At 43.9% G+C, this 121,896-nt stretch overlaps 2 protein-coding genes across 3 annotated transcripts; both read right to left on the minus strand.

The window, feature by feature from the left end:
* Positions 1-4,692: 4,692 nt before the first annotated feature.
* Positions 4,693-29,375, minus strand: LOC140737747 (HEPACAM family member 2-like). The gene is made up of 5 exons (XM_073064358.1): positions 29,047-29,375; positions 27,900-28,343; positions 17,497-17,595; positions 16,539-16,593; positions 4,693-4,957 (listed from the first exon to the last, which is right to left on the minus strand). The coding sequence occupies exons 1-5, from the start codon at positions 29,111-29,113 to the stop codon at positions 4,942-4,944; spliced, it is 681 nt and encodes a 226-aa protein (XP_072920459.1). The 5' UTR covers positions 29,114-29,375; the 3' UTR covers positions 4,693-4,941.
* An 11,185-nt stretch (positions 29,376-40,560) lies between these two features.
* On the minus strand, positions 40,561-121,554 carry LOC140716663 (uncharacterized). 2 transcript variants are annotated; one of them, XM_073029485.1, is made up of 10 exons: positions 121,194-121,554; positions 92,666-92,974; positions 84,384-84,644; positions 65,206-65,319; positions 62,641-62,742; positions 56,476-56,598; positions 56,319-56,393; positions 52,651-52,749; positions 42,016-42,065; positions 40,561-41,476 (listed from the first exon to the last, which is right to left on the minus strand). In XM_073029485.1, exons 1-10 carry the CDS (start codon positions 121,207-121,209, stop codon positions 41,417-41,419), a joined length of 1,209 nt encoding a protein of 402 aa, XP_072885586.1. In that variant the 5' UTR covers positions 121,210-121,554; the 3' UTR covers positions 40,561-41,416. The 2 variants fall into 2 exon arrangements, with proteins under 2 accessions (XP_072885586.1, XP_072885592.1); XM_073029491.1 differs by lacking the exon at positions 121,194-121,554 and adding an exon at positions 97,962-98,040.
* Positions 121,555-121,896: the final 342 nt, after the last annotated feature.

Raw genomic sequence — 121,896 nt, forward strand, 5'->3', positions numbered from 1 at the left:
CACATGTGGCTACTTAACAAGCTACAAGCCCATGGTATTACAGGAAAGATTCTAGCAGTGGCTGATTTGCAGGAGACAAAGAGTGGGAATAAAAGGAGCCTTTTCTAATTGGCTGCTGGTGACTAGTGGTGTTCCTCAGGGGTTTGTGTTGGGACTGACTCTTTTTACATTATATGTCAATGATTTGGATGATGGAATTGATGACTTTGTTGCAAAGTTCACAGACAATATGAAGATAGATGGAGGGGCAAATAGTTTTGAGAAAGTAGAGATGTTACAGAACGACTTACGCAAATTAGGAGAATAGGCAAAGAAATGGCACATTCAATACAGTGTGGGGAAGTGTAATGCCATGCACTTTGGTAGAAGAAATGAAAGGGTTGACTATTTTCTAAATGGAGAGAAAATATTGAAAAAAAACTGAGGTGCAAAGGGATTTGGGATTTAATATGCAGGATTCCCTAAAGGTTAATTTGCAGGTTGAGTCTGTAATGAGGAAGGGAAATGATTTTTATTTCAAGAGGACTGGAATATAAAAGCAAGGATGTAATATTGATGCTTTATAAAGCACTAGTGATGCCTCACTTGCAGTATTGTGAGCAATTTTGGGCCTCTTACAAAGGATATGCTGAAACTGGAGATGATTCAAAGGAGGCTTATGAAAATGATTCCAGGATAGAATGGCTTATCATTTGAAGAGCATTTGATGGCTCTGGGCCTGTATTCACTAGAATCCAAAAGAATGAGGGGTGACCTCATTAAAACCTATCAAATGGTGAAAGGCCTTGATAGAGTGTATGTGGAGAGAATGTTTTCTATGGTGGGAGAATCCAAAACCGGGGACACAGAGGAGGAATTTATTTACCCAGAAAGCAGTGAATCTGTGGAATTCTTTGCCACAGACAGCTGTGGAGGCCAAGTCTTTATGTGTATTTAAGGCAGAGGTTGATAGATTCTTGATTGGTCAGGGCATGGAGGGATACAGGGAGAAGGCAGGAGACTGGGTCTTAGAGGAAAATCGGATGAGCCATGATGAAATACCAGAGCAGACTAGATGGGCCAAATGGCCTGATTCTGCTCCTATATCTTATGGTCTATACCTGTCCTAGCATGCAAAGTCAGCTCCAGTAGACTGGGCAGATGTGATCAACAGTGAGATACAATGGCCTGGAAGGTGATACTGCAACACTCTGTAGAGAGCAAAGGGTATGACAAGGCACAGAAGACATCATGATCATCCACTACAACCAAAACAGACCACTGTCTGTGACACTTATTCATACAACTGAACCCAGACTTATGAGGTCGAGAGACTGGAACTGCCCCAGTGAAACAGCTTTCCCACTTTAACAGCTCTCCAGCTCAGGTTTCCCATATTCTTGGACACAATGGGCAACCACCACATTGCAAGGTACTGCTACTGCGTAACAACAAATCTCACGACATATGCCAGTGACAAATCTGATTCTTATTTTGTTGCAAATAGCAGGCATGATGAAGAATGGAGTACTCTATATGGTAGGGTAACAGGTGAGCACCAGTTGTTTAGAGGGATATGTGGAGAGAGAAGAAATCTGAGAAATTGAGGGAATTCAAGAGGGGTTCATCAAGCATAATAGAGCCAAGTTTCAGGAAAAATCAGGACATTTCAGATGTTTTGGAATGGAAGGCCTCATTCAATGAGCACATACAAGAACATAAGAAATAGGAGCAGGAGTAGGCCATCCAGCCCATCGAGCCTGCCCTGCCATTCTATAAGATCATGGATGATCTGTCCATAAACTCAACTCCATCTACTTGCCTTTTTCCCATAACCCTTAATTCCCTTACTATGTAAAGACCTATCTAACTGGATCTTAAATATATTTAGTGGAGAAGCCTCAACTGCTTCCCTGGGCAGAGAATTCCACAGATTCACCACTCTCTGGGAAAAACAGTTTCTCCTCATCTCTGTCCTAAATCTTCTCCCCTGAATCTTGAGGCAATGTCCCCTAGTTCCAGTCTCACCTACCAATGGAAACAACTTTCCTACTTCTATCTTACATATCCCTTTCAAAATTTTGTATATTTCTATAAGATCCCCTCTCATTCTTCTGAACTCCAGAGAGTATCGTCCCGGGCGACTCAATCTCTCCTGATAGGTTAACCCCTTCACCCCTGGAATCAACCTGGTGAACTTCCTCTGCACTGTCTCCAAAGCCAGTATATCCCTCCTCAAGTATGGAGACCAGAACTGCACACATTACTCCAGGTGCGACCTCACCAGTATGCAGTATAGTTGCAGCATGACCTCCCTGCTCTTGAATTCAACCCCTCCAGCAATGAAGGCCAACATTCCGTTTGCCTTCTTAATAACCTGTAGTACCTGCAAGCCAACATTTTGCGATTCATGCACTAAACTCCCAAGTCCCTCTGCACAACAGCATGCTGCAATCTTTCACTATTTAAATAATAATCTGCTCTTCTATTATTCCTTCCAAAGTGGATGATCTTGCATTTACCAACGTTGTATTCCATCTGCCAGACCTTGGCCCACTCACTTAACCTATCTATATCCCTCTGCAGACTCTCCACATCCTCTGTACAATTTGCTTTTCCACTCAGTTTAGTGTCATCAGCAAATTTTGCTATGCTACACTATCCCCTGTTCCAAATCATCAATATAAATGGTAAACAGCTGTGGGCCCAGTACCAACCCTTGCGGTATCCCACTCACCACAGACTGCCAACTGGAGAAACACCCATTTATGCCAACTCTCTGCCTTCTATTGGTTAACCAATCCACTATCCATTCCAATACACTTCCTCCAACTCCATGCATCTGTATCTTATTTATCTCTTGTGTAGCACCTTATCAAACACCTTCTGGAAAACCAAGTATACGACATCCACCTGTTCCCCTCTATCCACTGCACTCATTATGTCTTCAAAGAACTCCAGTAAGTTTGTCAACCAGGACCTGCCCTTTCTGAATCCATGCTGTGTCTGTCTAATGGATCCACTCCTTTCTAAATGTTTCACTGTTTCTTCCTTAATGACAGCTTCAAGCATTTTCACGACTACAGATGTTATGCTAACTGGCCTATAGTTGCCTGTCTTTTGCCTACATCTTTTTTAAAAAAGTGGCATGACATTTGCTGTCTTCCAATCTGCAGGGACCTGCTCAGAGTCTAGAGAGTTCTGATAAATGATTACCAATTCATCTACAATAACCTTCGCCAATTCCTTCAGCATCCTGGGATGTATCCCATCAGGACCTGGGGACTTATCTGCCTTCAGGCCCTCTAATTTGCTCATCATTATCTCTTTAGTGACAGTGATTTTATTGAGGTCCTCACCTCCCATTTCGTCCAACACATCCTTCTTTGGCATATTAGACGTGTCCTCCACCGTGAAAACTGATACAAAATAGTCGTTTAATGCCTCAGCCATTTCCTTATCACCCAATATCAATTTCCCCTTCTCGTCTTCCAAGGGACCTATGTTGACTTAAGCCACCCTCTTCCGCTTTATATATTTATAAAAACTTTTGCTATCTGTTTTTATATTTTGTGCTAATTTACTTTCATACTCTTATTTTCCTTTTCCTTATTTCTTGTTTAGTTGTTCTCTGTTGTTTTTTTAAAGTTTTCCCAATCCTCCGGTCTCCCACTACTCTTTGCGACTTTGTACACAAGCTTTTTATTTGATACGATCTTTTATTTCCTTAGTTATCCAAGGCTGGCTGTCCCCACAGTAACTGTTCTTACTTTTGACTGAAATTTTCTTCTGTTGAGCACTGTGAAAAATCTCTTTGAAAGTATTCCACTGTTCCTCAACTGTCCTACCAAATAGCCTGTGTTCCCAATCCACATTAGCCAACTCCTCCTTTATCCTGTTGCAGCCTCCCTTGGTCAAGCATAATACACAGGTTTTAGATCTAACTATTTCATCCTCCATCTGAATGTGAAATTCGATCATACTATGATCACTCTTTCCAGGAGGATCCTGACTACAAACTTATTAATCTTACCTGTCTCATTGCACAGGACTAGAACTAAGATAGTATTTTCCCTTGTAGGTTCACTAACATGCTGCTGAAGAAAGCCATCACAGATGCATTCTATGAAGTCCTCCTCAAGACTACCTTGACCAACCTGATTCACCCAATCTATGTGGAAGTTAAAATCCCCCATGTCAACTGCCATTCCATTCTTACAAGCCTCATTTATTTCTTGGTTAATCGTCTCTGCCACTGGAATATTTTTTATTAGGCGACCTATAGACAACACCCACCAGTGATTGTTTTTTCCCTTTACTAGTCTTAATCTCCAGCCGATGGACTCAACATTCATATGGCAGAGACAGAAACTGGGACAAAGCATTTGCACCTTTTTAAGCACCCGGGTGGGGGAGATCAATCCAAGTAGCTGTGAGAGGCGGTGGGTTTGTGGTAAATGTCAGTGGCTAGTATGGATGCTGAGATGGAGAGGAAGAGATGTAGGAAAGTTTACTGGCAGAGAACTCCAGAACAACAGTGTGTCCAATAAATATAAGTAGCAAACAAAAGTTACTGGGTTTTATATTTGCTTTTAGCTCAAATACATATAGAACATTGAAAACCTACAGCACAATACAGGCCCTTTGGCCCACAATGCTGTGTTGAACATGAAATTACCTTAGAAATTACTTAAGGTTAACCTTAGCCCTCTATTTTGCTAAGCTCAAAGAGCAGTTTTATTTCAATTTGTGTAATCAACTGACATTTCCCATACAATTTATGTAACTAACATACATTAAGATATTGTCTGGGGTTCTCTGATGTAACCAATAGGGTCCTCATTGGCTTCTGTTAGGCCCTTTGGTATCCAAGTATGACCACTGTCTTGTGTTTTCTCATCATCGAACTCTATCACTCTTCCTTTTCTTCCTGTTGATTCAAAGACTTCATCTCTGTTTATTCTACTGCAGAGTTGTTCTTTAATGAAAGAAAGCCAGACGTGTTACAAATGAGGTTCTCTATACTGGGTTAAAACAAAATCTGTATATCGAATAAATATCCAGGGTACACCACTGATAGAAACGACAAAAAATTCAGATTCGGTAACTATCAATTGCCTTTTGAAAGCTTCATCTATTTAGTATTCATTCTTATTCAGCAATATCTGAGCTCACAGTTGCCCCACAGAAGCCACAGCTCTTTGATAGGACATATGATTTATTAAAGCAGAAAACCTGCAGCTTCTGGAAATCTATAACTAAGACAGAAGTGCTGGATACACCGAGCAGGCCAGGCAACATCTGTAAAGAAAGAAACTGAGTTAACTAGTGAGGGCAAGAATAGGATGATTTGGCGGATGAATGTATGGCTGAGTCATTGGTGCAGGAGCCAGGGTTTCAGATTTTTGGATTATTGCCATCTCTTCTGGGTAAGATATGACCTGTACAAAAAGAATGGGTTATATCTAAACCTAATATACTTGTGGGAAGGTTTGCTAGAGCTGTTGATAAGGGTTTAAACTAATTTGGTAGGGGCATAGGAACTGGAGTGATGGGGTGATGATGGGGCAGTTGGTATACAAGTAGATGCAGTGAGTACTGAGACTGTGAGGACTAACAAACAGATGACAGGGCAAAATTTCAATCAGTGGGATGAGTTGAAGGTGGCCAAAATCACAAAGGATTATGAATACATTACTGAAGGTGTTATATTTGAATGTATGCAGTATATGGAATAAGGTAGATGATCTTGTAGTGCAATTAGAGATTGGCAGGTATGACATTGTGGACATCACTCAGTTGTGGCTGAAAGAAGATCATAATTGGAGCTTAACATCCAAGGATACACCTTGTATCAAAAGGACAAGGAAGTAGGCAGAGGGGGTGGGGTGGCTCTGTTAGTAAAACAATGAAATCAAATTGTTAGAAAGAGTTGACAAAGGATTGGAAGATGTTGAATCTTTGTGGGTAGAGTTAAGAAACTGCAAGGGGAAAAAGACCCTGATGGGAGTCATATCACATACAGACCTGCAAATAGTCAGGATGTGCGATATAATTTACAATGGGAGATATAAAATCATAGTATTGGGGGAATTTCAATATGCCGGTAGATTGGAAAAATCAGGTTGGTGCTGGATCCCAAGAGAGGGTATTTGTAGAATGCCTACAAAATGGCTCTTTAGAGTAGCTTGAGGTTGTGCCTACTTGGGGAAAAGGTAATTCTGGATTGGGTGTTGTGAAATGAACCAAATTTGATTAGGGAGCTTAAGGTAAAGGAACCCTTAAGAAACAATTACCATAATATGATACAATTCACTCTGCAGTTTGATAGGGAGAAGATAAAGTCAAGTATAACTGTATTAAAGTGGAGTAAAGGGAATTACAGAGGCAGGAAAGAGAAGCTGGATGAAGTTGATTATGTGTCACAGGCAGGGATGATGGCAGAAAAACAATGGCTGGAGTTTTGGGGGCAATGCAGAAGGTGCAGGATTGCTACATCCCAAAGATGAAATAGTATTCTAAAGGCAGGATGATACAACCATGGCAGATAATGGAAGTCAAAGACAGCATATATGCAAAAGGGAGGGTATATAATATAGCAAAAATTAATAGCAAGTTAGGGGATTGGGAAGCTTTTAAAACCAACAGAAGGCAACTAAAAAAAATCAAAAGGAGAGAAAACATGAAATTATGAAGAGAAGCTAGCCAATAATATAAAAGAGTATACCAAAAGTTTATTAGGGTATTTAAAGAGAGGTATAAGTAGATATTGAACTGCTGAAAAATGATGCTAGAACGGTAGGAATGGGGGACAAAGAAATGGCAGGGGAACTTAAGTATTTTATGTCAGTCTTCACTATGGTAGACATTAGCAGTATTCGAGGGTGTCACAGGGCAGAAATGAGTGCTGTACTATTACTAAGGAGAAGGTGCTTGGGAAGCTGAAAAGTCTGAAGATAAATAAGTCATGTGGACCAGATGACTACACCGCAGGGTTCTGAGAGAGGTGGCTGAAGAGATTGTGGAGGCATCAATAATGATCTTTCAAGAATCACTAGATTCTGGAATGGTTCTGCAGGACTGGAAAATTGCAAATATCACTCCACTCTTTATGAATGAAAGGAGACAGAAGAAAGGAAATTAGATGAGTTTGCTTGAGTTTAGCGGGTGGAAAGTTGTCAGCGTCCAATTCTAAGGATGAAGTATCAGGGTACTTGGAAGCATTATAAAATGGGCCAAAGTCAACATAGGACAATTACTATTTACACAATTTTGAAAATATATGGATTACATTCATTAATGCATAATTAACTACAGGGTATTTCACGATTATACTAGCATAGATTTCAAAATTATCTTAACACAATATAAAGGAAAATTGCAGCTGCGCAGCAACAAAGGCTACGTGTGCGGGAGCATTTTAGTTACTGCACGGCCGTGTACTCGAGTAGCTGAAAGGGAACAGTGAGTGTTGATTGTTCAGTGTTTTAAGTAACCACACTCTTGTGATTCAGATAAGGCAGTGACAAATCTCTGCCTAATTTGTGCTGAAAGTGACCAAGGTCAAGTTCTTCCTGTTTATTTTATAAGCTGTAACCAAGAGTGAGATCTGAAAAATAATTATGTGAGAATGGTAGAGGCCCATTGAAAGATTGTGGCTAATACATTTCTATCTGCATTCTGCAGTGAAGCAGACTTGGTCACATTAGTGGTCAGTCACTTCAGCGCTTTGAGGTGTTGCTATCTCTGCTACACATCAGCCTCAGGCTTTGGGTAAACATCAGCTGGAAGTAAAGATTAAAATATGTCTCTACAGTGACACGGTGCCGATGGAACAGAGTGGATTCCCAAATACTGAACAAATTCCCTGGGTTCAGTTCAGGAGAGTCAAGAACTTGGCTGTTCCCAAACAACTGGAATTTATTTCAACTTAATTACAATAACCTATGGTCACAATCACACTGTAAAATGGGCACTCTGTGACGTGAGGCATGTGTGCTGACTTTGTAAGCCCTCCTCCAGCTTCCACTTCCTCTTCAAGTGAGCCTCACCTCGGAAATCCATGCCTATTTCCTGTAACTTCATTCAGTAGCTCTGAGGTAGGCACCCAACCCATGGCACCAAAAATGGTTCTTTTCAAACACAGGCTCATGAGGCACAACCTACCCTTCACAGAGCCATGTTGACTATTCCTAATCAGTCTATGCTTCTCCAAATGCTCGCAAGTCCTATCTCTTAGAATCCTCTCCAATAATTTGCCCACCACTGAACTAGGACTCACTGGTCTGTAATTCCCAAGGTTATATCTATTGCCTTTCTTGAAAAAAGAATAATATTCATCAACTTTCATTTGTCTGGCACTATTCCTGAAGCCAGTGAGTATGCAAAGGTCATTACTAATGATTATTTCTTCCCTCAATTCCAATAATAGCCTAGGGTATATCCCATCCCACCCTAAGGACTTGTCTATCCTAATATTTTTCTTAAGTTCAACATGTTTCAGCCCATTAGTCTGTTCTACATTCATCTCATTCTTGTCAAGATCTGTCAGGAATGGACCCAAGTGTAGGACTCAGGCACTGAAGTACTAGGGGTAGGACAGGAGGGGGATGCCATGGCATGCAAGGGATAATGCTGGGGTTCAGACAGAGTCTTACTCAGGCAGGCAGAGCAGGATCCCAGAGTTCCGGCAAGGCAGGCGGTGCAGGCAGGCAGAGCAGGATTCCAGAGTTCAGGCAGGCTGTGGTAAACTATGTATACCTATCTGGACACGCCCCTCTGCTGACTGCTCCTGTGGCTCCTCCCACAGACCCCTGTATAAAGGCGATTGGAGGCACTGCTCCCCCCACCCCCCAGTCTCCGAGATGCTGTGCTCCGTTTTGTTGCTAATAAAAGCCTATCGTTCACCTCCCATCTCCGAGAGTTATTGATGGTGCATCAATTTTATTGGCAGCAATTTTAAAACATGGAGAGCATTTTACGACCCGACAGATTGGATATTGACCCTCAATCTCCGGAAACCGGCATCGCTTTTGAACTCTGGCTTGCATGCTTCAAATCGTATCTGGAGGAGATTCAAGTGACCGAGCCTGCCATGATGCACAGAGTTCTCCTCTCCAGGGTCAGTACGCGGGTCTACTCCCTTATCAGGGACCTGCCGACCTACCAAGGGGCACTGGATGCCCTCAAAAGACAATACCTGTGGTCGGTGAACACCATCTACGCAAGACATCGCTTAGCGACACGGCGGCAGCGGGCCGGAGAGTCGAGCGCTGAGTTTGTCCAGGCCCTACAGACACTCATGTGGGCCTGCGACTGCAGGGGACTGACGGCAGAACAGCATGCAGAGCTGCTAGTAAGAGACACTTTTGTTACGGGGATCAGGTCAGTGTACGTGCACCAGTGGCTGCTGGAACACACCGATCTTACCTTACATTCGGCGATTGAGCTGGCCAACACGCTGGAGGCCGCTCTGCACAATGCTGATGCTCTCCAGGCGCGCGACCTCCCGCTGGCCCCATGGACGCTGCAGACCCCGCAACCCTCTGGCGAATAGACCTCGGCTGCTGCCAGTGTTACTTCTGCGGACTGGAAAAACGCCCCCGAAAACACTGCCTGGCCCGAGAAGCGACCTGTTCCAGCTGCGGGAAGAAGGACCATTTCGCCAAGGCCTGTGAGTCCAAACCACGAGCGGGGTTGAGCAGCGCCGCGTGTGAGGCATGGGGTCGCCATCTTGGTAGCCGTCATCTTGCCTGCCCGCCTCGTGAGAGGCATGGGGGTGGCCATCTTTGTTGGAGCCACCTCGCCCCGCCTCTGACCCACGGGTTCTTACTGGGCACCAAGACAGCGATGCAACTCTGGCCTCCGTGACCCTTGACCAAAGTGCCCCACACCAGCTCGCAAGGTCAATGATGGACATCTGGGTGGAGGGGCACAGGACTAGCTGCCTGTTTGACATGGGCAGCACAGAGAGTTTTACTCACCCGGACACAGTGCAACGCTGCGGACTCGTGACACAGCCGGTAAGCCAGAAGGACACCATGGCTTCTGGATCGTATTCTACAGACATCCGTGGGGGGGGGGGGGGGGGTTGTGTAGCGACATTGGTGGTGCAGGGCACAGAATATCGGGACTTTGCGTTACTGGTCATGCCTCAACTGTGTGCCCCTGTGCTATTGGGACTCGACTTCCAGAGCCACCTGAAAAGTGTGACAATGGAGTATGATAGGCTCCTCCCACCAAGCACTGTCAGAAATCCTCAGTTCTGTGGGACTTCGTCACATACCCCACTACTGACCACACACACACACTGACCCGCACATCCCACCCAGCACCATGCCAACAGCCGCACTACGGACACCACTTGCAGCCTCTCCACCCTCAAGATCCCTCCCCCACCGCTGTTCGCCAACCTGACCCCCGACTGTAAACCTGTGGCAACTAAAAGCAGGAGGTACAGCGCGGGGGACAGGGCCTTCATTCAGTCGGAGGTGCAGCGGCTGCTCAGGGAGGGGATCATTAAGCCAAGCACAAGTCCTTGGAGTGCCCAGGTGGTCATTGTTCAGACTGGGCAGAAAAATAGGATGGTCGTGGACTATAGCCAGACCATCAATAGGTTCATGCAGCTTGACGCATACCCCCTACCCCGCATCGCGGATATGGTCAATCAGGTAGCTCAGTACAAGGTGTACTCGACCATAGACCTGAAATCCGCTTACCATCAGCTCCCCATCCGCCCGGAGGACTGCCCCTACACTGCCTTCGAGGCGGGCAGCAGGCTCTATCACTTCCTGCACGTCCCCTTCAGTGTCACGAATGGTGTCTGTCTTCCAGAGGGAAATGGACCGGATGTGGACCAGTGCCAACTGAAGGCCATGTTTCCATATCTGGATAACATCACCGTCTGCGGTCACGACTGGCAGGATCATGACACCAACCTCCAACGATTTTTCCAAGCGGCCAAAGTTCGTAACCTCACCTATAACAGGGACAAGTGTGTGTTCAGAACCACCCGACTTGCTATCCTTGGGTATGTTGTGGAAAACGGGGTCATTGGCCCTGACCCCGACTGTACTCCCTCTTCCCACCACCCTCAGAGCCCTCAAACGGTGCCTGGGCTTCTTTTCCTATTACGCCCAATGGGTTCCTCACTACGCAGACAAGGCCCACCCCCTGGTCAAGTCCACTGCATTTCCCCTTTCAGCCAAGGCCCGTGCGGCCTTCAGCTGCATTAAAGGGGACATCGCCAAAGCAACGATGCATGCGGTGGACGAGACCATTCCCTTCCAAGTAGAGAGTGACGCCTCCGATTTTGCGCTGGCTGCTACCCTCAATCAGGGAGGAAGGCCGGTAGCATTCTTCTCTCATACCCTTCAGGGCCCTGAAATTCGGCACTCCGCGGTGGAGAAAGAAGCCCAGGCCATAGTGGAAGCTATTAGGCACTGGAGGCACTATCTCGCCGGCAAAAGGTTCATCTTGCTGACCGACCAGCGCTCAGTTGTGTTCATGTTCAGCAACCAACAGTGGGGCAAAATCAAAAGTGATAAAATTTTGAGTCCTGTACTGGCCTGGAAGGCTCATTGAGCCCCCTGATGCCCTATCACGGGGAGTGTGTGCCAGCGCGCAGCTCAACCGGCTATACGCCCTCCGTGTAGATCTTTGCCACCCGGGGGTCACCTGACTTTACCATTTCGTGAAAGCCCGGAACCTGCTGTACTCCCTTGAGGACATCAGGATGATGACCAGGGACTGTCAAGTCTGCGCTGAGTGCAAACCGCACTGCTACCGTCCTGAAAAGGCGCAACTTATCAAGGCCACCCGCCCCTTTGAGCGACTGAGTGTTGACTTTAAGGGCCCCCTTCCCTCCACCGACCACAATGTCTACTTTCTCAACATAATCAACGAGTACTCGCGGTTCCCCTTTGCCATCCCCTGCCCCGATACCACTGCCACATCCGTCATAAAAGCCCTGCGCCAGCTCTTCACTCTGTTCGGATATCCCTGCTATATCCACAGTGATAGAGGGTCCTCCTTTATGAGTGACGAGCTGCACCAGTACCTGCTGGCTAGGGGCATTGCTACTAGTAGGACCACGAGCTATAATCCCCGGGGAAATGGACAGGTAGAGAGGGAGAATGCCACTGTGTGGAAGGCCACACTCTTAGCCCTTAGGTCAAAGAGACTGCCGGTCTCTCGCTGGCAGGGGGTCCTCCCCGAGGCACTCCACTCCATCCGCTCTCTGTTATGTACGTCCACCAATGCCACCCCTCATGAGCGCCTCTTTTCTTTTCCCAGGAAGTCTGCCACTGGGACCACCCTAATGGCTTGGCTGACGTCCCCAGGGCCAGTGCTGCTCCAGAAACATGCGAGGAGCAATAAATACTCCCCGATGGTCGAGAGGGTTCACCTACTTCATGCTAACCCCCAGTATGCATACGTGGTCTTACCTGATGGGCGGGAGGACACGGTCTCCATCCATGACCTGGTGCCCGCAGGAGCACCAGACCCCTACCCCGAATACTCCACGGTGACTATGAACCCCGTACCCACTGATGTATATACCCACGAGACACCGCACACACCAAGCCCTACACAGACTCCTCACGACACTCCCATACCGGGCACCACGCACACGCATGAGGGATTACTGATGCCTAACGGGCTGGCACCTCAAGTCAGGCCGGAACCAGCACAACCACCGTCATTGGTGCGATCACCACCGGTGCTACGTAAATCGCAGTGACAGACTCGACCGCCTGATAGACTTAACCTGTAAATATACTTGTCAGAAACTTCACCCCATGGGGACTCTCTTTTAAAACAAAAGGGGGGGTGAATGTGTTAAACTGTGTATACCTGTCTGGACACACCCCTCTGTTGACTGCTCCTGTGGCTCCTCCCACAGACCCCTGTATAAAGGCGATTGGAGGCACTGCTCCTCCCTCAGTCTCTGAGATGCTGTGCTCCGTTTTGCTGCTAATAAAAGCCTATTGTTCGCCTCCCGTCTCCGAGAGTTATTGATGGTGCATCACAGGCAGAGCAGGATTCCAGAGTTCCAGCGAGGCAGGAGGATCCCAGAGTTCGGGCAGAAGGGGGGGTTTTGAGGTACATGGCTTGGCTGGAAGAGAGCGCCCTCCCCCCGGGTAAGCTGCATATGTCCCGGTAGGGCCGCCTCCCAGGCGGAAACACGGAGGCCTGGGCAAGACGCGGACTCCTAGGCAGGTGCAGGGCACAACTCATCGGAAGCGGGGGGGGGGGGGGGGGTTGAAGAAAGGGGCAGAACACCTCGCCGGTCAGCGGCAGGCCAGCCAGGCATGCCCGACGGAGACAAAGGGGTAGAACGGGGATTAGGTCCAGGGTGACCAGCACGACAGCCATGATCCCCAGGTAACTTGGGAGAGGCAGGCAGACAGTGCGAGCAAGTCAAAACGGGCAGAGCAGCGGGACCAGCACATGTGAGAAAAAGCAGGGGAACAGGACCAACCTGGACAGAACAAATACAGAACATGTTGGAACCTGGGAAGGGTAAACAGGATGCAGAGCAGGTCAGAACCCGGGCAGGTTAAACAGGAGAGGGAACTAAACAACCAGCCGCCTGGTCTCAGTCCCAAGGCCCCTTATAAACACCTGCAGCTGAATTGGCCACAGGTGTGCCTCCTTGATCCAGGAGGGTCCTAACTGGATCAAGGGTGATGGGAGGGACAGCTGCAAGACCCGGAGTCCGTGGACCGGATCAAGACCTGGAACGCGGGTTCCGGACCGGACCAGACTCCGACAAGATCCCTCTCACTGGTGAGTACTGAAGCAAAGTATTCATTAAGGACTTCCCCTACCTCCTCCAACTTGAGGCACGTTTCATCTTTTCCCAGATCCATCCTGCCCTTACTCTATCATCACATACTGGTATAACCATATTTAACATAAAACCATATAACAATTACAGGCCATCTCGGCCTTTCTAGTCCGTGCTGAATGCTTACTCTCACCTAGCCCCACCGACCTGCACTCAGCCCATAACCCTCCATTCCTTTCCTGTCTATATACCTATTCATTTTTTTTTAATAGACAATACCGAACCTGCCTCTACCACATCTACTGGAAGCTCATTCCACATAGCTACCACTCTCTGAGTAAAGAAGTTCCCCCTCGTGTTACCCCTAAAATTTTGCCACTTAACTCTCAACTCATGTCCTCTTCTTTGAATCTCCCCTGCTCTCAATGGAAAAAGCCTATCCACGTCAACTCTATCTATCCCCCTCATAATTTAAAATACCTCTATCAAGTCCCCCCTCAACCTTCTATGCTCTAAAGACCTAACTTGTCCAACCTTTCTCTGTAACTTAGGTGCTGAAACCCAGGTAACATTCTAGTAAAGATTTTAACATCTTGGGGTTTTCCTTAATCCTACTTCCCAAGGCCTTCTCATGTCTCCTTCTAGCTCTCCTAAGTCCCTTTTTAAGCTCTTTTCTGGCTATTTTATAACTCTCAAAAGTCCTGTTGGATCTTTGCTTCCTAGTACTTAAGTATGCTTCTTTCTTCCTCTTGATTAAAAGGTCCACCTCCCTTGTCAACCATGGTTCCTTCACCCTACCGTCATTTCCTGCCTCAATGGGGTAAACCTATTCATAACTCCAAGTGTGCTTTCTAAACTTCTCCATATGTTCTGAGTATATCTGTTCCCAAATTATGCTTGTAAGTTCCTGCCTAATAGCATCATAATGATCCCTCCCCCAATTAAAAATACTCTCCATTTACTCCGCTCCTTGTCTAAGGCTTTGTAAAAGGTCATGCAGTTGTAGCCAATATCTTGTGAAATGCTCACCCACCAAGAGATCTGTCACCTGACTAGGTATATTGCCTAGTACTACTCTAGTTGGCCTAACCACATATTCTGTCATGAATCCTTCTTGGACACACCTATTAATTTCTGCCCCATCTAAACCTCTTGCAGTAATATTGTCAATCTATATTCAGGAAGTTGAAGACACCCATGACACAACCCTGTTATTTTTGCACCTTTTCAAAATATGCCCCCCGAGCTGTTCCTCAGTGTCCCTGTTGCTATTGGGGGAGGGAGCAGGTGGGGGGGGGGGGGGGGGGGGAGTTCAGAATATTCCCGGCAGTGTGACTGCTCCCTTCCTCTTTCTGACTTCACCCACATTGATGCAGTGGATGATGCCTGCACAGCATCCATCCTCTCTGCAATTGTGATACTATCCCTAATTAGCAAAGGCATTCACCCACATTCTAACCTCCCTCCCTGTCCCTTCTGAAACATCTAAACCCCAGAGCATCCTGCAGCCGTTTCTGCCATTGTGACAGTTAATTGTTTGTAATGCCACAATATCATAGTTCCATGCACTGACACATGCTCTACTAAGTTCATCATCTTTGTTCCTGATACCTCTCATACTTAAGTAAAAGCATTTCATCCCATTCAACTAACTGTATTTATGCCCTCTCTGCTGCCTATTCTTCTTCACAGAAAGGATAGGCACTGGGTAGGGCAATAATCCATTGACTTTTATATCAACTGATCCATTACCTGACCTGTCACCCTGGCACTTTAACCTCTAACCACTGATTTAATTTTTTATATCACTTTGGAAGAACTAGTAGTATATCAGAAATTCGATGGTGTCAAGGGTCAGAAGAGAGTGTTGTTGCTATTACTAAGGAGAAAGTGCTTGTGAAGCTGAAAGATCAGAAGTTAGATAAGTCTCCTGGACCAGATAGACCGGGTTCTGAAAGAGGTAGCTGAAGAGATTGTGGAGGCATCACTAGATTCTGGAATGGTTCTGGAGGACTGGAAATTGCAAGTGTTACTCTACTCTTTAAGAATGGAGGGAGACAGAAGAATGGAAATTATTCACCAGTTAGCCTGACTTCAATGGTTGGTAAGATGTTGCAGTCCATTATTAAGGATGAAGTTTTGGGGTACTTAGAGGCACGTGATGAAACAGGCCAAAGTTAGTATAGTTTCCTTAAGGGTAAATCTTGCCTGATGGAATCCTTTGAGGAAATAACAGGCGAGACAGATGAAGAAGAGTCAGTAGATATTGTTCACTTGGATTTTCAGAAGGCCTTTGAAAAGGTGCCTCACATGACAATATCTAAAGGATATTGAGGGGAATAGCCACAGGAGTACTCTGCACTTTCTGCCTATTCCCTTTCCATCTTCTGACAGTCATCCTACCTGTGTCCTGCAACTTTGATGTGACTGTCTCCCTGCAGCTTCTGTCTATTGACCCCTCATCCTCCCAAGTGCTCAAACAGCTCCAGCTCCAATTCCCCAACATGGTCTGCAAGGAGCTTTAGCCCAGAAACCTCATCAGCCTGCCCAGTCTCACAATGACAATTTTGCATTTCACACCATGGTTATCACAGTCAACAGGGATACGGAGATTCTGCAGCATAGACCCTGGAAGGAATGGGAATAGGTGCATAATGAGAATTGAACAATGCTGGGAATAACAGAAGGTTTGCAAGCTACTATTTCAAATTTAAACACCCAGACAGGTTAAAGAAACCACTTACACTCCATGAAATATTCCACTTACCCAGTCTCCCTAAGGAACATTCCCCTTTTCTGTCTTTCCTGAGCTCGTCCACAACCTAAAAAAAAACCCTTGTAAGTGTTTATCTCACATCACAGTCAGCCCTGGTCAATGTTCTCATGTTAAATGAAGGGAAGCTTTTAGAAAGGTGTGAGGTAATACATAATCTTCTCCACTATCACCATTAGAGTCACTGGTCTATTTATTTCATTTATGTCCTTTGTCAATATTAGCTGGAAGTAAAAGATTTTGATCAGTATTACTCTGAGGGTTTAGAGTTTCTGCATGGGATCAAAGTAAAGAATTCGATCATACAATGGTAACACCGCTCTCTGTATAATGAAGCACACAACACTGTACTAACATTTTTGATTGTTTAGTTTTGACATTGGTGATTTCATCGTAATTTGCATGTTGGAAAGTTTGCACAACAAAGTGCAAGACTGCATGTGCTGATGCACTATCAATTACTCCAAAAAACTGGAAATAGAGTAAATACTGATCCACGTCCATGTTGTATGTCTGTCTTGGACAGTGGAGAAGCAGCGACACAATCGCCTTTATTCAGGGGTCTGTGGGAGGAGCCCCAGGAGCAGTCAGCAGAGGGACGTGTCCAGGTATGTCCAGACAGATATACATGGTTTACCACATATGCAATACTTTCTATTTTATTTTGCACTGAATTCAATTGTGAACAATATTAGGCAAGTTGCCCACACCATCCCTGGGATTCCCAACCACCAGTCTGACTAAAATCCAACCTGTTCAATGTGTTAGTTCATAAGAAGAGGTCAATATTGCAAACATAGATAATCCAGGAGACTGGGTTCAGTATGGACAAGGAAATAAATACATAGGTACAAACGTATTTTTATGAACTTGGGGTGGTGGTGTTGTAGTCAGCAGTAACAATAATACAGACTGAAGGTCACAGAGTCCATGTCACAACATCACTGCTTACCTCTGCATGTTTTCACAGTGAAGCACAAGAAGATGAAGATTACCACAAGGCTGACATATCGAGCATTGGCTTCAAATGGAATCTGTTTCTTGTCTGTGTCTATGGGACAAGTAAAGATTCAGGCATTTCAGCAACAATGATCGTCATTCCAATGCATTCATTTGAGAAAGGAGTTAGCTCCAGTCTGGGGGAATTACAAATTTCAACCACCTTATGACCTCAATTTGATTTCTACATCTAAAAGTAATGTTATGACTCAATTAAAGGCTTCAATTCATTATTTGTGAGACTTCCTTGGTTTCCTAGGCTGGGTAAGTCTGGGGAATACACACTCCAGTCCCACCATGAGATTGAGATGTCTCGTCCCACCCTAAACCCTAGTTTGTGTGGATGCTGTGTAATTTGCTACCCTGTTATAAATCAATGCCAAGGAACATCAGACAGCACACTGCATATGAATAAAGGAATTTTACTTATGAATCTTAACTAAAGGGTTAGTGAAGAAAGGAAGGAAAAAAAAAACAAAAATGACCCATTATAATTAAATTGTCAAATGTGCACAAGCTGGAGCTCAACTCTTCCCAAAATTCATTTTCACCAATCCTCAGTCAATCTCGGCATTTGGCTCCATCAAATCACGGAGGCCCACTGGGTTGAATCCTAAGACCGATTCTTTCCAAATCCTAAGCATCTTCTCTCTCCATCTGCCACTGAGCAAAGGACCCTGCTCACATTCCAAAGCACCCATTAGCTCTAACAAAAACCCAAACACTGCTTCTACAGAAAGACCATTACATCAGCAGTGAAACCTTTCCCAGGGTGCTCCATTTGCATTTTTTAAAGATGAGATCTTGCACCATTCTGTTCACTGTAGATTTTTAAGGCTCAGCTAAAAATCAGTCTCCCTGACTGACTGAAGACTACACTTCCATGTATTAACTCTGAAAACCAACATAACATGCAGCAAGTGGATTCTTTGCTAGCTCCCAATCCAAGACTCTTTCAGTGTTACTAAGTAAACTGTAACCCTGAGGACTAGCAATGTTTCAGAATTTTCTGAGGGACAACCAAGGAAAGGGAAAGTAGGATACAAAAAATAGTTATTGAAAAACAGAAAGGCCAACTCTCGAATCGTCTATAGATATGCATCGAGGAAATGTTTAGATAAAGTTAACATGAGATTTATATAGATGAAGAATTATATAGATATAGAATTTATATAGATATAGAATTAAACAAACAAGTTGTCTTTGTTTTAGTGTGACATGATATGGGAAACTTCTCAAAAATAATAATTGTTATTACAATAATTTCATTACAGAAGGGTGAAATTTGAGCTTTAATGACATTTGATCATAAGACCATATGACATAGGATCAAATTAAGCCATTCAGCCCATCGAGTCCACTCCACCACTCCATCATGCCTGATCCCAGATCCCACTCAAACCCATACACCTGCCTTCTGTCCATATTTTGATGCTCTGATCAGGAAACTATCAACTTCCACCTTAAATAAGCACGAGGATTTGGCCTCTGCTGTAGTCTGTGGCAGAGCATTTCACAGATTTACTACTCTTTGGCTAAAAAAAATCCTCCTTACCTCTGTTCTAAAGGGTCACCGCTCAGTTTTGAGGAGGTGCTTTCTAGTTCTAGATACACCCACCGCCCCCCCCCCCATCAGAAACATGCTCTCCACATCTAGCCTATCTAGTCCTTTCAACATTGGGTAGGTTTCAATGAAATTCCCTTACATTCTCTTAAATTCTAGTGAGTACAGGCCCAAACCTGCCAAACGATCCTCATATGTTAACCCCTTCATTCCCAGCATCATCCTCATTAACCTCCTCTGGACTCTCTTCAATGACAACACGTCCTTTCTGATATATGGGGACCAAAACTGTTGACAATATTCCAAGTGTGGCCTGACTAGTGTCTTATAAAGACTCAGCATTATCTCATTTCTTTTACTTTCTATTCTCTTTCAAATAAATGCCAACGTTGCATTTGCCTTCTTTACCACAGACTCAACCTATAAATTAACCTTCAGGAAGACTTGCATGAGGATTCCTAAGTCCCTCTCCACCTCTGATGTTTGAACCTTCTCCCCATTTATTGTCCATACTATTATTCCGTTTACCAAAGTGCATTATCATATATTTCCCAAAATTGTATTTCATCTGCCATTTTTTTTGCCCAGTCTTCCAATTTCTCTAAGTTCTGCTGCAATCACATTGCTTCCTCAGCACTACCTACCACTCCAGCTATCTTCATATCATCTGCAAACTTTGCCACAAAGCCATCAATTCCATTATCTAAATCATTGACAAACAATCTGAACAATAGCGATCTCAATACTGACCCCCGAGGAACAATCTGACACCAACCTGATTTTCCCAATCCCCCTGCATATTGAAGTTCCCCATTACAATTGTGTCATTACCCTTATTACATGCCTTTTCCAGCTCCCTTTGCAATCTCAACACCTCAATTTGGCTACTATTTTGAGGCCTATATATGATTCCCATAATGTTTTTAACCCTTGCAATTTATTAATTCCAGCCACAAAGATTTAACATTCTCTGTCCCCTTTGTCACCTCTTTCTGAAGATGTAATTCCATCTCTTACCAACAGAGCCACACCACTGCCTATGCCTTCCTGCCTGTCCTTTCGATACAAAGTATATCCTTTGATGTTAAACTCTCCAAAACAGAGGTCGATGGGCAACATCGCCTCGCGCCCAAGCATCAGATAACATGGCGGGTACCCGGTAGCTTCATTTCGTGCACAGTTGTAGCAGTGGACCAGATAGCCAGTGTGTTGATTCCATTTGTTCTTTTTGCTGATCTGCAAGGTTCTGAGCGTTTCTAGCAAGGTCCGATTAAACTTCTCAGCCAGGGGTCACCCTGCTGGTGATGAGGTGTAGTACCCAACATCTTGACTCCAAGCGTTCTCAGTAACTCATGCATGAAATCCCGAAATCCCGTCCCTGATCACTACGTATCCGCCTGGAAATACTTCTCCCATAACACGTTGGCTACAGTGGACGCCCTCTGATCCTTGATAGGGAAAGCTTGCGCATATCTGGTGTAGTGATCTATAATGACCAAGACATTCGCTATGTTGCTGGCATCTGGCTCTATTGAGGGAAATCCGTACACACCAGGTTTAGGGATCCCACACGCTGCAAGTGGGGCAACGGAGCGGCCCTCGAAGACAGTGTCTTCCTCCGTATGCATCGAATGCATGACTTGCAGCACCCTTCGACCTCCGGCTCCATTCGGGGCCAGTAAAACCGATCTCTGAGCAATCCATAGGTCTTGTAATCCCCCAAATGGCCAGAATAATCATGACGTGATTTCAACACAATCCTCTGATACTTCTCGGGCAGGACCAGCTCGGATCGCCGAGGCCGTGGCGACGTGACCCGGTATATGGTTTGGTTCCTCAACTCCGATCTGAGTCATTCTATCAGTAATTGAGACACCGCAGTGTGTTCCATCCTCTCCGCTTGGGCCATGTCTCCTTTCCCAACCACTGCCCAATTGGTAATGACGCCCGGGTCATCTCGCTGAGCAGCTGCCACTTCCCCAGGACTCAATTCCGGCAACTGTTTTTCCTTCAGAACAGTCAGGTTGCAGTAAGCTTGTGGAATGGCACGATCAGAAGCTCCCAGTTGACCTACTGCTCGATCCTACCCAGAACGGCCACGCACTTCCTCAAAAGCAGCTCGGAACACAGGGCGAATGAGCAATGTTTTCAGAAAGCTCTCTCCAACTTTCTCCTTGAGGGCTCCCACGCCTCCTCGCAATAGGAGTATTTGGCCCCACGAGAATTGAAGCTTCGACCTTCTCCACCGGATCCGGATAAACCAGCACTAATGTATCAAGGACCTCAGTTACTCCCACATCTGCTCCGAAAACTCGAGCTTCAATAACAAGCAACCATCGCACGGATAATCATGCGTACTAAGACCCAGATCTCTAGCGCACGAGTGGCGTCAATGGTAAATGTGTACCGGCTGTAAAATGAACCATACAGCAGAGTAACCTGAGAGGCGGTCTCACATATGGCTCTAGCGTAAATACCCTCAATCAGTCATGATACACTAAGCCTTCAAGAATAGGGTATTCTCTCCCACTCCTCCATCGCATTCTCCTCCTCTCTTACTTCTCTGATCAGCTCAACAAACGAGGGAGGAGGCGCGCCTTACGAGACATTCAGAAATCCCAAGCAATCAGGTCCCGCGCTCGGGCGTTTTTCACCACTTCTTAACTGATTCACCTCTGCCGTTTGAATGGCCCCTCTACGCCGCAAGCAATTTAGCTGCCTCCCTAGCCAAAAAACTTGGGCAGAAAGCTTCTCCCCCTTCTCCTGCAAAATGTTCTGAAACCCCATCATAAGGGCCATTGGGCTTCGAGTCGCGCCAAATACATTTTCTAGCGCTGGCAAATAGCCCACAGAGCAACAGAGGGGTTCTGTGTCCACGGATCTCAACACGATAGCAGCCGGCCCCTTCAAACTTTCAACCATTCGCTGTCTTTTTACGTCATCAGAGCACTGCCACTGCATCTGGAGGTCTGCTCTGCCCAAGTTTCATACCCTCTTTCCCCTCGGGAGTGGGCTTCACCCCTGAGAACATTCTCAGCTTTCGAGATCTAGGCCCCTCTGCCTGGGCACTGGGCCATTTATTCGCCAAGGAGGTAAGGGCTGATACCGGCTCAGAAGTCTCACTCTTCATTGAGGGACACATTAGACATTTCAAATCAGACCACTCCTTCCCCTCATTCCGCAGAAGCGAGAGCAACCTTTCAAGTCTCAGCCCCCAGCTACGGGTGACTCGGCTTGCGATTCGGCGCTCCTACACTCTCCTCCTCCCGAAAAATATGTACAACCCACTGCCCCCGGGGCCCCCAGCAGTTCCATCGCCGTTACCTCAGCGCTAGACTGAACTAAAACAAAGTCTTTGCCCGCCCTTTTATCAAACCTCCGGTCCACAATCTTTAACAGTACATAAAGTTCGAATTAACAATTCGTCAGCAATACGAATGTCTACCACACTACCCCGTGGACTCGCACCACCGCTGAACCTCTGCAGCATTGATAACCATGTATCGTAATCACTTTACTGATCAGTAGTTTAGCATAACCCACTGGGTCAATGCTCAGGGTAATCACACAGCATCCAACGAAATCGATCCCAGACGATAGCCCCACAATGAAACGCTCTGGTTTCCTTGGCTGAGTAAGTCTAGGGAAGAGAACCCATGACATTTGAGGCGCGATCCCAGCCCAAACGTCCTGTTTGTGTGGATGTTGTGGAATTTGCTACTGTATTACAAATTGGTGCCACGAAACAACAGACAGTAGACTGCATAAGATTAAAGGAATTGTATTTATGAATCTTAACTAAAGGGTTAGTAAAGTATAATAAAAATAAAAGGGCCCATTCTAATTCAACACTCAAATGTGCACAAATTAGAGCTCATCTTGAACTTCTCTGTCACTCGTGAGCTGGGCCATCGCCAGCATGAACACCCGCACCAACTTCCAAACATCGCTCACAATCCATCTCGAATAAACGGGTCTCCCACTGGATTGTATGCCCTGACCGGTTGTCCCCAGCGTCTTCTCTCTTCATCCCCGGTCAAACAAAAGCCCAAGACCTACCTTAATGTCTCTCACCAAGAAAATCTCCCGCTAATTTGATGGAACACGTTCCGCATTATCCCTTATCTTCAACAGTAACCCAAACAAGCTGAAAACAAACTGCTTTTACAGGACTGCCAAAGTGAAATACATAGAGCGTAACAGTAAAAATATGAACCAAGGCATTACATGTAATTCCCTCTGAACTAAGCAGCCATTGAAGAGTTAACCTCAGACAACTTATACACAATCTTTAGATGTGTTGGATGTGGAGGCTGATGGAGTGATAGGTGAGAATGAGGAAATCTATTGCTGGTAGGGTGGTGGGAGGATGGGGTAAGAGCTGACGTGCATGAAATGGAAGAGATGCTTTGACGTAGAGGAAGGAAAGCCCCTTTCTTTGAAAAAGGACATCTCCTTCGTTCCATAATGAAAAGCCTCACCCTGAAAACAGATGCAGTGGAGGCGGAGGAATTGAGAAAAGGGATTGGCGTTTTCACAAATATTAGGGTGGGAAGAGTCCAGGTAGCTGTGGGAGTCTGTGAGTTTATAATAGACATCAGTAGATAAACTATCTCCAGAAATAGAGAGCAAGATCAAGATCTGGGAGGGGGAAGAGTTTGAGGTGTCAGAAATGGACTGGGTAAATTTGAGGGCAGGGTGGAAGTGAAAGACAAAGTTGATGAAGCCAATGAGCTCAGCATGGGTGCAGGAAGCAGCAGTCGCCAATATAGCATCGGAAATGTGGGGGGCGGACACCAGTGTAGGCTTGGAACATAGACATCAGTAAACAAGCTGTCTCCAGACGCAGAGATCAAAAAATGGGAGGGAGTTCCCAGCACTTGCAGATTTTCTTTTGTTTGTGATTTATCCTCACCAGCTCCCATCCCTGCTGTCCACGCCCCCCCCCCCCCCACTGGTCCAGATGTCTTACAGCATTTGAACTGTCCCTTAAATGTCCAGATTTTTGTTTCAAACCTTCCCTAAGCGAAATCTATTCCAGATTTAATCACTGCCAAGCAATATGCACCAAACTTGAATTAATTTTAATCACTGGATTAAAATTAATTTTAATTTTAAAATTAAAATTTTTGTCTACTAAAACCTTTAAGTTTAAGTTCAAATTTCTTTTACTGAAAGTACAAAAGCCATGAAAATCAGCATTTTGCAGTGTGAGCACAGTACATTACTAACATGACAAATATATAGTAGAAAACAGTGTAAGGAAGTGTGTGGTCATGAACTTTGGAGAGAAGAAATAAAACCATAGACTATTTTCTAAATGGAGTGACAATTCAATAGTCTGAGGTGCAAAAGGACTTGGACATCCCTAAAGGTCAGTTTACAGGTTGAACTGGTACTAAGGAAGACAAAGCATTTTGAGAGGACAAGAATATAAAAATAAGGATGTAAAGTTGAGGCTTTATAAAGCACTGGTGAGGCCTTACTTGGAATTATTGTGAGCAGTTTTGGCCCACTTATCTAAAAAAGGATGTGCTGACATTGGAGTGGGGCCAAAAGAGGTTCGTGAAAATGATTCCAGATTGAAAGGCTTGTCATATGAGGAGAGTTTGAGGGCTCTGAGATTCAGAAGAACGAGGGGAACCTCACTGAAGCCTATTGAATGTTGAAAGGCCTCGATAGAGTGGATGTGGAGAGGATGTTTACCATGGTGGGTGAAGTCTAAGACCAGGAAACACTGCCTCAAAGTAGATGGACAGCAACTTAGAATAGAGATGAGGAGGAATTTCTTTAGCCAGAGAGTGGCGAACCTGTGGGATTCATTACCACATAGTGCTATGGATGCCAAGAATGCAATAGATTTTGTTTAGTCAGGATATGAAAGGGTATGGGAGAACGTAGGAGATTGGGGCTAAGAGGGAAATGAATCAGCCATGATGAAATGGCGGAGCAGACTCGCTGGGCCAAATGGCCTAATTCTGCTCCTATATCTTATGGTCTTATAGTTAATGTAAACTAGAATAGACATAAATTATATTAATTATTAAGTGCCAAGACTTACAACTGCAGGAGAATGGTAGGCGATGAAACTCTTGTATTTAATGAACATTAATTATCTGAACTTTGATGGACAAGGCATATGTTTGGAGTTGCAGATTGCGCAGATTCTGGCCGTTTTGTGGATAGTGAGCAGGAAACTAACAGGATAAAGGGTGGCACAGTGGTGCAGCTAGTTGAGGTGCTGTCTCACAACTCCAGTCGCTGGGCTCAATCCTGACCTCTGGTGCCGTCTGCGTGCAATTTGCAGTCCTCCCTGTAACTACGTTTCCGCAGCTGCTCCAGTTTCCTGCTGCATCCCAAGCACATGCGTGTTCATCATCATCATTATGTGCCATTTGTACATCGTAGGGGATCATGGTCCCATGACCATCATGCCTCCAGACAGTCAGGGGCCTCATTTCGTCCTGCACAGTCCATTTCTACATTCTGTCCAAGATCTACAGGCAGAAATATCTAGACAAAATATTTCATTCTCCTTTTATTGCTCCCTGGTCTGGTCTTCCACCCTCACCAACCACTCTCCACTGCGTGACACTGTCCCATGCAACTGCACGAAGAAAAATACCCGTCAGTACACCTGATGAGTCCTGACGACAGGTCTCGGCCCGAAACGTCGATAGTGCTTCTTCCTATAGATGTTGCCTGGCCTGCTGCGTTCCACCAACATTTTGTGTGTGTTGCGTCAGTACACCTCTTCCCTTCCCACAATCCAAGGACCCCAACAATCTTTCCAAATAAAGCTATGATTCAAATGCACTTCTTTCAGTCCAGAGCATTATGTGTTCAACACATTACCTCTTCTACGCTGGAGAAAGTATACAAAGGTTGGGTGATCACTTTGTGAAGCACGTACAGTGAACACAAATAACTAGGAGCAGGAATAGGTCATCAGGCCCTTGGAGCCATCCCTGCTCTTCGATGTGATCCTGACTGATCTATGTTGATCTCCATTCCTCTTCTGGGCCATTTCTCCATACCCCATTATTCCTCCATCTATCAACTTTATATAATCCAATGATCCAACTTCCACCACCTACTGGAACAAGGAATTCCAGAGTCACAACCCTCGAAGCGAAGCAATTATTACCAACATCACAGGGGTGACTGTGCTTCCATTAATTCCTCACCCCTCACCCATTCTGACCTGCCTGTCTGTGGCCGATGACCAAAATAGGTTTGAAGAACAACATTTCATCTTCCGTCTGGGCACATTGCAGTTTCCTTTATCACTGTCATATTCCACAACCCCCTTTTCTCTCTGACAGGGAATCGGCCATTTCTGCTTTAAGATCCCCGTCTGTGATACAATATTGATTACTTTTGTCTCCCTCCATTAACACAACCTGACCTGCTGGTGTCCAACAGTCTCATATCTCACTCCCTTTCATATCCTATGCTTCTCTCGTCTCAGTAACCGATGGAGCATCTCGATCCGAGGCATCGACAATTGACGCTGTTCCATCTGTTGAGTACCTCCTGTACATAGTTTGTTGTTCAGTAACTGTTGTCTCATTTCCTCTCTTTCCAATTGTCCCCATTAACTCACCTAAGGTATAACCTCGACTGCTTAACTCTTGTCTCACCCTATCCGTCAAACAGAATGACAGGAAATTTGGTGGTGGTAGAGCGGCAGATTTTCCGGAGCATTATCCGTTATTTAAAACATCGTCATTTCTCTTAATTCACTTGTTAAAAATGTTGCGCAGAATGATGAACCAACCGTTGGGTGAAATAAGTGAGTTGAAAGCAAGAGCGGGTACTGTGGTCCGGTGAATGGAAGTGTGTGTGTGGGGGGGAGGGGGCGGGGGGGACATCGCCCGGTTGAGTCGGTGGTGAAGAAGGCGAATGCAATGTTGGCATTCATTTCTAGAGGAATAGAGTATAGGAGCAGGGATGTGATGGTGAGGCTCTATAAGGCACTGGTAAGACCTCACTTGGAATACTGCATGCAGTTTTGGGCTCCTTATTTAAGAAAAGATGTGCTGACATTGGAGAGGGTTCAGAGAAGATTCACTAGAATGATTCCGGGAATGAGAGGGTTAACATTTGAGGAACGTTTGACCGCTCTTGGACTGTACTCCTTGGAGTTTAGAAGAATGAGTGGGGACCTCATAGAAACATTTTGAATGTTGAAAGGCATAGACAGAGTGGATGTGGCAAAGTTGTTTCCCATGGTGGGGGAGTCTAGTACGACAGGTCATGACTTGAGGATTGCAGGATGCCCATTCAGAACAGAGATGTGAAAAAATTTCTTAGCCAGAGGGTGGTGAATCTATGGAATTTGTTGCCACGGGCGGCAGTGGAGGCCAGGTCATTGGGTGTATTTGAGGCAGAGATTGATAGGTATCTGAATAGTCAGGGCATCAAAGGTTATGGTGAGAAGGCGGGTGAATGGGACTAAAGGGGAGAGTGGGTCAGCTCATGATGAAATGGCGGAGCAGACTCGATGGGCCGAATGGCCGATTTCTGCTTCTTTGTCTTATGGTCTAAACCATCAGGACTTGGGACAGTCGCATCACAGGCTATCGGGATTTTCCTGTTCCCTTTATCCTATCCACAACCCACCTGCTCGGCGACTTAATAATGACACACTCTCTCTGTCTCACCTCCGACCGTGAGACTTTGACCTGAAACGTCAAACGTTTCTCTCTCCACAGATGCTGTCTGACCCGCTGAGTGTTTCCAATATTTCTGTTTACTGAACTCCCCCCACATCCCGAGAAGGAACCTACCCGTTGTATCCAAGGTGTCGCTCCCATTCCAGATATAGTTTTGATTTCCAGTGTCGTTTCGATTCCTCGTGTCGGCTCCATCGGTAGTGTCGGGCCAGACCGTTAATGTCATACTGCGCTTTTCCATTCCCCTCAAGAGGCCAATGGATAGTTCATAAATCCCGCTGTCATTAACCTGCAGATCGTTCAGCAACAGTGATGCGTTCTTCGGGAAAAGCACAGCCCGGTGTTTGTACGGGTCGGAGATGGTGATGTGAGTACGACTTCTATGGTCGCCGTCTTTTCCCGAGAAGCGAGTGTGTTGTATAATTACATGCGCTGTTCGGGTCCATATGATCCGTAGATACCCTCGTGGGTCTGGGTCTGTGTAAGAGACGGGTAGAAGGACTGACTGTCCGACGGTTCCATTCACACGGTCCTGATGCACTCTCAGTATTAGAGCGGCTGAAGGTGGGAATAGAAATTGTATCAATACAAAGCAAGAATGTTTAAACAATAAATACAAACTCGGTTTGCTCTACAGAGTGTAACAACTGAAAATGCTGTAAAACTCTCCGTGTTCCACACACTTCACCAGCGCGATAACATTCTTAGTCCCATTTGATTAAATGCGGGAATTTTCTGTCCAGGTCATTGAGTCTGTGTGTTTCTCATTAGCTGTAGTCACTGTCAACAGCCCGCCGGTCCCCGGGGAAGGACCAACCCCTGCTCCTTCCCGCCACCGCTATAGTGTACACTAACTGGCGCAACAGTGCTGGTGTTGGGAGGCTGTGAAGAAGGAGCAGGTCCGTCCCAGTAGCACCGGCCGCAGTCCTGCCTCGGAAGTCAGTCCGGACAGGTCGGATTCAGTGAAAGGTGATTCTAATCCGAAACAAACAGCACAGGTGGTTAATCAGCCCACTGGGCAGGTAGCAGCTCTTTGAAGGAGCTTTCTGGCCGCTCTTTCCCAACAGCCCTGTCATTACTGCATTTACACAAATCCAAAGTCCAGACAGAAACCAAGTAGTAAACCTACGGGATTATAGATCTGACTCAGTCAAAGGCGTGTGGTACTAATAGGTTATCCCAGATAACCCCTCCAACCCGTCTACATCTTACATAAATGCTACAGCACAAAATCCCACTCGGTAACCGTGCAACGTCTCACCGTTAACAGCAGAGAGACAAGTGAGAAACCCGAGCCCACGCACTCCAGAAGGCTTTGCAAACCGCATGGTGCTGCGGGTTGTATTGAAGTATCGACGGATTTGATTTATGGAAGAAATATTCAGCCACTATCGATAGAGAAACATTGAACTCTTCGAGTCTCGGTTTGGCGAGCAGATGAGCTTCCGGCCTCAACAACCCAAAATTAACCTTTTGATGTGCGAGTGCCCTAAGGTTTAATCTCTGAGGCAGGTCAGCAACCAACCATGATTACTTCATGTAATCTGTGGACTCCGCACAGTAGTCCTATGAGAAACGGAATAGTGGTCGAGTACTCCCGCTCCATTAGAAAAAACACGAAATTTCCCGGTGGCCAACGTTTCCTTTTCCCATTCCCTTTCCGACATTTCGGTACATGGCCTCCTCAGGATGGAAAAGCAACAACTCATATTCCGTTTGGGTAGCCTCCAACCTGACGGCACGAACACCAATTTACCCAGCATCCCCTCCTCCTTCTCCACTTTGGCCTCTTGCCACTTCTCCTCGGCTGCCGGCGCCCTCACCTTTCTCCCAGCTCCACTTTCTTGTCCAATATAATTCCTTCTCCAGTCTTCTGCTTTTTCCACTTGTCGCCTCCCTGCTTCTTGCTTCGTCCCCTTCCCCACCCACCAACCTGGTTTCGCCTGACACCTTCCAGCTTGTCCTCCTTCCCCTCACTCCTCCTTCTTGTTCCGGCTTCTTTCCCCTTCCCTTCTGGTCCTGCTGAGGCGTATCGGCCTGATGCCGACTGTTTATTCCTCTCCATAGATCCTGCCTGACCTGCTGAGTTCCTCGAGCTTTATGTGTGGCCCTCTGGATTTCCAACATCGGCGGGATTTATGTTAGTGGTGGAAATTGCCACTTTAGCCTCCAGCTAAGTAGGTTGATTGGCCTGCGATTAGGCTGTAGTTGCTGGGCCGTGGGGTGGGGGGGGGCTGTTCCCCTCTCTATCTTTAAATAATGGATAGATAGATTAATCTGCGATAACAAAAAGTTGTCAACAACTGGCGGAGTCAGTGCGGGATAAACAGGTTTGGGTTTGTTGAAACTAAAACTTTTGCTGTCATCGGACACTAAATCACCCATTGCTAGAATGTTTGGGACATCGCCCATTTGATCAGTAAGAATTAGTTCAGTTATTTTGTCTCCGCTGCTCTGCTGGGGGGATGGGAAGCCGGAAATGTTCATAGCTGCTGTGTACTGGAGCTGTTTCTCGGTAATTTTACACCGTTCTCCGACCGTCTCTATAAGTAACACCATTAATGTTGGACGTGAACTCTGACTCAGATCACTACTATTCAAAGCGGCGTTATTCACATTACAGAACAAAATGAGGCGATTGTTGATTTCAGGTGGCGATACGAAACAGGCGGTTCGATCGCTTGCAAGTTGGCGCCTGATGGGTAATTCCAGTGCTGGGTGTTTCTGGAAATATATCAAGAATCAAAGTTATTAATTTCCATAGATGCTGCATGTCCTGCTGAGTTCCTCCAGCATTTCGTGTGCGTTGCTTTGGATTCTCAGCATCTGAAACTTTATCCACCATATACATTTACACGTTTTATGAATTTGGCGTGGTCCGATGGCACGACATGCGAAAAACATCATTCAACAATTCTAAAGAATAAAGATTTAAGAAGTTGAAGTCTGATATGGAATGAAATGTGCATAAATTCATAAATACCAGCATGCATTTACAAAGTAAACATCATTATATAAAGTGGTTTAAAGTGTTTTGACAGCGCAGTGCACTGACTGAGGTTATACGGTAGATCGAGGGAATGGTGGGGTTTGCTAATCAGAATGGTTGATTAGATTAACTGCCTGGGTGAGGAAATTTTTAAGAGGGCGTGAAGTTTTTATTCTAATAGGCATTAATAGCCCCGTGGTGCTTTCCAGAAGAGAGCTCTGGGAAAAGTAGTTTACAGCGCGGGTCATGTCCGGAATGATTTCCTGCCCGCTTCTTTGTCCTGGATACGTACAATGCTGACAGTGATGGTAGACTGCAACCAATGACCTTTCTTCTGCTGTCCTGGCATTTCGCTGTACTTTACGTATATAGTGAGAGGATGCTGCACGGAACCAAACTGTACCGGCTGATAGGAGGATGTTATTAATGATGGCAGTGCAGAATTGCACCAGTATGTTCCGGGGCAGGAGGAAGGTTACCAACTGCTGCTGGATGTACATCCTCCGCAGAGCCTTTTTGTTAATGAAGGAGGTACGGTTCTCCCACATGAGCCCCTGCAAAATATCGATGCTCTGGACCTTTAAAGAAAGGGAAGATAGATTATGAAAATAAACCAGCACAAAAATATAAAAACGGATAGTAAACGTTTTTACTATTATATAAAGCAGAAAAGGGTGGCTAAAATGAACTTAGGTCCGTTGGAAGACGAGAAGGGGGAATTGATATTGGGTAATGGGGAAATGGCCGAGGTTTTGAATGATTATTTTCTGTTGGTCTTCACGGTGGAGGACAAGTCTAACATGCCAAATGGGAGGTTTTGGTTTGCGATGGGAGGTGAGGTCCTCGATACAATAGCTATCACAAAAGAGGTAGTGCTGAGCAAACTTATGGGCCTGAAGAGAGATAAGTCCCCTGGTCCTGACAGAATGCATCCCACAGTTCTGAAAGTAATGGCAGAAGTTATAGAAGAGGTTTTGATGATAATTTTAAAAAATTCGCTGCACTCTGGGCAGGTCCCGGCCAATTGGAAGACGGAGAATGTCATGCCACTGTTCAGAAAATTATGTAGGCAAAAGGCAGTTAACTATAGGCCAGTTAGTTTAACATCTGTAGTTGGGAAAATGCTTGAAGCTATCATTAAAGCAAAAATAGGGAGGCACCTGGAAATAAATGGATCAATCAGACAGATGCAGTGTGGATTCAGCAAAGGCAGACCCTGTCTGACAAACTTATTGAATTGAATTGAATTTCAGTTTATTGTCATTTAGAAACCACAACTGCAATGCAGTTAAAAAATGAAACAACGTTCCTCCAGAATGATATCACAAAAGCACACGACAAAACAGACTAAACCAGAAAATCCACATAATGTTTGGCAATCCCCAAATCCAGAGTCCGGAGAGGCTGCTGCGTATTAATATCACGCTACCATCTTAGCGCATTCCCCGGAAAGGAGCTCCAAATCCACCAGACAAAACAAGACTACCCAGACACACCAAGTCAGGAGACCAACTCTACCACCCAACAAACCAAAAACTAAAGCCACAAGATCTACACAAAACCACATAGTTACAATATAGTTACAACAGTGCTAACAATACCATAATTGACAAAAAAAAACAGACTATGGGCACAGTAAAAATAGTCCAAAGATGTTAAAAGACTATAAGTTTGAAAGAAACCACCACACAGTTTCCACAAGCCCTCAAGGTCCTCAGGGTCATCCCACGCCGGCGGCAGAAGGGAATACCCCCGCTATGGACTTCCACGGCGCCACACACAATGAAAGCTCCACCGGACCCAGCCTCACAGACGCAGCACACAGTGAAAGCGCCCTGACCGCAGCAGACTCCAAGTCTGTCTAACCTCCGAGCCTCCGACCATCCCCTCCGGCACAGTCTCTCTGAGCACATCCTCTGCCGAACACACTACGACGCCCCCCCCCCCCCCCACCCCACCATCAGCCACCGGCAACGCGACCCTGAGGACTGGAGCCTGTTCTTCTCAGCAGAGACCCGGACCTCACACCTCACCCGGACTTACTGGAGTTCTTTGAGGATTTAACAAGCTCAGTGGATGGAAGGGAACAGATGGACGTTATTTACTTGGATTTCCAGAAGACGTTCAATAAGGTGCCACATAAACGACTTATCAATGAGGTACATAGAGTTGGGATAATGTATTAGTATGGATAGAGGATATGAATAGAAAACAGAGAGTTACTAACTTTAAATTCCTTAGCGTTATCATGTCAGGGGATCTGTCTTGGGACCAACATGTAAGCACGAAAATGCTTTTACTTTCTTAGAAGATTGCACAGACTCGGCATGCCATCTAATCCTTCGATAAACTTCAATATAGGCATGGTACAGAGTATCCTAACTGGTTACATTACAGCCTGGCATGGAAGTACCAAAGCCCAAGAATGGAAGTGCCTACAAAAGTGGTTGATACAACCCTGTTAATCACAGGTCAAGCACTCCCTACCATTGAGCATATCTACAAGGACACTGCCACAAGGAAGCAGCATCCATTCTCAAGGAATCCCACCATCTCTTCTTACTGCTGCCGTCGGGAAGGTGGTACATGAGCCCTAGGTCGCACATCACCAGATTCATGAACAGTTAGTACCCTTCAACTAGCACCTGAACTAATGTGGATAACTTCACTCACCTCAACTCTGAATTGTTCCCACAACCTATGGCCTCACTTTCAAATGACTCTACAACTCATGTCCTTAATTTATTTATTTGTTTATTTATTATTATTATTATTTTGTATTTGCAGTTTGAAATTTTTGCACATTTGTTGTCAGTCTTTGAATGTCGATTTTCATTGATTCTATTGTATTTATTTTGTTCTACTGTGAATGCGTGCAAGCTTCTGAATCTCAGGGTAGTATATGGTGACATTTATGTAATTTGATAATAAATTTACTTTGAAGTTTCACACTTCCTGTATCTACCTCCCTGCCCAAACAAATGCGGCAGTTGCAAGACCAAGCTCCAGGCGTTGTTTCAGGAGAACTCTGTCGAACTCAGCAGACCAGGCAGTATCTATGCAAAAGAGTGAACAGTTGATGTTTCAGGCCAAAACACTTCATCCTCTGCCAGGTCTGCTGAGTTCCTCCAGCATTTGGTGTGTATTGCAGATTTTCCAGCCTTTGAACTTTACTGAAGTTCACATTCCCAATCCCCTCCTTACCAAACACCCATTCCCAGAGAGGTTGCCCCTATCTTGGCATTGAAGTTATCTAGATGGCCCAGTACTCCTTTCTCTCCAGCATGCACTATTTTTTAAAGACAAAATTATTTTCATTTTCAACAACTAACGTCTTACTTCTTCTAGGACGGAATGTGACGTATACATATATATTTCAGTGCTTTAGTAGCCACACGGTACTTAGTTGACATTGGTTGATAGTGAGGTAGATTTTATCTTTCAATATGGGCAAGGTTTACCCAGAGCCTGGTGCTAACGCGCACCAGAGATAGCAACACCTCAAAACACAGAACCGACTGATAGGAAGTCATAGGTGACCTGACAGACAGTGCTTCTTTGCAGAAGCATATCCAGCCTGTTAACTGCCCTCTGCATTTCTCGATAGCGATCTGTTGTCGGATGCCCACTCTGTGTTACAATTTATAGCTCCGGTTAAGAAACGAGTTTATTTCTCGTCACAAGGAACACTGAACATGGAGAATCATGTCAAATTAAACTGATACCATCTGCCGGGCACACGGTCTCCATCTTCCCATTCCCTATCTGTTAGTGTGCTAAATGCGACTATCGTATCTGCTTCCATCACCACCCCGGCAGTGTGTTTTACACAGCTCCCGCTCTCCGTGGAACATTAAAAACACGCCTCATTAATCTCTTCTTAACTTTCTCAAATTCGATAAGTTTTCTAGTATTCATTGTTTCCACAATGGGAACTGCCTACTCTACATATGATGTATACTTTTATAAACCCCACTCAGCCTCCAGCACTGCAGATAAACAGTCCAAATTTGTCCAGCATCGCCTTATAAACAAAACACTCTGATGCAGGCAACGCCCCAGTGATTTTCTTCTGCACCCTCTCCAAAGCTGCCGCATCCTTCCTGTAATATGGCGACCATAACTGCACAGAATACCGCAAACGTAGCCTAACCAAATCAACATAACTTCCTGACTTTTATATTTATTGCTTCAATTGATGAAGGGAAGTATGCCGTACTCCTTTACCACCCTACCTCCTTGTGTTGCTAGTTTTAGAGAGCTGTGGACTTGCATCCCTCTGTATATCAGTGTTCTTAATGGTCCTGCCATTTACTGTCTCAAGAGGAGAGGGTGAAGCCCAGACTGTGATTCAATCCTGAAAGAAACATTAGGAGATGTAAATCCCACATTAGCCAAAGAATACGTTACACAGTTAGTGCCGAGGAAGAGGACTAACAATGTTTTCCGTGTGAAATTATGCCGACCAGGAGCATGGAGTCGGCAGTTCCAACTTTCTACACAGAAAGGGCATCAGGAAGTACAACGGCACTCAGAATGTTTAATAAAGGAACACACACAGAGCGCCGTAGATTACACTTGGTCTTGCTTTGTGCAGGTGGAGTTGGAGACCAGACTCTTGGTGAGGAAGAACCTCGGGAGTGACATCCCAGGACATTAGGGGTCAGGGGTGGGTACCATAAAGATCATTGGCTAGAGTCCGAGTATCATGGCTCAGTAATGGGATTTGCGGTTTGCATTTGAACTGAGCCTTTGGGGTATCAGAAACTGTGCGTTATTGACCCGACCGTACACTTTAAGCCCATTCAGTACTCCACTCTATACGCATCAATAAAGCTGAATATAACTTGTCCGTTAAATAAATAGTGGCCTCATTTGTCCTTGTAGTTCAATGAACCTGCTATTTACAGTATAAATGTACTTTGAATTCTTTATACTGTATTGTTTGTAGGAAGATCATAGACCTAAACCATTGTCTCTGATTCTCTCCCCCTGTGTGATCTGATCTTTATCACACCCTACTGCTGATGAAGGGACACTGTTAGGGCTTAGAACGGGAAGATCATTGTCAAGAGATGGTGAAAGAAACTTTGATCTGGGCAATAAACCACTCGACTGAGGACAGGCATCGCCTGGTCACCTCTCAAGAAGTTAAACATTGTATTCTTAGCCAAATTTCCTCAGCTGGTACAGCACATCTCACAAAGTAGACGGCACTTTGTCAATTCAGGTTTTCTAATAAATACAATTTCTGTATGTTTCATCAAGGAAGTACGATGAAATGTATTTGTCTCAGTGTAATTGAAGCAAAATGACCCATAGTGAATGTTATCTCACCAGGCCTGCCGGGTACAGAAAGTTAAAAAGCATCACCTACTGGAAGGGGGTGGGGGTGGGGAGGAGAGAGTTGGGGGATGGGGGAGAAGGGGAGTTTTGGTCACTGGTGAGGTTTGTTTGAAATCATCTGAAGTTAAGAATAAATTATATTTAAATTTTATGAGCAGCTTGCAAATAAGATTGACCTCCTGGGTAGAGACAGGTTTGTACCAGGAATTAAATTGTAGGATACAGAATTCAGAGGTCACATCTTATATTTAATCTGTAATATTTTCATCTGATACGATATGATTTATAGTGCTTATATTTTATTGATGGCATTGGTTTGGGGAGTGGGGGTGGTTCTCTTTGAGCTCTGACTGGGTTTCCTACCTAGCTGAGTTCATGCCAAACTCAGACAGAGAAACTACCCAGACCTCCCTTGTCCGATTATAAGGAACCAGTGAGATCATAACTTATTTGTTGATATTGCAGCATTTTGATCTTGTCTTCTTTAATGTTTCCCTACAACAGGTATAAAGGACAGTGCCATGTTCTGACCAACAGGTCACTCACAATCTGAGCTTCATCGCGAGAATTTGGAATGCACCAGCCTGACACAGGGCATCAACATCTCAAAGGATCTAAACTGAACCTAATACACGTTAATGCCATCTGGATCTCACAATCTACCTTGTTATGGCCTCGCACTTCATTGACCACCTGCTCTGCCCTCTCTATAACTGCATTGACATACAAGCGGAAATCTGCAGATCCTGGAAATCCGAGCAACGCACACAAAATGCTGGAGGAAATCAGCAGGCCAGGCAGGATTTCTGGAAAAAACTACAGTTGACGTTTTCAGCCAAAACCCTCTGGCAGGGCTGCAGCAAAAGAACTGAGTAGATTTGAAAGGTGAGGGGAGAGGAGAGACTAACACCAGGTGATAGGTGAAACCTGGAGGGGGAGGGATGAAGTAAAGAGCTGGGAAGTTGATTGGTGAAAGAGACAGAAGGCCATGGAAGAAAGGGGAAGGAGCACTAGAGGGAGCCAATGGGCAGGCAAGGAGATAAAGTGAGGGAAAAGGGGATGGGAAATGGTGAAGGGTGGGGGTGGGGGTGGAGGGCATTACTGGAAGTTTGAGAAATCGATGTTCATGCCATCAGGTTGGAGGCTCCCCAGATGGAATACAAGCTGTTGCTCCTCCAACCTAAATGTGGCCCCATCACGACAGTGGAGGCGGCCATGGATAGGCATATCAGAACGGGAATGGGAAGTGGAATTAAAATGGGTGGCCACTGGGAGATCCCACTTACTCTGGCAGAGAGTGTAGATGCTCAGCGAAGTGGTCTCACCAATATGCAGGAGGCCACATCAGGAGCACTGAACACAGTAAGTGACCCCTCACCTGGAAGGACTGTTTATGGCCCTGAATGGTAGGAAGGGAGGGGGTGGAGCACTTGTTCCATTTGCAAGGATAAGTGCCAGGAGGGAGATCAGTGGGGAAGCACAAATGGACAAGGGAGTTACGTGGGAAGCAATCCCCACAGAAATTAGAAAGTGAGGGGGAGGGAATAATGTGCTTGGTGGTGGGATCCCATTGGAGGTGGCAGAAGCTTCAGAGAATTATGTGCTGAACATGGAGTCTGGGGGGGGGGGGGGTGCATAGGTGACTGCGTTGATATTGTTTCTTATGACACCTCAACACACTGACGTGATGAAATTACCTGTTCAATGGCTTGCAAAAAAAATGTTTTTTTAAATAACTTTACTTTAGTGCATGTGACTCTAAAAAATAACAATTACCAATCTTTGGGCTACCAGATTCCCTCCTTAATCTTACGACCAGTGAATGGAATGTCAACAGGAATAGCTCTATCAGTGCCTTGCCCACAGGAGCAGGTCAGACCTGTTGTAAATGCTTACATTTTCACCCCAAGATCATTCCATCATTGACAAGGCACAAGTCAGAACATGACGGAATACCCTCTCCTTGCCTGCATGATTGTGGCTCACTTGACACATTTCCTGCCATCCTTTATCTCTGTCACAATGATGGAAAATAACTTGGCCCAAGGTATTCTGCCTCCAAGTTCCAATGCTTGGACCTTTCTCTATTGTGTTTTTTTTTAGTGTCAGTGGATGTCACCCCTCTCTCTGACTGCACCAATGTCTTTGAATGGAAAATCTACAGAAGGTAGTGCATTTGGCCCTCCCAACCACTGAGCACATCAACATGAATCCTGTCGTAGGCAAACAGCATCCATCAGGGATCCTCACCACCCAGGCCATGCTCTTTTCATGCTGCTGCCATCAGGTAGAAGGTACAAAACCTCAGGACTCGCACCACTAGGTTCAGGAACAGTTTCTACCCCTTGCCCATCAGGCTCTCAATCTCACCAAGAATATCAATATCACCAAGACCAAGGAGATGGTGGTGGACTTTAGGAGATCTAGGCCTCATATGGAGCCAGTGATCATTAATGGAGAATGTGTGGAGCAGGTTAAGACCTACAAGTATCTGGGAGTACAGTTAGACGAGAAGCTAGACTGGACTGCCAACACAGATGCCTTGTGCAGGAAGGCACAGAGTCGACTGTACTTCCTTAGAAGGTTGGCGTCATTCAATGTCTGCAGTGAGATGCTGAAGATGTTCTATAGGTCAGTTGTGGAGAGCGCCCTCTTCTTTGTGGTGGCGTGTTGGGGAGGAAGCATTAAGAAGAGGGACGCCTCACGTCTTAATAAGCTGGTAAGGAAGGCGGGCTCTGTCGTGGGCAAAGTACTGGAGAGTTTAACATCGGTGGCTGAGCGAAGGGCGCTGAGTAGGCTACGGTCAATTATGGAAAACCCTGAACATCCTCTACATAGCACCATCCAGAGACAGAGAAGCAGTTTCAGCGACAGGTTACTATCGATGCAATGCTCCTCAGACAGGATGAAGAGGTCAATACTCCCCAATGCCATTAGGCTTTACAATTCAACTGCCAGGACTTAAGAACTTTTTTTTTTAAGCTATTATTAATGCTTTTTGAGTTAGTTCTTACTGAGTTAAGTATTGTATGTAATTAGTTTTTTGCTACAACAAGTGTATGGGACATTGGAAAAAAGGTTGAATTTCCCCATGGGGATGAATAAAGTATCTATCTATCTATCTTCTACAAAAAGGGCATAACTACACTCATTCTATTGAGATGCTCCCACAACAGACGATCTCACTTTAAGGGACTATCTTGTCATTTCACGTTATCATTATTTATTTATACATGCATTTGCATTTTGTCTTCTGGTTGATCTTCCATGGATCCTGTTGTAGTTACCATTCTATTGACTTGCTGAGCATGCCACAGAAAATAAATCTCAGGGTTGTTTGTACTCTAATGATAAAATTCATTTTAAACTTTGAACTCTGGTGGTGGCTGGGGATTTTGATATGGACCTGCTGTCTGTAGTGTTGGCCAATATTTCAGGGAATGTCTCCTGGTCACATCAGGTTTGAAAGAATATCTCTTCAGAGTTCTCCCACTGAGACCAGGAGCTTCTTCCCTCACCCGCTGGTTTGTTCATGCAGCTGTCCTTGTAATTCCAAAATCAATCACTTAAAAAAGGGTTTAGACATACTTACAATATCTGTATGTTTCTCCATTCACTATTTAAAAAATACACCAAATTAACTCATCACCCTTACAAGATGCACATCATACCCTGTGATGTCGCTGGTCGCTGAAGATCCCCAGTGAGCCAGTGGGCACTGTGTACTCTGTCCTACAAACCCAAACATGCACCAATCCCCAGAACTGGAGCAGGCAGTCGGCTTGGGCAGAGCCATGGATGGTCTGCTTCCGGGGCCTTGGGGCAGAACCAGGAGCAAACTGACAAGGTTTCCAGACTGGCACACCTCGCTCTGCACCAGGGGCCCGAAGATCAGAAGCGTGGGGCTGGAGTGAGATCAGACCTGGCAGAGCAGCTTCTTCTGGAGTGGCAGCAACCCCCTCCAGCACTTACACAGAACACTGACTTCTCCAGGCCTGCTCTTGCTTGTACACACTCAAATTCTGTGGTGAAAATGCAAGTATCAAGCTCTGATATTTAACATTCACGAGGCAGAGGGAGATACGGTAGGTATGTCACCTCCGGAATTATTTCCAGGTAGCGGATGATTTCCTTCCACGCCGCTCTGACCTACTGGGAAATCGTGTACTAGGCAAGTTACAGCGGTGGCTTGTCATTGCCTTCTGCCGGGTGAGTTCTCTTTTATAAAAAGAGATCACCAGCTATTAACGGGAGCCGGCTGGATTCGAACTCCAGACCTCTCACCCCGAAGTCCAGCGCTGATGTCACTACACTACCAGCCGGCAGGGAGATACAAAGTCACAATATAGTGGCAGAAATAGCCAAAGCATTTGCTGGTTTCAAAGTAATTTTGGAGCTAAAAGCTCAGTGTATGAGAAAAGAGTTACAGAGACAATAACATTTACTCAGGGCCTTTAATACAAATACTCCAAAAGCTGTGACATCACAGTACAGAATTATCACCTACAGCAAATCAGCTGTAAGATTTTCATCTTAGCTTTATAAAACTGTTATAAAAGTGTTTCAAGTATACATTATATTAAATTTTATAAAAAGTTTAAAATTTAAATAATGTTTTCATACAAAAATTGCTAATACTGAAAATCTGGAACACACAAAATACTGTAGGATCTCAGTGGGTCAAGCAGCATCTACATATAGAAATGGACAAGATCCCATCATCAAGAACATCTTCCATTTCCTCCCCACCTTTTGCAGAGATGACTCTCTTATCTGCTTGTTTTCCCCACATATCCATGCAAGCACTTTCCCCTACAAATTCCTCATCACCACCTTCCTTCCAGCTGAGGCACTTCCCCTGCGAATGCATTAGTTTAATTTACTGTATCTAGTGCAGATGCTTTTACACTAGTGAGATTCAACACATGCGTGGAGGTTTAAATCACTTTGAACTCCTTCAGTCCACCCACCGTAAGAACTTGGACATTCTAGATTCAGATTTCTTGTTTGTCATGTGTCCAAATGTACAGTGAATTGTATCAGTTATACTAACAAGGAATACGCCCACAGAGTTCCTCCCGTTTTCTGCGTATTGCACTAGCAGCCCAGATGCATTTCCTGCCTGTAAAGTCAGCTATCAGAATGTACTTTCTAAAAGTACTAAAAATGTTGAATATATTAAGTTTTATAAAGTCAAATACATTATTCAATGTTTGCCTGAGTTCATCAGTTTACAAACCAAAAGAGCAAGAATTTTTGCTCAGGTGTATGATCACTGTACATGAGGTGGCAGAGATCACTGATCAGCTGGATGATCTGGTGCAGACAGCTTCAATTCCTGCAATTCTCCAATATCCTAAAATGAAAATGAAGTATATTGTTATATGGAACGGCAAATTCCAATCGATCAAGAGCAACACTGATCGGAGGGGGAGATACAGACAGAAGTGGCATCAGTATTAAGAACCAGGTACAAATTTGGAATGATTCAGGAATGTGTGTATTTTATTTTATTTATGAGATACAGGACAGTAACAGGCCTTTCTGACCCAACAAGGCTCCGCTTCCTATTACAGCATTGTGACAAATCAACCTACGAATCAATACATCTTCAGAATGTAGGAGGAACCTGGAGCAGCCGGTGGAAAGCAATGGAGTCACAGGGAGAACGTACAAACTCCTGGCAGACAGTTGCAGGAAGAACCTGGCGCAGTAAAAGCGTTGTTACCGTGCCGCCCGTAGAGAGCACCCCAGATGCTGAGATTCTCCCTGGGCTGCATGTGAGGGAGAGCAGCATGATGAAATGCGTTTGGGTTAACGTGGGGGTATGTGCCAGTCAGCTTAACACAGGAAATAAACCACAACAAACGGCAGCAATTCACATTGACTACATACCTGCTCTCCTTTGACAGTGCTGCCATTCTCACTTCTACGTTTGTCTCTACCTGAAATGAAATAAAAGCTCTTTATAAAATTTTGGATAAATAATGCACAATACTGTCAGAGGTTATTTGCAAATCACCACCAGGCTCTAAACAATTACAATTGACTCTTTTGTTCAGATCGTCTGGTCTTTTCTCTGCATCCTTGCCTCACAGTTAACACTAAGTGCTGATGGCACCTTTGGTTAACAGACTGGGCAGCAGAAGTTTAACCCATCAAAAGATAAGTCACTTTACCCACAAGGCCCACAAGTAAGTCCTCCCAGGGGGTTTCACTAGGAGGAAACCAGGAAATTCTGCTTCTCTGGCCAGTGCCAGTCACTGGATGGAAACTGCTTGGCTGGGTAGTCCTCCAACTTGCACAGGGAGCTGGATCAGGAAACCTGCCTTCTCATTACTCCAGAGCGAGGCTTTCCCCATGGGAAGATGGATCATCTTTCTTTCAGGCCATTATTCCCTGTATCAGTGCTCCTGCCAGACCCTCATAAATCAAACAGTCCACGCGTACAGTCTGTGCATTTCATTCCCTGTAAGCCAAGTCAAGTCAACTTTTGTTGTAATTTTGACCATAACTGCTGGTACAGTGCATAGTAAAAATGAGACAACATTTTTCAGGACCATGGTTTACATGACACAGTACAAAAACTAGATTGAACTATGTAATAAAAAAAACACAGAGAAAGCTATACTGGACTATAGACCTACACTGGACTGCATAAAGTGCACAAAAACAGTGCAGGCATTACAATAAATAATAAACAAGTCAATAGGGCAAGGTGTCAGTCCAGGCTCTGGGTATTGAGGAGTCTGATAGCTTGGGGGAAGAAACTGTTACATAGTCTGATCGTGAGAGCCCAAATGCTTTGGAGCCTTTTCCCAGACAGCAGGAGTGAGAAGAGTTTGTATGAGGGGTGCATGGGGTCCTTCATAATGCTGTTTCCTTTGTGGATGCAGCGTGTAGTGTAAATGTCCGTGATGGCAGGAAGAGAAACCCCGATGATCTTCTCAGCTGACCTCACTATCCACTGCAGGGTCTTGCGATCCGAGATGGTGCAATTTCCAAACCAGGCAGTGATGCAGCTGCTCAGGATGCTCTCAGTTCAACCCCTGCAGAATGTGATGAGGATGGGGGGGTGGGAGATGGACTTTCCTCAACCTTCACAAAAAGTAGAGATGCTGCTGGGCTTTCTTTGCTATGGAGCTGGTGTTGAGGGACCAGGTGAGATTCTCCGTCAGGTGAACACCAAGAAATTTGGTGCTCTTTATGATCTCTACCGAGGAGCCGTCGATGTTCAGCGGGGAGTGGTCGCTCCGTGCCCTCCTGAAGTCAACAACCATCTCTTCTGTTTTGTTCACATTAAGAGACAGGTTGTTGGCTCTGCACCAGTCCATTAGCCGCAGCACCTCCTCTCTGTAAGCTGACTCGTCGTTCTTGCTGATGAGACCCAACACGGTCGTGTCATCGGCGAACTTGATGATATGGTTTGAGCTGTGAGTTGCAGCACAGTGGTGGGTCAGCAGAGTGAACAGCAGTGGACTGAGCACACAACCCTGGGGAGCCCCCGTGCTCAGTGTGATGGTGTTGGAGATGCTGCTCCCGATCCAGACTGACTGAGGTCTCCCAGTCAGGAAGTATAGGATCCAGTTGCAGAGGGAGGTGTTCAGGCCCAGTAGGCTCAGCTTTCCAATCAGTTTCTGAGGGATGATTGTGTTGAATGCTGAACTGAAGTCTATGAACGACATTCGAATGTAAGTGCCTTTTTTGTCCAGGTGGGTTAGGGTCAGTTGGAGGGTGGTGGCAATGGCGTCATCTGTTGAGTGGTTGGGATGGTACGCAAACTGCAGGGGGTCCAGTGAGGGGGGCAGCAGGGTCTTGATATGCCTCATGACGAGCCTCTCGAAACACTTCATGATGATGGATGTAAGTGCAACGGGATGGTAGTCATTTAGGCAGGACACTGAAGACTTCTTCGGCACGGGGACGATGGTGGCGGCCTTGAAGCACGTTGGAACGATGGTGCTGCTCAGGGAGATGTTGAAGATGTCAGTGAGAACATCTGCTAGCTGGTCTGCACATCCTCTGAGCACTCTACCAGGGATGTTGTCTGGTCCAGCAGCCTTCCGTGGGTTGACCTTGCACAGGGTTCTTCTCATGTCAGCCACGATGAGACACAGCACCTGGTCATTCGTAGGAGGTGTAAGGTGTTGCCAACAACAGTGCTGTGTGCAGTACACTCGAGTGAAACTCTCCATTCACTCCACTGAAGAAACTTTCTGCACAGATGCCTCTGAAAGGTTTTCCTTCCTCCTGAACCCTGGCTTCCCCTCAACCACTGTGCACACAGTCCATAACCACAACTCCTGCATTTCCCCAACCTCTGTACTTACCCCCTTCTCCTGGACTGAGGTCAGAGTGGCCCCTGAGTTCAGCAACAAATTTTACAATTCCTGTGAGGTCCCACCAGACCCTCATTTCCTTCCCCTCCACTTTCAGCATTATAAAGGGAACACTTAATGTCGCCTGCCCTGATCGTCCACCCCGATGTGATACTTCATCATGAATGAAGCTGAAAAACAGCAGTTTGTTCTGAATAACCTTAGAACGTTATGTCTCCAGTAGACGTGTTTATGTTCCTGGGCACCAGATAAGACGGACCTGGCGCCATCGTCAAGTGACGATCTGTTAAAGCTACAGTTTCTTGCAAAGAGAGCTGTTGGGGTCTTGATTATGTGTTATACTATATTTCAGACAGAAATGGTTTTAATTATATAGGTTAACGGGTTTGTTCAGGGTTTTTTTTCCCTCTTGTCTCTTTGATATGATTGTCTATGAGAACTGCTTTGCCTTTCTAATTTGTTGGTGCTAGAGGGGGGCGGTTAATGTCAGTGTTCAGTATCTGACATTGCTAAGTGACACTCACAGATGTTACAAAGTAAGGGTTGAATGCGACGGGTGATGGGGGAGGGGTGGGAACGGGGTAACTCAGGGCTCCAACACCAACTTACAACAACAGATCCAGGGGAAGATGATCAATACAGATAAATTAGAAAATCTCACTATTGTATCATTTAACGTTAGAGGATTAAACTCTCCCTACAAGCGCTCAAAGGTTTTAGATTTCTTACGCAGGAAGAAAATAGATATCGCGCTGTTACAGGAAACACATCTTAAACCTAATGACATTCCCAGGGTTCAAAACCACTTTTATAAACCCGTTGTGGCATCAGCTGATGGTGCTCGTACCAAAGGAGTTATGGTATTAATGAGACATAATATTAATGTAGCAATTGAAAGATCTGGCGCCGACAATGAAGGACGTCTAGCTTTTTGCTGTACATCCATTCAGGGTAAAAAAGTTGCATTCATTTGCCTATATCCCCAACTATATTCGAAGTTGATTTTTTTTTCCTTCAATTACCTCACAATTACTGAAGTTATGTGATTACCAACTGCATGTTGGTTCGGACATGAATGCTTTGGTAAACATTAACCTCGATAAATCTTCCTCAACTATATCAAGCTTTCAAGAATCTGCTTCCAAAGCACTTAAACCTTTTCTAACGGATTTAAATTTAACTGATGTGTGGAGGGTGCATAATCCATCTGTTAAAGACTATACCTTCTTCTCCACAAGACATAAAACTTTCTCTCAGATAGCTTACATTCTTGTATCCTCTGGTCTGCTGCCCTTAATACACTCAATAGAATTTTTGCCCAGACATCTATCTGATCACAACCCAGTCATATCTACTTTTAATTATGGCAAAATTAAAAATAAGGCTACTAGGTGGAGGTTTAACTCCACTCTTCTAAAAAACAACAAATTTCTATCACAGCTGAGAACAAAACTGACAGAATTTATAAATTTAAATAAAATGTGTCACAGATGTGACAGTGATTTGGGCCTCCATCAGGTTCCTTACGAAATAACGCTATGTGGTTCAGTTCCCACCTACATAAAAGCCGGCTTGAAAGGTTTTGTAAGGTTTTAGAGAATGATCTCAAAAGGAGATACACCATAACAAAAGAAAACCAACTCAAAACAAAACAAGCAGAATTAAATGATTTATTAAGAAGTAGAGCAGAATATATGATCCATATAACCAAACATAAGTATTATGCAGAAGGCAGCAGACCGAGCCATCTTTTGGCACTAATGCTCAAACAACAGGAAGCTAAAAGGTCTATACCAGTGATTAGATGTGCTAAATGTGGAGTAGTATCTTCAACAGAGGAAATAAACGAGACATTCAAGAATTACTTTAAAGAACTGTATACAAGTGGCTCAGTTCCTTCTGAGAATGACTTCACAGATTTATTTAGTGGATTAGACCTCCCTACGTTGTCATTAGAGGACACCAAAACTCTAGACTCTCCTATTACACTGGATGAGCTACTTAAAGCAGTCAAAGCTACAAATAAAGGCCATACACCAAGTATCGATGGCATACCTGTGGAACTTTACCTAGCACTTTGGGATATTCTTGGACCAGTATGGTTAGAAACATTAAATTATGCTTTTGGAAATAGTGCTTTCCATAGAGATCTAAACACAGCCCTGATCACAGTTGTACCTAAGCCCGGTAAGGACCCCTTGGAGTGTGGCAATTACCGTCCAATCTCCTTGATAAATGCCAACCTCAAGATATTTTCCAAAGTCTTAGCCAGTAACTTGAGACAGTAGTTGGGAAAATAATTAACCCAGATCAAACGGGCTTTATCAGGGGTCGTCTTGCATCTGATAATATTCGCCGGCTCTTACACATACTGAGTGCAACACATAAAATCCCACCTGCCTGTGGCTGCTATTTCTAGATGCTGAAAAAGCGTTTGATCATCTTGAATGGCCATATCTTTGAAGAGTTCTAAAAGAATTTACGTTCGGCGATAAATTTATCAATATGACAAATACTGTATGCTAATCCTTCAGCCCGGGTATGTGTGGGAGGAGCTTTCTCAGAGTTATTTGACATAGGATGGGGCACACGACAAGGGGACCCTTTGTCCCCTTTAATTTTTACTATATATTTTGTCACAGGTATGGAGAGAAAGCAGGTACAGGGTTCTGAGTTGGATGATCAGCCATGATCATACTGAATGGCGGTGCAGGCTCGAAGGGCCGAATGGCCTACTCCTGCACCTATTCTCTATGTTTCTATGTACCCCGTGATGGGTTAAAGAACCAGCAGAAATGGAAAACACTTTGGAGTCTAGTATTGCTATTAACTACTAGTGTTTATTAGTAACTACGCAATACAATAACATAATTGCAAATATATCAAACAAGTTAGCAATGATATACAAGTGTGGAAATAGAATCAAAACTAGGCTCTTCCAAACCTAGGGGTGAATGGATATAGTCTTACGATGATATGTAAGAAAGGTCAGTTCAATGTACAAGGTTGCTGTTGTTGGTAAGAGAGATTTGTAATCCAAGTCAAGTCACTTTTATTGTCATTTCAAACATAACTGCTGGTACAGTACATAGTAAAAATGAGACAACGTTTTTCAGGACCATGGTGTTACATGACACAGTACAAAAACTAGATTGAACTACGTAAAAAAAAACACAGAGAAAGCTACACTAGACTACAGACCTACACAGGACTACATAAAGTGCACAAAACAGTGCAGGTATTACAATAAATAATAAATAGGACAATAGGGCAAGGTGTCAGTCCAGGCTCTGGGTATTGAGGAGTCTGATAGCTTGGGAGAAGAAACTGTTACATAGTCTGGTTGTGAGAGCCGGAATGCTTCGGAGCCTTTTCCCAGTCGGCAGGAGGGAGAAGAGATTGTATGATGGGTGCGTGGGGTCCTTCATAATGCTGTTTCCTTTGCGGATGCAGCGTGTAGTGTAAATGTCCGCGATGGTGGGAAGAGAGACCCGATGATCTTCTCAGCTGACCTCACTATCCGCTAAAGGGTCTTGTGATCTGAGATGGTGCAATTTCCAAACCAGGCAGTGATGCAGCTGCTCAGGATGCTCTCAATACAACCCCTGTAGAAAGTGATGAGGATGGGGGGTGGGAGATGGACTTTCCTCAACCTTCACAAAAAGTAGAGACACTGCTGGGCTTTCTTTGCTATGGAGCTGATGTTGAGGGACCTGGTGAGATTCTCCGTCAGGTGAACACCAAGAAACTTGGTGCTCTTTACAATCTCTACTGAGGAGCCGTCGATATTCAGTGGGGAGTGGTCACTCTGTGCCCTCCTGAAGTCAACAACCATCTCTTTTGTTTTGTTCACATTAAGAGACAGGTTGTTGGCTCTGCATCATCTGTTAACCACTTCACCTCCTCTCTGTAAGCTGATTCGTCGTTCTTGCTGATGAGACCCACCACAGTCGTGTCATCGGCGAACTTGATGATATGGTTCGAGCTGTGTGTTGCAGTACAGTCGTGGGTCAGCAGAGTGAACAGCAGTGGACTGAGCACACAGCCCTGGGGAGCCCCCGTGCTCAGTGTGATGGTGTTGGAGATGCTGCTCCCGATCCAGACTGACTGAGGTCTCCCAGTCAGGAAGTCTAGGATCCAGTTGCAGAGGGAGGTGTTCAGGCCCAGTAGGCTCAGCTTTCCAATCAGTTTCTGAGGGATGATTGTGTTGAATGCTGAACTGAAGTCTATGAACAGCATCTGAACATATGTGTCTTTTTTGTCCAGGTGGGTTAGGGCCAGGTGGAGGGTGGTGGCAATGGCGTCATCTGTTGAGCGGTTGGGACGGTACGCAAACTGCAGGGGGTCCAGTGAGGGGGGCAGCAGGGTTTTGATATGCCTCATGACGAGCCTCTCGAAACACTTCATGATGATGGATGTAAGTGCAACGGGACGGTAGTCATTTAGGCAGGACACTGAAGACTTCTTCGGCACGGGGACGATGGTGGCGGCCTTGAAGCACATTGGAACAGTGGCGCTGCTCAGGGAGATGTTGAAGATGTCAGGGAGAACATCTGCTAGCTGGTCTGCACATCCTCTGGCACTCTACCAGGGATGTTGTCTGGTCCAGCAGCCTTCCATGGGTTGACCCTGCACAGGGTTCTTCTCACGTCAGCCACGATGAGACACAGCACCTGGTCATCCAAAGGCGTATGTTGTGAGAAGGCAATTATGTCAATATTCCAAAATAACAAAAATAGTAGGTTTTATCTCCGAAGTTGTTCCACTCTACACATGAAGTATCACTGACAGTGATCTTCAAAGAATATCCTTTCAACACAAGTGGTACCACACCCGAATTCAGCTACAGGACACCCCAAAGTAGTGGCCACAGGATACTCAAACAGAATCCACATATGGATTATCACCAACAGTAGCTTATCACTGAGGTACCACCTTCAAGTGGTAAAACTACTAACCCAGGCCAGGATTATCACACACAGGTAGTTTCCACACAAGGTTACCCCAAACACTCAACTGTGATAGCCACTTATCCAGTTCCACAGCATACGAAATAACTCCTACAGTGATTTGCCACAGGGGTGCCTTTCTTCAGTGAACCACCACAGCCAAACATGGGTAAAAACACAAGTGGTAATCACAAAGGCTTTCCCTCACCAGAGAACCCACTCCTGTGGATTAACTATGTGACAGTCACACCGTCGTATTCGAATGGAACTCAAACTCACCCTTACAGGCTACAGAGGAGAAAGTCCAAACAGTGACCTCTTTGTCACTAGGTTTCTTATGTTTTAAAAACTCTCCCTTATGTTTTAAAAACACTGGAGCAATTTGGATTTCTTTCAGGATACAAAGTTAATCTGTCAAAATCAGCACTGATGCTGATTAATATGGATAAAAGTAAGATGTCTCTCCCTCCCCAGATTAAGGTTACAAATAAAGTCCACTACTTGGGTATTAAAGTTAATGCTTCCCTATCATCTATGTCTAAAACAAATTACTCTTTAAATTTGAAAAAAATAGAAGATATTAATAGATGGAGACACCTGCCAGCATCAGTCCCAGCCCGTTTATCGGTCATTAAAATGAACATCTTACCCCGCATTAATTTTATCAGCTCAATGATCCCACTTGTGCCTCCAGCAGGATATTGGCAAAAATTGGACTCCTCACTACATTGCTATGTTTGGAACGGTAAACGACCCAATATAAAGTGGTCAGTTCTACAATTCAAAAAGTCGGATGGGGGACTGGCATGTCCAAATTTTAAATTGTATCAGTGGGCATTTATATTAAAAAGTCTTAACTATTGGATGGAGGAGGATAAAAGTTTTGTTATGGAAAAATATAGAACAAGAGCTAACAGCACCAATAAGGTTGAAGGACTTTCTCCTTATAGGTATGTCTACCAAAAAATGTGATTTGTATTACGGTCCAATTTTAACCCATATGCTACAACTGTTTAGAGCAGCAGAAAAGTTACTAAAATTTAAAAGCATATGGTGCAAATCATCTCCATTATGGAATAATAATCATTTTCTATCGGGGGGGGAACCATTCACTAACCGAACTTGGGAGGATAAAGGTATTACTACTCCTCAAGATATTAATGGTGCAAGTATTATCCTTGGCTTTCAAGAACTGATATCTCAATATAATATTGATAAACACTCTCTTTTCTTCTACTTTAGAGTAAGATCAGCTTGTAAAGCCTACGGCGTTCCCTGGGAGTCGGATTTAAAGGACGATCCCATTTTAAGTTGGATACAGAGTGCTCCAGGACAGATAGTGTCAGGAATGAAAGCGTGGGATAGGGACATATCTGAATTGGGACAGGACTTAGACTGGGATGCAATTTGGGATAATGCTGCCGGTGCTTCGGGCGCTGAGTAGGCTACGGTCAATTATGGAAAACCCTGAACATCCTCTACATAGCACCATCCAGAGACAGAGAAGCAGTTTCAGTGACAGGTTACTGTCGATGCAATGCTCCTCAGACAGGATGAAGAGGTCAATACTCCCCAATGCCATTAGGCTTTACAATTCAACTGCCAGGACTTAAGAACTTTTTTTAAAGCTATTATTAATGCTTTTTTTTTGAGAGTGATTTAGATGCATATCATATTATTACTGAGTTAAGTATTGTATGTAATGAGTTTTTGCTACAACAAGTGTATGGGACATTGGAAAAAATGTTGAATTTCCCCATGGGGATGAATAAAGTATCTATCTATCTATCTATCTATCTATCTATCTATCTAGAGCACGTCTATCACAGAGAATTAGACATCAAATGGGATTGTTCCTGACCCACATTGTTCATTTTGCCCCCATGGAACCGTTGGCTCTTTTATACATATTGTATGGGAATGTCCAGGGGATTTTGGTTTGTGGGGAAAGGTTATCAGTATTCTTACAGAACTAACTAGGGCACAATTACCAATGGAGCCTGCTGCACATCTTCTAAATGATGACTACCACCTTTCCCTTACAGAAAAAACACGTTGGCTGGCAGGCCTGACTGCAGCTGAGAAGATTGTAGTCCAGCGTTGGAAACCTCGTCATGATATTTCATATACTCACTGGCTTCAGAGCTTTTTGGACATTTCTTACTTGGAACTTTGATCAGCCAGAGTAAATGATACACGACTAAACACAATCTTAACGTGGACAAATTTGATATCTAACTTAAAAGATCTTTTGTTAAAATAGGAATGCTTTGTCTGTGTATGCACTACTATTCAGTTGGTGGGTGGAGGGGAGAGGGGTAGGGGGGATGGTGAGGAAGGTTGGGGGATGGCTGGGTTAAACAGTCAAAATGTAATTGGCAATTGGTTGTATTGAATGTAATTTGTTGGTGTTGCAATATAAACTTAGTAATAAAAAAATTGGTTTATATATGTTTCTTCTCATAATTTAATTTAATTTATTAATTTTTCATTAATATGCATTGCAATGTACTGCCGCACAAAATAAGTTTCACCAAATATGCGGAGATATTAAACCCAAGTCTGATATCCCACCAGTTGGGAAATTCAGGCAGCTCTGTACTAAAGATCCAGCAGGATTCAGCGAAATCCAGGCTGGAGCTGTTCCCGATAACCATCAGCCAGTACGGGACAGGCCCAATAGCCAGCAGCCAGTACGGGTACGGGACGGGCCCGATAACCAGCAGCCAGTACGGGCCCGATAGCCAGCAGCCAGTACGGGACGGGCCCGATAACCAGCAGCCAGTACGGGACAGGCCCGATAGCCAGCAGCCAGTACGGGACGGGCCCGATAACCAGCAGCCAGTACGGGCCCGATAACCAGCAGCCAGTACGGGCCCGATAACCAGCAGCCAGTACAGGACGGGCCCGATAACCAGCAGCCAGTACGGGCCCGATAACCAGCAGCCAGTACGGGCCCGATAACCAGCAGCCAGTACGGGCCCAATAACCAGCAGCCAGTACGGGCCCAATAACCAGCAGCCAGTACGGGTACAGGACGGGCCCGATAACCAGCAGGCAGTACGGGCCCGATAACCAGCAGCCAGTATGGGTACAGGACGGGCCTGATAACCAGCTGATGATTTCCCTACTTCCCCCTTTCAGAAGTTGAAGTGCTAGTGAGACCCGGCAAAAGTTTTCAGAGACCGAGTTCCTGGGGAAAGGATGGAAATGCTGAATGATTTGATAATTTTGATACTTACGGCATTGGGCCACAACGGATAAGAAAAATATCACCACACTCATAATCCTTGTAGAGAAGAAAATACTCCAGATTTTCAGGTTGCTGTCACATCCTGGATCTGAAAGTGGATATGGTGTAGTCACTGAGTGACCCGATACAGAGCCCCCACTTCCCCTCACATCTCTATTAAGAATCAACTTTATTCACTATATTCTTTAGGAAAATTTGCTGTGGACTGTTGGCATGGCAAGTAACAGAAAACAACAATGTTGAATAATTGTAAAGAATTATATTGGAGTAAAATGCACACGAACATCAGCATGTATTTACAATGAAATCAGCACTATAAAGTGTTCACTACAGTGCAGTGTAGTAACTGAGGTAATAGGTGGGGTGGGGGCATAACTAGAATGATTGATCAGACTAACTGCTGCGGAAAGATTTTTAAGATGTAGTAACCCATCCAAAGGCACTTTACAGAACAACCTCATGTACAATCTGCACTGAGGAACTGAAGTAGGACTGTCACTGTTAATCATCCAGTAACAAAGTAATATGTCCGCTCTACATACATAAAAGTCTAGATGCCACAGGTGCAAGACATTACTCCTTACCTCTGTTCTAAAGGGACATATTTTTGGACACTCAATTTTGAGGCTGTGCCCTCAATATGTGGATTACCACGCCCCCCCCCCCCCAATCAGAAACATCCTCTCCACATCCACCCCATCTAATCCTTTCAATATCTGGTAGCTTTCAATGAGATTCTGCAGCCCACCCCCCCCCCCCCAATTCATCTAAATTCCAATTAGTACAGGACCAAAGCTGCCAAACACTCCTCACATGTTAACCCCTTAATTCCCAAAATCATCCTCGTGAACCTCCTCTGGACTCTCCCCAATGACAACATACCTTTTCTGAGATATGGGGCCCTAAACTGTGGACAATACTTCAATTGCAGCCTGACAAGTGTCTTATAAAGACTCAACATTATCCCCCTGTTTTTATATTCGATTCTCCTTGATATAAATGCCAACATTGCATTTGCCTTCTTTACCACAGACTCAACCTGTAAACTAACCTTCTGGAAGTCTTGCACAAAGACTGTTAAGTCCCTCTGCCCTCTGGCATTCGAACCTTCTCCCCATTTAAATAGTCCACAATATTGTTCCTTTTACCAAAGTACATTATAGATTTCCCAACAATGTATCCCATCTGCCACATTTTTTGCCCATTCTTCCGATTTGTCCAAGTTCTGCGCATCGCTTTGTTTCCTCAGCACTACCAACCCTTCCACCTATCATCGTATCATCCACAAAACTGGCCACAAAGCCATCAATTCATTATCTAAATCATTGCTAAACAATGTGAAAAGTAGTGGTCCCAATATGGATGCCTGAGGAACACCACTAGTCACAAGTAGCCAATCAGAAAAGGCCCCTTTTATTCCCACTCGCTGCCTCCTGCCTGTCAGCCATTCCACTATCCAGGTCAGTACCTTTCCTGTAACACCATAGGATTTTATCTTGTTAAACAGCCTCATGTGTAGCAGCTTATCAAACGCTTTCCAAAAATCCAAGTAAATGACATCCACTGCCTCTCCTTTGTCCACCCTGCTTTTACTTCCTTGAAAAACTCCAACAGATTTGTCAGGCAAGATTTCCCTTTATAGAAACCATGCTGACAATGACTTATCATTTAACTCTGGGAAAGGTTTCACCGCTAATGTAATGGTCTTTCTGTGGAAGCAGTGTTTGGGTTATGGTTAGAGATAATGGGTGCTTTGGAAAGTGAGCCATCCAATCAAGGGAGTGTGTTATCCTGCTGTGTGCCTGACACTGAGGTGACCTGGGTCTTTCGTTTGGCGGGAGATGGAGAGAGAAGATGCCAGAAAGGGGAGGTTGTAGACACCAGAAAGGAGTGGACTTGGGAGTTGGGCCAGGAGCCAACGAAGCCCGGGGAGATCGATGGAGAGTCGGTGATAGGGAGACTGTGAGCTCCAACTTGTGCACATTTGGCTGTTTCATTAAAATGGGCCTTTTCCATTTTGTTTTTCTTTTACTAACCCTTTAGTCAAATTAAGAATTATAAAGCTAAATCATTTAATTGCATATGGTGTACTGTCTGTTATTTCATGGTACTGATTTGTAACAGGGTAACACATCACGCAGCGTCCACACAAACAGGAGGTTTTCCACCTCAATTTCACACGCTTGGCGGAGCCAGAGATGGTCTTCCCTAGACTTACTTAGCCGACAAAACCTGAGGGTTACAATTAGTCTCCAAGTACCTCGAAACCTCATCCTTAATAATAGACTCCAACATTTTCCCAACCATTGAGGTTAGGATAGCTGGCCAATAATTTCCTTTCTTTTGCCTTCCCCACTTCTTAGAGTAAAGTGACATTTGCAACCTTGCAGCTCTCCGGAACCACGCCAGAATCAAGTGATTCTTGAAAGATCGTGACCAATGCACCTGTCACCTCTTCAGCAATCTCTCTCAGGACTTTGGGATGTAGTCCATCTGGCCCAGGTGACTCATCCACCTTAGGACCTTTGCCTGGAACTTTTTCCTTTGTGATAGCAATGGCTCTCACTCTGGCTCCCTGATACTCAAGGACCTCTGACACACCGCTAGTTTCTTCCACAATGAAGACAGATGCAAACTACCCACTAAGTTCACTAAACTACCACAATGTTTTCCAGTTTCTTCCACAATGTTTCTTCCACAATGAAGACAGATGCAAACTACCCACTAAGTTCACTAAACTACCCCTGCCACTTCTCTATTTCCCCATTACCTCACCAGCAGTTTTCCAGTGGTCCAATATCAACTCTCACCTCCCTTTTACTCTTTATGTAACTGAAAAAACTTCTGGTATCCTGCTTTATACCGTTGGGTAGTCTGCCCTCATATTTCATCTTTTCCCTTCTTAATGTTATTTTTAGTTGCTCTTTGTTGGATTTTAAAAGCTTCCCAATCACTTTTGCTACCTTATTTGCCCTCTCCTTGGCTTTATGCAGCCCTTAACTTCCTTTGTCAGACACGGTTGCCTATCCCTGCCATTTGAGAACTTCTTCCTCTGTGGCACATAAAATATTCTGTGCCTTGTAAACTATTCCCAGAAACTTCAGCCATCTCTGCTCTGCCATCATCCCCACCAGTATCCTCCTCCAATCCACCTGGGCAAGCTCCTCTCTTATGCCTTTGTAACTCCCTTTATTCCATTGCAATACTGATACATGTGACTTAGGCTTCTCCCTCTCAAATTGCAGTATGAATTCAATCATATTATGATCACTGCCTCCTGAAGATTCCTTTACATTAAGCTCCCTAATAAGATCTGGGTTATTACACAACACCCAATCTAAGATAGCCTTTCCCCAAGAAGGTTCAGGCACAAGCTGCTCTAAAAAGCCATCTCGTAGGCATTCAACACATTCCCTCTCTTGTGATCCAACACTGAGCATCACTTGGAAGAAGCAATGAAAGCAAGGTGACTGAATCTGCTTTGGGTGGGATAATTCAAGGTTCACCACCAAAACTATCACACCTGTGTTATTAGGGCAGCAGAATTTGCAAAGATATCACAGATCTGACTTTAATAGTTGTGAGTAATTACTTCAGTGTAGATTATCAGAAGCTTGCAATGTCAGAACAGAAATGAAGAGCTCTTAGCAAACTCACTGTTTCCATAAATCACAAAGAACATGATTGAGGTGATGACCACGACGGCATATAAAGTCCAGTTGCAAGCCCCTGCTAAGTATAGATGGTGCAATGGTTAGAGATTGTTTCATCGATAAGATTGGAAATGTCAATAAATTAATTATCTGCTCCTTACTGAGAAATTTTTGGAGACATTCAATAGACGACCAACTTAACTTCCGAATAATGAATGGTAGAATCCAAACCAGAAGCTGTGCAAACATGGGGCATAGAATCAGCACTGATATAAAGTCAGCATCTGGAGCAAAGTGAAAAACAAAATCAGTTCGCACATTATTTCAAAGTAAATTTATTATCAAAGTACATGTCACTACACACAACCGTGAGATTTATTTTCTTGTGGGCATTCACAGTAAATACAAAGGCACGCAACAGAATCAATGAAAATCTGCACACCAGGGCAGACAGACAACCAATGTGTAAATGCAAAATTAAAAATATATATAAATAAATAAGCAATAAATATCAAGAACACGAGTTGTAGAATCCTTGAAAGTGAGTTCATAGGCTGTGGAATCAGTTCAGTGGCAGGGTGATTGACACTTTGGTTTAAGAGCCTGATGGTTGAGGGGAAATAACTGTTCCTGAAGCTGGTGGTGTGGGACCCGAGGCTCCTGCACCTCCTTCCTGATGGCAGCAGTGAGAAGAGAGCATGACCTATATGGTGGGGATCCTTGATGATAGATGCTGCTTTCCTGAAACAGCACTCAAATCGCTAAGATGCAGTAATCGCAGTCCTCAGCACTATATTATGATTTCCGCATTGGTTCTAGGTATCTGAATGATGGTGTAACCCCGGGCATGTGAGTACAAAGATCTCCGTTTGTGAAAGAGATATTGAGCTGATCGCCGTGAGTATGAGGCCTATTACCTGCCTCGAGAATTCGCAAGCGTCATTGTGGTGAATGTGTATGTCCCGCCGCGTGCCGACGCAACGGTAGCGTGTGACGTCATCAACTCCGCTGTTGCTAGGCTTCAGACACAGCACCCTGAGGCACTGGTGTTAATTACAGGGGACTTCAACCATGTGACTTTGGACAAGACACTACCTGCTTTCTCCCAGTACGTGGATTGCTACACCAGGGGTAATAGGACTATTGACCTACTGTATGCAAACGTACAGGATGCATATAGTGCATCCCCACTGCCTTCATTGGGGAAAGCTGATCACAACCTGGTTTTGTTACAGCCCAGATATAAATCAATTGTGATGAGGCATCCCACTACCACACGCTCTTTTAGGAAGTGGACTCCTGAAGCTGAACAGGCCCTGAGAGACTGCTTCGGTACTACTAACTGGGATGTACTGCAAGGGGGGCTCTGTGGGGGCGTTGAGGAGGTCACTGAATGCACAATGGACTATATTAACTTTTGTGTGGATGCCGTTGTCCCTGTTAGAACTGTTCGCTGCTATCCCAATAATAAGCCCTGGATCACTAGTCACATCAAAGGCCTCCTAAACCAGAAGAAGAGGGCCTTTAAAGATGGTGATCGGTTGGAGCTTAAAAGAGTTCAGAAGGAACTCAGAGTACAGATAAGGGGGGCAAAGGAGCAGTATAGGAGGAAGCTAGAACAAAAGCTGCAGAAAAAAAGCATGAAGGAGGTGTGGGATGGGATGAAGATCATCACCGGATGCGGTGCAAAGCGGGGGGCAAACATAAGTGGAGATGTGGAGAAAGCGAACCAGCTGAACAACTTCTTCAATAGGTTCGACAGCACAATCTCATCCTCACCGCAGAACTCCACACCAGGCTTACTTCCCTCACAGGAAAATAGCCACTCACAGGAGACCTTGCCCACGCCCAGGATTACGGCTGCACAGGTGGAAGGTCAATTGAGGAAGATCTGTACCAGCAAGGCGGCTGGACCGGATGGAGTTTCCCCACGATTACTGAGGGCCTGTGCGACTGAGCTGGGTGAACCACTACAGCGCATCTTCAACATGAGCCTGGAGCAGAGAAGAGTACCCAGACAGTGGAAAACATCCTGTATTGTCCCGGTACCGAAGAAACCACAACCAAAGGAGTTGAATGACTTCAGACCTGTTGCCTTGACGTCGCACGTGATGAAGACCATGGAGCGGCTGATAATACAGAATCTGAGGCCACAAACCAGGCACGCCCGGGATCCTCTTCAGTTTGCGTATAAGGAGAAGGTGGAAGTGGAGGATGCTATCACGTATTTGCTGCACAAATCACTCTCTCACCTAGATGGGGTCAGTTGTGCTGTGAGGATTACATTCCTTGACTTCTCTAGTGCCTTTAACACCATCCAGCCCAAGATCTTAAGGCACAAACTAACGGAGATGGGAGTAGACTCTCACATGGTGGATTGGATAGTGGACTACTTGACAGATAGACCTCAGTATGTGCGGTTGGGAGACTGTAGGTCTGACATGGTGGTCAGCAGCACAGGAGCGCCGCAGGGAACCGTACTCTCTCCGGTCCTGTTCACCCTGTACACATCAGACTTCCAATATAACTCGGAGTCCTGCCATGTGCAGAAGTTCGCTGATGACATGGCCATAGTGGGGTGTGTCAGGAATGGACAGGAGGAGGAGTATAGGAAACTGATACAGGACTTTGTGATATGGTGCAACTCAAACTACCTGCGTCTCAATATCACCAAGACCAAGGAGATGGTGGTGGACTTTAGGAGATCTAGGCCTCATATGGAGCCAGTGATCATTAATGGAGAATGTGTGGAGCAGGTTAAGACCTACAAGTATCTGGGAGTACAGTTAGACGAGAAGCTAGACTGGACTGCCAACACAGGTGCCTTGTGCAGGAAGGCACAGAGTCGACTGTACTTCCTTAGAAGGTTGGCATCATTCAATGTCTGTAGTGAGATGCTGAAGATGTTCTATAGGTCAGTTGTGGAGAGTGCCCTCTTCTTTGTGGTGGCGTGTTGGGGAGGAAGCATTAAGAAGAGGGACGCCTCACGTCTTAATAAGCTGGTAAGGAAGGCGGGCTCTGTCGTGGGCAAAGTACTGGAGAGTTTAACATCGGTAGCTGAGCGAAGGGCGCTGAGTAGGCTACGGTCAATTATGGAAAACTCTGAACATCCTCTACATAGCACCATCCAGAGACAGAGAAGCAGTTTCAGCGACAGGTTACTATCGATGCAATGCTCCTCAGACAGGATGAAGAGGTCAATACTCCCCAATGCCATTAGGCTTTACAATTCAACTGCCAGGACTTAAGAACTTTTTAAAAGCTATTATTAATGCTTTTTGAGTAAGTGATTTAGATGCATATCATATTTTTTTTACTGAGTTAAGTATTGTATGTAATTAGTTTTGCTACAACAAGTGTATGGGACATTGGAAAAAAGGTTGAATTTCCCCATGGGGATGAATAAAGTATCTATCTATCTATCTATCTATCTATGTCTGGGCTGCATTTATTTTGCGATCAAATTCCTTCTTCATCCCTTTACCTCCTTCACTTATCAGCTCCTAGCTTTTCAGCTCACCCATCCATCTTCCCTCTCACTTGTCACCTGCCATCTTATATTCCTTTCCTTACCCGCACTTTCTTATTCCAAATTCCCCCCCCTTCCCCTCCAGGGCTGAAGGGTCTCGGCCCAAAGTGTTGATTGAAAATGTCGAGAAAATGTACAGGGAATGAGATATATCAGCTAGTGGACTGGTGTCGTAGCAACAACCTTGCACTCAACGTCAATAAGACCAAAGAACTGATTGTGGAGTTCAGAAAGGGTAAGGTGAGGGATCAGAAGTGGAAAGAGTGAGCAATTTCAAATTCCTGGGTGTTAATATCTTTGAAGACCTATCCTGGACCCAACAGGTTGAAGCAGCTACAAAAGAAGACATGACAGCACTAGATTTGGTACGTCTCCAAAAGCCCTCAAAACTTTCTACAGATGTACCATGGAGAGCATTGGGGGGGGGGGGGGTGTGGGCTGCTGCACAGGATCAATGTAAGGCACCATGCCTCAAAAAGATAGCATCCATCATTAAGGACCCCCATCACCCAGATCATGCCTTGTTCTCATTGCTGCCATCAGGAAGGAAGGAGGTACAGAAGCCTGGAGGCACAAATTCAACGATTCAGGAACAGCTTCTTCCCCTCTGCTATTCGATTTCTGAATGGGCATTAAAGCCATGAACACTACCTCACTACTTTATTTCTATTTTTGCACTACTTATTTAATTCAGCTATTTAATATATAATATATACACACATTGCCAGATTTCCAGCATCTGCAGTATCTCTTGTGCTTGCATTTGTTTCCTGTTTTATTTTAATCTCCCCGTGATGAGCCTCCCACTTGAACCACTGTGGTTCCAGGGTGCAGGCAATCCGTCGCACTAACTCAATGATAAGAAGCTGCCTCGACACATGGGTGCTCTGACCTGGCCAAGTCATCACTCTCCCATTCCGGGTGCATCACCACATTGATGCCAACAATGCAATGTTCTCACTTTAGGGCCCAGAACCGCTCCCCAACTCCAAGTGAAGTCTAACCAGGATATTGTTTGGCTGTAGCATAACTTCTACACTCCTATAATCGTGTTCTGGGTTTAAAGACCACCATTCCAGTACCCAATTTTCTCTATTTGTGACATTTTAATGATCCATGAATACAGATTCCAGGAATATTAAACCTCCAACTGCTTCTAACTTTCAACTTCTTTTTAAAATAGTTTGTAAATTTTCTTTTTTTTTTGCTTAAAGTCCAAGCCAAATTGCAGTGAAACCCTCTGGCCAGTTTTCAAGTCAAGTCAAGTCACTTTTATTGTCATTTCGACCATAACTGCTGGTACAGTGCATAGTAAAAATGAGACAACGTTTTTCAGGACCATGGAGTTACATGACACAGTACAAAAACTAGACTGAACTACGTAAAAAAAACAGAGAAAGCTACACTACAGATCTACACAGGACTGCATAAAGTGCATAAAAACAGTGCAGGCATTACATTAAATAATAATCAGGACAATAGGGCAAGGTGTCAGTCCAGGCTCTGGGTATTGAGGAGTCTGATAGCTTGGGGGAAGAAACTGTTACATAGTCTGGTCGTGAGAGCCCGAATGCTTCAGAGCCTTTTCCCAGAGGGCAGGAGGGAGAAGAGATTGTATGAGGTGTGCATGGGGTCCTTCATAATGCTGTTTCCTTTGCGGATGCAGTGTGTAGTGTAAATGTCCATGATGGCGGGAAGAGAGACCCCGATGTTCTTCTCAGCTGACCTCACTATCTGCTGCAGGGTCTTGCGATCTGAGATGGTGCAATTTCTGAACCAGGCAGTGATGCAGCTGCTCAGGATACTCTCAATACAACCCCTGTAGAATGTGATGAGGATGGGGGGTGGGAGATGGACTTCCCTCAGCCTTCGCAGAAAGTAGAGACGCTGCTGGGCTTTCTTTGCTATGGAGCTGGTGTTGAGGGACCAGGTGAGATTCGTTGTCAGGTGAACACCAAGAAATTTGTCTGTGTGTTTAATCTATTAATCACTGGGAGTTATTGTTGCAGTTTACAGTTCAAAATGTCACCCATCTCTGCATCAGCAGTCAGCATGGTGATGAGCTTGTACCTACCACGCTTCATCCAGCACTGGGAACTAGTTACACCCCAACACAGATCTACGCAAGACACCGTTAGTCACATCCCAAGAGACAAGAGATGGCAGATGCTGGAATCTGGAACAACTAACTATCTGCTGTGAAGAACTCAGCAGGTCGAGCAGCATCTTCTTTGGTAAGGAATTAGCCATGTTCCAAGTGTGGTGCAAGATTTTGATCCAAAACAACAACTGCTCGCCCTCTCACACACACATCCCATAGACACTGCTCGACTCACTGAGCTCGTCCAGCAGATTATCTGTTGCATTAGTCACATCCTAGAACTCCAGCCCCTGCAGGTTATCCCCACACTTTGCATCTTGCCACCAAACCAATTATCTGCCCCGATCTAGAACACACCTTCAATTCCCTGTGCTTCAACTTAGACTTCTTCAAATGCCTTCTGCCACCCAGTCAGTCCTTGCAAAACTAATCTATACTGGGCCAAACCATGCTGGTTGTGACCAACAGCTTTGAACTGAATCACTGATGTTCAGCTATTAAAATTTAATCCTCCAGCAGGTTTCCCTACCAGCACCCACCCCCCTCCCGGTAAGGGCTGTGGGGCTGAGGACTGCAGGTGCTGGTGTTCCAGGTAAAGCAGCTCACAATGTACTGAGATACTCATTCCATTCCAGTTACCCTGCAGAGTGCAGAAGTGATCATTATTATTCAAGTAAATAATATTTGCGCACCTACCTTTGAGCATAATCCGGTATTTAAAAGTAATGAAGATACCACCGACAAGGAGCAGAATATCAATAAGATTCGAGACCAGCAAACATTTTCGGTTCTTCGGGGCTACGGAGGAACAAATCGAGAACATAAAGGCAGAAAAATGGTTCCACACAGGAATCAACAAGATCTCGCAACCAATAGCAACAATGTGGGGGTTGGGGGGAACAGAAAAGAAGAGAGGGGAGTTCAGGGAGAGACAAAACACAAGAGAGGGAAACACCTCACATTTTAGTATCTTGTGCAATCTCATTATCAACTAGCTGTGAAGTTGGAAACAGCAGGTACACTAGATTCCCCACATACGTATCCGGTTGAGGAGGTAGGAACCTACTGCAAATCGTTTGTGTATTATCCTAATGATCTCAGGAGCTATGATTGACAAAGTCTTGTCACTAGTGACAATAGCCAACCCCAGCTGTACCACTAAAGTTTCAATATCTGATCCTGAAGCCTCTTCTGATGCCGAGGGTTGCAACATCACTGCACCCGGATGCTCACAGGTCCAGGGTGCAAACTGTTACTCGTGTTACATGAACCTTCCAAATGAAGGGACACAATGTAGTAAGAGTAAAGGCTGTCCAAGGAGCCTAATGACACCTGGTCAACCAGATCCTAGGCATTCACCACCACTACATTCAGGGGACACCTCTTCTTCTCTTAATTCATTCTGGCATAGCTAGTGGGGCTAACATTTATAATTCTCTTTCTATTCTGCAAGAAAGTAGTAGCGAGCTGCCTTCTTGATTTGCTCCTCACCCATACTCCAATCTTCAATCCTACTCCTGAAAAAGTTTCTTCCTCAAATCCCTTCCCATGACATTTTGAAATTCATATCCACGTATCCATGCTTCAGAAACTACTCAGTCAGGTACTAGATCACACCCTCTTCAATATCACTGAATCCTTTGCTCCACTGCATCATCACTCTCTCACCCTGGTAGGAGAAAAAGGCAGAATAAAAGACGTTGGTGTTCAGAGGGACCCTAATTCCCTTGTGCACAGATGACCGGAAATTAAGCAACAGGTATGGACATTGATTAGGAAAGAAATCAACATGCTGCACTGTAAGGAGAGTTAAATTCAATTTCTCCTCAGTATGTGCCAAGACGTGTAACAAAATAGAAGTTTATATGAGAAAATGGAGGGGTTAGTCCTGAATGTGGATGCTTTGAGAAAGCACAAGGGAACTATTCTCAGCAATATTTTGGAAACTTATTGTGAGTACTAGTCCACAGCCTTCCGAGTAGAAAATGGGGTAAAAATGTTTGTATGGTAAAGTATTAAGAGTAAAGTATCTTGAAATGGTATAAAAAGGGACAGTTTCTTTATGCAAAGGGGTATCTTCTCTTAGGCTGGGCAGTTGATTGGTGCTAAGTGGTGGAGATAGAGGTAAGGACATCAAGATGGGTGAGGGGTGACTGGAAAAGGCAGATGGATATTTGTGGTTCCTTGCATAGAATGGCTTGATGATTGATTACGTATATTGTCTCTTACTGTATTCATTAACTATTTTCCTCTCTGTATTTCTTCCTAATCAAGTCTAATCAAGCAATTTCTTCCAGCTTTTAACACCTCTACAGATCTGGTATCACCCACTCAGGAACGGGTGGATATGGGATAGGAGGAAGAATGCAGGTTCAGCATTTGAAGATTAATCCTATAAACCTCCATGGTAGAAAATGAGGGCAGGGGATCCCTCTGAAATGTACAACATTTAGTGGGGCTTGCTTATCATGAAGTGGAGTTGATGGCAATCCTGTCTGGGATAACTTCAACAGGGAGTGACAGGCTCAGAATAAGGTCTCAGCCATTCAATACAGATGAGGGCGGGGGGGGCGGGGCAGTGGAAAAGCAGGTTTGATAACCTTTGGGATTCTCCAAAGGGCTGTGGAGATTCAGTCACCAACTACGTTTAGGGCAAAGATTGATTTAGAGATTAACACAATGAAGTGATATGGGTTGGGGCTGATAACTGATGAGGTAAATGTTCAGACAAAGGCTGAATAGCCTCCTCCTGCTTCTGTTTCTGATGTTCTTGGGTTCCAACTCCCTCTCCATCTCAACCGTTTCATGTCTAAGGGACTGAGTGTGAACAGTCCGGTGAATAACTGGCTTAACTGATCATCACAAGGTTCGCCTGCGCTGAACTAATCATCACTACGTCCTGTGTTCGCACCAAACTGTTTGTTCAAAGATTATTCCGAGGTGCAATGATAACCCCAATTCACTGATGTCTCCATCGTTCACCCAGAGATCTCCCTGCAACATACACTGAACCCATGGATGGCTCTGACAGAGACTGTTCATCTGTCCTGTGACTATTCTCTTCCCTTCATCCACCGGACTAGACTCCGAAATGTCCCTTGCTGCCCTGGAGTTGGAATTGCATCTTTTCCCAGATTCTATCAACTTATCCTTAAAAACCCATGCCCTATTCACTCGATGCTATTCATTAGCAACTTCTCTTCAGAGTCCAATGTTAACTGAGTGTTTATATTTAAATACAATTCATACAGTGATAGATACCTTTACCCGATTCCATTTTCCAGCAGCAAAGAAGCACTAGCACAATACGACACAGCAAAACTGCTAGCTCTATGATAAACAGCACCACAATTGCGATTGTCTTGGGGAGAAAGCCTGCAATTGAAAATAAATTGAAAGAATCTATCAGGGCACCAGAGAAATAACCATGAAAGCTGCCAATTCCTGCAGTACAAATGCCTTACGGACAGCGGTGGGAAATGAATCTGTGTCACTGGCATTGTGATAGCATTACATTAAACTCTACGGTACTGTGACATGCCAAATGTTGGATTAGTGTAGAATCATTATTTTTCTTGCTGTTTGACCTTGCTGTGCTTTCTTCTAATTTTATATAATCACCTATAAGTACCTTGCCTCTAACACTATGAGCTGTTCTTCAGCAGCCTTGAGTGTAGCACTTTGTCAAAGACCTTCTGAAAATCCATGTCAATAACATCCACCAACTCTCCACAAAAAACTGGAAGAACTTAGCGGGTCAGGCAGCATCAATGGAGAGAAACGAACGGTCAACATTTCATATTGGAAAGGAAGGGGGCAGAAGCCAAAATAAAAGGGTTGGGCAAGGGAAAGACCTTGCTGACAGGAAACAGGCGAGTCCAGATGAGGGGGAGAAAACACAAGGTGGGTGATGGGGTTAAAAGGGAATGATTGGAGATGATAGGTGGAAAAGGCAAAGGGCTGAAGAAGGAGGAATCTGATTGGAGAGGACAGTAGACCATGGAATAAAGTGGAGGAGTTGGGGAACCAGAGGCTGGCAATGGACAGGTCATGAGGACAGGGGAGGGAAAGAGAAGAGGTGCTACATGAATTCAATTCAAGTTTAATTGTTATTTAACTGTACATGAACAGTAAAAATACCACGCAGAATATGCTTGTATATATACAGATACAGACCTGTCCACCCAGCCCACCAATATCATCTGTCAACTGGCCCCTGATGCCTGCTAGGTGACACTGTGGCTTTGAGGCCCAGTCCTCACCCCGACGCCCAACTTTCGCGAGACGAATCCGTGACTTTGCCCAGTCCTCAGAAACCTGTGCGTGATGGAGTTTTCAGTGGAACAGCCGCTGCACAGGGGCAATCCCACTCTCTCGGCTGAAGAGACCTTGATCCAGCAGCACGGACAACGGTTACGGCTGGAGACCTCTTCTGCTTCAGTGGATGACCAAGATGTCTAAGTGTCTTGTCATGCTCTTAGCGCTCCACAAATGCCTGCTGGCCTGCCTTCTTGACCGTTGGACCATTAATCAGTCTCCTCCGCTCAATCTGCCACGGCCAGACTTCACACGCTGGGATAGACAGATCCCCTACCTCACCGAGGGTCGAAGACCCATCAGCTGCCCTCACCTGGTTTGCCCCGTCTGCCGAGACGGTTTACCGAGGTGTGGCCGCTGCGTGTGTTACCGCTACTTGGAGCCACAAGTGAGAGCTGAGCGCCAGGTGGGGACCAAAGGTGGACGAGCTGCCCTGAAAAAGGGCACGGCAGGCCCCCCCACCAGAGGTGCTACCCCTCCTTAGACACCCCGTACATAGATTATTAGTAAAAACACAACCAGATATACCTGTATATTGTCCAGACCTCTCAGTCTATTTTAAGTCTTCAGTTCTCACAACGGCACTACCCCGCCCCCGGTAGAGAACAATGCCTCACCTCAGTGGCTGAAAAGCAAGCAACCCTGCAGCTTGAGACCTGAGTCCATTGAGTGCCACTAAAATATCTGCAGTTGGCCACAGCAGAGCTTGTCTTCTGTCGAGTGAAACTCTGTGATGGCAACTCTGCCTCTGTTCTGGACACTGTGCCACACCACCCCAGGGAAGAGTATGGCTTCGCCCCTCACTCCTGGCCGCTGCAAACAGTCGACACCATGGCTTCAGGCCTAATCCTCACTATGACCAAGGACTAGGCCCTCTCCATCCACCCCTGCTCACATCCGATAAATCAGTGAATTGAACTTGTGGTGTACCAGATTAACAATGTCCAAAGGGGTCTCAATCACAAGAAAAGCCACAGAGTGTGCAATACTGGATCTACTATTAGGGAACGAGACAGGACAGGCAACAGATGTTTGCGTAGGGGAACATTTTGCTTCTATTGATCATAATGCCATTAGTTTCAAGATAATTATGGAGAAGGATAGGGGCTGGCCCTTGGGTTGAGATTCTAAATAGTAGAAAGCCTGACTTTGATGACATCAGATGGCAAGTGTGAAATGGAACAGGTGGTTTTCTGGCAAAGGATTGCTTGGTAAGTGAGGAGCCTTCAAAAGTGAAATATTGAGAGTACAGAATTTGTATGTTCTGGTTAGAATGAAAGAAAGGGCTAACAGTTTTAGGGAATTTTGGTGTTTGAGGAATATTGAGACTCTAGTTAAGAAAAAGGAGGTGCATAGCAGCTATGGACAGCAAGGAACAAATGAGGCGCTTGACGAGTATAAGGAATGAGACCATAAGACCATAAGATATAGGAGCAGAAGTAGGCCATTTGGCTCATCGAGTCTGCCCCGCCATTCAATCATCAAGAACCTATCTATCTCTGCCTTAAATACACCCAATGACTTGGTCTCAACAGCCGCTTGTGGCAAGAAATTCCAGAGATTTACTACCCTCTGACTAAAGTAACTTCTCCACATCTCTGTTCTAAATGGAAGACCTTCAATACTGAAGTTGTGCCCTCTTGTCCTAGACTCCCATACCATGGGAAATAACGTTGCCATATATTTTGAGAGAGTGATTTAGATGCATATCATATTTTTACTGAGTTAAGTATTGTATGTAATTAGTTTTGCTACAACAAGTGTATGGGACATTGGAAAAAAATGTTGAATTTCCCAATGGAGATGAATAAAGTATCTATCTATCTATCTATCTATCTATCTATATCTAATCTGTTCAGGCCTTTTAACATTCGGAATGTTTCTATGTGAAACCCCCTCATTCTCCTGAACTCCAGGGAATACAGCCCAAGAGTTGCCAGATATTCCTCATACCTGGAATCATTCTCGTGAATCTTCTCTGATCTCTCTCCAACGTCAGTATATCCCTTCTAAAATAAGGAGCCCAAAACTGCACAAGTGTGGTCTCGCGAGTGCCTTATAGAGCCTCAACATCACATCCCTGCTCTTATATTCTATACCTCTAGAAATGAATGCTAACTTTTTTGTTATTTTGAAACTGTAAAAGATGGAAATAAAAAAGTAATCTTGCTTAAAATATTAAAGAAATGTGTCATCTTTAACTTTATGCCTTTTGGAAATCAGGTCATTTTTTACTCGCTTAACTATTCACAGTAACAGAAATTTTGACCGGGGTGCCCAAACTTCTGCATGCCACTGTATGTGTAATTAATTATTAAGTTTTCTAATAGTATAGCTAATTGAATATTTTCTAGAAACCAGTTTTACTGCAGCAACTGCATCACACCACTTAATAATTAACCTAGAAAATAGCCAGAATTATCACTGGAATGTTGTTATTTCAAGTTGGAGTATGAGATGACCATGACTATGTTTTTTTTTCCTTTCTTTTCAAATCTTTTTATTAATTTTAAGAAAAACTTAAGTAAAATATGAGTACAAAACATTTGAGAGTACACAATTAATAGATTAATTAACAATCAGATATGTATTAATCAATATATAAAGTCTCCCAAACTCATAGTATTAATGTAAAGGAATTAAGAAAAAGAGAAAAAGGAGAAACCCCCCCCCCAAAAAAACTAAGAGAATTTAAAAAAAACTAATAAAAAAAAACTAACCAACATGGGCAATTGCATAATGCTAAATACATACAGTAGTGCCGATGACTCTGAACCTCCATCCACACAATTCAGGATAGTAACAATAAGGTTCAGGATCAGACCATTTAATTCATATGAAAATGTTGAATAAATGGTCTCCAAGTTTTCTCAAATTTAACTGAAGAATCAAAAACCACACTTCTAATTTTTTCTAAACTCAAACAGGAAATAGTTTGAGAAAACCACTGAAATACAGTTGGAGGGTTAATTTCTTTCCAATTCAGTAAAATAGATCTTCTAGCCATTAATGTAACAAATGCAATCATTCGTTGGGATAAAGCGGATAAACGCTTATTATCTATCATTGGTAGACCAAAAATTGCGGTAAAAGGATGTGGTTGGAAATTAATATTTAAAACTCTTGAAATAATATTAAAAATATTTTTCCAATAGTTTTGTAAACAAGGACAAGACCAAAACATATGGGTCAATGAAGCAACATCAGAATGACATCTATCACAGGTTGGATTAACATAAGAATAAAATCGAGCAAGTTTATCTTTAGACATGCGAGCTCTATGTACAACCTTAAATTGTATTAGAGCATGTTTAGCACAGATAGAGGATGAGTTTACCAATGATAAAATTTTTTCCCATTGTTCAGTAGATATAGGACAATGCAATTCTTCCTGCCATTCCTTCTTAATTTTTTCTGATATATCTGGCTGTACATTCATAATCATATTATAAATGATAGCTACTAAACCCTTTTGACAAGGATTGAGAGCTAAAATTCTTTCTGTAATGTCCAATGGACATTCTTTCGAGAAAGACTTTAATTCATTATATAGAAAATTTCTAACTTGCAAATATCTAAAAAAATGGGTTTTAGATAAATTATATTTATTAGATAACTGTTCAAAGGACATAATGTTATCATCCAAAAACAGATCCCGAAAACATGTTATACCTTTTGTTTTCCATAAAAGAAAAGCTTGATCTATAGATGATGGTCGGAAGAAGTAGTTAGATATTATAGGACTTAACAGCATAAACTTATTCAAGCCAAAAAATTTACGAAATTGAAACCAGATTCGTAATGTATACTTAACTATGGGATTAGTTATCTGTTTATTCATTTTGAGTAATGAAAAAGGAAGTGAAGATCCTAAGATTGAGATCAATGAGAAATCTTGCACAGATTTACATTCCAAATTTACCCATTGTGGGCCAGCAACTGTAGTCGATTCTTGTGTCCAAAATATCAAATACCGTATATTAACTGCCCAATAGTAAAATCTTAAATTTGGTAGAGCCAAGCCGCCCTCCTTCTTAGGCTTCTGTAAATATTTTTTACCTAGTCTAGGATTTTTGTTCTGCCACAAATACGAAGATATTTTAGAGTCAACCATATCAAAATAAGATTTAGGAATAAAAATTGGTAATGCTTGAAATAGATATAGAAATTTAGCTAGTATCATCATCTTAATGGCATTAACTCTGCCTACCAAAGACAAAGATAGTGGGGACCACCTATTAGCAAGTTGCTTAATTTGATCTATTAAAGGTAAAAAATTAGTTTTAAATAAATCTTTATGTTTTTTAGTAATTTTAATACCTAAATAAGTAAAATAATCTGTAACAATTCTATATGGTACATGATTATAAATTGAAACATGCATATTTAATGGAAATAGTTCACTCTTATTAAAATTCAATTTATATCCAGAAAAATTACTAAATTGAGCAAGCAAAGAAGAAATAGCAGGAATAGATCTTTCAGGGTCAGATATATATAATAACAAGTCATCCGCATATAATGATACCTTATACATCATCTTCCCACGGGTAATACCTAAAATATTGGGTGATTCACGAATAGCTATAGCCAAGGGTTCTAAAGCAATGTCAAATAATAAAGAGCTTAAAGGACAACCTTGCCTTGTACCCCGAAATAATTGAAAAAAAGGGGATTTTTGATTATTGGTAAAGACCGAAGCTAAAGGTTTATGATATATTAATTTAATCCATGATATAAATTTTGAACTAAAATTAAAATGTTGCAATGTATTAAATAAATATGACCATTCGACTCTATCAAATGCTTTTTCGGCATCTAAAGAAATGACACATTCTGGGATTTTAGATGAAGAGGTATTGTTACGTACCCGTGACACGTGACAGTGGTACCCTTGTCACGTGACTGGGGTTGAAGTTATACTGGACTTGAGGTAATGGTCTTGTGATGGTGGAGTGATGTCATTTTCCCGCCAGTAGAGGTCATGTGACAGGTTTTTTTCTACAGGGTATAAAAGGAAGACCCACCCTGTCAGGTGGGGCAGTTCGTGGCTGGATTTGCCAAGATGACTTCATGTCACTGCGTGATTTAATGTGATGACGCAGTTTAGTTGGAAAATGAAGTTTTATATAATGCCTAAAGTTTAAAAGGTCACTGCCAGCGGTTTCTTTGCTGATGGAGAGTGAAGAAAAGTTTGGAAGATGGAGATCGAGGAGAATCGATTTTCGACGGTGGATTGATTTCGACCTTGTTTGATCCTCATTCGGAAGGATTTCGTTGACTATTCTCGTGTTAGTCTCCGCTGGAAATAGCGGGAGATTGAGAATAGTGTGGAAGGGCGGTCAGTACCTTTAAGCCGTTATATTTAATAAAATTCGACGTGGGAAAGTTCGACGCCGGGGAATCGAAGGACATCGACGTGGAAGAGAATTTAAATCGCTTTAAAAAGTCTCTCCTTTTAAAAGAACTGTGAGCTTTTGAACTTTCGGCATATCGCTCTAAAGAACTGTTTTTTTTCGGCATACCGCTTTAAAGAACTGTTTTTTTTCAATACCGCTTTAAAGACTGTTTGGGACTGCAAAGCTATTAAGAACTGTTTGAGCAGCTGCCCAGCAGCTGAGTTCCGGTCATGTTTGAGTTTGTTTACTTTTGAGGGGGGTTTGTTTTCAGTGTTTAATAAACGTGTTATTTGTTATAAAAACCCTTGCCTAACTCATCTATATTTATTGTTGCCTGAATACGTAACAGTATAAACAATATTAATTAATTTTCTAATGTTAAAAGATGAATAGCGATTTTTAATAAATCCAGTCTGATCCTCAGAAATAATCCGAGGCAATATATTTTCTAATCTAATAGCCAAAATTTTACTAAAAATCTTAAAATCCGTATTCAGCAAAGATATAGGCCGATAGGATGCACATTCAGTAGGGTCTTTATCTTTTTTAAGAATTAAAGAAATAGAAGCTTCATAAAAAGATTGTGGTAGTTTGCCTATACTTAATGCATCTTTAAAAATTTTACAAAGCCAAGGAGAAAGTATGGAAGAAAAGGATTTAAAAAATTCTGCAGAAAAACCATCTGGACCCGAAGCTTTACCCGAGTTCATTGAAAAAATAGCCTTTTCTATTTCAGACTCCGTAATAGGTGTATCCAAAAATACACTATCCTCAACAGTTACTTTTGGAATATTCAATTTCCTTAAAAATCAATTCATTATAGAAGAGTCCTTAGTACATTCTGATTGATATAAGGAATTATAAAAATCTTGAAAGGCTTTAGATAGATAGATAGATAGATAGATAGATAGATACTTTATTCATCCCCATGGGGAAATTCAACATTTTTTCCAATGTCCCATACACTTGTTGTAGCAGAAACTCATTACATATAATCCTTAACTCAGTAATAATATGATATGCATCTAAATCACTAACTCAAAAAAAGCATTAATAATAGCTTTAAAAAAAGTTCTTAAGTCCTGGCAGTTGAATTGTAAAGTCTAATGGCATTGGGGAGTATTGACCTCTTCATCCTGTCTGAGGAGCATTGCATCGACAGTAACCTGTCACTGAAACTCTTTATTTATCTCTTTATGATCGATCGTCAGAGTACCATCTTGTTTGCGAATCCTAGTAATCTGTCGCTTATCCGAAGCAATTTTCAATTGGTTAGCTAGTAATTTACCAGACTTATCTCCATATGTATAGAATTGAGCTTTCGATTTAATTAACTGACTTTCAATCGAGGAGGATAATAGTAAACTATGCTCCATTTGAAGTTCCACTCTTTCTTTATAAAGTTCTTTGCTAGGGGTCAATGAGTAGATCTTGTCAATTGCCTTAATTTTATCAACTAATGTTAATATTTTAGAATTAGTTCGTTTCCTAACTCCAGCAGAATATGAAATAATCTGTCCACGAATATATGCCTTAAAAGTATCCCACAAAATTCCACTAGAGATCTCTGCTGTAGAATTTATTGAGAAAAACAAATCAATTTGCTGTTTAATAAAGTTGACAAAGTCAGAGTCCTGCAGTAAAACAGGATTAAACCTCCAACCTTTAATACTAATATATGAATCCGTCATCTTAATAGATAACTTCAAAGGTGCATGATCAGATATAGTAATAGAGTCATATTTACAATCCATAACATCTGTAAGTAAATGCTGATCAATGAAAAAGTAATCAATTCTTGAGTAATTATGATACACATGGGAAAAATATGAGAACTCTTTGTCATTAGGGTGTAAAAAACGCCAAATTTCACAAATAGCTGAATCAATCATAAAAGAATTAATAAGAGAAGCCGATTTATTCGGAAAAGTTTGAGTGGGCTTGGATCTATCCATCAAAGGGTTTAGACAACAATTAAAATCCCCGCCCATTATCAATCTATATTGATTCAGATTGGGAAAGGATGTAAATAAGCATTTAAAAAATTCAGGACAATCAGTATTTGGAGCATAAACATTAACTAAAACAACTTTTTGATTAAAAAGTAAACCAGTAATAAGCAAAAATCTACCTTGCGGATCTGAAATTGTTTCATGATGTATAAAAGCAGTTGATGAGTCTATAAAAATAGAAACACCTCTCACTTTGGCTTGCGAATTTGAGTGATACTGTTGGCCCTTCCAAAACCTAAACAACCGCTGACTATCCACCTTCCTTACATGAGTCCTGCCATGTGCAGAAGTTCGCTGATGACACGGCCATAGTGGGGTGTGTCAGGAATGGACAGGAGGAGGAGTATAGGAAACTGATACAGGACTTTGTGATATGGTGCAACTCAAACTACCTGCGTCTCAATATCACCAAGACCAAGGAGATGGTGGTGGACTTTAGGAGATCCAGGCCTCATATGGAGCCAGTGATCATTAATGGAGAATGTGTGGAGCAGGTTAAGACCTACAAGTATCTGGGAGTACAGTTAGATGAGAAGCTAGACTGGACTGCCAACACAGATGCCTTGTGCAGGAAGGCACAGAGTCGACTGTACTTCCTTAGAAGGTTGGCGTCATTCAATGTCTGCAGTGAGATGCTGAAGATGTTCTATAGGTCAGTTGTCGAGAGCGCCCTCTTCTTTGTGGTGGTGTGTTGGGGAGGAAGCATTAAGAAGAAGGACGCCTCACGTCTTAATAAGCTGGTAAGGAGGGCGGGCTCTGTCGTGGGCAAAGTACTGGAGAGTTTAACATCGGTAGCTGAGCGAAGGGCGCTGAGTAGGCTACGGTCAATTATGGAAAACCCTGAACATCCTCTACATAGCACCATCCAGAGACAGAGAAGCAGTTTCAGTGACAGGTTACTGTCGATGCAATGCTCCTCAGACAGGATGAAGAGGTCAATACTCCCCAATGCCATTAGGCTTTACAATTCAACTGCCAGGACTTAAGAACTTTTTTTAAAGCTATTATTAATGCTTTTTTGAGTTAGTGATTTTAGATGCATATCATGTTATTACTGAGTTAAGTATTGTATGTAGTGAGTTTTTGCTACAACAAGTGTATGGGACATTGGAAAAAAATGTTGAATTTCCCCATGGGGATGAATAAAGTATCTATCTATCTATCTATCTATTAGCATTCATTCTATGGAATACTTTGAATATTTTTTTCCGTTTGATCGGATGATTTAAACCATTAGTATTCCAAGAAACAAAGTTAATAGTCTTATCCATATTGACAATATATATTACAGTTAACACATAAGTTTGAAAGAAAAGTGAACTCATGAACCCAGAAGAAGGAAGTAAGTTCAAGGGGAAACCGGAAGTCACAGCACTGCAGCCATTTTTGTAGTTTCATATAAGCCCATGAAATAAAACTAAGCAAAAAGCAAGCGAAAAAAAGAGAAAAAAGAAAAATCCCCCTCCCACCACCCTCAAAACCCCAGGAAAAAAGCCAAAAAGAGGCAAGCGAGCGATCTAATACTAAAATTACCCCCTTGTCTCAAGACGGCAACTCGAACGTAACAAAGTTAAAAAAAATACAAACAACCCACATAATAAAAAAGGGTTGATATAACAAAAGTTAAAAATATAAAATTAGTGTTATAAATGTATATAAACAAAAGGGTTAAAAAAAAGAATTAAAACAATAAATGAAAGTTTAAAACTTTCAAACACATCAAAACAGTTATGACGCTCCAAACACTGAAGTCTGTCGGGAAGAAGAAACGCTATTTTATTTTTTTCCCAATCTTAATATTCAAATGTTAAAAGTATAAAAGAGAGCGTATATCGATTTAAAAAAAGAAAAGCAAAAAGGAAGAAAAAACCCTAATAAGTTATTTTCAACGTTCAAAAAAAAGCTTTAACCGTATGTAAGAAATACATGTAAACCGTATCCAAAAAAAAAACCAAACGTCAATCTATAACAGATCCAAATCTATAGGCTAGATTACATTGGTCAGCCCGATAGAATGTCATTGTTCCAGGAAACCTTGAGCATCTGCTGGCGATTTAAACAGCCGAAAAGATCCATCCTGAAGAGTGACTCTCAAGTGTGCTGGAAATAACAGCGCTTGCTTGTAGCCTTTCTGGTGAAAATTCGACATAACCGATCTAAAAGCCAGCCTAGCCCGTAAAACCTCAGGGCTATAATCTTCCAAAATGCGAAACTTGAAATCTTGATGGGTTATCATACCTTTTTTATGAGCTGCCCGAATCAAACGTTCTTTGATATGGGGATAATGGATCCGGAGAATTACGTGTCGTGGTTTCAAACTTGAATCAGCCTGAAACCGGGAAACCCGATGTGCCCGATCAATTACCGGGGGAATATCCAGTACCTCTGAACCCAGGACATCCACTAGAAATTTAGAGAAGAAAACGGTAAGATCACCGCTTTCAAATTTTTCCGGAATCCCAATTAACCGAAGATTTTGTCTTCGAGAGCGATTTTCCAAATCAGTAATTTTAACTTTATAGCGATCCATCTGTTGGGACGTCGAAGTTTGCCCTTCTTGTATTTTTTCGATTATACGATCTTTCTTAAGAGCGGCTTCTTCAAGAGCCAAAATACTTGCTTGTTGTTTTTGTGATTCCAATGAAAGGGTCTGGAACTTTTCTTCAAGTGATTTCAAACGTTCGTCATACTGTAAAAACTTTACGAATATTTTTCTCTCCAGTTCTTCAAATTTGACTTCTATAAGCTTCACAACTGTTTCTAAAGTTATCGGTTCTTTCGTCTGTTTCGATTCTTTTGCTTTAGACATTTCAGCGAGTTGAGAATAATTCAAAAAGTTAAAAAGAAAAATTCTGTATGTTTAGACCCCTTTAGAATAAGTTTAAGGGGTGTTTGTAGGTTAAAAAGACGTAAAAGGTTTGGAGCAAAGCCTAGAAGCGGTTTACTCCATGAGCGCCATCTTGAGACTCCGACTATGTTTTATTAGTATCCAACAGTTCTCTAACTATGCCAAAGTAAGAGAAGTGGAAGGATGTGGAAGAATCACAGAGGAAGGGGAAAGATTTTTGCATGTATTACTTAGCAAGAGGCAAGACCATTCTCCTTATTTTCATAATTGTTAAAGAAGGACCTAGTCCTTATTTCAACACACCATCCAAAGTCCTATGTAAAGCAGAGGCTTGACTCTACTATTTCTTGCTTTGTTTTTGTGAAGTTACACTACTACAGGTCCAGTCTTGTTCTAAGTAAATTAATAACCCAAGTACATGTATGTCACCATATACAACTATGATTCATTTTCTGGCAGGCATAGCAAACACAAGAAACATAATGGAATCAATGGAAGTCTGCAGCCAACAGAACGACTTGCCCTAATTAAGACGAAGAAAGTGAAGAATTGCAGGACTGAAGATGGGACATGAAGATCTGGAAGGAGATGGGTGGGTTCTCACCAACTGCCTGAACTGGAAAGTATTTCTAAATGGTCTAAAGAGGTTTCACATTCTAAAGCTGGAGGTTCAAAACTTTGGGCCGAGCTTCAGCACATTAATTACATATACAGCCTGTATCGATATTTACATGGAATGCTGCTCCAGGAAAGCAGCATCCATCATCAAGGAACCCCACTATCCAGGCCACGCTCCCTTCTCACCACGACCATTGGGCAGGAGGTACAAGAGCTTTAGGTTGCGGAATAGTTATTACCCCACAACCATCAGGCTCCCTTGAACCAGCATGGATAACTCCACTCTCCACTATTCTGAACTGATTCCACAACATAGACTCATTTTCAATAACTCTACAACTCATGTTCTTAATATTATTTATTTCTTGTATTTGCACAATGTGTCTTTTGCACATTGAGGCTGTTTGTCAGAGTAATACATACAAAACGCTGGAGAAATTCAGGTCCGACAGCATCTATGGAAAGGAATAAACAGTTGATATTCTGGGCTGAGATCCTTCAGCAGAACTGAAAGGGAAGGGGAAGAAGCCAGGGTAAATGTGGGGGAGGGGAAGGAGTACAACCTGGAAGCTGGAAGGTGAAGCCAGGTGGGTGGGAGATGAAGTGAGAAACCGTGAGGTTAAAGAACGAAAAGGTAGAGAGTTGAAGGAAGGACGTGAAAGGAGAGAATAATCGGCCAAATGGAGAAAGGGAAGGAGCAGCAGCACCGGGGAAGGTTATAGGCAAGTGAGGTGAGGAAAGGAGAAGAGGCAAGATGGGAACTGGTGGGAAAAGGAAGAAGGGGTAAGAGGGAGGGAGGGGGGAAACTACCAGAAGTTAGAACAATTGATTTTCATGTCATCAGGTAGGAGGCTACCCAGACGGGATAGGAGGTGATGTTCCTCTAACATGAGAGCGGCCTCGCCGTGGCAGTAGAAGAGGGTATGAACTGACATCTTGAAATGGGAGTAGGGACTGGAATTCAAATGGCTGGCCACCGGGAAATACTGCTTGTTGCAGATGGAGTGAAGGTGCTCGATAAAGTGGTCCCCTAATCTACACTGGGTCTCATCGATGCAGAGGAGAACGCATCGGGATCACTGAATAGAGTAGACAACCCAAATAGATTCACAGGTGAAGTGCTGCCTCACCTGGAGGGACTGTTTGAGGTTCTGAATGTATGTAAGGGAGGAAGTGAGTGGGCACAGGTAGCACAACTTCCACTTTCAGTAGGGAGGGAGATTAGTGGGGAGGTACGAATAGACAAGATAATCATGGAGAGAGTGATCCTTGCAGAAAGCAGTGGGAGGGTTCAGACATAAAGATGTATTTGGTGTCAGGATCCTATTGAAGATGGCAGAGGATGCAGAGAACTGTGTGCTGGATGTGGAGGCTCTTGGGATAGTAGGCATGGACAAGAAGAACTCCCAGCTCTATCCCTGTTTGTGTGGCAGGAGATGGGGTGAGTGCAGATGTCCAGAAATGGAGGAGATGCAGGTGAGGGCAACGTCGACGGTGGAGGAAGGGAAACGAGGTTCTTTGAAGACGGAGGACATCTCTGATGTTCTGGAAATGAAAGCCTCATCCAGAGAACAGATTTGGTGGTGTTACGAACGTGCCACAACTCTGAGGGGCCGAAGGGTACAAAGTAGCCCCCTCCTTTTCGAGAATCGCAAGATCACTATTAATTCGGGTCTGGGGACCCAGGAAATGAGAGAGAGACGTTTGGAATGTGTCCTGGCCTCCGCGATACAAAGCCACGGATAACGGCCATTGTCTCTTGGAGACGGAATTGTGTATTGAGTACTGTACTATTCATTGAAGCCCTCAGGGAATGACCAGAGTGGGCTGGTTGAGGGATTGCATCATCCCAACCTGATTGACATCTGAGACCCCGTGAGTAAGGATAAAAGAGGGTCTGGGGAACAACCCCTTTAGACGCACCAGGAGAAACGCTAGAAATCCCGTGACAGTGTTTAATAGTGACAGCCGGTGGGGCTCGCGTGCGTCCTTTTCCAGTTGCCTCGGAATTGGCGGGCCTTACCATGGAAGACGGTTTAGCTAAGAAGAAACCACCACCAACGGAACTCTGGAAGGATCGACATCATAAAAAGGAAACGCTGGCAGGTTTCTAAAACTCTCTTGACTCCAACCAAAGGCTGCAGCCTGCATGAACTAAGTGACTTTTGATATTTCCATCGGACAATACGTTATCCCCTAGACAACGATAGAGCTTATTTCTTACTGATTATTATTATACCCGCACTTTTAGATCTAGTGTTGATGACGTATAGTATCTGTAGATAGATAGATAGATAGATAGATAGATAGATAGATACTTTATTCATCCCCATGGGGAAATTCCACATTTTTTCCAATGTCCCATACACTTGTTGTAGCAAAAAAAACTAATTACATACATACTTCACTCAGTAATAATATGATATGCATCTAAATCACTACTCAAAAAGCATAATAAAAAGTTCTTAATTCCTGGCAGTTGAATTGTAAAGCCTAATGGCATTGGGGAGTATTGACCTCTTCATCCTGTCTGAGGAGCATTGCATCGATAGTAACCTGTCGCTGAAACTGCTTCTCTGTCTCTGGATGGTGCTATGTAGAGGATGTTCAGGGTTTTCCATAATTGACCGTAGCCTTCTCAGCGCCCTTCGCTCAGCTACCGATGTTAAACTCTCCAGTACTTTGCCCACGACAGAGCCCGCCTTCTTAACCAGCTTATTAAGACGTGAGGCGTCCTTCTTCTTAATACTTCCTCCCCAACACGCCACCACAAAGAAGAGGGCGCTCTCAACAACTGACCTATAGAACATCTTCAGCATCTCACTGCAGACATTGAATGACGCCAACCTTCTAAGGAAGTACAGTCGACTCTGTGCCTTCCTGCACAAGGCATCTGTTTGCATTGATATTATTTTTGTGTATTTTTACCAATAAATACTGTTAAAATAGCACCATCAGACTTCAACGGACCTCTCTATCTTTGCTGGTAAGTGACCCAGTTATGGGGTACGTAACAACTTGGGGTTCTCGTCTCGGGATTTGATACCAAATTGGGGGGCCAGTGAATCGGGCTTGTAAATCCAAACCTGGATCTGGTTATGCGGGTAGCCAGATGGGAAACCAGCAAAGATGGACGTGGATGAATTTATAGAAAACCCGACTCTGGAGGCGCTAGAGGCGGCCACCAAATCAGAATTAATAAATATTGCAAAAGGACTAAGCCTCGCAGAGGTGAGGTTGTCGATGAAAAAGCGGGAGGTGCGGAGGGCCATAACTCAGTATTATATTGTGAAGAATGTGTTTTCTGCTGAGGTATTGGAAAATATCCCTGAAAAGGCACCAGCTAGTGGGACGGCTCAGTTAGAGTTGGAGAAATTAAGGTTGGAACATGAAATTAAATTAAAGCAGCTGGAAGCAGCTGAAAAGGAAAAGGAAAGAGCTGAGAAGGAGACAGAGGCGGAGAAACAGAGGCCAGACGGCAGGAGAGTTCCTGGCTTGACCTGTTCCTCGAATAAAAGTTACCAGAGAGACCATGGGAGTGGTAGAGAAAGCCTGCTGGCTGAGGCAGAGGTCCCGCCGGGAGCTAGTGGTAAGATTGAAGAGGAGAGGCAAGATGGCAGGAGATTTTTTGGCTTGACCTGTTTTAATTGTGAAATGGGGGTGCGATCAGAATTCTCGAGAACTGACGCGAACGTCCTTCTGTGTAATGATTTAGCCGGTGGTAAGGTTTGGTCTGCAATGAAGCTGACGAGACAGCCGGTGAGTGTTGCAGTCCCGCCCCTAGATTCCAAGATCTACCCCACATGCGCGATCACTCGCAGCATGTCGAGAAAGGCAGCTAAGAACGAGAGCAGTTTAAATCCGGCCAGTATCGATTTGGCCGAGACGTTTTTACCGACCCTGTACCACGAGGGTTTAGAGGGTGGTAAAATGGAGAGTAGTAAAGTGAAAGAGAGTAAGGGAGAGGAGGTAGACCTGCCCTTAGCGAGGAGAAAAGTTATAGAGGCACGGAGTAAAGATGAGAAACAGATAGAGCTGTTAAAAGGTCCAGGGTTGGACATGGATGATCTGTCTGGTTTGGCAGAACTGTTTGAAGAAGTTGAAAATTCTAAAGGTGTTCCCGATAATGAAATGAGGGCAGTCCTAGATGAAAAGGATGCCATTACCTTGAAGAAGTCTGCTGGGTTGGCAGATGAGGTTGTTTCAGCCTGCGGGGTTGAGTTTACTCCGGAAGGGAGTTGCCCAGAGAGTAGCTGGGTGAATCAGGGGAATTTAGAAGTTGGAACGGGTACGGGTATTGAAAGCCTGGAAGAGGCAAATGTCCCGTTTGAGTGTGTTCAAGATGGGGACACACGTGGTACTGAACCTAGTAATGGAGCTCAGAAAAAGTCTGAGGTATTTGATTCAGTTGAAAAGGAATGCAGTCCTTGTGGGTCAGATGGACTTGGTTCAGTGAAAAAAGGGTTAACCTTGGTAATAGTGGGCAGTGAGAGTTCCCAGCTGTTTGTGCTCGAAGGTGTGTTAAAAATTAGTGAGGAGATAAAAGGTGGTGAGGTGAATATTATTATTGAAGGAAAAGGGAAAAGTGTAGTTCCCAAATTGAATGAAGAAAATTTAAAGTCTGGATTGATGTCAGAAGCAGCAACCAGGCTACCGAAACAATGGCTTGTTAACACGGTGCCTGCAAATCAATTACAGTTTGATTTGGAATGTAAGGGTGCCCCACACGCTATTGTTATTCAAGAGTGGGGTGTGAAAAAGCAGACTTCGGAATGCTGTTTGAACAAAGAGGGATCGCTTTCAGATTTTAAATTGAGAATTAATAGCCTGAGGGGTCCTGAAGATAAAACTCGCAACTTGCTTAAACTTAAAGAATTGGGTGGAAATTCGGAAAATGGTCTAGGTTTGGAACACATTGCTGATAAAATAACTCCTATGAAAGGAGCGGGCGAAAGCCTCTTTCGCCATGGGGCACAAGTTCACCACGTGGGAATTAACTGGAAAAGGGTTAATGGGACGCCATTTTTAAACAGCAGAAGCCGGTTTTAAGGGATTTCGACAAAGCATGTGAATAATAAAGACAACCCCCATGGAAGCTTGACTGTTAAGGTTGAAAGTAACATAAAGATTAGTATTTTGTATGAACTTTTGTAGTATACACGTAAGCTAAGATCACAACTCTTTAGTTTTGTTTGCTGAAGGAAAGAAATAAAAATAGGTGGTTATTAAATTGAAGTCTGATGCTACAAGACTTTAGTAAGGATAGATAGATAGATAGATAGATAGATAGATACTTTATTCATCCCCATGGGGAAATTCAACATTTTTTCCAATGTCCCATACACTTGTTGTAGCAAAAACTCATTACATACAATACTTAACTCAGTAATAATATGATATGCATCTAAATCACTAACTCAAAAAGCATTAATAATAGCTTTAAAAAAAGTTCTTAAGTCCTGGCACAAGATGTCAAGATATTAAAGGAAGTGACAATGTAATCGGTAACTGTTTAGATGCTGAGTTGAATGTATAACTGTATTACTCTGTAGTAAAAAAAAACTTTTGTATTGTGTTAGATTCTAAAATCCTGTAAGACTCTGTATTACTTCTTTTTTACCGATGGTAAAAACGAGTTGAAGAAAGGGGGTGTTACGAACGTGCCACAACTCTGAGGGGCCAAAGGGTACAAAGTAGCCCCCTCCTTTTCGAGAATCGCAAGATCGCTATTAATTCGGGTCTGGGGACCCAGGAAATGAGAGAGAGACGTTTGGAATGTGTCCTGGCCTCCGCGATACAAAGCCACGGATAACGGCCATTGTCTCTTGGAGACGGAATTGTGTATTGAGTACTGTACTATTCATTGAAGCCCTCAGGGAATGACCAGAGTGGGCTGGTTGAGGGATTACATCATCCCAACCTGATTGACATCTGAGACCCCGTGAGTAAGGATAAAAGAGGGGTCTGGGGAACAACCCCTTTAGACGCACCAGGAGAAACGCTAGAAATCCCGTGACAGCATTTAATAGCGACAGCCGGTGGGGGGCCCGCGGGCATCCTTTTCCAGTTGCCTCGGAATTGACGGGCCTTACCTTGGAAGATGGTTTAGCTAGGAAGAAACCACCACCAACAGAACTCTGGAAGGATCGACATCATAAAAAGGAAACGCTGGCAGGTTTCTAAAACTCTCTTGACTCCAACCAAAGGCTGCAGCCTGCATGAACTAAGTGACTTTTGATATTTCCATCGGACAATACGTTATCCCCTAGACAACGATAGAGCTTACTTCTTACTGATTATTATTATACTCGCACTTTTAGATCTAGTATTGACGATGTATAGTATCTGTATGTTTGCATTGATATTATTTTTGTGTATTTTTACCAATAAATACTGTTAAAATAGTATCATCAGACTTCAAGACCTCTCTATCTTTGCTGGTAAGTGACCCAGTTACGGGGTACGTAACAGTGGAAATGAAAGAACTGAGAAAAGGGAATGGCAATTTTAACAGATGACAAGATGGGAAGTATAGTCAAGATAGCTGTAAGATTAGGCAGGTTTATAAAAGACATTGGTAGACAGCTCATCCCCAGAGATGGAGGCAGAGAGATTCAGAAAGGGGAGAGGTGTCAGAAATAGACCAAGTGCACTTAAGGCAGGGTTGTTCTCCTTGGAAGAGAAGAGGACATCAGATGGATAATGATGCTTAAGAACAGAAAGGGTACGGACAGGTTAGATAGGTAGGGTAAAAACAAGACATAGGATGGAGATGGTTGGAAGAATCTAACCTGATTAGGGTCTGAACTGCTTTGCTAGGGGGTCATAAAGGAGACAGATTTAACTTTAGTGCTCAAGGGGTCTGGATAAGTATCTCAAAGAAAAGGATTTGTACGGCAGGGGTTTGTCATTAAGCTGGAAAGAGAGGGGAGAAGATTTGAGGCTGTTACTGGGACTGGAGAGGGTAGATACATTAAACATATTTCTCCTGGAAGATGCGGGAACAGCGTTGGCGACACTTATAAAATAATGAGGTGCATCAATAAGGTCACAGTAGGTAGGGGAGCCTGAAACTGAGAGTTTAGACTTGATGGGCTCAGTGATCTCCTTCTGAACTGTAATCCTGAAAACCCCAAATCTGTGTTGCTGCTGTAGTGCTGATTTGCCCAAGTTGCATTCAAAGTTACACCAACTGCAAGCGATTGCAGAAATTTACCCAGATTGTTATCCGTAAAGCAAACTCACCAGGAACAGCTAGAGTGTAATTTGCCCTGACGGAGCTGACAGGATTGGTTGCCTCGCAGGTGAAGATTCCACAGTCACGTGCTGTAGCCACTGGAATAATGAGAATCCTGTTCCCTTCCATTAGCTGGTGATGCCCCAAGATTTCCCCTCCATTGTACCACCACTGATACCCAGGTTCATCTTCGCTGACGTTACAGGTGAGTTGGATGGTGGAACCGAGGGAGCTGGCGTTGGCCAATATCATAGCGTCAGACAGCTCTCCTAAAGGGGAAAACAAGATTCATGAACTACAGTTACTTGTGACAAAACTTTACTTGCTGCTTTGTATCAAATATGCAGGAAAGAAAGGAGCTGCTTTTACATAACATGGTTGCATGTGCTACAATTTACACACGAGCAGCGCATTTTTAAAGTCAATTTATTTTGTAATGACTGAACAGTGATTTCCCTTCAGCCGCGACAAACAGGAAGGAGGAGGGTGAACAAGTAACGGGGCATTGGGAGAGAAACACAGGAGAGACAGGAGTGTCCCAGTCTTTTTCTGCAACTGTCCGTAAAGAGTTTGTGTTCTCCCTCTGAGCACATGGATTTCCTCCGGGTGCTCCGGTTTCCTCTCACATTCCGAAGACATAGGGGTTATGGTTAGTGAGACGTGGTCATGCTATGATGCGGAAACCATGACAACTCTTGTCAATGACCAGCACATCCTCGGGCTGTGTTAGTCATTGACACACATGACTCATTTTAAATATACGCTTTGATGTACGTGTGACAAATAGAGCTAATATTTAAATCAATGAAGCGGACAGGTCAAATTGGCCACTACATTGTTCCTTGTATACAGTGCCTAGAAAAAGTATTCATCCCCCTTGGTAGTTTTCATGTTTTATTGTTTTACAACATTGAATCACAGTGGATTTAATTTGGCTTTTTTTTTGACACTGATCAACAGAAAAAGACTTTCATGTCAAAGTGAAAACAAATCTCTACAAAGTGATCTAAGTTAATTACATATATAAAACACAATAATTGACTGCAAAGATATTCACCCCCCTTGATATGACAAACTGTAGCGGTGTGCTACACACAGCGCTGAAATAACGACACGTAGTCGGTGAGCTGCAGTTGCAAAAGAGGTTTATTCAAACTTCACGGCCTCGCCTTAAAGCCTTCTCTTCCCGCCTTCTCTGGGCAGGAATACTGTAGGGGGCACGTATTCACAGTCCCGTCCAATGTGCGGGCTTTTCCCCTTGCTGGTGAAGCAGGCTTGGCGCACTCTTTGGGACCAGCCTCAATGCCGGCGCGTGCCACTTTGTGAGCCGGTTCGAGTGCGCTGCGAAGTGGGTCGCCACATAACCCCCACCCCCCAGAACCAGTGATACACCCCCCAATGTCCTCAGTCTGGGTCGGACTCTGTTTGGTAGGTCTGCCTCTGCGCCGCGGTGCCTGAACCTCGACCGGCTGTGCCAAGTCCACGTGGGCCGGTTTGAGTCGGTCCACTGTGAAAACCTCCTCTTTCCCCCCAATGTCCAGCACGAAAGTGGACCCGTTGTTTCTGATCACCGTGAACGGCCCCTCGTAGGGCCATTGTAGCGGTGTCCAGTGTCCGCCCCGTCATACAAAAACAAACTTACAGTTTTGCAGGTCTTTGGATACGCGGGTCGGGTTCTGCCCATGCTGTGAAGTGGGTATGGGGGCCAGGTTACCAAGCCTCTCGCGTAGTCTGTCCAGGACTACTGTGGGTTCTTCCTCTTGCCCCCTTGGGGCTGGTATGAACTCTCCCGGGACAACCAGGGGTGCGCCGTACACCAACTCGGCCGACGAGGTGTGTAGATCCTCTTTGGGCGCCGTGCGGATTCCGAGCAGGACCCAGGGAAGCTCGTCCACCCAGTTAGGCCCTTTGAGGCAGGCCATGAGAGCCGACTTCAGGTGACGGTGGAAACGCTCCACTAGTCCGTTCAACTGTGGGTGATAGGCAGTTGTGTGGTGCAGCTGTGTCCCCAAAAGGCTGGCCATAGCTGACCACAGGCTGGAGGTGAACTGGGCGCCTCTGTCGGAGGTAATGTGGGCCGGGACACCAAAGCGAGATACCCAGGTTGCGGTCAGTGCTCGGGCACAGGATTCGGAGGTGGTGTCGGTGAGCAGGACTGCCTCTGGCCATCTTGTGAACCGGTCCATGATAGTCAGGAGGTGCCGCGCTCCTCGCGACACTGGCAGGGGGCCCACGATATCCACATGAATGTGGTTGAAACGCCAGTGGGTGGGGTGGAACTGCTGCGGCAGGGCTTTGATGTGCCGCTGCACCTTGACTGTTTGGCAGTGCATGCACGTTTTGGCCCATTCACTGACCTGCTTGCGGAGTCCGTGCCAAATGAACCTGTTGGCTACCATCCGGACGGTTGTCCGGATGGAGGGGTGTACTAAGTTGTGAATGGAGTTGAAAATGCGCCGCCGCCAGGCTGCCGGGACGATGGGACGGGGTTGGCCGGTGGTGACGTCACAGAGTAGGGTCCTCTCACCTGGGCCTACGGGGAGGTCCTGGAGCTGCAAACCGGAAACTGCGGTTCTGTAACTCGGGATCTCCTCATCTGCCTGCTGCGCCTCCGCCAGCGCTTCATAGTCTACCCCCTGGGACAGGGCTTGGATGTTAGGGCGGGAGAGGGCATCCACCATGACATTGTCCTTTCCCGAGACTTGCCAGACATCCATCATGTATTCGGAGATGTAGGACAGATGTTGCTGCTGGCGGGACGACCAGGGGTTAGATGCTTTCGTGAACGCAAAGGTAAGCGGTTTGTGGTCTATGAACGCGGTGAAGGGCCAACAGTTCCCGGTCGAAAGCACTGTATTTGAGCTCCGGTGGTCGTAGGTGTTTGCTGAAAAACGCCAGGGGTTGCCGGCGACCCTCAATGAGTTGTTCCAGCACTCCACCGTGTTAGATGCGTCCACTGTGAGGGCGGTAGGGACGTCCGTTCTGGGCTGCACTAGCATCGCGGCATTTGCCAAGGCTTCTTTGGTTTTAATGAAAGCGGCGGTGGACTCCTCGTCCCAGGTAACGTCCTTGCCCTTACCCAACATCAGGGCGAACAGGGGGTGCATGATTCAGGCTGCTGATGGGAGGAAGTGGTGGTAGAAATTCACCATACCCACGAATTCCTGCAGGCCTTCGAGTGTGTTGGGTAGGGGGAAGTGGCGGACCGCGACTACCTTGGCGGGCAGAGGGGTTGTCCCGTCTTCAGTAATCCTGTGGCCCAGGAAGTCGATCGGCATTTGGCCGGGTTGATTGTCAGGCTGTATTCACTCAGTCGGGCGTAGAGTTGACGGAGGTGGGACAGATGCTCCTGATGACTGCTGCTGGCTATGAGGATGTCGTCCAAATAGATGAAAGCGAAGTCCAGGTCGCGTCCCACCGGGTCCATTAACCGCTGAAAAGTCTGTGCGGCATTCTTTAGGCCGAACGGCATGCGGAGGAACTCGAAAAGACCGAACGGGGTGATGAGTGCCGTTTTGGGGACATTGTCCGGATGCATCGGGATTTGATGGTATCCGCGGATGAGGTCTACCTTGGAGAAGATCCGTGCGCCGTGCAGGTTTGCTGCAAAGTCCTGAATGTGCGGCACAGGGTAGCGGTCCGGTGTTGTAGCCTCGTTCAGCCTGCGGTAGTCGCCGCATGGTCTCCATCCCCCTGTTGCATCAGGCTATCCTGATGGCCAGCCACCGTAGCCATCAGCGGCAGCTGGCCCTGGCATTTCCCGGGAACTTGCAGGGCGGGCTACAGCAGCAGGCTTCTGTGCCCCACTGCTGGTGGTAGAAACACTATTGTTTGTTGGTCTCACCCCTGCCTCTGGGGTTAGTGGGCTCTGCGGCCGGGCCTGGTCTGGTCTGCTGCTGGAAGCATGGCCTGGTGATCTGTGCGATGGATGCCCCACTCTCCTTCTTGGCTTTCCACAGCACTTCTGCCCGGGCCGCCACCTTCCGGGGGTCGCTGAAGTCCACGTCGGACAGCAGCAGCGTATGTCCTCGGGCAGCTACTCTAGGAACGCCTGCTCAAACATGAGGCAGGGCTTGTGTCCTCCGGCTATGGCCAGCATCTCATTCATCAAAGCCGATGGCGGTCTGTCTCCCAAACCATCCAGGTGCAGTAAGCGGGTAGCCCGCTCGCGCCATGAGAGTCCGAAAGTCCTTATGAGCAAGGCTTTGAATTCTGTGTATTTGCTGTCCTCCGGGGGCAACTGTATGAACTCCCCAACCTGGGCGGCTGTCTCCTGGTCGAGGGAGCTCACCACGTAGTAGTAACGTGTGGCATCTGAGGTTATCTGCCGAATGTGGAATTGGGCTTCTGCTTGCTGGAACCATAGGTGAGGTCGCAGTGTCCAGAAGCTTGGCAGTTTTAACGAAACTGCATGAACAGATGCAACGTCGTTCATCATCGGTCCAAATATCGTTTAGACTGTCGAGGTCACCAATTGTAGTGGTGTGCTGCAAATAACGACACGTAGTCGGTGAGCTGCAGTTGCAAAAGAGGTTTATTTAAAGTTTGCGGCCTCGCTTTAAAGCCTTCCTGTTCCCACCCTCCCCGGGCCGGAATACTGTAGGGGTCGAGTATTCACAGTCCCATTCTGCGCGCGGGCTTTTCCCCTTGCTGGTGAAGTAGGCTTGGCGTCCTCTTTGGGACCGGCCTCAATGCCGGCGTGCGCCACTTTGTGAGCCGGTTCGAGTGCGCTGGGAAGTGGGTCGCCACAAAACCAAATCATCACTGACGTAGCCAATTGGTTTTAGAAGTCACTTTAATTAGTTAAATAGAGATCATTGTGTGCAGTCAAGGTGTTTCAATTGATTGTAGTAAAAATACACTTGTATCTGGAAGGTCCAACTCCTGGTGAATCAGCTCTAGGAAGAGTTACAAGCTTCAGTGGCTGAGATGGGAGAAACCATGCATACAACAACTGCTGCCCAGGTGCTTCACCAGTCACAGCTTTATGAGAGAATGGCAAATACAAGCCATTGTTGAAAAAAACTCACACAAAATCTTGGCTAGAGTTTGTGGAGACTCTGAAGCCAGTTGGAAGAAGGTTCTATGGTTTGATGAAGCCAAAACTGAACTTTTTGGCCATCAGACTAAATGCTGTTTGGTGCAAGCCAAACACCACACATCATCAGAAACACACCATTCTTCCATGAAGCACGGTGGTGGCTGCATCATGCTATGGGGATGCTTCACTGAAGCAGGCCCTGGAAGGCTTGTGAAAGTAGAGGTTAAAATGAATGCTGCAAAATACAGGGAAATCCTGGAGAAATATCTGACGCAGTCTTCAAGAGAACTTCACCTTGGGAGAAGATTTGTTTTTCAACAAGTCAATGAATCCAAGAATAAAGCCAAAGCTACAAAGGATTGGCTTAAAAACAACAAATTTATTGTCCTGCAGTGGCCAAGTCAGAGGCCAGACATCCATCCAACTGAGAATTCTTGGCTGGACTTGAAAAGGGCTGTTCACTCACAATCCCCATGCAATCTCACAGAGCTTGAACAGTTTTGGTGAAGAAGAATGGGGAAAAATTGCAGTGTCCTGATGTGCAAAGCTGATATAGAGACCTATCCACACAGACTCAAGGCTGTAATTGCTGTCTTAGCTGCATCTACTAAATAATGACGTGAAAGGGTGGATACTTGTGCAATCAATTACTTTGTGTTTTATATTTGTAATTAATTTAGATCACTTTGTAGAGATCCATTTTTACTTTGACACACGAGTCTTTTTCGTTGCTCAGTGTCATAAAAAGCCAAATTAAATCCGTTGTGATTCAATGTGGTAAAACAGTAAAAAACGAGAACATCCGGGGGGGGGGGGGGGGGGGGGGGTGAATACTTTTTACAGGGACCTCAGGTACTGGTAATACCTAGAAGGAGCTGATGCAAATGTAGAGAGGGTAAACTGGGATTAGTAAAATGTGATTAGTGCAGGATTAATGTAGATGGGTGTAGACACTGTTGGCCAAATGAATTGTTCCTGTGCTTGATGACGATATGTGAATGATAGTGGATGTAAAGGCCTGGTTCACAAAGGTCCAGAGCCTTCTTGGGATTGGCAAGGAAAGTTTGTCATTTAGCTATATACATGTATATAAAGTATATAACCATATAATGTATATAAAAACAAGACAACATTTCTCCAAACTAGGATGTAAAGCATATAACACACATAACACACACAATAACTTATGAAGGCAAGGACAAAATTTACAGATGAATCACACATAAATAAAAAATTAAAGTACACTGAACATTAAATATTGTAAGGTATGGAAAAGATTAACCAGTGGCAGGGAGTTCAGAAACCTAATGGCCTAGGGGAAGAAAGTATTTCTCATTCTAACCATTCATGCTTTTATACATCATAGTCTCCGCCGTGATGGTAGAAAGTCAAAGATGATACTGGATGAATGGGGGGGGGGTGAGAGGAGGAGGAAACCTTGATAATACTAAGGGCCCTGCGTATGCAGCATTCCTGATAAATAACCCTGATGGATGGTAGAGAGACCCTCAGGGTCCTCTCAGCTGTTCTCACAGTACTTTGTAGGGACTTCAGGTCTGATGCTCAACTGTTCCATACCAAATGGAGTTGAAACTTGTCAGGAAGCTCTCAAAAGTGCTCCTGTAAAACAGAGTTAGAGGGTGGGAGTTAAGGAGGGAGAACCTGGCTTGCCTCAATCTTCTTAGGAAGTTGAGATGCTACTATGCCTTCTTGCTCAGGGAGGTGATATTAAGGGACTAGGTGAGGTCATCCTTGATGTGAACTCCCAGGAATTTGGAGCACTTAACTCTCTCTATAGGGAGTGATGTATTTGTATCTTTCTGAAGTTCACAAGATTTCCTTGATCTTCTTACACCACGTTCTTCTTACACCAATCCACCAGCCACTCCACTTCCGCTCTATACTCTGTCTAGTCATTGTACCTGATAGGCCAACCACTGTTGTGTCATCTGCAAACTTGATGACACGGTTTGAGCCTGATCTTGCAACACACTCTGCATCAGCAGTGTGAACAGTATTAGGCGGAGCACACAGTCCCGGGGAGTGTCAGTGTTCAGCATAATGGGATGAGAAATGTTGCTGCCAGTGACTTCCAGTGATTGTACCCCTGTGGCTTCTGGTTCTCAAACCTGCTGCCAGTGCAAGATGAATTTCCTCTCAACTCTCGATAGTACTCGGAATTCTGAAAACTCCTACCAGCTTCCTGATTTGCCTGGCCCGACTGAAATGTCAGATACTTCCTCAAATTCCAGTAAAACCTCCTAAAGACCAGGACTCTTCCTAGATGCAATGCCAAGGACACTTCAATTTCCTTGCTCCTGTTTTCTGTTAACACTTTCCCGGCTGCCCCCCCACACCCCACCCCATCACCTTGAGCTGATTCAAAACTTCAACATAGCCCCTGAACAGGCCATCAGTGTTTGTTAATGTAAACTGTTGTAGGGTCAATGTCATAGAGCACAGAAACAGGCCCTTTAACCCAACTCCTCCATGCTGACCATGATGTCTAACTAAACTAGTCTAATTTTCCTGCATCTGGCCCATGTAACTTTTAATCCAAGTACCTGTACAAATGTCAATTAATCACTGTAATTGTACTTGTCTTGAAAGCTTCCACCGACAGCTCATTCCACATATGCAACATAGTTTTCAGAGTTCTCCGGGTCTTCATTCCTCCCTCTTTTTGGATCACCCTCCAGACCCAAACACCATTCTTAATGCTGTTCATCTTCCCACAGGCAACTTACTGATATCCTAGTCTCTGCCTCAGCAATAAGGGTCACGGAAAGTAGAACACATTACTGACCTCACGGTATACTGTCACAGACATGCTTTAGAGTGGGGTGGGGGAGAATGAAATGGAACTGAGGCTCAGAAGAGACTGCAATAATCCTACTTTGTCTCATTTGCACACATTTCTCCCCTCACTTTCTATCCTCCATCTGCAATTTCCCCATCGGTCCACACTTCCACTTCACTCTCTTCCCCAAAATTCAACCCTTAAGTCAGACAACAGTTCTCCACCTCGCATCTCACCAGTCCAGGGATAGATGCGGGTCACTATGCCGTGCAGACGTCTCCGTGGGCTGCCAGATGTATCATTGCTGCCTTGGCTGAATGAACAGCTACATTCAACTTCTGTATTTTGGTTTTCAGGTCCGGTATCCCACTTATCCTCAAATGGAAACAATGGCAGGCAATTTGTTGAGTATTTTACATATAGCATCACAAATTAGCAAGGTAACTCACCGGAAACACGCAAATGTAGTTCTTTCTTCTTTTCCCCCTGTATGTATACCATGTAAATTCCTTGATCACGGCGTTCCACTGGATTTATCGTCAGCGCCCCATTAGAAATATTGAACTGTAAACGGTGTTCAAACTGTTCACTTGGAAACATGGGTGATCTACTAGGGACGTGATCTAAAATATTTAGAGATTTCATGCTATTCCATTTCTTCCACTCCCAAACAACTTCTTCCTTGCTGAGATCGACCGTAAATTTGGGATCCAGTAACATCGATGAGCCAGAGCTGCCATTTACTTCTTCCGTTACAGCTGATTTGGATAAGAAATATAATCAATTATGTTGCATTAACAAGAAAAATATTCAGATAATGCACAAGTGGCCTCACCTCAGCAAATGAGTGCATATTACACAAGCAGGCATTACAGGACTGCTCACTGGGCTTTAGGACCAGAATATGTGGGTCTAGAGTCACAGAGCACTACAGTACAGTAGGTCCGGGTGACTTATGTATCTTTAGGTCTTTCAGCTTTTTGAGCACCTTCTCTCTTGTGATAGTAACTGCTCCCACTTCTCTTCCTTCACACATACAACATTAGGCATACTGATTGTGTCTTTATTGGAGTATAAAAAATTATGGAGTATAAAACTTAATGCTAAAAACTATGTGGAATACTAGAGACAATGGTGTGTTGGTATAGGAGAGGTCGCCAGCTTTGAAGTTGGCTATGTGCTAAACTTGCATTATTTGCTGTGTAACCAAAACTGTGTGAAATGCTAAAAGACAATGATGTGTTAATATATGCTAATCAGAGGTAGTCAGCTCTGAAGTTTGCTATGGGCTCTGCATGTATCCAATTGAATGTAGACGACAATATGTGTTAATAAAAGGTAGCTAAGAGATGTTTTGCTTTGAACTTGTCGGCTGTGTAACTAAAGCTATGTAGGAGACAATATGTGTTAATACAAGGTAGCTAAGAGATGTTTTGCTTTGAACGTGTCGGCTGTGGACCTATAGACCGCTTGGATATGTTAATGCAGCTAAACCAGGAGATTGCTTTAAAAAGCCGCTGTGTCCGAGAATCGAGAATCGGTAGGCAGTCAGCGACCAGCTCAATGACTGTCTCAGCTTTGATTTGCAAATTAAAGTTTAACCCTTCTTGAAGAATCTTCTGCGTCTCCTGGTCATTTGAAAAGCAGGAAAAACCACGACATCTTCCACAATAAAGTCTGATGCAAAACACTCATTTAGTTCATCTGCCATCTCCTTGTCCCTCATTATTATTTCTCCGGCCTCATTTTCTAGCGGCCCTATATCCATTCCTATCTCTCTTATTATTTTTTCCCCGCATACTTGAAAAAGCTTTTACTATCCAGTTTGATATTGTTTGCTAGCTTGCTTTCATATTTCATCTTTTCCCTCCTGATGATTCTTTTAGTTGCTCTCTGTAGGGTTTTAAAAGCTTCCCAATCCATTGTCTTCCTGATAATTTTTGCGTTGTTGTATGCCCTCTCTTTTGCTTTTACATTAGTTTTGACTTCCCTCTTTAGCCACAGTTGTACTACTTGCCATTTTTATTTTTGTTTTTGGAATACAAAAACTATATAAACTTTTGTGTGGATGCCGTTGTTCCTGTTAGAACTGTTCGCTGCTATCCCAATAATAAGCCCTGGATCACTAGTCACATCAAAGGCCTCCTAAACCAGAAGAAGAGGGCCTTTAAAGATGGTGATCGGTTAGAGCTTAAAAGAGTTCAGAAGGAACTCAGAGTACAGATAAGGGGGGCAAAGGAGCAGTATAGGAGGAAGCTAGAACAAAAGCTGCAGAAAAAAAGCATGAAGGAGGTGTGGGATGGGATGAAGATCATCACCGGATGCGGTGCAAAGCGGGGGGCAAACATAAGTGGAGATGCGGAGAAAGCGAACCAGCTGAACAACTTCTTCAATAGGTTCGACAGCACAATCTCATCCTCACCGCAGAACTCCACACCAGGCTTACTTCCCTCACAGGAAAATAGCCACTCACAGGAGACCTTGCCCACGCCCAGGATTACGGCTGCACAGGTGGAAGGTCAACTGAGGAAGATCTGTACCAGCAAGGCGGCTGGACCGGATGGAGTTTCCCCACGATTACTGAGGGCCTGTGCGACTGAGCTGGGAGAACCACTACAGCGCATCTTCAACATGAGCCTGGAGCAGAGAAGAGTACCCAGACAGTGGAAAACATCCTGTATTGTCCCGGTACCGAAGAAACCACAACCAAAGGAGTTGAATGACTTCAGACCTGTTGCCTTGACGTCGCACCTGATGAAGACCATGGAGCGGCTGATAATACAGAATCTGAGGCCACAAACCAGGCACGCCCGGGATCCTCTTCAGTTTGCATATAAGGAGAAGGTGGGAGTGGAGGATGCTATCACGTATCTGCTGCACAAATCACTCTCTCACCTAGATGGGGTCAGTTGTGCTGTGAGGATTACATTCCTTGACTTCTCTAGTGCCTTTAACACCATCCAGCCCAAGATCTTAAGGCATAAACTAACGGAGATGGGAGTAGACTCTCACATGGTGGATTGGATAGTGGATTACTTGACAGATAGACCTCAGTATGTGCGGTTGGGAGACTGTAAGTCTGACACGGTGGTCAGCAGCACAAGAGCGCCGCAGGGAACCGTACTCTCTCCGGTCCTGTTCATCCTGTACACATCAGACTTCCAATATAACTCGGAGTCCTGCCATGTGCAGAAGTTCGCTGATGACACGGCCATAGTGGGGTGCGTCAGGAATGGACAGGAGGAGGAGTATAGGAAACTGATACAGGACTTTGTGATATGGTGCAACTCAAACTACCTGCGTCTCAATATCACCAAGACCAAGGAGGTGGTAGTGGACTTCAGGAGATCTAGGCCTCATATGGAGCCAGTGACCATTAATGGAGAATGTGTGGAGCAGGTTAAGACCTACAAGTATCTGGGAGTACAGTTAGACGAGAAGCTAGACTGGACTGCCAACACAGATGCCTTGTGCAGGAAGGCACAGAGTCGACTGTACTTCCTTAGAAGGTTGGCGTCATTCAATGTCTGTAGTGAGATGCTGAAGATGTTCTATAGGTCAGTTGTGGAGAGCGCCCTCTTCTTTGTGGTGGCGTGTTGGGGAGGAAGCATTAAGAAGAGGGACGCCTCACGTCTTAACAAGCTGGTAAGGAAGGCGGGCTCTGTCGTGGGCAAAGTTCTGGAGAGTTTAACATCGGTGGCTGAGCGAAGGGCGCTGAGTAGGCTACGGTCAATTATGGATAACTCTGAACATCCTCTACATAGCACCATCCAGAGACAGAGAAGCAGCTTCAGCGACAGGTTACTATCGATGCAATGCTCCTCAGACAGGATGAAGAGGTCAATACTCCCCAATGCCATTAGGCTTTACAATTCAACCGCCAGGACTTAAGAACTTTTAAAAAACTATTATTAATGCTTTTTGAGAAAGTGATTTAGATGAATATCATATTATTACTGAGTTAAGTATTGTATGTAATTAGTTTTGATACAACAAGTGTATGGGACATTGGAAAAAATGTTGAATTTCCCCATGGGGATGAATAAAGTATCTATCTATCTATCTATCTACCCAGCACCTTCCTCATTTTTCCCAGAAAATCACACCATTGTTGCTCTGTTGTCATCCCTGCCAGCATCTCCTTCCAATTTCCTTTGGCCAACTCCTCTCTCATACCACTTGTAATACTCTTTACTCCACTGAAATACTGCTAAGTCAGACTTTACTTTCTCCCCTTCAAATTTCAAGTTGAACTCAGTCATATTCTGATCACTGCCTTCTAAGGGTTCTTTTACCTTAAGCTCCCTAATCTCCTCCAGTTCATTACATAACACCCAAACCAGTATAGCTGATCCCCTAGTAGGCTCAATAACAAACTGCTCTAAAAAGCCATCTCGTAGGCATTCAACCAACTCACTCTCGAGATCCATTCCCAACCTGATTTTCCCAATCGACCTGCATGTTCAAACCCCCCATGACTATCATAACATTGCCCTTTTGACACACCTTTTCTATTTCCCGTTGTAATTTGTGTTCCACATTCCAGCTACAGTTGGGAGGCCTGAGTCCTTTTACCCTTGCAGTTTCTTAACTCAACCCACAAGGATTCAACATCTTTCTACTGATTTGATGCCATTCTTTACCAGAAGAGCCACACCACCCCCTCTGCCTCCTTCCTATTTCTCCGATATAACGTGTAACCTTGGACATTCGGCTCTCAACTACAACTACCCTTCAGCCACGGTTCAGTGAAGTCCACAACATCATACCTGACGATCTGTAATAACGCAACAAGATCATCCACCTTACTTCTTATGCTCCGTGCACTGAGATATAACACTTTGAGTACCGTGTTTGCTACCCTGTTTGACTTTGCATGCCAAATGCACTGATACTCACCCTGCTGGCTGCAACTTTGTCCTATCATCTGCCTGCCCTTCCTGACAGTCTGACTGCTCGCTATCTACCCCGAGTCCCTTCACTCTGGTTCCCACCCCCTGCCAAATTCGTTTAAACCCTCCCTAAAAGCTCTAATAAACCTTCCCACAAGCATATTGGTCCCCATCGGGTTTCAGGTGTCAGTCTTGGTATTAATGTGATCCCAAAACCAGGTAAGGGTTTACTTTTGCAGCACCTATCCCATCCAGTACGACTGCACATCTACAGTCCAATCCAACCAGGACCTACTCCTGTCATATCCACCCCTTCACAGCTAGGCCAAAGTATCACCTCCATTTTCCATTTCAGTTGTGAAGTGACGCAGTAACTGGCATTGAAACAATCAGGTACAGAGGAATATGGAACTAACGTAACAGTGCTGGAAGGGGTGTAGAAGGGACTCACCAGGACGTTGCTTAAAATGGAGCAGTTCCGCTACGTGGAGAGTGGAGAAGCTACGTCTGTTTTCTCTGGAGTGGAGGCTAGGAAGAGGCATGCTTGAGGTATATAACATTGAGGGGTATAGACAGAAAAAACTGCAGGAACCTTTCCCTTATTCAAGAGGTAGATAAATTGTGCTGTAGGTTTTCTATGTTTCTAAAATGAGAGGATATAGATTTTAGATAATGTGGAAAAGATCTAAAAGGAATATGAGACAGCTTTCTTCACCAGGGTGTGGCAGTACTTGGAATACACTATACCAGAGATTAAGTGAAGCTGGGTCACTGGCAACATTTAAACATTGGATTATCTGTCCTTCTCGCCACCGTGGTAAGGCAGCAGGCATAATCAAAAACCCAACCACACCTTGTAAATACAAGAGAAACTCTGAAGATGCTGGAAATCCAAAGCAACACACACAAAATGCTGGAGGAACTCAGCAGGCCAGGCAACATCTATGGAAAAAAAAGTACAGTCAATGTACAGAACAGAGAGAGAGAGAAACACAAAGTGTTACGTGAAACTGGGAGGGGGAGGGATGAAGTAAAGAGTTGGGAAGTTGATTGATGAAAGAGATACAGAGCTGGAGAAGGAAGATTCTTATAGGAGAGAAAAAGAAAGCCATGGAAGAAAGAAAAGGGGGAGAAACACCGGAGGGAGGTGATGGGCAGGCAAGGAGACAAAACGAGAGAGGGAAAAGGGGATGGGGAATGGTGATGCGGGGGCATTACCTGAAGTTTGAGAAATCAATGTTCATACCATCAGTTTGGAGACTACCCAGACAGAATATAAGGTGTTGTTCCTCCAACTTGAGTGTGGTCCCATCATAACCGTAGAGGAGGCTATGGATTGGCATTTCGGAATGGGAATGGGAAGTGGAATTAAAATGGATGGCCACTTGGAGATCCCGCTTCTTCTGGCGGTTGAAGTGTAGATGCTTGGAGAAGCGGTCTTCCAATCTGCGTCAGGTCTCACTGATATACAGGAGGTCACAGCAGGAGCACTGGACACAGTGTATAACCCCAACAGACTCACAGGTGAAGTGTCATCTTACCTGGAAGGACTGTTTAGGGTCCTGCATGGTAGTGATGGAGGTGTAGGGGCAGATGTAGGACTTGTTCCTCTTGCAAGGATAGGGAGGTCAGTGGGGAAGGACAAATGAGCAAGTGAGTCATGTAGGGAGAAATACCTGCAGAAAGCAAAGAGTGTGGGGGAGGGAAAGATGCACTTGATGGTGGGATCCTATTGAGAATTATGTGCTGGATGTGGAGGTCGGTGGGGTGGTAAGAGAGGACAAGAGGAACCCTATCCCTGGTGTGATGGCGGGAGGATGGGGTGAGGGCAGACATATGCGAAATGGCAGTTTTGATGGTGGAGGAAGGAAAGCCTCTTTCTTTGAAGGAGGAGGACACCTCCTTATTTCTGCAATGAAAAACCTCATCCTGAGAGCAGATGCAGCAGAAACAGAGGAATCGAGGGAAAGGGATGGCGTTTTTATAACCTACTGTGTGGGAAGCAGTATAGTCCAGGTAGCTGTGAGAATCTGTGGGTCTGTAATAGACATCAGTAGATAAGCTATCTCCAGAGATAGGGAGTGAGATCGAGAAAGGGGAGGGAGGTATCGGAAATGGACCAGGTAAATTTAAGGGCAGGATGGAAGATGGAGGGAAAGTTGATGAAACCAATGAGCTCGGCATGGGTTAAAGACAGCTTCTACCTGCAGTTATAAGAAGATTCAATGGGTTCCCAGCATTGGACTCTTGACTTCGATCTACCTGGTTATCATCTTGCACCTTGTTGTCTACCTATACTGTTTTCTCTGTAGTTATTGCACTTTATCCTGCATTCTATTAAAGCTTTACCTTGTGCTTCCTCAACACACCGTGTAATAAATTGATCTGGACGAGAAGTATGAACGACAAGCTTTACACTGATTACATGTGGCCATAATAAACCATTCCAATTCATGTCTAGATGAGCACTTGGGCAAGAAGGCCACGTACCAAGTGCTGGGCAAAGGGATTAAAATGGATGGGTGCCCATTGGCGGGCATGGACTCATTTGAGGAAATGGCCTGTTTGCATGCAGGTTGTCTTTCAGGAACAACGAGCAGAATGCTGGGAGTGTGCAGTGAGACCTTTCAGTCTCCGTCGCTCCATCCACAACAGGCAGGGTTTCCCAATGGCAAACCATTTTCATTTCACTTCCCACTCGATCCATGGCCTCTACTATTGCCACGAAGAGGACTTTTGAAGATTGGAGGAGGAACACTTCTTGTTCTATCTGGATTACCTCCAACCAGAACATTAGTTTCTCTCACCTGGTAATTCCTCCTCCCTCCCCCTTTCTCTTTTTCTATTCCCCATACTGGTTCCCCTCTTACCCCTTCTCTTCACTTGCCTATCCCCAACCCCTTCTCCAATGGCCCACTCTGCTCTCCTATCAGATTCCTTTTTATTCAGTCCTTTACCTTCTCCACCCATCACATCATTCCTCTCCCCCACCCACCTACCTTCATCCTCACTTAGCTTCGTCTATCTCCCCATCTTCCCACCACCTTAACCAATGACAGGGCTCCTCGTCCTTACCAACCTCCCGTGAGCTTCTGCATCTAACACATCATTCTCTGCAACTTCCTCCATCCACTAAACATATCTTTACCTTTCCCCAACACCCCACACACACTTTCTGCAGGGATCACTCCCTCCGTGATTCCCTTGCCCATTCGTCCCTCCCCGCTGATCTTCCTCACGGCACATCCCTGCAAGCGGCCAAAGTGCTACACCTCCCTCACCTCCATTCTGGGACCTAAACAGTCTGTCCAGGTGAGGCAGCACTTCACCTGTGAATTTGCTGGGGTTGCATTGCTGGTGAGAGACCAGCTGCACATACCAGTTATGCTGCATTGGATCTGGAGTAAAACTTATTTCATCCTTTATATTGTGGACAGGAAATAATATTAAGCGATTTTGAATTTGTTGTGTTTAAATCTTCAATATCAACGTATTAGTTTCCTTTATCTTCTGTATCCTGTGTCTAGCTCTTGCTTGTTACAGTAATACCAATGCCTTCAGCTGGAATATCTCCAAGTTCATGACTTCTCTACTTAAACCTCATTGCCACCTCTGGCATAGAACCCACACATTTAACGAAACCATTAATTTTTAACATTAAAGAATCAGAATGAAGTTTATTGTCACTACATATATCGTGAAATTAGCTTTTTGTGGAGCAGTACGGTGTTTAGTAGTTACTTGAAAACAACCCAAAACTGCTCAGAGACTAAGCAAGGGAGTATTAGACCTGTGCTACCTTTAACCTTAATTGTCAAGTCTGGAGCAGATGCCACTGAAGCAAGCCAATCACTCTCCTCCTGAAGGCCAGTACGGCTCTCCTCCTGATTTACAAACAGTAATTCAACCACTCTTGATCACAGAACAGTTGGCAAAATAATATTGCCCATGTCTCAAAAGGGAAGATTCTCATATACCTTCCCTTGATCAGTTGGGGAACTGACCAGATAAGTGGCAAATGGATTTCAGTGCAGATAAGTATGAGGTGATGCATTTTGTAAAGTCTTGTACTACGAATGGGAGTGTAATGAAAACTCAAGTGCATAGTTTATTGAAAGCAAAAACACAGGCAGAGAGCGTGATGAAAAAAAGGTGTTTAGCACACTGGCCTTCATCAGACAGAGCATTGAGTGTGGGAGCAGATGTAATGCTGTAGTTCTACAAGTTGGAGTGTTGTGTACAGTTTCTGGCATCCTGAAATAGGAAGGATGTGGTTGAACTGGACAGCATAAAGAGATTTATGAGGATGTTGCTAAGACTAGAAGGCTTGAGTTAGAGGGAGGTGACCAGGCTCGGTCCTCATTCCTTGGAACCTAGAAGAATGAAGGGTGACTTCACAAAAGCATTTAAAGTTAGGAAGGACATAGCTAAGGTGAAGGGTAATGGTCTTTTCCCCAGGGTAGGAGAGTCCAACATTAGGGGGCACAGGTTCAGGGTGAAAGGGGAAAGATTTAAAGGTAATTTGAGAGACTCTTTCCACGCAAAGGATGGTGAATATATAGAATGAGCTGGCAGAGAAAGTGGTTGAGGCAGATACAATAAGGGACACTTGAAGAGGCAGATCTTACCAGAATATGCGTCAAATGCAGGAAATTGGGACGCAGTGGGAGCCACACAGTATATCGGGTGGGCAATGAGTCAGCTAGGACCGGTTATGACAGAAAGGTCTGAATTCCTTTATGACTTTCCTTTTAGATAGCTTACCTGTGGAGAGGCTCACCACAGATCTAAATGTTAATATGAACTGTATATGGCACCATGCAATGTTACAAGGAACACTGATCAACTGGGATGAAACGTCCAGGGAAGTAACACCGAGGATGGATAGCGGCGAAGGCTTCTGGATAGTAATAGAAAGAGGCAAGGAATGATGCAAGATTTAGAACAAAGCTGAGGAAAGTCAGCAGGAATTTCAGAGATCTGGGGTGACAAAAAAAAAAATCAGGCTGGAGGACGAGACGTGCCAGGGAAGAGTTACATAGTGAAAATCCAAGCTGCAAAGGGGCATTTAAAATGAGAGGACATTTAAGAGGAGCCAGCAATAGCATTTAAGGAAAGTCTAGTTTAATCTAATATAGTATGCACAGTACTTGCTACGAATATTCCATGGAATGTTTTACATTTGCATATGGGAATGTTACTGTATATTGGAACATTACAGAGACTTTACAAATGAGGCAAACTCTCAATTGGAATGACAGCAATGGTAGATTGAAGCAGGAGGAATTCTCTGATGGAAAGAGAACAATCCTAAATTGAAACACTTACAGAGATTCTGCTAAAGGACATTTAAAATGTGAACAATGGAATGAAAAGTGAAAACTTCATGCAGAAGGATGGAATTCTTCAGATTAGGGTCATAGCAGTGGGAGAGACACACCAACAAGACCAACAAATCAACAGAGGAGCGAGGAACAGAATCCCTTTAGGGCAATTGGTGGTGGGGTGGTGGGAGGAAGAGAGCGAGTGGAATCTCACTGCAAATTGAAAGGCCTACATAGAGTGGGTGTGGAGACGATGCTTTCTATAGCCTGGGAATCTACAACCAGAGAGTACAGCCTCAGAATGAAACAGAGATTAGGAGGAATTTCTTTAGCCAGATGACGGTGAATCTGTGGAATTATTGCCACAGACAGATGTGGAGGCCAAGACATGAGGTACATTTAAACAGAAGTTGATAGGTTCTGGATTATTAATGGCACCAAATGTTATAGGCAAAAAGCAGGAGAATGGGGTTGAGTGGTGTTGACGGGGATAATAAATCAGCCATGATGGAATGGCAGAACAGACTTCATGGGGCAAATGGCCTAATTCTGCTCCTATAACTTGTGGAAAACGTGGGGATTTGTAATTAGCCATTTGCAGGTTAATCTCTGCCAGGCTTTCACAAACCTGTACCAGAGCCTCAGCTTGCTGCCCTTGCCCAAGACAACTGCAGTCACAGCTGCCTCACTTCATGTTATTTCAGTAACTTCTTAATGTACTTTAAATCAACTTTCAATTTAAAAATTGCATGAAATTAAAGATTAACCAATTTATAAATCAAGTCATAAAATTAAAATTTTAAAAATAATTCTGCTTTAGAAACATATACAAAGTGTAACAAAGCCTCAAAGCTTTGACAGAAGATGGGTCTCCAACCACAGCATCACCTCCTGCCAGAGCTCCTCAGGAGATCTGGCCAATGCCTCCTGAACATTAACTGGATACAAGGCCTCTCAGAGGGTCAGAGTCAGCTCGTTCCCCTTCCCTGGGCCATACCCAAGGAGGAGATGGGAGAGGGTGTAAGGGCGGTCTGGAAGCCTCCGGAGGCCTGGTGACAAGCTGAACATTGCACCGTAGAGCCTTTGCATGTTGTGTTCCCCTTTGGCCCAACTGGTCCATGTCAACTAAGATGCCATTCATTTAAGTTCATTTTCCCACATTTAATTCATAATTCCTTTAAGCCCCTCCTATTCATGTGATTACCCAAAGCCTTAAATGTTACTGTACTTGTCTTAGCCACTTTCTCCGACACCTCATTTCAAACACACTACCCTCTGAGTGAAACTGTTCCTCGGATATTTTTTTCAATCTTTCATCACATGGCTTAAACATATCCACCTAGTTGTTCTTCCATCCTCTTTTCCCAGGAAAAAGGCCATATGCATCCAACCAATACAGACAGATAAAATCATGAGAGATATACACAAGGTCATCCCTCAATCTTCTACATTTCAAGGAATATGTTCTACCCAGCACAACCTCTCCCTGCAAATCAGAACCTCTTTGCCCTGGCAGCAGTCTTTCATGTAACAAAAACTGTACATAGTACTCCAAGTACACCCTTATCAATGACTTAAACTGCAACAAAACTTCCTAACTCCAAAAGCCAGTGTCCCGACCGACGAAGATAAGCAGACCACTGGCCTTCCTGTCTACCTGGGGTGCTGCTTTCAGTGAACTCAATACTTGTACTCCTGGGTCCCTCTGTTTCACACACTCCCCAGGGCTCAACCATTCATTGCACAAGGCACAACTTCCAAAATGCAACATTTCACACTTATATATATGTTGAAGAAAGCCGCTTGTAAATCCTTGGCCCAAGATGATCAACATCTCCCAGTAATATTCCAGAAACTTCTTCACTGCCCACCGGACCACCTATTTTAGTATCAACCAGATTCCCTGTTCTTGCCTCAGACTTTCACTTCCAAATTCTGCACCTCAATAAGGAAAGGCAGAAGTTCCAGCACTGACTCCTGTGGCAAACCACTAGTCACAGGCCTCCAGTCCAAGAAACAAGCCCCAACTGTTACTCTCTTCCTACCATCCAATCAGCTATCTTTCCATGGATCCAATGCATTCTAACCTTCCATACTAGATTAGATTCAACTTTATTGTCGTTGTGCCAAGTACAGATACAAACTCAATGAAATGCAGTTAGCATCTAACCAGAAATGCAGAGAATAATGTTATTTACAAAATAACTGCAAATAAAAAGTAAGTGCTACAGCACACAAATATGAAAGTACTGAGACAGTACAATATGGGTGCAATAATGCTTAGCGCTGTGATGTGAGGTTCAGCAGGGTCATAACCTCAAGGAAGAAGCTCCTCCTGTGCCTGCTGGTGTGGGACCGGAGGCTCCAGCAGTGCCTACCGGATGGGAGGAGAGTAAAATTCCATGGTTAGGGTGAGATGTATTCTTCATAACACTTTTCGCCCTGCCCAGGCAGCGTTTATGGTAGATGTTCTCAATGGTGGGCAATTGGGTGCCGATAATCCGCTGGGCAGTTTTCACCACCCGCTGGAGTGTTTTGCGGTCTAATATGGGACAATTGCCATACTACCCTGAGATGCAGTTGGTGAGTATGCTCTCAATGGTACAGCAGTAAAGATCCGTCAGTACCCTGGGAAAGAGGTGAGTTTTCTTGATGCTCTGCAGGAAATAAAGGTGCTGTTGCGCCTTTTTGATCAGGATGGAGGAGTTCAGGGACCAGGTGAGAACCTCAGAAATGTGGACATCAGGGAATCTGAAGCTTGATACATGCTCCACTACAGCTCCATTGATGTAGATGGGGACATGAGTGTGGCTCCTAGCATGCCTGAAGTCCACAATGATCTCCTTGGTCTTCTGGGTGTTAAGGGCCAGGCTGTTGTTGGCACACCACGTGGCCAGGTGCTGAACCTCGTCCCTGTAGGCCATCTCATCATCCCCTCTGATCAGGCCAACCACTGTGGTGTCCTCTGTGAACTTGATTATGGAGTTAGAACCATGTACAAGAAGGCAGTCATGGGTGAAAAGGGAGTACAGAAGAGGGCTCAGCACACAACCTTCAGGCACGCCGGTGTTCAGGGTGAGAGTGGAGGAGGAGGGGTTGTCTAACTTAACAGATTGGGGTCTGTTAGTCGGAAAGTCAAAGGTCCAATTGCAGAGAGACGAGCTGATACCAAGCTGGCGAAGTTTGGCGATCAGCTTGGAGGGGGCCACAGTATTGAATGCCGAACTAAAGTCAATGAACAGCATCTGACGTAAGAGTTGGGGCTGTCCAGGTGGGTCAGGACAGAGTGAAGTGCCGTGGAGATGGTGTCCTCTGTTGACCTGTTGGTGCGATAGGCTAATTGATGGGGGTCCAGGGTAGTGGGCAGACAGGATTTCAGATGTGATAGAACCAGTCTCTCAAAGCACTTTGCAATGATGGGGGTGAGTGCAACTGGGCAGAAGTCATTCAGGCCCGTGGCAGTGGAATGCTTCAGCACTGGCACGATGGTGGCAATGTGGCGATGGTTGGTCCTAGCTGAGCTGTAAGCCTCCCGGTCTCCAGACCTGAAGGCTGAATCTCTGGCTTTGAGCAGGAGGCGAACCTCTCTGTTCATCTATGGTTTCTGATCGGGGAAAAGTTTTATTTGTTTTTGTGATGTCACTCTATCTACACTTGTTGATGTGCTCAAGGACAGAGTTGGTATACAAGTCAACGCTAATCTGAGAGTCTGTGGTGGCATGGGCAGCAAACGCTCTCCAGTCTGTGTGCTGGAATTGGTGCTGAAGAGCAGAGTCAGCACCCTCCAGCCAGATCTTAATCTTTGGACCTTCTCAACTGCTTTGTAGAAGTCCACATAGACAACATCCACGACCCTACCCATATCTCATCAAGAAACTCGAAGTTCTGTCAGAGACAATTTTCCATGCACAAGGCCATGCTGTTTATCCCTAATTGGGCCTTGGAAACGCAAGAGATTGTAGATGCAGAAATCCGGAGCACAATGTGAAATGCTGGAGGAATTCAGTGGATCTATGGAGAATATCGGCTTTTATTGAAGAGATGGAGAGTCAATGCTTTGTATTGAGGCCTACTGGGTTATTAGTTCAATAACTACCACTACGCCATTAGGTGGCATCACTGAGTTCCACCAGGATTATGGGCATTGAGCTATTTACACCTTATCCATCCAAATATTGACAGATACGGCCCTTCAGAATCCCTTCCAGTAACTTAACCAGCACTGACAGCAGGCTCACTGGTCTACAGAAGCAAACTGGAAGAAAGGGCCCAACAAAATAAATTAAATGCAAGCAACCGATAGAGGTGTCAAACAGCCAAGACCATTCTCAAATTGCAAAGCCTCAGAATCCATAAAATTATCAGCTCTTCCCTCATTGCAAATTCTATAAGCATCCACTTGCATTCTCACAGCCCAACTTGCATTCTAGAAGCTTCTCATGTCTATCGACCTGCACCCGGACCATAGCCCTCCATGTACTTACGCAAATTTCTCTAAAGTGTTGAAATTGACCCCACATCCTCCACGTGGTGGCAGCTCGTTCTCCACACTCCCACTACCCTGAGAGTGAACACTTCCAGCCTACCGGCTGGCACATCTGCGGCAGGTGCATCAAGCTGCAGCCCCTTGGAGACCAAGTTAGGGAACTGGAGTGGCAGCTCGATGACCTTCAGCTTGTTGAGGAGGTGATAGACAGGAGCTCCAGGCAGGTAGTCACCCCGGGGCCACAGGAGACTGATAAGTGGGTGACCGTCAGGAGAGGGAAGGGAGGGCGGAGGGCATCAGGTAGTGGAGAGCACCCCGGTGGCTGTCCCCCTCTACAATAAGTACTCCATTTTAAGTAATGTTGGGGGGAGGGGGGAGGGAAGAGAAATGACCTACTTGGGGAAAGCAACAGTGGCTGTGCCTCTGGCACCAAGGCTGGCCCTGTGGCTCAGAAGGGTAGGAAATTGAAGAGGATGGCAGCAGGAATAGGGGACACTATAGTTAGGGGGCAGACAGGCGATTCTGTGGGCATGAAAATGAAACACGGATGGTAGTTTGCCTCCCAGGTGCCAGGGTTCGTGGTGTTTCTTATCGCATCCACAATATCCTGAAACGGTAGGGTTAGTAGCCGGAGTCGTGGTACATATTGGTACCAACGGCGTGGGTAGAAAAAGGGATGAGGTCCTGAAAGCAGAATACAGGTTGTTAGGAAGGAAGCTGAGAAGAGGGATCTCAAGGGTAGTAATCTCGGGATTGCTGCCTGTGCCACACGACAGTGAGTATAGGAATAGAATGAGGTGGAGGATAAATGCGTGGCTCAAGGATTGGAGCAGGGGCCAGGGATTCAGATTTATAGATCATTGGGACCTCTTCTGGGGCAGGTGTGACCTGTACCAAAAGGACATGTTGCACTTGAATCCTCAGGGGACCAATATCCTGGTGGGGAGGTTTACTAATGCTATTGGGGAGGATGTAAAATAGATTTGCAGGGGGATGGGAAGCAAAGTGAAGAGGCAGAGGACGGGGAGGTTGGAGCACAAGTCGAGGCAGCTTGTAGGGAGTTTGAGAGTGTGATGGAATCTTAAGTTTTATTCATTATGGACTGTGCCTTTATGAATCACTCACGCCTGTAAGAGAGAGAGAGAGACGTCCAGTGCAAGCAGCTTCCTGCAGAGAGACAGAGAGAGCGAGAGAAAAGCTACATGATGGACAGCTGGTGTTCAGCACACCGGTGTTTAAACAAGTCTAACTCTCTTTTGCAGGACCCGCAGATGCACGAAGGCTGGTGGAGGAATTGCCACTGAACATTTAAGTGCTGACAAGGGCGGGGCTGAGGATTGATTAAGAGGAATCAATCCGTGACTACCAGCGCGTGTAAGGGCGACCCTGTGGAATCTACCGGTGTGTCTAACCCTTGCCTGGGTTGGTAGATTGCCACTTGAAGACGGCGCTCCTAAGTTGGTCACGTTTGGCTAACTTGGAAGATTTGGAGGGCATCGAGGAAGACCGACACCTATTTACTTGAATTACAAATCTCTCTCTCTCTCTCTCACTTCGATCCCGTGGACTGAACTGGCTTTCTTTTCCACACCATTGTAAGACTGTATCTCTTACCACCCTTGCTTTGAAGAAGTCTGGGGATTTATATATGTACACCAATATATGCATAACACCATTAACTTCTGATTTACCTGGTTTCAGCTACTATATGACGTAGTTACTAATACGTTTTGTTAATGGAAAAAACAGACTCCAGGTGTGTTCTGTTACAGCTGATACTTTGCAGGGTTGCGTCTACGTAACAGTGAGGAAGGATAGGCTGATGTTAGAGCATAGATGCACTCAGCCTGATGGTTTGAGATGTGTCTACTTTAATACAAGGAGCATCATAAACAAGGTGGATGACTTAGTTCCACATATTAATCCACGCTCTGTGATGTTGTGGCCATTACAGAGACGTGGATGTCTCAGAGTCAGGAATGGCTGCAGAGTGGGCCAGGCTTTAGTTGTTTCAAAAAGGACAGGGAGGGGGACAAGAGAGGTGGGGGCGTGGCACTGCTTAGCAGGGATAGCGTCACGGCTGCAGAAAAGGAGTAACTTGGAGGAATTATCTACTGAATCAGTGTAGGTGAAAGTCAGAAACAGGAAGGTGACAATAGCTCTACTGGGTGTTTTTTATAGACCTCCCCCATAGTAACAGGGACATTGAGGAGCAGATAGGAAGGCAGATTATGGAACAGTACAATAATATTAGGGTTGTTTGATGGAAGCTTTTAAACTTTCCTAATATTGACTGGCATCTCCTTAGACAAGGAGTTTAGATGGCGTGGAGCTTGTTAGGTGTGTTCAGGAAGGTTTCCTGATGCAATATGCAGATAAGCCAACTAGAGGAGAGGTTGTAATTGATCTGCTATTGGGAAATGATCCTGGTCAGGACTCAGATCTCTCAGTGGAGAGCATTTTGGAGGTAGTGAGCACAATTCTATCTCCCTCACCATACCACTGGAGCAGCAGACAATTTGGGAAAGCATTTAATTGGGGTAGGGGGAAATATGATGCTATTAGGCAGGAACTTGGGAGCATAAATTGGGAGCGGATGTTCTCAGGGAAATACACAGCAGAAACGTGGCAAAAGATCAGGAACATTTGCATGGCGTTCTGCATAGGTATGTTTCATTGAGGCAGGGTTAAGGAACCATGGTGTACCAAGGATGTGAAAAATCTAGTTAAGAATAAAGGTAAAGCTTTTGAAAGGTTCAAGAAACTAGTTACTGATAGAATTCTAGAAAATTACAAGTTTGCCAGGAAGGAGCTTAAGAATGAAATTAGGAAGCTAGAAGGGGCCATGAGAAGGCCTTGGTAGGCAGGATTAAGGAAAATCCAAAGGCATTCTACAGGTCTGTGAACAGCAAGAGGATGAGCCGTGTGGGAATAGGACCAATCAGGTGCGATAGTGGAAACTTGTGCATGGAGTTGGAGGAGGTAGCGGAGGTACTTATTGAATACTTTGCTTCAGTATTCACCAGGAAAAAGGACCTTGGCAATTGTGGGGATGACATACAGCAGACTGAAACGCTTCAGCACATAGACATTAAGAAAGAGAATTTACTGGAGCTTTTGAAAAGCATCAAGTTAAATAAGTCACCAGGACTGGATGAGGTATACCCCAGGCTACTGTGGGCAGCGAAGAAGGAGACTGCTGAGCTTCTGGCAATGATCTTTGCATCAATAGGAATGGGTGAAGTACCGGAAGATTGGAGGGTTACAAGTGTTGTTCCCTTGTTCATGAAAGGGAGTAGAGATAACCCAGGAAATTATAGACCAGTGAGTCTGTCTTCAATGGTGGGCAAGTTGTTGAAGATCCTGACAGGCAGGATTCATGAGCATTTGTAGAGACATAATCCGATTAGGGATAGTCAGCGTGGCTTTGTCAAGGGCAGGTCGTGCCCTATGAGTCTGATTAAATTCTTTGAGGATGTAACAAAACGCATCGATGAAGGCCGAGCAGTGGATGTATTGTATGTAGATTTCACTAAGGCATTTGATAAGGCATTTCCCCTCCCAAGACTCATTCAGAAAGTAAGGAGGCATGGGATCAAAAGAGACCTTGCTTTGTGGATCCAGAATTGGTTTGCCCACAGAAGGCAAAGGGTGGTTGTAGATGGTTCGTATTCTACATGGAAGTCAGTGACCGAGGTCAGCGGGAGACGCTCATGGAGTGAGGACTGTTTTTGATCCGCTCCATAACCTTTACTTTTTTTAACCTTTGATCACCCTTATCCAACTTATTTTTACCTACACCAAAAGATTCTTGCTATTTTCTTGGGCTTATCGTTAAGAGTTCATTGTGAATTTTTGAAGATATGCAAACAGAAATGGCTCTTAGATCCAAAGGACGAGAACCGGGGCGTAACCCGAACGGTAATGGAAAGAAGCAAGCTCATCCGCAACGCAATGAGTTAACTTATGAACTGTTTATGGAGGTTTTGGATAGAAAATTTGATGAACTACAGAAGTCTTTAAACAAGATATAAAGGCTTTTCAAGATTATATGGTTAAGACGGATTCAGTAATTAATCAGCAGCAAGCTCTTATCGCGTCTCTGCAAGAAGAAGCTCGGAAACGGGATTTGACAATCGACAAATTGCAACAGGAGTTAATTTCGACCATTAAACTGGTGGAAACTCTTAAAGCCAAGAGTGTCAATTTGGAGAATCGGTCCAGAAGACAGAACCTACGTATACTTGGTCTCCCAGACGGTATAGAAAAAGGCGATCCTTCGAAATATTTTGCTCAACTTTTAAAAGATGCCTTCCCGTCGGTTTTTCCAGAGAACCCCCCGTTACTTGACTGAGAACATAGAATTTGGCGTCGGACATCGAGTGCTCCAGCTAAACCCTCGGTTGTAATTGTCCGGTTTCACTATGTACACGACAAGGAACAACTTATTCGTGAGGCTCGGAGGGCTGGAATGATTAAACTTCAAGAGTACTGCTTCCGTTTGGTGGAAGAATTTAGTCCCGAGGTTATGAAAAAAAGGCTTCTTTTTAAACCTCTGATGTCTGAATGTTATGAGAAAAATCTAAAACCTGCGCTCTTATATCCTGCGAAGCTCAGAATTTCTCCGTTGAATGCTCCACGGCAGGTTTTTCTTTCTACTTCTGAAGCGAGAAAGTATCTGGAGGAGAACTTCCCTACTGATATTGATACTTCTGTCTAATTAATGAGTGATTCTGATCGTGTAAGATGGTTTTCGATTCCTCAAACCAGAGTTAGTTTCTGGTTATTGGTGTAGGTTTACCCTGTACTTCATATTTAAGTTAAAGTGTGTTTTCGATATATTAATCGCTCTGTTTTATACACTTTAACCATTATACTATATTTTTGACTATTATTTCTGTTCCTTTGAGGGTATATTTTTAACCTTTTGAAGGGAATTTTTTTTTATTATTAAGATGGTGGTTTTTTGGAAAAATATCCTTGGTTTTGTTCAAGATGGCGTTATTTTTTCTTTGTTCGTCTTCTTCCTATAATGCATCGCTTATCATAGTTTAAATTTTTCTTGATTTGTTTGGGTTATAACCCGATTTATAAACTTTTAGTGATTATATTCTTTTTTTTACAACTAAGTATATTAAGAAGCATGGATTTTAATATTGCGTTTATAATTTTTAAAGTTGGGGTGGTTTTTTTAAATATATATCCTTTAAATACAGAGTGGTCTCCCGCTGATATGGGGGTAGATTAAGTCTCATTTTTTCCTTTTTCTAGCCATATTTTGGCTTTTTTGTTTTTTCTTGTGGGGGTGGGGGATGGTCTGTTTTATAATTTTAATTTTAATTTTATTTTTCTTTTACCAGTTTGTTTTAGTTTTTTCATTTGGGCTGTTTTTGAACTACAAATATGTCTACAATGTCATCACTTCCGGGTCCGCTCTTTATTTTTGTTCCTCTTCCGGGTGCATGAGTTTATAATTTGGTTAACCCTTTCTATACCAAAGGGTTGACTTTAGAAGCATGGCTCAAACCATTAACTTTGTGTCTTGGAATACTAATGGTTTAAACCATCCGATTAAACGAAAGAAGATTTTCAAAGTATTCCAAAAACTTAATGCTCATGTCATTTTTGTACAAGAAACTCATGTGAGGAAGGAGGACAAATATCGCTTTTTTAGGTCTTGGCGGGGTCAACAGTATCATTCGAATTCAAATGCCAAAGTTAAGGGAGTTTCAATTTTTATTGACTCCTCTATTGCATTTGTTCAACACGATATCCTTTCGGATCCGAATAGTAGATTTTTGTTAATTACGGGTTTACTCTGTAATAAAAAGGTTGCTATGGTTAATGTTTATGCTCCAAATGTGGATTGTCCTGATTTTTTTAAGTCCTTATTTACTTTTTTACCTAATCTAAATGAATATAAGTTAATAATGGGTGGTGACTTTAATTGTTGTTTAAACCCTTTGATGGATAAATCTATATCTATTCAGACTTTACCCAATAAGTCAGCCACTTGCATTAACTCCTTTTTGACTGATAATGGAGTTTTTGATATTTGGAGATTTCGACATCCTAACGACAAAGAGTTTTCTTTTTTCTCACATGTTTATCATTCCTATTCGAGAATTGATTATTTTTTTATAGACTCTTGTTTTATTCCATCAGTAATTGGTTGTAATTATGATATTATAGCTATCTCTGACCATGCTCCATTAAAACTTGCTATTAAATTTATGGATACAGCTTTAAGTGCTAGACAATGGCGATTTGACTCTACCTTATTGCAAGATCCGGACTTTATTAAATTTATGAAGGAGCAGATTGATTTCTTCTTTTCAACTAATTCCACGGATGATATCTCTTGCGGAACACTTTGGGACACTTTTAAAGCGTATATACGTGGACAGATTATTTCTTACTCTGTTGGTCTGAGAAAACGCATTAAGAAGGAAACTCTTCTATTGGTTGATAAAATTAAAGAGATTGACAAGAAATATTCGACCACTCCTAGTAGGGAGCTTTACAAACAAAGGGTTGAACTTCAAATGGAACATAGTTTATTACTTACTTCTCCGATTGAAAATCAATTAATGCAAACCAGATCTGATTTTTATATACATAGTGATAAATCGGGTAAACTGTTAGCTAGTCAGCTGAAGAATGTTTTGGTTAAACGTCAAATCACTAAGATTCGTCAGCAGAATGGGGATTCGACAGTTAATCTTGATGAGATAAATAAGTCTTTTCAAGACTTTTATACATCCCTGTATCAATCTGAATTCCCTCAGGATTATAACACCATGGGTGATTTTCTTGGGAAATTGAATTTTCCAAAATTATCATCCGATGATCTTTCAATATTAGATACTCCGATTACGGATGCAGAAATTAAAGGGGTTATTTCCTCAATGAATTCTGGGAAAGCACCAGGTCCAGATGGGTATACAGTAGAATTTTTAAAATGTTTTTCCGCTACTCTCTCTCCTTGGTTATGCAAGGTTTTTGAAGAAGCAATTAGATTGGGGAATTTGCCACAATCTTTTTATAGAGCTTCCATTTCTTTAATACTGAAGAAAGATAAAGACCCTACTGACTGTGCATCTTATAGACCAATATCTTTATTGAATGTGGACTCCAAGATCTTTTCCAAGTTACTGGCTTCTAGGTTGGAGAAGGTATAACCCCAAATTATTTCGGAAGATCAAACTGGTTTTATCAAAAATCGTTATTCTTTTTTCAATGTTAGGAGATTATTGAATATTGTTTATACTCCTTCACATAGCACTTCAGAATGTGTTATTTCATTAGATGCGGAGAAAGCATTTGATAGAGTAGAATGGCCTTACTTATTTTATGTGTTGGAGAAGTTTAATTTTAGTCCGACATTCATTTCTTGGATCAAACTGATTTATCACACTCCACTAGCCTCAGTGTTTACTAATAATCAAAGATCTCCCTTCTTTCATTTATTTCGGGGCACTAGACAAGGTTGTCCTCTTAGCCCATTACTATTTAACATTGCTTTAGAACCTTTGGCAATTGCCATCAGAGAATCACAGGATATTTCGGGTATTAATCGTGGGACAGATATTCATAAGGTATCTTTGTATGCAGATGATTTATTATTATTTATTTCTAACCCTGAGAAATCTATTCCAGCTGTTCTATCATTGTTGGCTCAATTTAGTGAGTTTTCTGGGTATAAGTTAAATCTTAATAAGAGTGAATTGTTTCCTTTGAATAGACAGGTCCCAAGTTATGGTAACTTACCTTTTAAATTAGTTAATGACTCTTTTATTTACTTAGGGATTAAAATTACAAAAAACCATAAGGAATTATTTAGGTTTAATTTTTTACCCTTAATTGATCAGATTAAAGGCTTGTTTACTAAGTGGTCACCTTTATCTTTATCTCTGATAGGTAGGATTAATGCTATTAAGATGGTTATTTTACCTAAGTTTTTATACATTTTTCAAGCGGTACCAATTTTTATTCCGAAATCCTTTTTTACTAATGTTGATTCAAAAATTTCCTCATACATATGGCAGAATAAAAATCCCAGGATAGGTAAAATATACTTACAGAAGACAAAGAAGGAAGGTGGGTTGGCATTACCTAATTTCAGATTTTATTATTGGGCAGTTAATATTAGATATTTGTTATGTTGGTTGAAAGATTGGGATGGTCCTTTTGGTCCTCATTGGGTGAGTTTAGAAATTAAATCGGTACCAGGTTATGCCCTGGGTTCTATTTTAGGGACTTCTCTCCCTTTTGTTCTTTCTAAATTGCCGAAACAAATTGACAACCCGATAGTTAAATATACCTTACATATATGGTTCCAATTTCGGAAATTTTTCGGGTTGACTCATTTCGTTTTAAATAGTCCTATTGTATCTAATTGTTTTTTCCATCCTTCAATTATAGATCAAGCTTTTTTGGCTTGGAAAACTAAGGGTTTATTAAGATTTTCTGATTTATTTTCGGACAATTGTTTTATGTCTTTTGAGCAATTATCTAATAAATTTAATTTGCCTAGATTTCATTTTTTTAGATATTTACAGGTTAGGCATTTTTTAAGTACGGTACTTCCTTCGTTTCCAAATTTTGTGTCTTCAGATATTTTGGAGAGTTTGTTCGAATTAAACCCCTTTCAAAAAAGGCTTATATCAAAACTTTATAATATAATTATGATGACACGTTCAGAGCCCCTTGACAAGACCAAAAATGATTGGGAAAGAGAGCTTAATCTTATTATTCCTATTGAGAATTGGGATAGAATTCTTCAATTAGTTAATACATCATCTATATGTGCCAAACATTCATTAATACAATTTAAGGTCGTACATAGGGCCCATATGTCTAAGGATAAATTAGCTAATTTTTATTCTTATATAAACCCTACTTGTGATAGATGTCAATTTGAAATTGCGTCTTTAACTCATATGTTTTGGTCTTGTCCCATTTTGAAAAAATATTGGAAAGATATTTTTGATATTATTTCTGCGGTATTGAACATCGATTTACAACCCCATCCTATTACCGCAATTTTTGGTTTACCGATGAAGGACTCAATTCATTTATCTCCTTCCGCCTGTCGAATGATTGCATTTCTCACTTTGATGGCGAGAAGATCTATTTTGTTGAATTGGAAGGAAATTAATCCTCCCACTGTATTTCATTGGCTTTCTCAAACTATGTTATGTCTAAATTTAGAAAAAATTAGAAGTGATGTATTCGATACTTCTATTAAATTTGAAAAGTTATGGAAACCATTTATTCAATATTTTCATATGATGTAATATGACCCTGTTCCAAGCTTATTGGATTTTCCAGCCTTAATTTTATTTATGTTGAGAGGATCGGAGTTGACGACACTGATGATTATGTACTCTTGTGAGATAATACAAACAGCCCTTTTTTTTTCTTTCTTTTTTCTTTTTTCTTGTTTTGTTTTTTCTTTTCTTATTAGTTATTAGATTATTAGATTAGTTTTTTTGCATAATTTTTTTTTCTTTTTTCTTTTTTATACATATTATGATATACCCAGGTTTGCCTTGTTTATTTGTATATTGTATCGTTTATGATTTGGGAATACTCATTTATAATGTAATCATTGCTTATGTACTCTTTAATGTTCAGTTGAAATGTGTATGTTTGTAATCCCATTATCTATGTATCAATTTTGTTTTGTTGATACTAATAACAATAATAAAAAGATTAAAAAAGAAAGGAAGTCAGTGACCAGTGGTGTTCTAGAAACATAGAAAGCCTACAGCACAATACAGGCCCTTCGGTCCACAAAGCTGTACCGAACATGTCCTTACCTTAGAATTTACCTAGGGTTACCCATAGCCCTCTATTTTTCTAAGCTCCACATAACTATCCAGAAATCTCTTAAAAGACCCCATTGTATCCGCCTCCACCACCGTCGCCAGCAGCCCATTCCATGCACTCACCACTCTCTGTATAAAAAATTTACCCGACATTTTCTCTGTACCTACTTTCTAGCACCCTAAAACTGTGCCCTGTCGTGTTAGTCATGTCAGCCCTGGGAAAAATCCTCTGACTATCCAAACGATCAATGCCTCTCATCATCTTATACACCTCTATCAGGTCACCTATCATCCTCCGTCTCTCCAAGGAGAAAAGGCCAAGTTCACTCAATCTATTCTCATAAGGCATGCTCCCCAATCCAGGCAACATCCTTGTAAATCTCCTCTGCACCCTTTCTATGGTTTCCACATCCTTCCTGTAGCGAGGCGACCAGAACTGAGCACAGTACTCCAAGTGGGTTCTGACCAGGGTCCTATATAGCTGCAACATTACCTCTCAGATCCTAAACTCAATCCCACGATTGATGAAGGCTAATGCACCGTATGCCTTCTTATCCACAGTCAACCAGCGCAGCAGTTTTGAGTGACCTATGGACTCAGACCCCAAGATCCCTCTGATGCTCCACACTTCCAAGAGTCTTACCATTAATATTATATTCTGCCATCCTATTTGACCTACCAAAATGAACCACCTCACACTTACCTGGGTTGAACTCCATCTGCCATTTGTCAGCCCAGTTTTGCATCCCATCATGTGAAGTGTATAAGATGAGAGGCATTGATCATGTGGATAACCAGAGACCAAGCTATTCCAACATCACAACCCTTCAGCAAATGAGTAGGGAAGTGAAGACAGCCCCAACTGGCTTCCATTTGTACACAGCGCTGCCATCAAAAATATTTTTAATCAAAATAAAGTTTATTCATTTAAAAAACTGCCATCAAAATGATGACTAAGCACCAGAGGCAGTTTAATGAATAAGTCACAAAAGTTTCTCTGAAAGATACCCAGTCTAGCCCTTCAGCTGCATCCATGTCTTAATGTGCAGGGATGGTGGCTGGGTAACTGATAAAGGATTTCTTCCTGCAAAAGAAAACACACCTCCATTCCTCGCCCTTAAGCACCTGATCTCATCTAAAAATAGAACGCACAAACAGAACAAACCAATAATGATCATGCTGGGCCGAACTGCTTGCTGTATCTCCCACCCCGCGCATTTCAACCGGACTGGGGCATACCTGCGTTTGGCCTTGAATATGCAGCGCTCCGTTTCACGTTTAAATGTGTGTCGGCACCATTAAACACAATGTGCACGGACGACAGCAGCAGCAAGAGAGGTAGCAAAAACAAATTCATCACTGAACCGCAGTTGCTCCCAATAACAGGTTCTGCATCCGAACGCTCCTGCAGCCATGCAGGAACTGATCTCGTGATCTTGCTCACCTGACTTAATGGCAGCTGGAGTCCGACGTAAGTTGCACTACCGCCACCAACTGGACTGGAGTGTGGTACAGAGAGTTGGGAAATAAAACCCTACTGGCGCTTTATCAAATGAAAACTAAATTACTCCAAAAAACCCTACAGATTTTAAATAATGAAAGACATTATTGTGAATTAAATTCGCTTCCATAACTTAGTAAAGTTTTTAAATGAAAAAGCTAGTAGTGCAGCCTGCATTGGCTTTCTTTCAACCTTATATGCTTCACATTGTAAAATAATATGTTCAACTGTTTCATAATGATGACAAGACCTACACACCCCAGAGCAGTGTTCTCCAACAAGATACAAGGAATAATTAAGCATAGTATGCCCAATTCTAAGTCGAGTCAATATAATTCCTTCCCTTCTTGTCTTACCCCCTTCTCCCATCAACCCAACAGTTTCATGTATTCTGTAAAGGTATCTCCCTTTATGCCCATTATCCCACATCTTGCCATAATCCCCTCATTCTTATCCCCACCAATCCCTTAGCTTCTGATTTGCTAAGTGGAAGGTCTATATCCACAGATGAACTTTTAACAGCTGTTTTGGTCAAACAATCAACCAGCTCATTCCCCTCAGCATCTCTATGTGCAAGGACCCATAAAAAGAGCACAAGTACATCAATACTTTGGATGTGTAATAAAGTTTGTTGTGCTTTGTGGTAAACTATGTATACCTGTCTGGACATGCCCCTCTGCTGACTGCTCCTGTGGCTCCTCCCACAGACCCCTGTATAAAGGGGGACTGCTCCTCCCTCAGTCTGCAGGATGTCATATCGTGGTCTCTTGCTGCTAATAAAAGCCTATCGTTCACCTCCTGTCTCCGAGAGTTATTGATGGTGCATCATGCTTCCAGCAGTAAATCTGACCTACTGCTAGAATGGCCTGTTTTAAGACTAATCAAAACTGAAAAAGAATCTGAACAAATTATAAATTTGCAGACAGATTTCCTCCACCCACTGTAAGCCCAAAATGATGGCAACCAGTTCTGCTGTATACACTGATAAATAGTCAGTAAGACTATTTATTGTTACAGATTCAAAAAACCGCCACACTGACATTCCCTTTTAAATTACCTTTTGATCCATCAGTAAAAATGATTAACATAACACAAAAATTTTCCTTATCATACTGATGAACCAACAGACTCTCAGGCATATCAGGGTCCTTGGATTTCATTAAATCATGCAACCTAAAAGCAACTAAAGCCATTGGAAAAAATCACGGGTGGGTTAACAAAAAAGCTACAGTGGGATAAATTACAAAATCCAACAAACCCATATTCCTAGCGAGATAAGAACCCAGCCATCCCAATCTAAAACCACTCTTCTTGTGATGTTCCCAACAGTCTTCCAACTCACTTTTAACAGGGTGATCATTCCTCTGCCCCCCAAGCTAACCCAACCTCAACCCAACTTCAACCTCTTAGCTCTTCTAACAACTCTTCAACAACTTCTAACCCCTTAGGGTAATTGACCCATTTTAACCAATAAAGCTGAAACAGGAGATGAACTTACTGCACCACAACACAATGAGCTTGTATCACACCCAAACATTTTAAATTTGAAAATAACACTGATCCATAAGCCACACAGCCATAATCAAGTACCCAATATATACAGCAAACAGGGATTTTTGTGTAGTACTCCAAGAATACCCACATAGACACCTAAGGATATTTAATGTTTCTGTATATTTATCAATTATTTTACTGATATGGTGCTTCTACGTCAGCTTATTATCCAGCCACATGCCAAGAAATCTCACCACTGACACAGCTTCAAGAGTTTGACCATATAATTTCAGATTAAGTGCATGTCTATTGATCCTCTTTGTAAAACATATAACTTGTTTTAGCTACTGAAAATTTAACCCCCATCTATTTACCTCTGTTCGACCTCATTAATTGCTAATTGTATCCTGCATACAGTTAAATTGAGTTTTTTCCTCTGACATATAAAGCTCCATCACCTGCAAAAAGTGATTTACCCACCCCAGTACCTATCTCAAAGAAAGTATCATTAATCATAGTGTTAAACAATAAAGGGCTACAAATACTGCCTCGTGGAGTCCCATTCCCTATCTCATAGAAACCCGAATATACCTTTCCTACCCATACCTCATAGACTGTCCAAATAAAAAGGTGGGTTAAAAAATTATATAGCCTTCCTCTCATTCCTAAATTCCATAATTTATACCCTCTCTCTATAACATATCATATGCTTTTTCTACATCAAAGAATACTTACTCTACCTGTGCTTTCCTAGTATCATCTTCCAAACATAAAACTGAATCAATATCATTCTACCCTTCCAAAAACCGCTCTGATAAAACGGTATCTAACATCTATTTTCCAAAATATAATTCAATCGCTCTATAATCATAAATTTAAACAAATGGTACGTTAATGATGTTGGTCTATAACTATCATGTGACGGGACTGACAGGAGGTGTTTCAATTTCTCCCGCGTCAAACGTCAAGACGTATCACGCAGACTTGACTGGGGGGCGGGGCGGGGGAGTGGGTTAGTTGTTGATGAACGTGTTATGGTCCTTTGTTCAAACATGCGGCGGTCAGCTCGCTGCATCGTTCACAGTTTATGTGGACAGTGAGGAGGACCGGCGGTTGGGTCCGATCTCGGGCTCGGTCTCCAGCGGCGGAACAGATTTGTTCGCTATTTCCGCGTGTGGTCAGGAGGCAGCACTGACCTTCCCGCCACCTCTACCGGGGTCTCGGCACCGCAGTGACTCGGTGTGTCCCCAACCCGCCTCCTCCTCTCCCAGGGTCTTTACACTGACCCTTTCTGTTGCCTGTTAACACAAACAAGTAGACCTGAACATTTAGTACAAACGGACTGGGATATGCGCTATGCTACCGAATTCCCCTTGGGATTATGATGGTCCCGGTCCCAAGGGAAGGGACAGAGGATGTGGCGCCTGGTCTCGCGTCAGAACCATACCTGCAGCTGCTTGCATCCCGTTGCAAGCACACACACCGAGCAAGCGGCGACTGAATGTCAGCGTACGACTTCCCGCAGTCCTCGGGGTGAGGTGTCCCGGAGCCTCTCCACGCCGCCGGTCTCGTCTTCACACAGAGACATGCTACCCGGCCGGAGCATCTCTGTCCGTCTTCCACACTGGGGTGAGCCCGGGCCGGGAAACCCGACCGGTCTGCTCCCCCATACAAATGCCGCCTGACCCACCAGCTTCCGTTTTTGGCCTGTGTCCGAAGCTCTGCAAAATTGGGGTCCTCGGACACTGGACCCGTTGGAGTTGGGCACATACAACTGGCGACGGCCCCTCGCCGCCGGGGGCGGGGGGTGAGCGGCAATGCTGCTGGTGGCGATAGCGCTGGTGTTCTGGGCACTTTACACAGCGAGTAGGTGGAGAAGTCAATGCCGCCTAAACCGGAGGAAGTTTTCTGTCGGAGTTTCCGGGTGGGTTAATGTTCGGTCTCGGCGAAAAACCGATTACTGTAAGGGGAGGTGTTTACCTCCCGTGGGAATGAACAAAGAGGGAGGGTTAAGCATCAGACTGAAACTGAATAGGGTGGTCGATTTAGCCTTGGTGGCAAACTGAACAGTTCAGAATTAGAGTGAAACTGGATACATAATGAAACTTACTTTGCTTTATGAAAAGGGAACAGGATCTTTAAATGCTTAA

The sequence above is a fragment of the Hemitrygon akajei genome, chromosome 2 (genome assembly GCF_048418815.1).
Source record: "Hemitrygon akajei chromosome 2, sHemAka1.3, whole genome shotgun sequence".
Classification (NCBI taxonomy): Eukaryota; Metazoa; Chordata; class Chondrichthyes; order Myliobatiformes; family Dasyatidae; genus Hemitrygon; species Hemitrygon akajei.

What these genes read in the sequence shown, in the direction of transcription:
- LOC140737747 (XM_073064358.1), bottom strand. Translation starts at nt 29,113, where the DNA reads ATGCGGTTTGCAAAGCCTTCTGGAGTGCGTGGGCTCGGGTTTCTCACT. An exon ending in TTGTCTCTCTGCTGTTAACG is followed by an intron (nt 28,344 to 29,046) that starts GTGAGACGTTGC and finishes TCCCACCTTCAG; the next exon opens with CCGCTCTAATACTGAGAGTG. An exon ending in CACTGTGAAAACATGCAGAG is followed by an intron (nt 16,594 to 17,496) that starts GTAAGCAGTGAT and finishes GTTTTTTTTTAG; the next exon opens with GTTGTGGACGAGCTCAGGAA.
- LOC140716663 (XM_073029485.1), bottom strand. An exon ending in ACTACATTTGCGTGTTTCCG is followed by an intron (nt 84,645 to 92,665) that starts GTGAGTTACCTT and finishes TTTCCCCTTTAG; the next exon opens with GAGAGCTGTCTGACGCTATG. An exon ending in CTTTGTGATTTATGGAAACA is followed by an intron (nt 52,750 to 56,318) that starts GTGAGTTTGCTA and finishes ATCCACTTTCAG; the next exon opens with ATCCAGGATGTGACAGCAAC.